We start from the raw sequence: 144,179 nt of genomic DNA, 5'->3' as shown, positions 1-144,179 counted from the left end.
CTGCGCCTGCCATCGGGATGCTGAATCATTGCGCACGCCAGTCTTGCGGTGCAACAAGGATTTCAAGGCCGTTTTCTCTTGGAGGGGGCTCCTTTCAGGATCCATCTGGTCGTGCCAAACCTCTCCGTACCGTCCGCACTGTTTCTGGGACATCGGAGCTCCAAGCACTGGCCGATTGGAGTTTAGCCGCGGTTGCAGTAATTCTTTACCCCGTATCCCGCACAGCCTCTTGCGAGGGCAACGATCGCTGGGATTTTTGTACTTTACCACTGAGAGGCCAGCTCGGACACAGCAGGAGCAGCATGAGTGCCCGGGGGCGCGCCGAGGCCCTAAACAAAAAACACCTACTGCTGTCACGGAAGGAGCACCCAAGAACAAGCCTGAGGTTAGTGGGGACAAAAAAGCGGTGGGGAAAATGCCCGGCAAAACAGGGGGGGGGGCTCTGCCCAGAGATTCCAAGAACATTGAAACCACTCATCCCCTCCCTGCCAAAATCTTTTTGGGGGTTAAAAAAGCATTGCCAAATCCCAGTAACAAAACCCACTTGCCCCCCATAAATAACCCACTAGCAGGAACGGAAAACCTAGATGCTCAGCAAGCGGAGAGTGCGGCAGAAACCAATACCTCGCCCACTAGCCTTAAAACCAACGTGGGCATACCCACAGAACCTGCAAAAACTCAAGAGGGAACCCCCCAAGGCACTGCCTCAGCACATCCACGCGCTGATCTCACTATCTCTAGAACGCCGCTCGCCCCCCAGGTACAGGTGTCAGACAATGTACTCGGGGACAATAACCCTGGAACTCTGTTAATTACCTCTGACCCTGGCGAGGCAGACACCAGCAAAGTTATTCAAAATCTGGTTGTGCCCCCCGGCTCCCAAATCCCTTGGACCCCTGAAGCAGGACTGGAACATTTCTATTCTGTCTCAGACAGCACTCCAACCTCCTCCAATGAGGACGTATCTGAGGAGGCCAGTGAAGGGGACAGCGAGGTCTCTCATAAAGACACAGGCACGGTTCGGCGCTCAAAAAAGCCCATTAGCAAAAGTAAACGCCGCAGCCAACTTAAGTGGGACTATTCTGATTCTCAAATGTCATACCCCTTTGAAGAAGACGATCTAAACTCTACTCAGTGGGGAAGTACTAAGAGCCTGCAAACAGACACCCCAGAACCTTCCCTAGCCTCCATCTTGGCCTCTATAAAGGAATTTCATGAAGAGGTTCGGGAAGACAGTCGTATTGCTAAAAATGCTGAGAAGAAGCTGCAGGGTGGGCTGAGGCGACTGAACAAAACCTGCGTTGACATCAGTGACCGGGTCACTATGATGGAGGCACGAACCAAACACCTTGAAACAGAAGCTATGGTCACTAAACAACAGGGGGAGAGTCCAACACAGCTTGCATGATAGACATGATGACTAAGTTGGAGGAACAAGAGAACTGCCAGCGCCGGAACAACCTTCGCCTTCTTGGCATTCCGGAGGGGAAGGAGGGGGACGACCCAAGACGCTTCATAGTCAAACTACTACAGGACTCCTTCCCTGATCATCCGGGCTGGGACTGGGACCACGAGGTGCTGAGGGCCCACCGGTTTCCTTTTCATCAGAAGCGTCAACACAATAGCGGCAACTCGTCTGTGGGGCAACCAAGGGTATTCCTGGTGTACTTCGGTAACTTCCTCCTCAGGCAGATGATCTATGACCAGGCTCGCTACAATGCAAAAAAAGGAGCCAACGGGATAACCTTCTTCGCTAAACCATATTTTTGTCACCAGACTGTTGAACGAAGATGGCGTATGAGGCAGCTAATCTCCCCTTTCCAAAAGCAGGGTGCGGAAGTTTACCTTATGGTTCCTTCGAGGCTCAAAGTGATTTTAAACAGAAGTACCAAGGTTTTCCTCTCCGAGATCAAAGCTGGGGAGTTCTTGGAGGAGTTGAAATCCAGAAGGAAATAACACGCATCCAAATTTATCCGCTGAAAAGGCGGGAAAAAAAACAAAAACACCCAGGCCTGGGTCACGCACCCCTTGATGCTACCTGACTATATTTGACTTGACCTGATACTTACTTTTGTTTCTCTCTTGCTGTATTTGTTTTCTATGCTTCTCTTTCGATATATATATATATACTACTTTACATCACATAAAACACAGCAATAAAAAGAAAAAAGAAAAAAGGGGGAGGGGGAAAATATATATATATATACACTACTTCAGATCACTTAGAGCACAGCAAAACAAATAAAAAAGAAAAAAGGGGGGGTCATTTGGCCAAAATCTAAACTAGAGCGAAAGTCTCCTATCATTCAGGCGTGGCTGGCAGTCGGGGCTCATGATGATTGCCATCATTCAGGCTTTTCCTGTTTGCTCTAAGAAGGGGGGGAGGGGGTAGGGACGGGAAGGGCACCGCAATAGGAAAGTTTGGCACAGAAAATCTAAGCTTTAGTTCTTTTTTTATCTTTTCTGAACACATACATGTTTATTGGAAATACACTTGTTACTTCATAGGACAAAAGAGCAGGAGTCGGTTTTGTTATCACTTCTTTACTCTTTTTGTTTTGTTGCTTTTTTTTTTTCTTTAAATGGCTAAACAGATACTTTAAGAATCGTTTCTGTTAATATATGTGGGTTAAATGATCGCTCAAAGAGGCAAAATGCGGCCCAGGGACTTCGCTCTTTGGGAGGGGACATCAAATGTATACAGGAAACCCATATTGAGGGCTCCCAGAAGCACCTTTTAGACTCCTTGGAGTTTCAAGTCCTGGGGGCTCCCACACAGGGCTCCAAAACCAGAGGGGTTGGAATTCTTGCTGAGAGAAGACTCCACATCACATCTCCCCGGGTTAAGGTTGACTCCCTAGGTAGATGGGTAATTACTGAATGCTGTATCTCTAACAACCCCCCTTTTACCCTATGTTCAATATATGGGAGCAATGCGGATGACCAAGGAATCATCAACTTGGTTTCAGGTGAATTAGCACATTAGCCCACCCCCATTGTCCTATGCGGGGATCTCAATCTACATTTGCCTTCCAACTGGGACACTGACAGCCTATGGAAATACAAGGGTAGGAAGCCCTTGGTCTATCAGGCTTTGATTGACCTAGCACAGATGCATGGCCTAAGAGATTGCTGGGCTAGACTGAACCCTTCTCAGCCTGGGCACACCTTTTTTTCCACCCCACATCGCACCTTTGTCAGAATCGACTACTTCTTCCTCTCATCCTCAATCATTAATAACTGTACCATTGAAATAACTCCCCTCTTCATGTCAGATCATAATCCTCTCATCATTAACATCAGAGGATGGGGAAAGCCCAGAGAGGCCTCTACCTGGAGCTTTGAAAAGGCTCTGCTACAGGATCCATTAAACAAGACTCATATGCAATGCTGGTTACAGGAGTTTTGAGGCTTTAACATTAGCTCTGCCTCCCTTATGACAGTCTGGGATACGCTAAAAGCAGGGATTAGGGGCGAGACTCTTCGATTCTCAGCACGCAAAAACAAAAAAGAGAAGATGGTGATAACTAATCTACAGGGGAAATTAAAGATAGCTGAGACTAAGCTAACTCACTGCATTCAAGTAGGACAAGACACTGAGGCAGTCCAGAAAGAGGCTGTGCTTGCCAGATCCGAAATTGGGGCAATTTTTGCTGAGAAAACCGCTGCAAAATGGGCTAGTTCCCGGGAGAAAAACTACGAATGCAGCGACAATATTGGTCACCATTTGGCTGTAAATCCCCACTAGAGATGAGCTCCTTTCGACCTATTACACTCACCAATTGTGATTCAAAAATCTTCTCTAAAATCTTAGCTAATAGAATCTCCTCTGTGGCGGAATCGTTGGTATCAGAGTGGCAGCACGGGTTTATCCAAAAGAAAGGAACAACCGAGCACATTAGAAGACCAATTACCTTGTTTGATGCCGCTCAAGCTGCCGGAAACCCGATGTCACTCACACTTTTGGACGCTGAGAAAGCCTTTGACCGGGTCTCCTGGCAATTTTTGTGGGCAGTTATGAGTACACCAGAGACTTGCCTGTTGTGCCGCCATCGGGCGGAGCCGTGAGGGGAACGGCGGTAGCTGACCAGACGCCGGGAAACGCCGGGAGTAGGCGAACCACAATCCCCAGCAGCCAGTGGGGCGGCAGCGCGCTCATGACGCGCAGAGAGCGCCCGGAGGCGCCTGTAAAAGGCTGACCCCCCCGGGAGCCCAGGGGGGAACACCAGAGACTTGCCTGTTGTGCCGCCATCAGGCGGAGCCATGAGGGGAACGGCGGTAGCTGACCAGATGCTGGGAAACACCGGGAGCAGGCGAACCACAATCCCCAGCAGCCAGTGGGGCGGCAGCGCGCTCGTGACGTGCAGAGAGCGCCCGGAGGCACCTGTAAAAGGCTGACACCCCCTCTCGCCCCGCGAGTCGCGCGCGGGAGCGACCGGGAGAAGCCCGGGACAAGGGCGGGGCCGCCTGTGGCCGTCAGGGGCCAGAAGAGGCCGGGCAGGGCCACCCCCCTTTGGTTCGAACTTTGAGTACATGTAGGTGATTATTCGTGGAAACAACTTTGTTCCCCTTGTTTTAAAAAACTATGCATTTGAGACCCCTGATTAACCCCAATATGTCAGTCCAAAGTGCTTTACCGGATAACTATTTACTGAAAGTGGTCTCCAGAATTAACAGTGACAGAAGGAAATCACTGGGAAAAGTACTGTTCCAGATCTCCCAATGACTCAGTCTGTGGATGTACATAATTGTAATAACACAGATAACATCGTCAAGGAGACTGACTTTGTAGCGGAGCATGATAATACTAGTGACAATGTTGACTTAACCACGGTTACACACAATTTGATAGGGGGGGAGATGATCCATGTGATAATTCTGGGGGTACTCCTCGGCAATCTGTTAGGGCTTCTAAGTTTATGCAAGCCTGTAGGAAATCGGCTCCTAAACGAGGTAATTACCTCACTAGAAAAAATAAAAAAGATACCACTCACATGGAGAATACGAGGACATAGGGTCTTCGGTAAATGATAAATTTGTTTCCATTAAGCCTGATCAAATTGATCTATTACTGAGTACTATCTACAGTAAATTTAATATGGTGGTAGAGCCCCTGTTAACCAAAATAGGAGATCTACAGGCGGAAGTAGTTAGGCTGAGGGGCGTGGTGGACCAGCATGCTGATAAACTGGAAAAGTCTATATCAGATATTAAAAAACCAGCGTGCACAGCTACGGTCCCTACAATAGATAGGGTGCAGCCACTATCCACAATTAGTGCCATCCCCACTAACACCAGGAAACAACCATCTAAAGAGCTACCTGTACCGTCACTTACTACGACCCAAGAGGCAGGTAGACCTTCAAAGCAATCAAATGCTGGGGTGACAAGCACTATGCCGGGTACTTCACAGAGCAACAGACCTACATTACCAACCCCTAGGACAGCCTCGGCACCAGCGGTCCTAGCTCCACCAGCTGTCACAGGGGAAACTAATGGGGTACCCATACGGATATGCAGGCGTCCAGTTGATCTCCCACCCGATTGTGTACCCTATGTTGTGGTTTTAACTAATGTCCCGATCTTGACCCAGCTCCCTAACGATCAGGAGACGGCGGAATCTTTGAGGAATAAAACAATCTCCTGGTTAAACCGCCATTGTGGTTACCCAGTTGGCTACTCTGATCAAATCATCTCTATCAGAAGAGTCAATTGGATCGGTAACACTAAAAAAGCATGTGGGGGGGATTGTGTGATCATTAATTTTAAGCACCCGCAACACGTTGCGACTGTCCTGCTTAGAGCAGCCTCAATCACACAGGCAGAGACAGAAGTAGTTGCTAGACCACTGGGCTATTTTTATAATCATCTAAGCAGGCAACCTCCTGTTAATTGTAAGGAGAGGGCAACAAGTAATTCTACTTATCCGCCTTTTGGAAACAGACCTGCGTTGTCTAACTTTTGCCCCGGTATACAAAATGGTTTATTCACCCCGCCAATGCATATGGTGAATCCTATGTCAGGCAGGAATAATTCTTTAACACATACCCCCAACCCATTTGTAACCTTTAGTAGCACTCCTTTGTTTGATAGTGGGATGGTCTATCAAGTTCCAACTCAGAACAGGTATCAGTCCCTGAGCTACTTAGACCAAAATGACTGACATGAGATGGACCCTTTATGGGACGCTGTAAATAGTAATAACATTGAAGAAGTAATTATATCCGTAGATGAATTGGATAATGATGTGTGCCTAGACTGTACGCCGATAGGGGGAGAAGTCTCAAATTCAATGCATAATATAGAGCTTTTTAACATAGGGATAACATGCCCATATTTAGTGATGAACAGCTTATTGTAAGTCATGAGAGAGAAAGGGTAACTTGTCATATCGCCAGCTGGACTATTGCAGGACTAGTGGCCAAGGAGGATACGTTAGGATGGAAGGATTTCGTGCATTTATTTGATATTCTTTGCCTTCAGGAAACCTGGTGCAAAAATGTTAAAGGCATCGATGGTTTTGTACCCTATGAACTCCCAGCCTTGGCTTCAACCCATGGTAGAGCTAAAGGAGGGTTGCTGGTGTTGATCTCAGTTAAATTACCCATCTCAGTGAAAAAGTATGTAAAAGTGGGGGCTCATTCACAAATTCTGTGGCTAACACAAAAAGCTGGTAGAAATATACTTTTGATCAATTTCTACAATAATATATTTGATGGCACTAGACATGTTGCAATTAATGAATTAGATAAGACACTGTATAATTTTGTGAAGAATTTTAATGGTCTATTTGAATTTATTTTTGTGGGGGATTTTAATGTTTCTGTATGCCCACTATCTTCTCAGAAGTTATGCGGTGTGTATAACCGTCTGGGAGATGCTGATGTCCATTTCCCCCACCACACCTATGGGGAAACCCTGAATAACTTTTTGATAGAGCATGATATGGAAATTATGGAAAATGCTAAAAATGATGTGGGCGAAAATATCCCGACTTTTAAAGGAAGGGGCGCTAACACTATTATTGATTTTATTTGCATGTCTTCAACCCTTGCACCGTTATGCCCAATGCCCAAGGTGATTGATATTATGTTAAGTGATCATAACTGTTTGACTACTGAATTAACTTTCTGGAACAATATCTATGTACATGAACAGGGTAATATTGTTAATATTGAACCCCATAGACAGAACGGGTATAGATTAAGGTGGAAGGGGGAAAAAGCGGATATAACATCTGAATACATCATTTCTAGTTGTCTGATGGAAATCACGGCAATTTTAGAACAGGATGAAACCTCGACCACCAGTATTGACCACTTTAATGGAATCAATTCAACCATTAACAAGAAGTTCACCAAAGAGGCTGGGCACAAGAATAGGTGTAAAACGGGATGGTTTGATCATGCTTGCTCTATTGCCCGGAGGGATCTTAAAGAGGCTTTAGCAGCTAAACCAAGGGATAAGAGTCTGGTAAGTCAACTTAGGCAGGGTTATAATTTGATCCTTAAACGTAGAAAAGCTGAGTTACAGCAGGAAGCGTGGGACAGCCTTAGTCAAGCAGTGGATATGAAAGACTGTACCCTGTTTTGGTCCACGGTGAATAGTCCATTCCTAAAAGATGAAAAGGCACCAGAACTCACATCAAATGTGAGTATGGAATCTCAAACATTTCTCCATTTTTTTTGATTCAAGTAATATAACACTTTCTCATGGAGAAGGCAGGCCCATCATAGCCTTAGATATCACTATAGATGAGGTCATGGCTAGTATAAGAACCAGTAAAGGAGGGAAGGCCCAGGGGCCGGATGGTGTCCCCATAGACGTGTATAAGACTGCACCGGAGATTTGGGGTCCATTGCTGACCAAAATCTTTAATGCAGCCATTTGTTGTAAAATACCGTTTACTTGGGAGGAATCAATAATCGTCCCTATTTACAAGAAAGGTGACCAGGGTGATGCCAAAAACTACCGACCAATATCCTTACTGGACTCATCTGTCAAAATTATGAGTAGGGTCCTTCTAGTAAGACTAGAGGAATGGGCAGAAAGCAATGAGATCTTAAGTAATTGCCAGTTTGGATTTAGAAAAGGTTGTGGCACCATTAAACAGTGCTTGGATCTAGAGCTTTTGGTGGGGAAATATACCCAGGCCAAAAAAGGGTCGCTTTATTTATGTTTCGCTGACTTAAGCAGCGCTTTTGATTTGGCAGACCACGCTATATTATGGGTCAAATTATTAGAAATGGGGGCACCTGAAGGTATAATATACTTCCTCGCCCGCCTATACGAAAAGCTTAGCACCAGTGTCCGTTATGGACCTAATGGGGAGTGTACGACTAAATTTGGGATCGGTAGGGGGATCAGACTGGGGTGTGTTTTAGCACCCCTGCTTTTCACCCTCTTCATAAACGAGGTAGATTCTGTTTTGCAGACAGTCACGGCGGATGCCCACAGAGTTAATAATCTTAGTATACCTGTATTACTTTATGCGGATGACGCAGTGTTACTGTCTAGGACTCCCCTGGGTCTTCAACGTCTGATGGACCGTTTTGTACGGTTCATCAAAAGCAGGAAACTGGTGATCAATAAATCAAAAACATATGTGATGGAGTGTGGGCCCGGAAGAGCCAAAATGAAAAGTAAAACCCAATATTTTATTGATGGTGAATTGGTCAAAAAAGTTGATAATTTTTGCTATTTGGGAATTACTTTTTCCAACAATGGGAGTTGGGCCACCGAACATAATGTTGTCAGAACAAAGATGATTAGGAGTGCTAACGGGGTCTTTCTGTTTGCCAAGAAGTTGGGGAATAGACGTATTAAAGACATGTTAAAAATCTATCATTCCAGATGTCTTTCTGCTGCCCTTTACGGGGCTGGTGTTTGGGGTGTGTCACCAGCGAGGAGCCTTCAGGTAGAGGAGAATATCTTCCTGAAAAGGCTCCTGTGTTTACCCAAGTCTACCTCCAACTCCTTGGTTCATAAGGAAACAGGGATTCAAGCCCTCAGTGATATGATTATGTTAAGACCCCTACTATTATGGCGCTCCATTTGGCTCAGTGATGGTACCTCATTGAATAGAGCAATTATTGAGGACTGTCTCTCATTAGACCAGTACTTAAAGATCCCTTGGATTAAATACATTATTGAATGTTTCCAAAAGATTTTTGGGACCAATGTGATTATTGACCCTTACAGTGTCTCGGATATCTCTAAATCAAATGTGAAAACAATTTTCTTGAATTATTGTAATGAAAGGCATCTTATGGAGGATTCTAAATTACCCACATGTGTACTGTACAATAGCATGAACGATTTTATTCGTTTTCATCCGTATTTGTCACAGGTGACTAGAGTTTCGCACCAGTTTTTACTAACAAGAATGAGGATGGGAATAGTACATTATCTTGTTGCGTGCCCTAACATTAAAATGCGCCCTATTGGCCCCTGTGAATGTGATAACAAAACGGAACAGAGCACTAAGCACTTTTTATTAACATGCGAATTGTATAGGGAATTACGGAAATTCTACCTAAAGCCAATGTTAAATAGATTTGGAGTGAGAACAACTACGGACGCTATTAGACTGCTTTTTAATTTGAATCATCCGGACATTTGCTTTTTTACTGCCACATTTTTGCTTAAAGCTATTAGCGCCAGGAAAAGTATATGTTTTTAAACATTTTAAATATTTATTCCATCCCCCCCTAGATATTATGTTTCATGTGATTTCTTTGATGAAATGTGTAATGTTTAATGAAATGTTTGTATCTGTAACTGTATGTGCTTTTATGGACATGTTTTTTTAAATGTTCCGAATAAAGCTTTATGAATTGAATTGAGTAGAATGGGCTTTGGGCTTTGGGCCAAAGATTATTCAGGCGGTGCAAGCTCTATACGTAAAACCAACAGCTTGCGTCTCCATTAATGGGCAACTGACCGGGCAATTTGAGATCTCTCGGGGCACCAGACATGGGTGCCCTTGCTCCCCTCTGCTATTCGCTCTTTACTAGGATCCCTTTATCAAGCAAATAGAGAGAAACTCCGAGATTCCTCCAGTCATCTTTCAAGGGATCTGGCGTACGCCGACGATCTGGCCATCACCTCACCTGATCCCTCCAATGCCATAGTGGCTCTTGAACTCGAGGCGCAAACATTCGGGAAGATCTCTGGCTATGCCCTGAACCAGAACAAAACTCAAATCATAATAAATAGCCAAATATCCTGGATTGACTACAGGGTTGTTGCTAAGGCCAAATATCTTGGTGTCTCTGTCTCCGCTAATCTAGACGAGATCGTCACAGACAATTTAGGGCCACTGGCCATACATACTAGGAAAGCCCTGAAACAAATTGACAATCTACATTTAACTTTGGTCAATGTCATATTTCCCTAAACTTTTATACTTCTTCCGAACAACCAAACAATACCCTTAGAATTTACTAAATCAACTATTTACACAGTTTATATGGTCCTATTCTCAACCCAGGAGAGCCCTAAGGCAATTATGCTTACCAAAAGAGCGAGGGGGTGGTCTTTCCCTAATGTAACTCTTTACTACTGGGCCTCGGTGCTACAGTACAGCTCAGATCTGCTAAAGGAAGCTCCATGCCCTCATACTTCTGGGATTTCCTTGCCCTTTCAGTTACTACTGGGTGACCAACTCTGGGGCTGTTTACTTCGGGAAATCACATATGGATACTACAAACGAGTGAGATTCAAGACTCTAATGAACTCTTTTAAAACCTTCCGTAGCATTTGCCGGATCTTTGGGCTGGGCAGATTCAATTACTATACTCCCACTAGGAATAATGACAACCTGCCTGACATTTTTGGCAGGGCCTATTTCTCAGACTGGCATAAGGCAGGCATATTGAAGCTAGGAGATCTTATCACCTGCAAAGGGGTAACTCCCTTTTCTGACTTATCTGCCAAATATAAACTCAAGAATGAAGATTCTTTTAAATATTTTTCTGTCTTTGACTTTCTGTCTAGGAAAGCTGGGGGGTCCTCAGGATTTAGGGAAATTGATCTTCTTGACATCTTACGCAAACCATCAACCCCTCGAATTGGCCTGCTATATAACATTATGAAAGAGCAGACGCCTGATGACCTACAGAATATAGCCGACAAATGGAATAACAAACTCTCTGCTCCCAGCAGCATTTTTTAACTCACTCTCTTTATCACAGAACATATTAATCTCAGCAAAGCTGCAGGCACAACACTTCAAAACCATTTTCTTTTGTGTTTTACCCCCAACAAAATTGCGAAATGGGGTTCTGGCCAAGGTACTCTTTGCCCTAGATGCTCGGAATATGGGGCTGATTCCATTTATATTTTCTCCACATGTCCAAAGCTCTCTCCCACTCTAAACCGCATACAGGAATTTTTAAGTGAACTTACAACTCAGTCCATAACACTAAACCCTACTATCATCATGCTGGGAACACAGACTGAGACTTCACGGCTAAAAAGAGATGGCTTAATTTTTATTGCAATTGTAAGTGGCTGTAAGTGACTGGGTATCTAAGTGGCTATTTGAGTGGGATTTGTATGGATTAATTAATGGGTATGTAAGTGGTTGTGTGGGTGTGTGAGTGCTTGTATGGGTGAGTGAGTAGCTTTGTTCAGAGACTGTATGAGTGAGTGAGTGAGTGGGTGTGTGAGTGGTAGAATAGGTAAATACATGGGTGTGTGAATAGCTGCATGGGTGAGTGTGTCGCTATGTGACTAGCTGAATGGGTGAATGACAGGTTGTATGAGTAACTATGGGTGAGTGTGTGTTTGTGTGAGTGACTGTATGAGTGAGGGAGTGGATGTATGAGTGTCTATATAGATGAGTGAGTGGTTGTGTGAGTACTTGTATGGGTCTGTGAATGGGTATGTGAGTGGTTGTGTGGGTGTGTGAGTAGGTGTTTGAGAGGTTGTATAGGGGTGTGAGTGGTTCTGTGGATGATGTCTTCAGTGATGTCAATTGAGATATCATCAGTGATGTCACTGACCATGCGATGAGTGATGTAATATGTGAGGTCATAAGCAGTGCATTGCGGTGGTGTAAGTTATATTTAGCTCAGGGAACTGTAACTCCTGCATTTCTATGGTTTTGTACTAGTGATTTCAGAAACTAACTATAACAACCAAGTAACCTTTGGTTTTTTCTGTCGATTTCTAAGGTTTTTGTTATTCTTTTTTATATCTCTAATGCCCCGTAGCCTTTCTTTTTTTTAATAAATATATATATCTAGAAAGCAATGGCCTCAAGTATAGACACAAAGAGTTTGCACTCCACAGTCTAAAGTTTCAAAAGAGATTTATTTCGGCAACACTTTCAACCATGAGGTCTTCCTCACAGCCTAAAATTCATCATGCACCACCACCTTATAACAGAAATCTTAAACAGTTTCTTAAACAGTAAACATAGAAAACATATATGCCTGTCCTTGCTTTAATGTCCCTGTATTACAAATGAAAACAGATTAGATCATTTGATACTATTTTACATAATGACAAGAGGGCTATTCCTTTACGAACATGGTATAGTGTTGATTTACTGCAGACAGAAATTAAAAAGCAGGTAAAATATGTACACCTGAGGAGTGGAGACACGGAGTGCAGCATGTTTATTTGCAACATTATAACACAAATAAGTATGTACATTCAGACAGCAGTGCCTGCTTAGAATCAAGATACAGAAATAGAAAAAGAAAAATAAGTAAACAATACTATACCATGTTTGTAACGAAAGAGCCCTTGTGGCATAATGTCAAATAGTATACAAATATTTAGTCTGTTTTTATTTGTATGGCAGCTTTTATATATATAGAGCGCAAGGGCAACAAGCAGCCTCCAAGGACTGGACCTTGGATTTGCCCCAGCAGTCTGAAAAGGGACATGCCGGGTCCCATGACACCAACACTGCAGCACAAATCAAACCGTCATCACTCAAGAACGTGAGTGCAAAAAGTACAGCGGACTACTAGGACCAGCAGGCTCAGTGAATTAGTCAGCCTCCCGAGACGCCCACCAGAGGGAGAAATTCACATAAAGAGCAACCCTGCTGGCGCAGCTGCACTTACCTGTTACAAGCCGAAGGTGTCCTCTTCCTTTGAAGAAGGTCAGAGGAATGACCGAAATGCATCAGGAAACGCCTGTTCTGTACAGCAAATAAATACTTTTGAATCCACGGGAGGTGAGCGACTCTCCTTTCTTCCGTGAGGAACTTGTTTAGAGATATATATATAATGGCATATTGTTAAGAGTGACCCAACAATAGGAAAATTGATCAATAGACAACCCCAGGTGACCTATAGGAAAGCACGCTCCTTAAAAGACATGCTAGTGAAGAGTTATTTTGAGGGTCCAGTCAAGAAGAAGAATTGGCTGAAAGAACAGAAAGGTTTTTACAAATGTGGCAAATGTAAGGCCTGTGCTACTAGTAAAAATGTGAAATCCTATCCCCTCCCCACTGGCAAGAGCGAAAACATTGGGAAATTCATGAACTGTAACACCGACCATTGTGTATATGTGATTGCCTGTCCATGTGCCAAGTTACTGCACGCCACTGGTTACGTTTCCACAACAGTGATGTTAACCAATTTTTCTTTTTTGGCATTGACAGAGTTCCAGTGAATCCCAGAGGGGGTAACCGTCTCAAACATCTAAGTGTCCTGGAATCCCGGTACATCATCCGTCTGGATTCAAGAAACCCTTTTGTTTTAAACGAGGATGAGGAATTATACGTGCATATTGGCTGAGAACCTTATGTTAAGCCGGAAGATCTGCCTTAACACTGCACCTGTTCCTCAATTTTCCACCAGCCCCTCTGTCCATTGTTTCCCTGACATCCCCTCCCCCAGCTTCTGTGCTTGCATTATCCTTCTCACAACCCCGTCCAGAGAGGGCTCTCTCTGATGAAGGGTAGATAGTTGGAAGCTTCACATCCAAGCTTAGACCTAACGTCAACGTTAACGTCAACCTCAGAACCACTTCGGGCCAGCACGTGGGTGAGCTCACACTTGAGAGCATCCCATCACTATCGCCAGTAAGGTAATTAACTCCTCCCGACTCCTTCACAGGCACGTCCTCACTTCACTATTTTATTTTCACAATCACACCAAATTGACTGTCTGGTGTTTGCCTGGCTAGGCGAACCACAGTCAGCACAGGGTTCACGTTTTTTATAACTCACGGTGCTGAAAGAGGCATTTTGGCACCTTTTTCACCCTTAATTTCTTTTATTTTGACTATCTCTTCGGAGGGGCTCTTCCCAACACGGGAGCAGTCCGATATTCAAACTGTGGAGGACCCCCCGTCTAGGGGACACGTAGTTTCTCTTTAGACTACTATTGAGCTATTGGTAATCAATACATGGATGAATTGGCCACATGGCCGAGACTTGAAACTCACCTCTCACCTCACCCTTGACCATTGAATTTTAGGGGTCAACCAGAACAGGATGGACATAATGTAGTGGACTCTAAGAGGATTCCGGGAATCATAGGCCACTTGGCCTTCACTATTATGGTCATCATGTGTATCATTAACATCACTGGTAGCATTCTAATTCTGTTACCTTGGATCAAATGAAAAATCAATATGACCTGCCTAAACAAAAATATGATAAATTGAAATGCACGTGAATTATGTTCATGTTTTTATTTTAATTATTGATTCATTTAAAAATACTTGATTCCAGCAATGTATAAAGTGTGAAACCATGTACTAATAAGTCTGTCTTCTACCCCATTTGTAGTTTCATGAATTGCAGAGATTGGTATTTTTGTGGTCCTTCCTCAGTTTTCACCACTATCCTTGAGCACTGCTTTATGTATAAAATGGTGATTGTGTTTGTATGTGGCTGGCTATCGAAAAAGACCGTCTGGTCGAAAAGCGTCGGCAATAAACGCAATTTCCACACGGACCCTGGTGTGCGAGTCGTTTTTGTGGTTCCTGCGAGAAGAAACTCAATTTTGGAGCCCTTTCACATATATATATATATATATATATATATATATATATATATATATATATATATATATATATATATATATATACTAGCAGCCCGTCCCGACCTTGTCCGGGAGCAACAGGCTTCCCCAACCCCCGCCTGCCCCGACATTGTCCTGCAGCCCGGGCCCCCGCCCGGCCCGTCCCCCGCCTGCCCTGACCCCCGCCTGCCCCGAAATGGGTCCCCTTACCTCAGCTGCCACTCCTCCCGCATGTCAGCTGCTCGCACCGCCGTTGGCCTGTCCGCTGCTCCTCACGTCACCGCTCCTGCCCCGTGCCATGTCCGCCACTCCCTTACCTCAGCCGCCGCTCCTCCAGCCTGTCCGCTGCTCACACCGCCGCTGGCCTGTCCGCTGCTCCTCACGTCACCGCTCCTCCACGCGACATGTCTGCCGCTCCTCGTCACGCTCCTGGACGCCGCTCCTCCCCGCACTCCTGAAGTGAGCACGCACATCGCAGCCGGCGCTACTTCGGAGGGACTACTTTTTTTAAATAACTTTTTTTTTATTTATATAGCCTATAACCATCTACACACCCTGACGATTCCAACGGTGTATCAGGTGTGTGGATTGGGACTGTGGTTCCTGAGTTTACCCGCCTCACAGGCTGAAAGTTCTTCCTTTATTATAGTAGTATAGATATATATATATATATATATATATATATATATATATATATATATATATATATATATTGCGCTCTAACTCCTCCTCATTAACGAAGAAGACAAAACAGCACTCTTAAGCGTATTTGCCAATCACGCGAGATTTATTTCGCGGAAGGGGCTCACACAGACGCGTTTCGGCATGCTGCCTTCGTCAGTGTGTGTTACACCATTTGCATCACCGACATTTTAATAAAGCTTTCAAATGGTCATGAACATTGACAAAGGACTATCATCACATTACTCAAGGTGCGTGCCATCTTGGAGTGACATTTGATATATCTTATATCTCAGCCAGTCAATGGAATTGAATGTTATACAGCCCACAGATGGGCAATCGCTCCTTCAAAACAGTGATGTATATGTTATTCAAATTGTTCTTAACATAAACAAAAGATCAAGCCGTGGATCGGCTAATGTCCTTCATCATTTCATGCCAACATTTCCATCTATATTCAAAATACATATTCATTTCATACTCGACGGAAAGGTTAATTTTGAAAGGAAAAGAAAACTTTACATTCAGGTGCGTCAAATTATCAGCAGCAAAAGGAGCATGGCATTACATTTCTTCATTCAACTCTATGAATAAATCATAATGAGTTATATTTATGTATGTTATCTAAAACTATTAGTTCGTAAAACGATTAAGGTTCCATGAACCTAGATAACTAGTTCATATATATATATATTGTTTTTAAACGCTGGTTCCACCAACCGCTGCTCCACTTAATCAAGGGTGCCTCTCGCCGCACAGTGGGATGCGCGATATCTTTTCAAACACTTCAGTCCCTCGTCTAATATGTTGTCAAACAACTCTTGTGTGGGGGGGATGACATCTGGAAAAGAAAGAAAGAAATTTGTCTCCCAAATCCTAAGAGTTGACTTGAAACTTATCATAACATTAGAATGCCCATTCAGGGCTTCATCATCAGGGCCACGCTGAGTATCATAATCTATGCCAACTCCCACTCATAATATCCGTGAACTATTTATTACAGTTCTCAACTCTAGAAGCAAAAATAGTTGTTGAATTAAATGAGTGATAAGATGAACTGTATAGGACAACGGCCTTTAGGAACAATGGGCGAAATATGTGATATAACATTATATTTGAATACAAATTGATATTACAAATGAATTGACCAGTATAATCACACAATAACTTATGAATGCGCTTAAAAGTACTGATGATTGTACATAAATTGTATATATATGAATTGTTCTAGCGCGATTCTGACCACTATAAGATGGCTGCCATCCTCAATGATGAAATTGTATGACATGTGCCGTTTTTTATTTTGACTGTTTATACACGTGACAGGAAGTCACAATGAAAGTTTTATTTAAATTACCTTAAAAAAATGCGATGGTTTACACTGACGAAGGCGGCAACGCCGAAACACGTTTGTAATCCTTGTTATGCGGCAGAGCTTTGAATTAAATGGCTAAACCACGCTAAAGCGACTTTGAGTGCTCTTCTTTGAGACGAGTCCTGGGCACGAAGGGACTGAAGTGTTTGGAAATATATATATATTGTTATTACACTCACCTGGAGGAGGAGGAGCCAAGGGACTGCTGATAATGGAGTGGTCTTTTGAGCCTTTGTAAATTTGTTTTTCTTGTGGGACTGGCACTGATGACGGCCAATGTGGCCAGAAACGCGTCTACCATAGCGTTTCACAGACTTCAGGAAGCAACTGCATGTTTGCCAAATAAATCCTTCTTGTGAGCCCGGAGCATGTGTCTTGCTGATTTCTATCGAGGTCAGCATTGGTTTTTGTATGTGTAGCCGGGTCTCCGCTGATACCGGCAAGGGGCACGCCCTCTCGTTCTGGAGCTCTGTGCGATCAGCAAAACTGTGGTGGAGTGTGAGGAGCACACCGCGGCGCCCCCCCTAGCAGAGGTACTAACCAGCTGGTGTGTGTCTGCGCGAAGGGGAGAGAGGAGGCGGCATTGCGCTGCCTGACAAGGGCTAACTTGAAGGTAATGGCTGGAACAATATGCTCAGGACCCCTGTGGTGGAGTGCGAGAAGCGCCAAGTAATTGGGGGCACGAAAGTGAGTCTGTTGTCCCATACATTGGTATATGGGACCTCGTGGACTGCATGTTCCATCAGGCAGTGCTCCTGGGAGGTGCAACGCTGTTATTACACTCACCTGGAGGAGGAGGAGGCAAGGGACTGCTGATAATGGAGTGGTCCCTGGAGCCTTTATAAATGTGTTTTTCTTGTGGGACTGGCACTGATGATGGCCAATGTGGCCAGAAACGCATCTGCCATAGCATTTCACAGACTTCAGGAAGCGACTGCATGTTTGCCAAATAAATCCTTCTTGTGAGCCCGGAGCATGTGTCTCGCTGATTTCTATCGAGGTCAGCATTGGTTTTTATATCTATCTATCTATCTATCTATCTATCTATCTATCTATCTATCTATCTATCTATCTATCTATCTATCTATCTATCTATCTATGTATGTATGTATAAATATATATATATATATATATATATATATAAACATACATATATTTATTATAGTATATGCATACACAGTGTAGTCGTCCTTCGAAACTTGCGATACAGTGGCACAGAATTTGTCAACCACCATCCTCTAAGAGGTTCAACATTCTTTATTATTCACCATTGCATAAAATTTCAAAAGTAACAATAATTTGAGGTGCAAAACCAGCTTCCGATTCTACTGGATCTGATGGCGTGATTATAGTTGGGTGAGATACATGACCGAATAATGAACAACATTTACACAGTTGTTTGAAATAATAACATGTACACTCAAAGATGGCGCGCAAACACGAATGTTTGAAGCAGTCCTATGTTTGTTTCCATCACCCACAGTGAACTAACATAATGGCGCCACCTAGCGCGTTCGTGCGTAAACACTGACGAAGAGAGTTTCTCCCGAAACACGTTTGTTTTGGTAATAAACCTTTGCTGAGAACTGGAATCCCGAGAGTGCTGTATTTCTTCTAACCCGGCTGGGTATCATTTGGAGAATTTGGAGCAAACATTGTTATCGCGGGGCACCACCGCGGAAACAGCACCCGCTGCTGGAGGGATTCGTGTTACCGGTGTTTTTGGAGCATTAATATATATATATATATATATATATACATACATATATATATTATAGTATATGCATACACAGCGTAGTCGTCCTTCGAAACTTGCGATACGGTGGCTCAGAAATCGTCAACCACCATCATCTAAGAGGTTCACCATTCTTTATTATTCACCATTGCATAAAAATTCAAAAGTAACAATAATTTGAGGTGCAAAACCAGCTTCCGCCTTCTACTGGATCTTGAACTATAATATTATAATATACATATATATGTATGCGCAATTCAGCCTTTATCAATCTCATTGGCGCCAAGAACATTGCAAGTTTAAATAGCCATTCCCACCAAGGCATAGATAAACATAGAAAATAGACCCATTTAATTTTTAAATCACATTTCTAAATCTGGTAAAATTTGCTTATCTCATACTGAGAATACAGTGCAACGTGCACTGAGAAAATATATATATATGTATATATATATATATTCACTGAAAAAACCATAGGTTATAGACCATATATAGTTAGGGATTAGCATTTAAAAAACCTTATTTTATTTGCACAAAACCATTGAAATTCCATATATAGTTAGTTTCACTAACTATATATCGCGGACCCGCAATCCACTGCTAATGATGTCACATATTACATCATTCATGACATGGTCAGTGACATCACTGATGACATCACTGATGACATCTCAAATGACATCACTGATGACATCACTGATGCCATCACTGATGACAACACCCAGTGACTGTATGTTTCTGTAAAGTTAAAATATGTCTTACATATTGAAGAATGAGTGGATGTATAAGTGTCTGGATGAAGGATTTAGTAGGTGCATGACTGACTGTATGAGAGAATGATTAAATGTGTCTCACTGAGTGCATGGGTTAGTGATTAAAGTGTCTTAATTTGGCAATCATTATTTATGTTCTTCTGTAAACATGTTTAAATCAGTAGCTATATCAGTAACTATATGGGTTATTGAATGGTTGCCCAAGTATTTGTATGGGAGACTGAGTATGTGTGTGGGTGGCTGGGAGGTGTATAACTCTGTGCATAGATGTGTGAGCAGTTGATTCCCTAGGTGTATGGGTTCAAAAGTGCATGTAGAAACAGCTGTATGGACAGTTGACTGTGTGCATGAGTATATGGGTGAGTGAATGGATATCTCAGTGCTACATGTCAAAGTAAGTACATATGTAAAACACACTCCATGTGAGAGTTGACATATATAAATAACTGAACATAAGAGCCAGTGAATGTGAGAGTGGCTGTATGAATCATTGTGAACTTGTATCAAGGATTGTATAAGAGAGTAAATATGTGTTAGTATATGTTTGAATAAGTAAGGTGTGTATAACTGTATAGTTGAGGAAATGGAGATGTGATTGATTCTTTGCATGACTGACTAGGTGTGTGAGTAACTCCATGGATGTGTGACAGTCTGTGAGTGCCTGTTTACACTGAGTGTATCTAAGGTTATATTAGAGTCTGAAGATGTATTATCACATAAATGATATCATCAGTGATGTAATCAGTAATGTCAAATGAGATGTCAGTGATGTCATCAGTGATGTCATTTGAGATGTCATCAGTGATGTCATCAGTGATGTCATTTGAGATGTCATCAGTGATGTCATCAGTGATGTCACTGACCATGTCATGAATGATGTAATATGTGACATCATTAGCAGTGGATTGCGGGTCCGCGATATATAGTTACTGAAACTAACTATATATGGAATTTCAATGGTTTTGTGCAAATAAAATAAGGTTTTTTAAATGCTAATCCCTAACTATATATGGTCTATAACCTATGGTTTTTTCAGTGAATTTTCAAGGTTTTGTAAATGCAAATTCCTAACTATATATGGTCTATAACCTATGTTTTTTTCTGTGAATTTCATTGTTTTGGAGCTAATATCTATAGCTGTAAAATATATTCTTTATTAAGTGACGTATCACATTGCCCGTGAGACGCCTCATGATGCATCGCATAACCGTGACGTATCGTCTCTGCAGCGCAAACCAAACCCAAAACGTAAGCACGCCAGAACACGCTTAAAGATATATATATACTTTTTTAACCTTAATTAGACAAAATCCACACGTGCACATATCACAAACGTTCAAAAAACACAATATGTCGGACTCCCGTTACGCTGCCGGTTAGCTGCCCGGTTAACGTACCAGGAAGCACCTTTACCGCGAAAAATCGCAATTTTTGGTTTTTTTTTCACCCCCCAGGGAACTTTAATAGCCCCCTCATCAATCCTAGGGGTTCAGGAGGGGTCTGCCTTACCCCTTTCATTCATTTACACCTTTTTTTTTTCCACCTCTTGTCTCTCGATCCCACAGAGAGACAAGATGGCGGCCTCTCCAGACTGTTTACAATGATAACAGCCAATCAGCTTCTCCTCAGACTCCCGTTACACTGCCGGTTAGCTTCCCGGTTAGCTGCCCGGTTAGCGTACCAAGACGCTTCTCTACGGCGAAAAAATCGGATTTTTTTTTTTTTTTGGCCCCGTGTGGCTTTATAATATCCCCCTCATCAATCCTAGGGGGTCAGAAGGGGTCTACCTTGCCCTCTTTCCTTCATTTCCCCCTTTGTTTTGGCCTCCTCTTGTCTCTCGATCCTACCGAGAGACAAGATGGCGGCCGCTCGGGACTGTTTACAATGTTGACAGCCAATCAGCTACTCCTCTGACTCCCGTTACACTGCCGGTTAGCTTCCCGGTTAGCTGCCCGGTTAGCTGCCTGGTTCGCGAACCAAGACGCGTCTCTACGGCGGAAAAATCGGATTTTTTTTTTTTGGCCCCGCGTGGCTTTATAATATCCCCCTCATCAATCCTAGGGGGTCAGAAGGGGTCTACCTTGCCCTCTTTCCTTCATTTCCCCCTTTGTTTTGGCCTCCTCTTGTCTCTCGATCCTACCGAGAGACAAGATGGCGGCCGCTCCGGACTGTTTACAATGTTGACAGCCAATCAGCTACTCCTCAGACTCCCGTTACACTGCCGGTTAGCTTCCCGGTTAGCTGCCCGGTTAGCTGCCCGGTTCGGGAACCAAGACGCGTCTCTACGGCGAAAAAATCGGATTTTTTTTTTTTTTTTTTGGGCCCGGCGTGGCTCTATAATATCCCCTTCATCAATCCTAGGGGGTCAGAAGGGGTCTACCTTGCCCCCTTTCCTTCATTTACCCCTTTGTTTTGGCCTCCTCTTGTCTCTCGATCCTACCGAGAGACAAGATGGCGGCCGCTCCGGACTGTTTAGAATGTTGACAGACACCGGAGAGCCAATCAGCTTCGCTTCGCAAAGTTCCGATACGCGAAAAGTTCGCGAACCGGAGCGCTGCCCGGAGCGCTGTTACAGATATATATCTTGTTTTAAACGTTAATTTCTCAAAATCCACTGAAGCACATATATTGAGACCTAGCAAAGGCACATCGGGCTAACAGTCCCTACAATTTTGCCAAGTTTCGTGGAAATCCATTCAGCCGTTCGGGCTAAAAGTGAGGCCAACCGCCCTATGGAAATTAACATGGGAAAAACGCGTTTTGGGACCCCCCTTTTTTCTCGGCCCCCCCCTGACGAACCCCCCCCAAATTTCCAGGAGCTGCTCAGAAACAAAATGTGCCATTTTCCTGAAAATTTCAGCCAATTCCGTCCACAAACGCCAAAGTTATTAGGCATAGAATTTTCAAAAGTTCCATAGAGAAAAAATCCTAACTATATATATGTAGGTAATATATATATATATATATATATATATATATATATATATATATATATATATATATATATATATATATATATATATATATATATATATATATAGATAGATATATAGATATATATATAGATATATATATATATACATACTCGCTGAAGAAGGAAAGGTTAAAGTTAGATTATAGTTAGGTGAAAATGCCAGTTACAAACATAACAATTAAAATTAGTAGTTTCACGTAACTAAAATTTTCACCCTTGCCATGTTCTACTTATGACTTCACATATTACAATACCCATGACGTTTTGAAACATCATTGATAACTGATGACAACTTAACTGATATCGTTAACAACAACAATGTGCATGGTGGGGGCGCAGGTTATAGTTGCTTGAAATAACTGTAATTCTTGAATTTCTGTTTTTTTTAAAGTTCAAAACGTTATGTTTAAACTGAAGTTTTCACCTAACTATAAAGCCACTTTAACCTTTGTTTTCTTCAGTGAGCATACACACACACACACACACACACACACACCCACGCACACATATATATATATATATATGTATATATACCTATCTGTCGAGATCAATCAATCAGATGTCACACTGTACCAGGGTTGGGACTACCAAATTCCACTGAATCACTAAATAATGGAGGGAGCCCAGAACTCTGGAGCCATCAAAGGAGAGCTACCTTTGAAGAGCGTCAGGGATATAAAATACTCCCAAACAGGACCTGGACCCATCTGCAGCAGGTTACTGCCCCCTAAGTAGTGCCCCTCAGGTCCTCGGCCCTTTCTGTGGCTCAGCAAGCTTAAAACAAGCGTTTGGGCTCTTTCCAACCAGGAACAGGCCAGTTCACACCAAGACTGCAACTCTTGCACAGAATATCAGAGCGAAGCACCACCAGCGTATCTCTTCACATTGCAACATCGAATCCTCGCGGGGGACCGTCAATGTGAAGCTTCATTCTACCTAAATGTGATACCTGGCCTGTTCTTTGAGCCATGCTGATGAACGCCTACAATGCCCTCCTTGCTCTTCGCTGCTCTTTCGGATGCAAACAGGACTGACCAGGATTGTGGTTACTGCTTGACCAGGGATCACAACCTGGGGCCTCATTTATGAGGCCTTGCGTCAGTTATGCGCCGCCGGTGCGTCACTTTTTGTGACGCACCAGCGGCGTACAAAATGAGCCTTGTTGCGCCATATTTAAAAAGTGACGCATCTATGTAGATGCGTCACTTTTTAAACCCCTGCGCCACATTATACCTGCGTCAGGTATAATGTATGCAGAGGGGGCGTTCCCCCGCAAAAAGCCTCGTAATAGTGACGCAGTGAAATCTATGAGATTTCACTGCGTCACTTTTAGGATGCTGTTGCGTCAAAATCTTGCGCCTGCCTCACAGCAGGCGTAAGACTGACGCAAGCTCTTTCACATGGGGCTTTCCCCATGTGAAAGGACGCATTGCTGGAGTTGTGTCACTTTTGTGACACACTCCAGCAATGCGTCACTTTTGCTCTTACAGAACCGTCAGAAATACTGACGTATCTGTAAGTCCTTGCGACATGATGCGTCATACATTAAATATGACGCATCAGGAATGTCGTAAGGAGTGCGCAGTGAAAAGTGACGCATCGCTGTTTTCACGCAGCGATGCGTCACTTTTCATAAATGAGGCCCCTAATTTCTCACACTGTTCTATTGCAAAAAGAGGTCCCATTGACTTCCGTGATTGAAATTATAATCTGCAGATAGCCATAACTGCTCCATAGATTTAAAGACTGTTACACACATAATACCCAACACACTTTGCCGATATAGGACAAACAATATTCAACTCGTCTTTGATGACTGGTGTTGTGCATCTTTTTGGGAATATTGGATCTGGTCTAGTGACTGGGTTAGAGCAGTATTTGGACTGATTCCAACATTTTTTCATTCTCTGTACTCCAGCCCTTTTGGAGGGTTTCCAATCATCGTACTGCTTATTGGCTGTGGTATCATTATCTTTCTCCTGTTCTGACAAGGAAATTAACAACATGGGGACTGGTATCCAGCTGAATAAAGCTGCAGAGAGACTCTAACATGTTACATGGGACATGTTTTGTTATCTGAACTCAGCATGGACCAGATGCTCACATTTTGCAAAATGAATGCTACACAATTAAAACCTGTGTTCTGATGCATAAACTGTCTAACTGAAATCATCTTGAACTTACAGCTGGAGCAGCCTCCAGTCACTTATCTGAATATGGAAACAGTCCTTCAACCTTCGTCAGAAGCACCACAGACAATGTAGAGCAATGCATCTATCCCTTCTACTAGATGCTACCTATCAAATAGCAATGTCTTGTAGCACTTTTCAATGTAGCTCTTGATGAGTGACGTGAGGTTAACTATGAGCACGCTCTGTATAGTTTTCGTAAAAATCACACTTATGCTGCTTGTGGACCTGAGAATGCTGACATGTCCTCTGATGAGGAATGAGCGCAGAAAATGTAAGTTGACCAACGACACGTGTTTCTCACTGATACCACAATAGCCTGTATGGACTTTGAACTGAAGAAAATGTTTTCTTTTTTATAGATTCTTTTTAATTGTTGCTTTATTTTTGCTTTGTATACCACATATTTTTAATCTGGCTTATTTCATATTGTTGTATCAAAAAGGACCCCTTGCTAACAAGGAAGGGGTACAGGGGACAGATATCCTGATTTTGAGGTCCAGAAGCCTGTGCACCTAGATAGAATTCGAATTTTAACAATGGGCTAATGTTTCTGAAAGGAATAGAGAAAGAGGCACAGTCTCTCAAAAGGTGGAGAGTGCCTGGGTCAGAGTCAGTGGGACTGTTTATGGTGCACTCACATATCCCCTAGGGGATGTCATGCATCATCATAGGGCGGTGCCACTCTTTGGGCCGGCGCTGCAATGCCCTATGGGTCCCCCGAAGGGTCACTTTGGCGGAGATCTTTTAGGAGGCTGCTGTATTAAGAGTGCCGGTGAGGTGGTACGTGACGTGAAGTAGTGGGGTGTGAATGGAAGGATTAAAACTGGTATGGGAGATCCTGCACTATACTTTAGTGAGGGGATTGCCCTTCCAGGGATAAAAACCTATGGCAGGTGGGTGCTAACTTGGGGTTTGAAAGCAACCCTGGTAGTGAGGGTGTTGAGACTAGATAGGGAAAGTCTCCTACTGTCTCAGGGAAGGGACCTAATTATGGTCACTCCTTCAAAACAGATGTTTAACTGCATACCTTATTTTAAGTATTTTAACTCATAATAACTAAAGAGCAAATATATCCTTACATGTTAGCTAAATCCCTATTGATTAGATACGCCCCTATGATGTCACATTGAGACAAACAAGCCAGGGATGATGTGAAGCCCCAAGGTGTGACTCCATTTTATGTAGGCCCTGACTCCATCTTAGATAACGGAGGTCACCATCATCACAATTTTAGACAATGGAAGTCGCTATATTTCCTAATTTCTTCAGAATCATGGTCATGTGTGCCATTTAATGCAGATGTCATCTGACCTTATCTTTCTAAGAACTGTGAAACTGTCAAGTCATTCAACTAATGATAGAGATATAACACCAGATGCAACATTATTCTGAGAAAAGTGTCAACTTTTCACCATGTCATGGAAAAATAAGAACAAATAAAGACATATAGCAGCAATAGTACGCTAAATGGACATCCTTTTACTGTATATGTTCATAATAAATTGCCTGGGAAGCATTCATTGACGCACATATTCTATATCAGACATTCCTAAACGTATGTCAGAAATTCCAACTTCTGATAAGATTTAGCATAAGGACTGCCACTTCACAACTTGGCAGGAGAGTCCTGCACAAGATTCTGCCAGAGAGGATCTCACATACTGCCAGTGCACTTTGCAAATGCTATATCTTGCTGAAGCCCATAATGCTGAGTCCCGGAGGGAGACTGCTACTGCATCATGTGTGTGCCATTCTCAAGGAACATTGTCTTCCTTTGGGAGGGACTACCTCTTTCTACTTTACAAATTATTTATTTTGAACATAGCAATCTTATGGAAGCACTAATACTTTATTTAAAACGGGCACACCATTGAGTATTTGAAGGTAACATCACTCAAGTTTAGAGTGCCATTCATATGTACCCACTTGTGAGTTGTGAGCACAACATATCTTATTTACAGCTTACAATATTGCTGTGTGGAGCCATTAAAAAGCCAGTTTTGGTTCCAAAGACCACTGCCCACTCAAAGAGTTTTCACGTTAGGCAAGTACAGTGAATAACACGCAATAACATGCAATTCCATGAGTCAGCATGGGATAGATGTACAGTTACTGGTAAATGCATAAGGGCGAAAGGATGTGTAAAAAAAGATTTGAACTGGCATTATATTAGTTGGATTTTTCGAAAGATCTTCAGAAGCTGGATGCTTGGGTTGTGAGATCTATGAAGCTGGTATTAGGTAGAAGACAAAGGAGACTTTCAGCATAGTGTCCAAATATAATTGTTTGGGTGACTTTACTCCTCTTTTAAACTGTTGATATAGAATCTGGTGCTTGGGCATAGTCTGGTTATTTAATGCGGTTATATCAGTTTGTTAACCTGCCCTCTTATTGTTCACCTTTCCTGTCTCTAAGAAAGACTCATTTAGCAGAGAAAGCCATCTTGGCTTTGTCATCTTGACAACCACAGAGGTAGAGATCATACATGAGCTGACATATGATGGAAAATCTTTACTTAAACATTTTTGGAATTGTAGTATTCATGGAAATATTTTTGCTGGAGTCAAGATGTCAACTGCTGACAGGTGTGTTCAAATAACTGAACACTTTTTGTGAATTAGTTATTGAATCTAATTAAGGACCTAGTTTATGGCCTTAAAAACTTTACAAACGCAGCTAAAGGGTCATGGTTCCAGAATGTATAGTTGTAAAATCCTCTGGCATCAATACTGTGCCCTCTTTATGGTTTACACACAGATCCCCTAGTAGAAGTTAATAATAGAGAAAACCCCAGTATTGGGATGCTATTTTTGTAAAGATTATGTAGGCTTTGATATTTATGGCAGGTAATAATTCTGCTAAAATGTTCTAACATAAAGCTATCTAAGCATTTTATACATACTCACTGTAACACAATTGGCAAAATTCACCATAAAAGTGTACAACTATGGGCAGAATTTTATGAACCTCACCTGAGCATACTTTTACTCTTTTTTGCTAGTTACAAAACAGGTATTACAGTGGAATGGAATGGCAGGCCAGGCACAGATTTCCAGGTGTGCCTATTACAACTATCATGTGACCTTCTTAAGGCTAGCTAGTCCCTTTGTGCAGAACTGTACTTAGTATATAAGTCCGTACAGTGGGAAGGGAAGCAGAATGTTTTAACCCAATTTCTTTTTTCTTTAGGGGGAAATCAATATTTCGCATTGAAAAAACCCTTCTCCATCAACCCACACAAATCTGTGGGTGATGTGTTGTTCTTCACAGGATAATAATGGGTTGTATTTCAGTTTTGGAATGTCCAACAATGTTCCTGTTTGTGGGTTTTTACAAACGTACTAAGTAAACAACGCCCTCCCATTGCAAGCTTTTCACCCCTTGGGTGGGATTTACTCCTGTGTATATTTCCACACTGATAGTGATGAAAACTGCTATAGTAGATCAATTTACACACGCCAAACATCATTTTGTAAATTCTGGCAGGCATAAATAATGGTATCTCTGGCCATTTCATATGTTCTTTGAAAATCGTTCCAAAGGTGGTAACTTGTGAAACAGTCTAAGCACATATGCCCAAAAACCTAGAACAAAGCATTGTGGTGTGATTTACTTTCAAACGAAAATCATGATTTGTGTTGCAAATTTGTTTAAAGTGACACAAAGTAGAACTTTTCACTACTTTACATCAAGTGAGAATAAGATAGGTAGTACATCCAGGCTCACATCCCCCCCCCCAATTAATATCCCGCTGTCTTACACATTTCATTTAAAATAACTGAGAAAACATTTCTTAACACCAGGCAATAATTGATCTGGATTTCAAGTCAAATATTCTGTTGCAGTTTGACAGGTGAAATAAAATGTATAGAAAACCCCAAACTGCAAGATACTTTCTCATACAATGCACATGATCACAAATGACAGGTAAGTGACAGAATCAAATTACAATGTAATGTTCCGTTTTAGTTTATAGCTGCAATCATAATTTCAAGTCTGAGTGGGTATAGGAATTCTGATGTTTGTGATATTTATACCTCCCCACTGATTTCCCCTTACAGATATGACCAAGTAAAACATGTATTTAGGGAACAAGTACAAAGGCAAATTATATTAACTGTGGTGCAATAAATAAATGATCTGCATGTAATGCCTCATTTCTAGAGCCAAAATTTGTTACGGAGCTACATTTCGCATCTAGGAAATACTTCACTTCTATATGAGACATAAGGCAAAAGAGGGGTTGCCTTAAGAAATGTTTGATGCTGTGGTATAACGAATCATTCAGCAGTCTGAGCCCCGAATCTCTAACTAGTATCACCCCTCCATGACAAACTTACCAGAAGCGTTAATATACACTGAGGAAGAGGAAGAGGAAGCCTATTGGAGTCAACGGTGGCAGAAGCTGAATAAAATGAATAGTAAAGAACACTTTTTAAAATGTAATATTCTCAATCAAGGAATTTTACCACAAGTAAAATGTGCTCCAATGAAAACATTGAGAAGGAATGGTCAAATAACATTATTTCTCAGAGTTTCCCAGCAGGGACCGCTCCTCCGCTAAGGCAGATGAGCGGCACTCCATTGGTTTCAGCACACCAAAAGAAATGATAACAACACGCTGTTACTATAATTTTATTTTTCTGTGCTGAAGCAGTTCGGAGAAGCGGGGTGGAGCTGGGTTGCTCACAGAGCAGAGGGAGAAGTGGCTGGGGCGCTTTTTAAGTGCTCATGATGGCTAGGCAGGCCATCTTGGGCTGGCCACTCATTCATGGGCACTTTGCATGTTCTCCACCGGGCTATAATACACAGCCTGGGAGGAGAATATGCACAGGTTCCCACTGCCAGTCTGAGCGCTGAACCACTGTGCTAAGACCAAATAACAACGCTGCTGACAGCATCATTGTGATTGGCTTAGGGGAGTCTGGGAGCCTGCGTGCTTTCGGTCCGCTCAGGAGCAGAGAAGGGAGAGGATGGAGGAGAGACAGCTGCCGGCCAGCCAGTAGGTAAGTGCTCTTTCTTTTTTTTAACCCCCTCCTCCCTGCACCACTACTACTGGCCAGGAGCAGCCGCCAATGCGTTCCAGAAGAATGTTCAGACATTGACAAATTGTATCACTTTTCACTGTTATTTAACACGCTTCATTCTCTTGATCTTTGGTGTGGAAGGCAAAGAATACTGCCACCACACACATAAAATGTAATGACAGTAGATCTATCAACAATAAAAAAAAACTTTGGAAACCGGTGGTTTATAAAAATGCGATAGATGTCCATAGGGGCTGTTATAGTAGCACAATGCAAATGAGATTACTTGCATACATATATGTGTTTCATGGAACAACTCCTGTCTTGAATATTCGATGAGCCGGCAACTCCATATTTAACTTGTCAAAGTCCTGATAAAGATACACTTGCCTTAGCTATTATATACGCATTATTATACATTTCACAACATTATTGTTTGAACTCCTTAGGGCCCGCCTGTGTATACTCACCAAAGGTGGTACTGAGGGCCACCAGCACAAAAATAGTTGCAATCTTCATGGCTAAGCGAGGCTTCTCCTTCAAGACTTCAGTGGCAGGGTGAGTTCAAGTGTGGAACACTGTCTGGCGGTCACCTTTATTTATACTAGAAGAAGCCTCTCGACCAGGGCCGGACTGGCTACCGGACATTTTGGAATGCTGCCAAGCTGGTGGCTGAGTTTCTTGCAGTGGGGGCTGATTTAGTTCATGGAGACCTGCGTGTGCTTCGAAATAATGAAACCAAAATTAATTTTGTTCAGCACACGCAGGTCCCCATCAACGAAATAAGCCCCCATCTCAGCAGCATTCCAAACTGCCCTGTAACCAGTCCGGCCCTGCTCTCGACTCCTCCTACAATGTCACAGGACACCTGAAATGTTCTTGTGCATGTTGTTCTTTCTTGTGAAACAGTAATTTGAGGGTGACAAATAGACTTCCTCCCATTCTTTATCCAAACCTTGGCACAAATTGGAGGAGTGGTTGGCAAAAACTCTTTATTTGATGTTCCCTCTGAAATACACACGTACATCAAAGAGGTTTAAACATGGCATAATGCCATGATAAACGGATCTGAATTCTTATATTTATTAAAATGTTAATGATAATTAATGCTTCTGTCCTTAAGAGGACGGGACATCCGTGTACACAGCTCATCATCTGCTCTAGGGCATTTAATATTGTTTGAGATGAATGAAGTCATTGTACATTAACTGTTGAATGAGACTCTTAAATTTTGCCTGCTGTACTCACTTGGGGCTAGATGTAGGTAAATAGAATTTACCGATTCTAAAATGCTGAATTTTACAGAACTGGTATTTTAGAATCGGTAAATGCTATGTAGGTAATAATTCAGTAAAATTACTGAATCGTTAAGATTCGGTATTTACTGAATCAGTATTTACCGATTCGGTAATTGCCATTCATTCCTATGGGCCTGGAGTCACTTACCGAATCGATAATTACCGATTCAGTAAAATAGGCAAAGAGTTAAGGGTGGCAGGGTGTCACTTTGACACCCTGTTGCACCCCTGAATAGTGCTTGGGTGCACATGTAAACAAAACAGGTGATGGACAGAATGTGGATCAATGTCACACATTCACCCCAGTCCAAAGATCTGGGCCCAAATCCATCGTTTTTTTGCACTCCACACCACCCTGGGTTAGACAATGGCGATATGCTTTTGTAGTTCAGACTGGACTGTTCCCATGGGGCACAGGGTCAGAGCTGATTTGCATATCACCATTGTCTAACCCAGGGTGGTGTGGAGTGCAAAAAAACGATGGATTTGGGCCCAGATCTTTGGACTGGGGTGAATGTGTGACATTGATCCACATTCTGTCCATCACCTGTTTTGTTTGCAATTGCCGCCATAAGTGCGCTGGGGATGCTCAGACGTGGGTCCCAGGCACTCCACACCACTGGAGTCAAGCTAGCCGGGCTGATGAGAGGTGTTACCTCGAAACCGGTCCGGTCCTCGGATGCTTGTTTCTGTTCTGGGAAAGACATGGCTTTTGTAGTTCAGACTGGACTGTTCCCATGGGGCACAGGGTCAGAGCTGATTTGCATATCGCCATTGTCTAACCCAGGGTGGTGTGGAGTGCAAAAAAACGATGGATTTGGGCCCAGATGTTTGGACTGGGGTGAATGTGTGATATTGATCCTCATTCTGTCCAACACCTGTTTTGTTTGCAGTTGGGTGCACATGTGGCACACATACATGCCCTAAGGCCATGTATGTTTGTCACATGGCACAGGGGTAAATGCACCGATTTGCATTTACAGAGGTATTCGTTATTTACCACCAACTAATAGTTGGTGGTAAATAACGAATCCTTACAGCACAGAAGCACTCTTCAAAGTGCTTCCTACATGTCATTTACCGATTCGGTATGATGATTCGGTAAATACCGAATCGGTAAATACAGATTTGTTATTTACCGAATCGTCCCCTACATACCAAATGCCCAATACTGGTCGGTAACGACCGTAATTCGGTCATTTCGGCCGTTACCAACCGGTATTGGGCCACCTACATCTGGCTCTTGATTTTTTTCAGTAACAGGTGATTTATGCACATACGTTTTCTGGATAGCATTGATTTTAAGTATGCAGCTTCACGGGGTTACAGTATTTGTACACTTACGTTCTCTGGAAAATGGAGGATTTGAGCACAAATAATTTCTGGGTAGCATTTTGCCCCACAAATTGTTTGGTTAACAGAATAATTACACATAGTTTCTTTGAATAACAGGATCATACAAATATAATCTCTGAGGGATCTCTAGCAAAAAGGTCCTCTCGTTAACAATGGAATTGTGCACAAATAATTTTGAATATTAGTTCCCTAAGTAATATTATTCATACACGTTTTCTTTGAATAGGTGAATTTATGCACAGAGCATATCCAGCTAACAAACTGTTTATTCGCATGGATTGTCCGTGTCAGATATATGCTATGCATACCTCTTCTATAAGTAACAGGATATATGCACTCATGTTCTCCAGTAACAGGTTTTCTTCATAACGTCTGTGGGTAACAACGGATTTATGCAGATTATACACAATATCTCTATGTAGAGGTCAGGGCCCCTCTTCAGGAAAAATACTCAGAAATCTCATATTTCTTTCCAGCAATTAAATGGGAATATACAGTTATTGAGATAGTGCTGCTAGATGGTAGATAATAAATAGATTAACGTGAATGACAGCATAACATAAACGGAGCAGTGGGCTAGCATGGTTCCACAGAAATAAAAAAAGAAAAACCTAGAGGAAATAATAATAATATTATAGATTAGAGGTGCTCATTGAAAATGACATTGTGTTATTAGTTGGGAGGGGCGAGAATCTCAATCAAATAAGAAACACAATCCTTGTCAGGGAGAACCACAAAAGTCAATAAATAAACCTGTGCTTACCTTCTGGTAGCTTGGCACAAAAGCTGTCAAACTTAACTTAGCAGTAATGTTTAAAGTATTTATGCATCACTCAAACAGTAATGAAGTAAAAACACAAGAATAATCCCAAACCAATTTAGAAAATAAGAGTATTTTTTAATAAACAAAATTACTCCAAAAATCTAATCAGTGGAAATAGATGTATGATTTTTTTTAAAGATTCTAGTGAAACCAGTACCAAAACGCACAAAGTGCCAAGTGTGGATATTTGGTTGCTTTAGACGTGGTCAAAATCACAAGCTTTAACTGACCGCGATGCAGCTCAAGCCAGATACAAGAACAAGTTTGGCATGATAAGAATTGTACCTTTTGTCTTTGAAGGGAAGCCGGCAAGGCTTTGTCTTGCTCCGCCTCAGTTCCGGTGAAGCTTTCAGCTACACAGTAAGGCCTTGAGGGTCTTCGCGTCACTTGCTGTCAGATCTGATGTAGCTTTCATGTAGGAGTTGCATGGCTCTGTGAGGCACGGTGTCACTTTGTGTCACAACTGGTGGAGGTTTCAGGCTTTGCGTCGCTCAACTTAGGTTCCAGGAAAGCCTTCGGTTTGGAGTTGCGCTGCTTTGCGGAGCAATGTGTTCCTCTGTGTCGGATCTGATGGTACCTTCAGTTAGGCAGGAAGAAATACGCTCTGACTTCAGGCAAGGTCCAGGACCTGGAGGGAGGCACTTATCGTTTCAGGACTAAATCCCACAGATGGGAGCAAAGGTACCATGTCAGGTCCAGTGGTGCTGGTCATATGGAAAGCAGGAGCAGCACGAAATACCTCTAGAAGCTTGTTATGTTACTGTAGCTACAACAGGATGTCAGCCAAAATATCTCTAAAGTCTCTTGTGGGGATTCCTGGGTTCAAGGCAAGCAGGCTCAAGCTTTCCTTCTTCAGACAGCAGGGCAGTCCTTCTTCAGAATCTTACACAGCTCCAGGAGTGGTCTGATTAGAGGATCTGAAGTTGTCATTGGTATCCCTAGTGTATGCCTGTGGGTGTGGGATGCCTCCTTTTTCTAATCTTCCCTCTTTCATCAGTTTATCTCCAATCTGTCTGGGTAACAAAGGGCCGGCAGGCCTAAGGATGAGCTGCATTTGTCTGTGGCTGGGTAGGCAGCCCTTAGAAGTCATTAAGGGGGTGGTCAAGCCCTGAGGCTAACCGCCATTGAAGCTCTGGATGGACTGAGTACAGTTCTCTAGACATTGTGCTAAGGAGAGCAACACCCTGCTTGTAAAAAATTGGGTTGCTGGTTGAAGGGGATATGAACCCTTCTCAAGCAGCAGCGGCAATCCCTGTCAGGAAAAACCACAAAAACTTACTAAAAGCAGTCAGGCTTAACTTAAAGGCAATGTGCAAAGTATTTATGCTGCACACAAACGATAATAAAGTGTAAACATAGCACAAAAGAAATCCCACATCAGTTTAGACAAATAGAGTACATCTTAATAAATGATTTGACACCAAAACAACAAAAATCCAGTCAGTAGAACCGGAGATATGCAGTTTTAAATATTTACGGTAAGTATTGCACCTAAAACCACTTATGGTTATCTGGTCAAGCGAGACCAGATGAAAGTCACAAGTTCAGATCGACCGTGATGGAGCATGGGCCAGATACAGGGACCAGGTTAGCCCCACTGAAAGGTTATCTTCTAGAGTCCAGAGCAAAGAGTTCTGTTCGTGGTGGAGGAGGCCGCAAAGAGCAGGGAGAGCGCCGTGGATGGACTTCGCTGTAGCCTGAAGAGCATGCTGGGCATTGTGAACGGTCATCGCTGTAGTGCAAAGATCCTGCCAAGTGTTGTAGGAAGTTACTGCTGGAGCTTCGCATTGGCTGTCCCCATCAGATGTAGGTGCTATGATCATAAAGAGCAGTCCTCCTGTTGCCATTCCTTTCTGTCAGTTGCTGTAGCATCTCCAACCTTTTCTGTAGTGAGAGCTAATTCTGCTCAAGGAAAGTCCTGCCGAGCTACTAGCATATTTTATTACTGTAAAATGCTGATGATGTGTATTATTATTACACTGTGACCACCCTAAGCATGATTATCATTAGTAACCACCTAAACATTCCAGGTGAAGTTATCAGCAGAATGCTAGGGAAATGTTTATCAATATTAAATGCTTGTAATCAAATACAATTCAAATCATCACATGCTGTGTGCCACAAAGGGTATTACCACAGCAGTAAGTCTCCCCAACTCAAATTGAATTTTCATTCAGCTAACAACTTTAAATGTTTTTTAGAATTGCAATATTTGGTCTTCATTAGTATATCAGTTTTTGAAAAGACACATTTTTCTATCAAAATCACTTTCCACTTTGAGCAATCAATCTCAATTTTCCAGAAAAAAAAGCTTTCTGAAAAAATAATTTTTTCCTTCAAAAATCAAATGAGTTTTCCTTGTTGAAAAATAAACAGTGGCTAAACATCAGCTTTTCGTTTTCATAGAGTACCACCATGTAAAAATACCTCTCATGGACAAATTTGGCTTCAAATACCCAGGTATTGGAAACATAGGCCACGCTTGCTTACCATAACACTACGAATGCCTCTTTTATGCTAATAATGCCCTTCATTAAACCAGGGCTACCACTGTGCCACAGCTGGATGCACAACATATATTAGTTATGGACATTATTATGGGGGAAGCAGTTGCCACTCTGTCCGGAAGGGCTAAAAGCAGTCCAGTCATGCTCTTCATATGTCAGTGATGGCAGCAGGTATGTAATTACTAGACTTGTATGCACAAAATAGTCAAGGATGAAAATGTTATGGCTATGGCACAATTATACCATGAACGGGCTCAATTGCATCGGAGATAATACTCTAGTGATGGGGACCAGCATACATATTTCGCAGCCCTTGACACTAGGAGTAGCTTTAAGGAATCAACGCTGTTTATTAGGGAAGGACACAATGTCACACACCCACACAAAATTGAATGTGAGGCTTCTAACTTTCTCTGCCCTGGATGCATACTCTCTGCTCATCAGCTCTTTGGTTGATCATGCTCCCAACTAACACATTTTCCCTCTAGTTCTTGCAGTCACACACTTTGGAGGGTCAGCCCTGGTTACTGATGCTACCATCCTTTGATGTCACACACGGTGCGACTGGTAGAGCCGGGGTATAACAGGGCCAATCTACTTCTTAGGTAGATTTAAAGTGGATAAAGATGGTTCATGTGATGCCGTAGCCTCCACATACTTCAACACCCTCTGCAAGACCTCCAAAATGGATCTCCGCCCGAATATAAGAAGACCATCACCCACGCATTCATCACCAGCAGGCTGGACTACGGGAACGCCCTCTACTACTGTATCAACAAATCTCTACTCCACAAACTCCAGACCGTCCTTAAGGCTCCCATGAAAAAGACCTAATCCCTCAGTACCTACGAGTCCTCCATTGGCTCCCGTCATAAAAAGAGTGACCTTCAAGCTGCTCACACACACCTACAAAGCCCTCCACAACACCGGACCCCAATACCTCAACGAAAGGATCTCCTTCTATGCCCCCAAAAGAAACCTCCACTCCAATGACCAGGCCTTGGCGGAAATCCCCGCATGCAAAGAGCCAGAACATGAGGCAGATCCTTCTCCTACATTGCGGCCAAGATCTGGAAAAAAGTCCCCCTGAAGCCCCACACTCCAAGCATTCAGGAAGAGCGTCAGGATCTGGCTTTTTGAATGACCAAAGCTGACCAAATCCCCTACCTCCACCCCCCCCCCACCACACCCCCCAGAACCTTGAGACCCTCACGGGTGAGTAATGCGCTCTATAAATCCCTGATTGATTGATTGTTAGGCCAACACAGTGTGTTTGAGTGTTATCAAGAGTCCCTGCCATTGGTTTGGATGTCTGTAACTCTTACGGGTAATGAAACGAGCAGTGCTGCCTTCTTTAATATACACAGAATCTCTGAGATCAGCTTGGTTTGGCTTCACCTCTGAGAGATACTTTGAGGGTGCTGATGAGCTACCAGTAGCTCCCGAGCTACTGGTTCGAGACCTCATTTGATTTTTAAAGGAAAAAATAGTTTTTTCAGAAAGGTTTTTCTTCTGGAAAATTGAGTTTGATTGCTCAAAGTGGAAAGTGATTTTGATAGAAAAATTTGTATTTTCTAAAACTAATATACTAATGAAGACCAAATATTGCAATTCTAAAACACATTTAGGGGCCGATTCCGATACAGGTCGGAAATCGGCCCGACCGACTCGTACCCGGAACGGAGTCCGATCGACACGTACCGGCACCCTACGACCCATGCAGTACGATGCAAAGCCTGTGTTTTACAACCGAGCCGTACGGAAACCAAGCAGTCCGACCGAGCCATACAAAATTCAGCCATCCGGCCGGAAGTTGGACACGAGCCGAACTGACCGAACCGAACCCGCAACAAACCCGACCGATACATACCTGCAACATCCGAGCCGCACAGTACGATTGCAAAGGCATAAAATCAGACCGAACCGCACGGAGCCCAAACCACACGACTGACCAGATCAAAAACGTACCTGAAACGAGAGCCCACGGCGATAGACTTGCATGCAACACAGAACACAATTGCGTGAAAGACATTGAGCAGCCCGCACAAGCCAACATGAGAGTCCAACTCGTTCAGAAGAACGTCTCCTGCATGCCCACCAAAAACAATGCCAAAAGCACAAAAAAGGGACCAGTCAAGCCATGGCAAAGTCAATAAATACACCAAAAAAAAAAAAAAATACGGAGACATACCCCCAACTCCACCTATAAAAAGGCAAAAGTACACTACCATGATCATTTGCAAATACAACAGAGCAGCCAGCACAGAACACCTTGAGACACCAACCACAGACTCACCCATCACTGAAACCACATGCCATCAGCACTACTCCAAAATCTCTCACACATACACCTAACAAAACACCCACCCACCCTCACTTGCACCCACACACCCACATCACTCCTCACCAGCACCCATCACCATGCCCCCTAAGAAGAATCTACAGTTCACAGACACTGAGCTAGAAATATTGGTAGATGAGATTCTCAGAGTGCGATCCCCTCCCCCCGGGCTTGCAACAGTGGATTGCCTTATTACTGGGGACGTTTAACCTTGAAAAGGGTATATTCGAAAAAAAGGTAAAAGGAAAAAAAGGTGGGGGAGGAAAATTTGGGAACCGATACATCGCTGGAAAGAAAGATCAACTGCAAACGTAGACTGATGTATTAATTCCATCTTTATTGGGTTTCTTTTTGTATTAATATGTGTTTTTTCTTGATAGTAACTTTGATTTATTACATGATTTATTACATGCATTAAGTTATCTGTGCCATGTGTCATGTGTGTGCCAGAAAAATTTCTTTGTTTTACAATAAAAAATATTTAAAAAAAAAAAAAAAGAGATTCTCAGAGTGGATGTAGGTAAGCAAAAAGGATACATTGTTCCCCTAGGGAAAATAATTAATAAATGAATCGATGAACCGAACTACGTGGAGTGGAAGGAGGGTCCGGGGGGAATCCCCGTTTCGGAACTAAAACCCTCACACACCCAGCAAGCTAGGTGTCATGCTTCATCATCTGGGTTCTGCTCCTTGTCAGACTGGCGCTGCAATGTCTGACGGGCACCCGTAAAGGGGCTCTTTATTAGAGATATTTTGTTCGTGCCAGTTGGTGCATGTGGGTGTGAGGGCTCTAGTGGGTGTGTAGATGTGAAAGGTGGGTGTATCTTAAAACAGGTTAGTTAATCCACTAAATCTTTTTTAATAGGGTGGTTGACTACCTGAGTAAAAACGGTGGGGTGAACCTACACGCTGGTACAATGATCCAGAAGTGTATGTTCTACCTAGTGGTCAACATGTTTCATGCTCTTCATAGCAATTCGTCAGGACCAAGAAAATTAACAGTGCTACACGTTGTGGTAGGACAGGATATTACCTTCCCCAGGATACTAGTAAGTAGGTCCTGCCCATTCCTAATGGGACCTAGAGAAAGAAAACAAACAGATGGTGCCCCTGTTAATGGCAGGACACACACTAGATCCTCTGTATAAGGTTCATTATTCAATACAAAATGCCTGGTATTAGCATGGGTGGAGAGAAATAAAAACACATAGCGAGGCTGGGTGTATCAGGACAATGTCCAGTGACAGAAATGGAGAGATTACAGGTAATTAAAGCAATATAGCGTAAGGTGACTAAAAGGACAGTTGTTACAAGGTTATACCTTTGTAGTAGTTCAATTCTCACCCAATCTGACGCTAACACTGGCATCAGCAGTCTTCTCCCTTATCAAGGCACCTTATTCATAGGTACCCTAATGTGGGAGACAGGGAGAGAGAGAAAGAGATAACACAAACATTGTAAAATAAGGGCCATAAGTACTGCCGGACCCCGGGGTGTGCCACCATATGCGTAGGTCTACATGAGCACTCTAAAACTGTGTGCCGTGCCGCTCCCTCTGCTCGTCTGGGTGTAACTAAGCCCTGATCAAGAGGGGTCAAGGTACGGGATCCTGAGTGTGCCAAGTAGGCATATTGGTCCCTGCATAAAGCATAGTCCCAGTAACTCTGAGCGCTCGAGCCACCGCCACAGGTCCCGCACTCGCCCCCTACTGAGATCATGGCAGGGCGGGAGGACGGCAGGTAGTGTCAAAAAGTCACGCTCAGTCTGACGGCAAAATTGGCTGACTCAGAAGGGTAAGCCGTAAATTTAAAGAAGAGCCAACCATAACATTGCCGTAACATAATAGAGGCGCGCCCTAGGGGTACACTCATCTGTCCGCATGTCGGACGCTGGCCAAGAACCTACCCGCAGGAGCGTCAGGAAATCGGAGAAGCTGGAAACAGTCATTCAGTCACCATTGCTGCTTTTAAACTGTATATCACGTAGACGCCCCTGTCACGTGCTGCCGGTCTAATGGTAACGGCGCATGCGTGGTAGAGGGTCCCCAGGCCGCTGCAACATCAGGCTAAATGCAATGGGAAGGCTTCACCAACATGGCGGCCATTTTACAAGGTGCATTCAAGGCAAACAAGGAAAGAGAACTCGCACGGTTGCACAGGGAAAATTACTCAAAGCGGTGTCACACTTGCTAAAATTATCTAAAAGGCAATTGTATTCGCTATTAGGTGTGGCAATCAGGCTAAATGTAATGGGGAGGCTTTCACCAAAACGACGGCCATAGTACAAGGTATTTATGTATTTATTTATTTATAAAGTACGCAAAACGGTGTCACACTTAGGAAAGTTATCTAAAGCCATTTGTATTTGCTATTAGGTGTGGCAAAGGGCTTCACGGTGGGTATCAATCGTATTGATGTAGGCGCCCAGAGTAGTGTGCTGGTAATAGAGGGGCCAGCAAACTTAGCTTATTAAGAGACCCAGCCGGTATTATAAAAACACAGTGAAGTCAAGTTAAATTAAACATAATGTCACAGTGATTTTCAATGGTGGCCCGGGTCTAGGGGGACATGATGCCAATTACCCAATCATAAGGAAGAAGCCAAACAATCATCAATTGATTATGTCAGGGGTATGATTGAAACATCAAGTTGGAGTAGGTCAGTGTCTTGAGGCTAAGGAATTCCAAGGGATTGTGTCATTTAAACCCTCAGTATCTGTCGACAGACGGTGAATCCATCTCTGCTCTATCCGGAAGAGTGCTTGTTGTGTGATGTTCTGATGGGCTTCAAGTACAGTCCATCTCAAGCAGTCCACTGAGTGTTTTTTTCTTTGTAATGGCTGTAGAGTCTCGTGTGGGTTTTTTTGCACCTAATATTGCTCCTATGCTCGGTGATACGGAGCTTGACCTGTCTCATGGTCATCCCTACATATATTTTCTCGCAGGGGCATTTGAGGAGATAGATGCACTTAGGGGTATCACAATTAGTGTGCGATCTAGGGAGCTAGATGAAGGTCTCCGTGAGTTTTATCTCTTTGAAAGGACTGGTTAGGTTGCAGATTGTGCACCTACCACAGAGGTAATGGCCTGTTACTGGAGGAAGGGCCCAAAGGGTTATTTGTGTGTTCCCTGGTTCTTTCTTTGGTCTGGTATGTTTCAGTGCTTCTTTTAGGTTTGAAGTGTGTTTGAAAGCAAACCTGGGGCGGGAGATGGACAGTTCACCCGAATTAACAATGCCCCAGTGTTTAATAATGGGTTTCTTCTGGTAAAGGATGTAACACAAGTGAGTGTGTCGGTCTGGTCCTTGATTCTAGTCTCTAGCAACACTTCTGGGGGGTTATTCATAGCCCGTTTGTCGGAGTTATGGATATGTCTGGAGGGGTAACCCCTGTCCTGTACTTTCTGTTGAAATGTCTCCGCCTCTTTTTTGTAGTCAGACTTGGTGGAACAGTTCCTCCTGATCCTAAGGAACTGTCCAGAGTTTGACGCATTGGTACAAAGGACCCCCATGTCAAGGAAAACTAAGATGTGGGACAGAATCGTGGACAAGGTGAACGCACAAGCACCAGATTATCGCACAAAGACCGACATCCAGAATTGCTGTTCTGACATGCGACGGAGGGTGAAGAAGCTCCTCCAGAAGGAACACGCCTTGAGCCAGGGCACCACAGTGGCCCTCCTGCCAAACCAGTCTACCAACAATTAGGGCAAGGCGGTTGCACTAAATGGGGACCCTACGGTTGAAGCCCCAAAATTCCAGAAAGCCCTAAAGGAGGTAGCCTGTTGGATGACGAAGAACTGTCTCCAACTTAATGCATCTAAAACAGAGGTCCTAGTTCTGGGCAAACAGGCTCATCTTTGGGGGGACCACTGGTGGCCACCTGAGCTAGGCCAAGCTCCCACTCCTGTGACAGAGGCTAAGAACCTCGGGGTCTGGATTGATTCCAACCTCACTTTCATCCCCCATACCAAAAGAGTTGCTGGCACCTGTTTTGGGGTTTTGCAGAGCCTCAGACCCATTTTAAAATTTTTTGATGCCCCAACTAGACAACTCATTGTCCAAGCTACAGTACTCTCTAGGTTGGATTACGCCAGTTTGCTTCTTCTGGGCGTTAACCAAGCTGAATTAACACGCCTTCAGCGTGTACAAAATGCAGCCGCCAGAATGCTAGTAGGCCTGCCCAAATTCTGTTCCGTCAGCCGCACCATCCACAATCTTCACTGGTTGCCTGTCGGACAGAGGATTAAGTTCAAAGCTCTGTGCCTGACCTTTAAGATTCTAAAGGCCTCTTCACCTCCTATTCTTGCACAGGCAATTACCTACTACACCCCTGCTAGAGTACTACGCTCAACGGGTCAATTTCTGGCCCGTGTTCCTCGCTTCAGAAGGGCCAGAGTGGGCGGCCGCTCCTTTGGCGTTCTGGCAGCGAGTCTCTGGAACACACTACCTGCTGACATCCGTGCCATATCTGACATACTGTCCTTCCGAAGAGCTATTAAAACTTTTCTGTTTCCACTTGGTCCCGATTAATTCCCTCATCTGGTTGTGTTATTTTGTCCATTATAGCGCCGGGATGCCACTTTGCTGTGGCAGCTGAGCGCTCTATAAATTTTATAACATAACATAACATAACATAACTTCAGGTCCTGGGAGGAGAAGATGCGGGACATCCTACCACCAGAGGGCGTCCATGGCCTACCTGACATACCAGAGCCTGGTGAGTAAACAACCAATATGCCCAATATTGTGTCGCAATACACACACAGCACTGTTAAGGGGACTGTGAAACCATGCACTCAGAGCTAAGGCATAGGAAACAAAAGTCAATCAGCTTAAGGAGTCCATGTCAGTCAGACAAACACAACAATGGCCACATCATAGTGAATTGTAACTGTGTCATGACATGTACAAACCTACCAACAAATAGGGCAAGGCAGTGGCACAAATCTGAATTAACACTGTCAGACATCCCTGCCACCATAACCAATCACAGTGAAGCTGACTGACAGGAAGGAATAGTGGGTATGCTTGCGAAGTGAGTGTATACCAAAGCATGATGGTGTTCTTGTCACAGATAATGCACCCCCTAACAATAGCACCTCTCTGAACAATGCTCACCTCACAGGGGCATGGAAATGGGCTGGCAAGTACTCTGGGAGAGGGCTCTGTTGTAGGGAGCAAAAGGCCCTGCTGGGAATTGGCCACCCCCAAACAACAATACTCCCCTGTGAGCCATCTTGTCAGCACAGGCACACCCCATCACAGGGAAGCAGAGTCAGATGGATGGAAGTGAGGGCATGCTGGGAAGGGGGTGTAGCCCAGAGCATGCTGGGAGTTGAAGTCACTCACAAACCCTCAGCCACCTACATGGCCCAGCAAGATCACACTGCACTATGCTCACCTCACCTGGGTGGAAATGGGCTGGAAGGTACCCTGGGACTGGGCCCTGTTGTGTGGAGCAAAAGGCCCTGCTGCGAATTGTCCACCACCAAACACCAGGACTCCACTGTCAGCCATCTTGCCATTGCTGCCACACGCCCTCACAGGGAAGCAGGGTCAGAAGGAGGGAAGAGAGAGCATGCTGGGAAGGGGGGTGTAGCCCAGAGCATGCTGGGAGTTGCAGTCACTCACAAACCCTCGGCAACCTACATGGCCCAGCAAGATCACACTGCACCATGCTCACCTCACAGGGGGTGGAAATGGGCTGGCAAGTACTCTGGGACTGGGCTCTGTTGTGGGGAGCACAAAGCCCTGCTGGGTATTGGCTACCAACAAACAACTTAACTCTACTGTCAGCCATCTTGTCAGTACAGGCACACCCCCTCACAGGGAAGCTGAGTCTAATGTCAACAGGGATCACACCCCTGTATCAGCCACATGACGGCCCTTGAGTAACAATGACCATGTACATGGAAATCCATACATGAATTGGGTATGTGCACACATCAACATGCACATAGAATGGCTTCATGTTGGCAGGACAATGTGCTACCACAACATCAACCTCTGTCTGTGACAAATGAATACAATGCAGTGTTCAGGCATGCATCCTAACGTCATGTTGCAAATGTCATGTATATAAAACATTGTTACAAAGCTCAAGGAGGGGTGAATGTTCTACTCCTCCTGTGCAACCTGATTCTTAACTGATTGTGTTTCCTCCATTGAAAGGCACGCATATGTACACATGCATAGTGCGTGACATCATGTTTTTTATGCATCACTGTACTGTAGCCGCAGCATCATTGGCTCCCCCTTGTTGCAAATATGCTGTGCCTCCAGTGGTGGTAACTTGGCTGGTTCCCCACTAGTGCCCAGAGGAGAAAACCGAGAGTGTGTGTATGTGCTCAAGTGCTATGAGTCAAAAACACATACAACACCCAAAGGCAAAAGAAAAATGTTGAACATTGTGATGTATGAAGTTATAAATGAAGGTGTTGTGTGTGGATCCATCTACTCATCCACCACACCAGGGTTGGTCACTGTTGGTCAACATGTAGCAGCCCTATGATCCTAGACCTAATATCTCCTCTGGACACTACTGGGACAGCAGCCAGTCTACCTCCAGGTGGAGGCACATCAGATTTGCAGTAAAGGTGACCCAAAGTGAATGCGGCTACAGTACACTGAAGCGGCAATCCAAGTAGCACGGCCCAATTCCTGTATACATATAGGAGGTAATTTACTAAGGAATAAAATCATGTACATATCATGGATGCACAGGATTTGTGATCCACTTCCCCCTCCTTCATTGTTAGTACTACCGATTGCAAGATTAATATTTCAGCACCTCTTCCCCCTCGCTGTTGCAATATACATAGGTCAACCATTGATATCTGTAGTAACATAACTTACAATGTCTGTCTCTTCCAAACACAGGTGCCACTGGGGATTCAGCACAAAGTGAAGATGAGTTCCTGGCCCAGACTCTGGTGGAGGATGAGCTCTCTGGTGTTGATCTGGCCCTATCCAGGATGACTACACTCACCCTGGCCCCTCCGGTGTGAGACATCAGGCAGCCCCACCATCAAAAACACCCCCTGCAGCCATGTCAACACCATCTGTCGACAAACCTAACACCCCCGCCAACAGGGACCGACCTAGGAGACCAAGTTCAAGCAGCACAGGGGCCCCGGCCACACAGGATGCTACCAACAATGACACCAGTGGCAACAGCCAAGGGGGCCCTGGTTAACTGTGCCTGCCACCACAGGTACAGGCCGTGTGTCTAGGGCTGGTGGGAGTGGTGTTAGGCCGAGGACATATCCTGCAGAGGGGCATGGACTGCCTGATGACCCCCAACTGGTAGGCATCATAGATGCGTACCAGGATAGCACTGGAGGATTCAACCAGGTAGTGGGGGTCCTCAAGGACATGCAACAGGAGCAGTCTGCCCATCATGCCCACAAGAAGGCCAAGTGGGACAAACTCACGGCGGTGCATATGGACATATTGACCTGTCTCTGCCAGATCAGCACAAATATGTCCACACCTCCCTGTGTGCCCACAACATTTCAAGCAACAACATCTGCTAATGCCACAGGGAGGAATGATGAATCTGGTGAGGACTCTTATGCACCATCGGTGCCTGCTACTGAGGATCCCACACAGAAGAAGAGGAGGCGTCGTCCGAAGAAGGACAAGTGAGCTGCAGTTGTCCCCGCACATCCCCCAGGAACCCAGAACCTGTTTTGGATGTTGGTCTTACGGTGCAAAGCGTTCACCTTGATGCATATAACACAGGTCCCCATCATGACAGGGAGGGTCCATGTTGTACCAATGTAGAAGATGAATGTGGACTTCACTCTGGACATTTCATCTACCAATACCTCTAACTCATGTGTGAACTGTGGGTTCTAAACCTCATGCACATCTCCACACATGTATGTAAATAAAATCACCATTACACTATACTTGCCTATGTTGTGATTCAAACTTGCTATGTGTCATGGACATGATGAAATGCTGAAGCACACAGTGCATGCCGACTACTACAGCAATGTCATTACCGATATATGACTCAAGTTGATGTGACACCTATGAGGGAGACACACCAATAGGGCTCTACAACACATACTTACCATGAACATGTGACACATTGCCTACAAAGATGGTTGCCAGATATACGGTGAATGCACAGACACCACACCTTTCCACAGTCACTGCCAACAAGCCCACAGATGAGGTTACCAAATGTCAGTCAGATGTCTGAAGACATACATCACACATTACTGAGTGAAGCACAGGTACATTACAAATCAGAAACAAGTTTATTACACAACAGCTTCAAGGTGAATCCACATGACAGTGGGCACATGGTCAACAACTCTTGTCAAATGGCGCTGGAAGGTTGAATTCAGGTTGTTGGTGTCGGACTTGCCCCAGCAACTAGCAAAGAACCCTGGGAAGGACAGAAATGAGATACAGTCAGAAGCACACCGGAACAGGTAGGAAATGCAATAAACATGTCACAAGAAACCTACACAGTAACGACTTAGCATGTCCACACAATTGTGGACTACAGACCATCGGACAGGACACATCACAGCACGCTTCCAGTCAAGTACCACACAGACAAACACAAACAACAACTGAGTTGCACTAACACATCATAGGCTCACTCAGGACATTGACATGACAACGCTGTCATCTCACCTTCAGCTGAAGAATTTGTTGATGAGCTACGTGTGGACGTCAGCCTCTTCATCATCACTGGCCTCATGGCCAGGCCAGGATCCTCCACAGGTGGTGGTTGTTGGTCGTCATTGTCCAGGATGAAAGGCATCTCCTTCCGTACTGCCTTGTTGTGGAGCATGCAGCAAACGATGATTATTTTGCACACCTTTGCAGGCTCATATGGGAGGGCCCTTCCTGTCTTATCCAGGCAGCGGAAGTGGCTCTTCAGGAGTCCAAAGGTATGCTCAATGACTCGCCTGGTTCGGCCATGTTCCCAATTGTATTGCATCTCGGATGGTAACAGAGGGTTCCTCAGGGGTGTCAGCAACCAAGGCATGTTGGGGTATCCAGAGTCATCTACATACAAAGAATTACACATTAGTTGAGCATTGTAAGGGGGTTGGAGACAACATTGCAAAACACATACAATGGTAAACAGTACACACCAACAAGCCAGGCGTGCTGGTTTGGCATCTGTGACATCATCACCGGGATGCAACTCCTCCTCAAGATGTAGGCATCATGGGCCGAACAAGGAAACCGTACACACACATGAGAAATACCCATGTCCGCCAGACATACCACCAGAGCATATATTGAGTGGTATTGTTTGCGGTTGTGGTAGGTCTGTTCCTGTGCCCGTGGTGGTACCAGGGCCACATGTGTAAGATCAATAGAGCCAATCACATTAGGCATCCTCCCCAGTCCATAGAAGGCATCCTTGATCCCAGCGAGTTCACCTGGTGTTGGAAACTTGATGTATGAGTCAAGGTGGTGCAACATTCCCTCCAACACATCCCGCAGCCACGCAGCTGAACATTGTCTGTGACATTCCCCCAACACTAGCCACAGTGTGTTGGAAGGTACCGTGGCAAAGAAGTGCAGGGCTGACATCACGTTCACCTTTGGCATTAGTCCTGTCGGGTATGTGTGACCAGGATGCAGATGTGGTGCAAACTGCTCTGCCAACTCATCAATGAGGCTCCTTGTGAAGCGGTACCGACGGATGCTGTTGCATTTCATCATGGTCTCAAGGTCCGGGAACGGTCTATGGACTGCTGGCGCACTGCAGTACAAGGATGGGTAAAGTTACATTGTACATTCAGCTACATATGTAGCACTCATCTTGCAGAAAATCACAATATACATCATAGCAATTCACTATTAACTAAGGTGTGTGCTTTCTTGTTATGAACACATATGTCTCCTTCATGCCCATCATCTCACATATCATTGACACATGTGTGCATGAGTTCCCTGTGGTGCTATGGCAAATCATTGAGCTGTGGCACAGTACTCATGGACTGCTGTCACATTACAAACACACAACACAGTGACAAGTTTTGACAGATGTTTCACAGGCCTCACAACTCCATGTCAGGGAGACAGCCATGGTCCCTGCATTGCCACATGTGCACTGGAATGCCATGTTGTATCATGGACATCCAACACATAATAATGACTTCCCCAGTTAGTGGTCCCTGTGGTCCCTGCAGGCCATTCATGGATGCCCCTTACACACACAGCATGGAATAGCATGCACAAGGCACATGGTGGACCCTGTCTCACATTGGGGCCATGGAAACACAAACATCAGAGACACAACATGCACACAGACTTTGTGGATAGATCATGAATGTAGCCATGGCTTTGTCTGTGACGAACATGACATGCAACCCTCTACTCATGTTGAATGTGACAGATCATACACATCTGCAAACTGGTACTGTGTACATTACTCATGCCCATAAGCCAACACTTTTACATCACATTAGTGCGGTGCAGCACACCAAAAGTAATCTGTCCCTATGAACTCATGCCCAGCCTGGTAGTGGGTTGACCTAAGTGCCATTAAAGGATAGAAATGTTGCCCCACCCCATGCACACACAGGTGATACAGCCTTACATGCCATGGAACGGAAGGCAGTGTGGGACATGCTGTGGTGTTGAAGGTGTGGCCATGGCACCTAAATCAGTGTCAAAACCATCTGAAAGTCACACCAATGTGATCCAACGCAGCTAACTTGAATGCAGACCCGCCATACATGCATTGACCAAGTTGTGCACACACCTTGTCCATTAACTGTACGATGTATATGCATTACAGTAACCCGCATCGGAGCACATTAATGCCAATTGGCAATGCGTGCACACAGCTCGGCTCATGCATGTTGGACGCGTATGCAATCTGACCCGACGCGGGTGAATCGCAAGCAGACGTGTTGTACAGTCATGGACCGAGCTGTGCGCACGCATAGCCCATAGATTCGTATCCAGACGGATGAGTATTTTATAAAATAAACGCTTTGGATAGTCAGTTTTCCGAGCCGTGCACACTCATTGGCAAGAAGCTGTCATGGAGACGGACGCTCGAGTCGTGTGCTAAAAATACAGTTGGTTGCGTACAGCAATGTTGTGATCCTTATGGTCCTGGAATTGAGTGTTTTGAACGATGCGGAAGATGTGTAGGAGTCTTTCATTTCCATGGACTGGACAGATTCACAGAATGAAACCATGTCTGGCCTATCAGTGAGGGGCAATGACACAGAATATGCCTCTGCAGCACTGATTTAAGGCTGGCAGGCCCCCAGGGACCTCTCTTGCCTGCACTACATGCTAGAGGACCACTTTCACTATCCTCTGCTGCTGCTGTCTGTGCTTCCTCTGGATCCTGCAATGGCACGTACTTTGTAGAGGGTCACAGCATTCACTGAGGAGGAGAACCAGGCCCTCCTGCATGGGGTCCTCCCACTCTACAGCAAGCTGTATGGGACACAAGGGGAGCAGGTGAGTGTGCAGTCCACTGCCTATCATTTTATGCAAGTTGACTAAAATTAATGTAAGTGTGCGCAGCAGGGTGAGGCATATGCACTGAGTACTTTCCGCTACCTATTCATGTGGGTACATGTGTTGAACAGGTGTCCTGTTGCAGTAGTGCAGTAGTGCTGGCCTTACAGTCCTAGCCAATGTTACCATGTCAGACCAGCAGCAAAAATGCACATTTCTATGGGTTCACTACCTGTGTACCTCTTTTGGCTTTGTGTTGGCTGCATATATGTTCAACTGTATGCAGCACAATTATGTGGCATGTGTGGTAATGTCCTCTTCACCTCACATGCTGATGCCCACCAGAAGCAGGAAATCTGGCTGACCATCGCCCGGGAAGTCAGATCAGTGGGGGTCTACAAGCACAGGATCCGTAACTGCCAGAGAGGTGGCAGGACCTACGTGGCTGGACCCGGAGGATTGCAAGGGTCCAGCTGAAGCTGTCGCCTCCTCGCCATAGTGGAGGACACCGGACCCTGACCCCCCACATGCTCCGGATTCTGCCGGTGGTCTTCCCGGAGCTGGATAGGCAACTGAAGGCTAGACAGCAGCAAGGAGGGGGTAAGTCCAGGCCTGGTCTGGGGACATGTCTGACATGCTATGTGCAGTGTTGTGGCCTGGTCATACTCCCACATTATGTTGGTCTTGGAGTCCAGGACTTGCGTCCCTCAATTGAGTCAGACTCCTCACCTGACCCACAGTTGTGGCCCCTACAGTCTGTGACTATTATGAACTTGGGCTCTGTGTCGCTTAAATGAGCTATGCTGATAGTCCTGCACAGCATATGTTTATGTTTATGTTTTATAGATTTGTATGACGCGCAAATACCCGAAGGTGTCTCGGCACCTAGGATTAATAAAGGACATGGTCCACTGAAGGAGATCATTGGTCAAAAAGCCAGGTCTTCAATTGTTTTCTAAAAAAGATAAGCGTAGGGCTGGTCTTGATGGAAAAAGGGAGGGTGTTCCAGAGTCTCGCCGTGGCCCCTAGAAAACGTCTGTCTCCCCAGGAAGCTGTCCTGGTGCGAGGAACTGGAAGGAGACAGGGCAGGGATGAGCGGAGGGGTCTGTTGGGGGTGTAGGTTGCAAAAGCTTTCCTTAAGTAATGTGGTCTAGAGTTGTGCATTGCTTTATAGGCGGTGCAAAGCGCCTTAAATTTGATACAACATCTGACGCGCAACCAGTGCAATTGCCGGATTCCTGCAGCAATTGAGTGATGCTTAGGGGTGGAAAGTAAAACCCTGGCTGCAGATTTTGGATGGACTGTAATTTATGTAGGACCTGTTCCTGGGCGTTAAGCAGGAGAGAGTTACAGTAATCCAATTTGGAAAAGACCAGGGTGGAAATAAGGGTTTTGCCTGCATCTGCTGGTAGGTATGGAAGAAGATTTTTGATTTTCCTTAGAACCAGGAAGGAAGAGGAGACCACAGAAATTGACATGATGGTGGAATGTCAATTTATCGTCAAATATGACTCCAAGGTTTCTAACCTTGGTGACTGGTTCTGGAGGGGGGCCCATGTCGTTTGGCCACCAGTTGTCTTATCTTATCTTATCTTACCTTATCTTAATGGGGATTTGTATAGCTCTCTGTCACCATAAGTTTCCTGGCGCTGACTGGGTGCTGAAAGATGTAAAGAGAAGGGGAGCTAGCCGGACTGTGTGAAAAGACTGGTTTTCAGGAGTTCTCTGAATTCCAGAAGGGACTTAGAAGTTTTGAGCGGAAGTGACAACGATTTCCAGAATTTAGGGGCCAAGTGGGCAAATCTACGGCCACCAAATGTTTTAAGCTTAATTGGGGGGACTGATAGAAGATGGAGATGAGAGGACCGTAGGTTGTGTGTCGGACAGTAGGGGATGACTAAGGACTGGAGGAAGGAAGGGGAAGTTCCAGGCACAGCCTTGAATGTAAGGCAGGCGATCTTGAACACAGCCCTTTGTTCGACTGGCAACCAGTGGAGTTTGCGAAGTAATGGTTTCGCCGACTGCCATTTCGGGATTTTATAAGCCAGTCTGGCCGCCTGGCTCTGTACAATTTGAAGCCTATGAAGAAGGTAATTGGGTAGGCCGTGGTGCAGAGAGTTGGAGAAATCCAGGCGGGAGAGCACTAGGGCAATCAGGACTTGAATCAGGGCCTCAGGTGTGAGGAGATGGGAAACTTTCCTGATTTTTCTGAGCTGGAACATGCAAGATGATACAACAGCACCCACCTGAGGCTTAAGAGAGAGCTCAGTGTCTATGACGACCCCGAGACTCTTAGCTGACTTCGCCGGGACAGGTGGGGAACCAAGCTCCATCGGCCAGAACTGTGGGCCCCAGTAAGTGGAGCTGTTACCCGGGAGGGATAGCTCGGTTTTCCCCGGGTTCAACTTGAGCTGGTTGAAGTTCATCCATTGATGGATATGTAACATGGCCGCTTGACAATCCAAGGCTGCGTTAGGAGAGTTGAGGGGAAAGATGATTTGCAGATCGTCTGCATAATTGAAGACGGTGATGTCCCACCTCTTCAAGGAATGAATAAGCGGATGGAGGTAGAGATTAGAAAGCAGGGGGGACAGAGAGGATCCCTGGGGCACTCCACAGATGGATGGCTCCTTAGCGGCCATGAAAGGGCCTAGACGCACCACCTGGGTTCTGCCTGTCAAGAAGGATTTAATCCAGGCCAGAGCCAAACCCCGGATGCAGGCTTGTTCGACACGGTGAAGAAGGATATTATGATCAACCGTGTCGAACGCTGCCGACAGATCCAGTAGGACGAGTGCCTGAGGAGACCCTTTATCTGCATTGCCCCTTAAAGAATCCATAACTGCCAGGATCACAGCCTCGGTGGAGTGGGCAGGTCTAAAACCAGCTTGATTGGGTTCGAGGAAGTTGGTGCGCTCAATGAAATGGGAGAGGCAGGTGGTGACATGTGCTTCCAGTGGTTTGGATAGGTAGGGCAGGAGAGAGATAGGCCGATAGTTGGCAAGGTCCTCCGGGTCAGCTCCGGGTTTTTTCAATAGGGGTACCAGGACAGCCTCTTTGAAAGAATTAGGTACTGTGCCTGTTTCAAGAGAAGTATTTAACAGAGGCAGAATACAATCTGGCAGAGCCCTGCAGATGTCGCCAAGAACAGAGGGAGGGCAGCAATTGTTGGGCGAGCCGGATTTGACTCAACCAGCGAGTTTTGCCAGGGTGGGGGAGTCAAGGGTAGGGAAGCATGATAGTGAGTAAGGATTTTCAGGGGAGGAAGCTGGCTCAACAGCGGGAGAAATGGAGGGGATGGAATTCTGGATCTTAACTATTTTTTCTATGAAAAAACTATTTAAAGCGTTGCAGGACTCTTGGGTAGGAGCCTGGGAAGGGAGGGTTCTAGTGTCAGACGTGAGCTCACTCATCACTCTGAAGATCTCTTTGGATTTATTAGGGGCAAAGAGAATCCTTTCAGAAATGTGTGAGGATTTTGCTGCGATGATTGCGCTTTTATATTTTTTCCGTGCGGCGACATATGCTTCTCTGTCAGTGGGCGAGTAATTACGTCTCCACCTGCGTTCTATCTGGCGTAGTTCAAGCTGCTGGGTTTCCAAGGAGGGGTTAAACCACCTATGTGATTTGCTGTGACAAGAGCGGGGAAATCTGGAGATGGGGGCGAAGAGGTCGCTGGCTTTTGTTATCCAACTGGAAAAGTCATCCTCCAAAGTATGGACTGTTGCGACATTACACGGTGGGGGGGTAATTCTCAGCCAAAGAGGAGAGAAAACCTTGGGAATCAAGGGCGCTCCTTTTGCGAGCGGCCCCACCTGCAAGAGGGGGAACCTTGACACGACCCCTGATTGTGATCACTGTGTCGATCATATGATGGTCCGACCAGATACAAGGGGTGACCACAGGGCAGGAGAGCGTGAGGTTGTAGGTCCAGATATGATCTAATATATGTCACCTAGTATGGGTGGGGGAGGCGACAAGTTGGGTCATATTAAAGTTTGCAAGAACTTCAAATAGTTCCGCTGCATGAGGGCCAGCGTTGCTGTCATTGTACCAGTAGTTAAAGTCGCCAAAGATAGCGACTCGGGCAGATGAAGTGATCAGATTGGCTAGTTGTTCGCTGAAGGCGACGGGAAACAAAGGCATAGAATAGGGGGGATAATAACCAGTTAATAACACATTAAGAGAGAGGCTTGTGCAGGTCTGCGCGGCCGCTGGAGGGATCTTTGTTTACTTTCTTTGACTTCCAAGTGAGAGGATTTATGTGACAATCCTTCTGGGTATCCGTGGGAGAGGAGAGGCTGTAGGATGTTCATACAACAACATTTAAATGAACTGTGCAAATATATAAGAACTATAGGATTGCCTCATCTGCCAAACGACGCCCAAACCTCCAAGGAACAGCGGATCTGAGAACTCCTTTGATTGCCGTGAGAGCCTGCTGCAGCCGCCACGCCTCGCCGGACCCGCTTCGTGGGTCCCGCTTCGCGGTCTGCAGCGGCCAGTGTGTAACTGAAAGGGGCTTGTATCCAACAGACCGGCAGGGCTGCGAGCTAGAGCGGTGGACTCCAAGGACCAGGAGTCCCCGCGCGCCCGTGTCCAGCTGGGCTGCTCTCTCTGCCGGCCCCGCCCCCTCAGCAACCAATCCCATAGCTATTTACGGGTAGAGCCATTCCCGCAGCGCGGGAGCGCGCGGGAGGGCGCCGGGAGAAGCCCGGGTCAAGGGCGGGACCGTCTGTGGCCGTCCGGGGCCGCAGGAGGCCGGGCTGGGCCAGGTCTTTTTCATTTTTGCTGTTGCATGCTGTGCCTTTGCACCTTCTCTCTGTGTACAGCCAGTAGTGTTTTAAGTTTGTTTCATCTAGTTTTGATAGCTTATCCAATCCTCCCTTGATATGGGTCACTCTGCCCCCCCCGGTGTGAGTGTCTCTGTTCTTGGCCCTTTAGATACATTTTTCAAGAAATCTACCAAGTAGGTAGATATGGACTTACTCCTTGCAGAGAGAAGAGCAGAGCGTCGACGCTCAATTGAGCAGTTAAAGAAAAATCCACTGCCAGCACAGTCAGTCTCAAACAATACCCATGAAATAGCCGTCCAAGGTTTGAGCTCTATTGAGGTCGATGCTACTGATCTTAACCAAACCCCTAGTATATTTAGGTTCCCTGTTATCTCCCCGCCCTGTGCCAGTGCCACCAGTGGAGGTCACCTAGTTTGTCCCCCTATTGATCACTCAAGCTTTGTCGAAACAAACATCTCCGATACCCAAATCAGGGAATCGGAACCATGTCCCATATTGCCCAACCTGTCACTGGTTTGTATTGACCCAGGCGAGAGTATACCTGAAACGAGTATATGTAAAACTATAATCACGCCTGAAAAGGCCAAGAGGGTTGTGCATTCTCCACCGAGGAAAAAAAGGAGAAAGGGCGGAGTTAAAAGGAAAGGACGAAGCTGCCAGACACCACCACTATCCCTACCCAAATCAAATACTGAGTTAGGGATCCCACTTATTGTAGAGCCATTACAATCAGATATACATGATTTGGTAACCCCTGAGTTAGCTACCGTAGGGGTTAATGAGGTGTCCTATGGTATTATAGAGAAGCTCATCAAATCATATATGCTACCCTTGCTGGAGCATGTTAGGACAATGGGTGAAAAATTGGATCGCCTATTGGCGACCATTGAGCCTATACATTCCTCTAGCCTGGATAAGAATAAGGGCCCATCCAATAAACTTCCCGGATCATCCCTTGTTGCTGGCAATATAACTAGTACCACCAGTCAACAAACTAATAATGCCACCAAAGCAGTCACTACATCAAATAAACTTTTGACTGTGGCTGCTAAACCTCCTAGAACAACCACTACTGTCAAAGCAAACCCTAGTGTGGTAGTCAACAAACCACTTGTTAAGGGAGTAGCGCCACAGTCAAAGAAAGGGAAGGGTAAACCTGCTGTTTCCATTGGTAAAACCAATAAACCCCTACCACTGAAGAAAAATGTAGACCTGCCCCCTGACTCCCTGAATTATGTTATTGTTATGACAGGCGTGCCACCAGTTGCGGAAGGGGATAGGGAAAACAACGAAAGCTTAAAAAAAAAGTCATCTTTTGGCTGAAAACAAATAGACCCCTTCCTCCTAATCTTAATGGGGATATTGTTACGGTCAGAAGATGTCAGTGGGTTGGGGTTCGCCCTAAGGATATAGAGGGGGATATAGTGATCATTAACTTTAGGGACCATAGAGTTGTATCCCATCTCACAGATTGGTATGTGGGAAATAATGAGGGAGGGATCTCCACAAGCAACCTAAGTTATTTTTATCCTGAGACCCTGATCAATCCAACAGATCAACCCCCTGCTAGAAATAATAAAAACATCAAAAGCCTCCTTAAATGGTCCAATTTTACACCAAGTTTTCATGGACCCCAGTTTAACCCTGAGGCGCAGTATCGCTCCTACATTCAATCTAGTTACAACTGCCCTGTACAAACGCCGGGCTGGGCTAAGTTTTATACCCAGCTCATAGGTCCCCCAGCCTTATTGGATCTGCCATTCTCGAACAAGCCCCCGTATCCTATGGTTCCTACAACACCAGCCCTCATACAGATACAACAGCCCCCAAGCTTCTACCCAGCAAATCCCTATCCCAATAGGCTTACCCAACCCAAAGAGCTTTGGAACATACCACTTAGAAACCTATACGACCCATTATCAGGGTTGTCAACTAATGATTGACCAGCACTTGGGAAAAGGGATGACGACCCTAACACTCCGAGTGTGGGAGATGACCTGAGTATCCTTCCAAGTAATGTTGAAAGTCCTAAAGACCGACCCCAGCGTTGTGAGGAGGGATGTATAGTTTATTCAGGAGAGTCTGATATACCAGCTCTGCTATCCACCTCACTGCACCCCACGGATGTTTCTAGCATGGGCGCACACCCTGAGTCAACTACACAGGCTGGGTCAATATGCATGCCAATGGAAGGGTTGATTACTGATGCACCTCTGCCTGTAGAATCCTCTTCCCAGCCCAGCGAACCCCTCCCAATAGACGCAACAGAACTGTGTGACCAAGTATGTGAAAAGGGTACCACTATGGGATGTTGGAATGTGGCTGGAATTGAATCCTGTATATGCATTCCTGATTGGGCTGATTTCATCCGACAAGGTGATATTTGGTCTTTCCAGGAGACTTGGGCAACCCTTCCAGTGTATTTTCCAGGCTTCTTGAGCTTTAACAAACCTGCAGTTAGAGGCCAAAGAGGCAGGGCCATGGGGGGCCTCACTACTTGGGTTCGTCAAGTTGCAGGTGTTTCTGTAAAGGAAATTCATATCGATTGCCCTGATATATTGATAATCAGCATGAAAACTAATAGTGGGCTGGACATACTGCTGTTCAATGTATATGCTAGAGGAATTCCGGGTGGTTGAGTTTCAACCACCCTAACATGTTTGGATGATTTCCTAGGCTCTACTCAAATAACAGGTCACGTGGTTGTAATGGGTGATCTCAACACTTGTTTTGAACCTTTAAGCAGAGAAGATGGGTTATTAACTGAGGCAGAGGTCATGATGTGGGGGATCCCACAACTTGAGTTACCCCGATCACTAAGTGGTCGCAAGCCGCTACATTCATCAAAGGTCTCTGCCTGAACTGGGGGTTGCGTGCCCTAAACGGACGCGTAAGCTCGGATAGGATGGGCAACCCCACATTTTTCAATGGCAGACATAGCAGTCGTATTGATTACATCCTAGTTGACATCAATCTGTGGCCCATAGTTTTGGACATGATAGTTAAGCCATGACCAGAAAGTGACCATGAACCACTCATAGCGGAATTGAAGGACTTTAGCTTTGCAGGGCCGATTGTGCGACAGGCCTATCCCGTACCGGAGGCCATGGTACTAACTAATGATATGAGGCGGGTTCGATGGCCAAAGGTTTCTGTAGATGTGAATGCACGCACAAAGATCAGAACTCTGGTTTCAAATTCCCTAAGGGAAATTGAAAAGTGTGATAACATGGAACTGACAATCCCAAAAATTTCTGACATTCATGCCAGCCTGTTTCTGTCCCTAAAATCATTGTTTGTTAAATTTGTAGCTAACAAGGGTATAGGGAAGGCGAGGAAACCTGCTAATTGGTATAACGAAGCCTGCCGAGAGTCCCATTCGCTTTTGTTTAAGGCATTAAAATCAAAGAATCCAGCCCTAATTAAAACCCGTAGGAAGGCATATAATGAAGTTAATCGGCGGGCTAAAGCCGCATGGGATGATGAGCGTTGGACACTATTAGCTGAGGCCTGTGGCTCCAGAAACCTCCAGCAGTTCTGGCATCTCCTCAGGTGGGGTCAGTCACAGGACGATCGCCCAAGTCCCGCATCTGTTGATCAACAGAAATGGGTGTCCCATTTTGAGGAACAGTTTAGATGTCATAGTGCCAGGCAAGATCCTATTAGTTGGCCATTAACCTTTGACACTCTTATGTTTTCGGCCAAAGAAGTTGAAACAGTCCTGAATGCCATCCCTAGGGGTAAAGCGCCTGGTCCGGATTGCATCCCAGCAGACATTTTCCAGCAGGATCAAGATCTATGGGTACCGTATCTTTTGCAACTGGTAAATGCGCTGGCCAGGGGTGCCAGGGTACCTGATTCTTGGGCTGGTGCTGAGATCTTGCCCATCTTTAAGAAGGGTGACCGGTCGGTTCCATCGAACTACCGGCCGATCAGTCTTATTGACGCAGTCCAAAAGATCATAACCCGTCTTGTTCTGTCAAGGGTTCAGGCCTGGATAGAGGAACACAACATTCTTACTCCCCTTCAAGCTGGGTTTAGACCACATGTGAGCACCCTGGACCAGGCATTTCGCTTCATGCTACTGCACTGGATGACGGTTACCTTGGGTAAAGGAAACTTATTCGCGGCCTTCGTAGATCTTAGGTCTGCGTTTGACATTGTCCCGAGAGCCGTGCTTTGGAACTGCCTATTAGATATGGGCATGCCTCCCATTTTGGTCCGCCTTATAGTGAACCTCCATGCACAGACATACGCATTTGTAAGATGGGGCAAACCAGGTGAGGTGACAGAGAACTTTCCAGTGGCTAAAGGTGTCAGACAAGGTTGTGTTCTGGCACCTACCTTGTTTTCTCTATATATCAATGGAGTTACCAAGTACTATGACAACTTTTCCACGGATGCTCCAAGTTTGGCTGGCATGAAAATCCCCCTGCTCATGTTCGCTGACGATACTCTCTTGATTTCACGAACCAGACAGGGCTTGCAGAATGCACTGTCAAGGTTTGAGAGTTTCTGCAGCGAACATGAGCTGGAGGTGAACGTGTCCAAAACCAAATTTATGGTTTTAAGGGGGCACAAACAAATTAAGGCCAGGGTTTCCATGGGGGATACCCCCCTGGAGCAGACAAAGTACTTCACCTATCTGGGAGCTACCTTTAGTGACACCTTGAGTTGGACCCATCAGATCGAGCTTATGACCATGAAACACCAACAGTTGGGCGGGGCTCTGATCAAGGAACATAAAGGGTCATTTACGAGGCCTATGTCCCCGCTCATTAAGATCTATGGAGGAAAGGTCTTATCAGCAGTCCTATATGGTGCGGAACTCTGGGGTGGAAGTAATTTGGATTCTCTAAAACATGCCCAAAATAAATTCTTAAGAATGGCTACAGGTCTGCCTCAGTCGACACCATTAATCCCCCTTCTCTACGACCTGGGGTTCCACACGGTGGAGGATCAAGCAAGACTTCGCCCACCAACATTCTGGCGCCGCCTGTGGACGACGCCAGAACTCCATCATTATGCAGAAGCTTGCTGGAGGTAAAAAATAGCTCTGGCGCCACAAAAATTGGTTGGTTTAGAGACCTTAAGGCCACCTTACTTACTTTGGGTTTTGGCGATTTGGGGTCCTCGCCTGAGTCAGCCAATTTCCCATCTAAAAAGGAACTTAAAAAATGTTATTGGGAATGGGTGACTCATAACATATACTCAAAAATGAGTTCGAGCAGTCTCACTGGACTGTTTATTGTACATAAGGACACTCCCAAGTTAGAAGGGTACTGGGACACTATTACAAAGCCCTTAGACCGCAAACTATATTTTCAATTTAGATGCGGTTCACTTCCCATAGGGGACTTCACTAAAAAGTGGGGAACAGATAGATCGGGGTTATGTCCTAAGTGTCATGGTACAGGGGAAAGCCTGAATCACTTTTTGTATGTGTGCCCACTATACTCTGCCCCCAGAGCCAAACGGCTAAGACCGGTATGTAGACACCTAGGTACCAGATCGGCTGTGGAGGCAATGAGATTGTTAAAAACTAACCTGGATCCGCTTATTGTTGTGGGGGTTGCTAAGTTTCTCGGGTGGGCCTGGGTGCTTAGAAGCAGGCTTATTAAAAATAACCAAATGGTGATCGCCTAAATATTGTGTATTCTATGGTTGTATGGTCGTACTCCGGCCTCTTTTAAACTTTTGTATAGTTCCACAAGAAGCTGATTAGATGTCATTGATTTAATACTTGTTTTAAAAGTTTTATGTGTTTATACTGTATTTTATGTCTTTTATGATGAACTAATCGAATAAAGACTTCTTGAACTGAATAGGGGGGACGATAGACAACAATGAGGGTAAGAGCTCCCTCCCTCGTCTCCAAACTAATGATAAGATTGTCAACGTCAGCAAGAGTAAGAGAAGATGTAGTGATGAATTTAAACTCTTTTCGTATGACAGCTGCCACACCTCCACCAGCACGACCAGAAGGTCGATTGATGTTAAGCATGTAGTAGTCTGGGGGCAATGCTGCCGAGATATCAGGGAGCGAGTCGTCAGTCAACCAGGTTTCGGTGAGTAGGAGGATATCTGGGCTTTCGTCAGTGAGTAGAAGAAAGAGATCGGCATGATGTTTTACGAAAGAGCGTGGGTTTAAATATAATACACGTAAGCGCGTGTCACTGGTACTAGGAGTGGCGGGGGGCTTGACACTGGAACGTAGGGGGGGTATTCTGCGCGCGATGCCGAGAGATGAGATACGTTCTAGGCAGACGGGTGATAAGGCGCGGCATGAGTATTGTAAGTTCAGAAGGGTAGACGCAGAGTATATGAGGGGAGTGGCACCATCCCTGGCCCCTGGGCCCGACTGGCCGCGGATGGGCGCAGACGGGCAGGACTCTGGCACGACTCTGGCGCAGGTTCGGCGCATCCGCTGTGCAGAGGCTTGGACGTCCCCTTTTATGCGCGACTAGAGCGCGGGGATTAGAGGCACACACAATATGGCCGCCGCTCGCCTGACCCTGGGACCGACTCCACAGCGTCGGTACTCGGCTGGGAGTGGCCCAGGGCAACGGGGAAGAGGGGAAAGGCGTCAGCGAGGAAAGCTTCTTAAGTCAAGCAATTGAGGCAGTGTGGCAGATAAATTTAAAAAAAATACGTTTTTGCAATGGTATTAAGATTCAAAGTACAGTTTTAAAACAAGCAGCACAACCTCCCGGCTTCCGCCTCAGGAGGAACACACAACACTCAGTCAAATGAGCGTAAGGTCTCAGGAAACCCCTTTTATGCGCGACTAGAGCGCGTGGGATTAGAGCCACACACAATATGCCCGCCGCTCGCCTGAACCTGGGACCAACTCCACAGCGTCAGTACTCGGCTGGGAGTGGCCCAGGGCAACGGGGAAGAGGGGAAAGGCGTCAGCGAGGAAAGCTTCTTAAGTCAAGCAATTGAGGCAGTGTTGCAGATAAATTTTAAAAATGCAGTTTTTTCAATGGTATTAAGATTCAAAGTACAGTTTTAAAACAAGCAGCACAACCTCCCGGCTTCCGCCTCAGGAGGAACACACACAACACTCAGTCAGACCATCCAGGGGAGAGGTTGCCAAAGATCATGACCTCGGTCTTATCCGAGTTTAGCATTAAGCAGTTCCTCGACATCCAGTGGCTGATGGCTCGCATGCCTTCCTGGAATCTCGAGGCGACCGCTACCCCATCCTTGTGCACAGCCAACACCAGTTGGGTGTCATCCGCATAGGTGGTTCAACTCAGGCCATGAGATTTTATGACCCTCGCCAAGTCCGACACATAGATGTTAAATAGTGTCGGACTTAGCGATGATCCCTGAGGTACTCCGCATGGCAAGGTGAAGGTAGGTGAATAAAATGTGCCCAGTTTAACCGATTGTGTGCGTTGGCAAGGAAGGAGGCCAGAAGATCCTTGGCTAGGTGGTTGACCCCCAAGGCGGAGACACGGTCGATCAAGATGGAATGATCGACTGTGTCAAATGCAGCAGATAGGGCCAACAGTATTAGGACCGCCGCCCCACCTTGGTCTAATATTGTCCTCATTTCATCTGCTGCTTTTATTAGTGCCGTTTCGGTACTGTGGCCCTGCCTAAACCCAAACTGGGTGTCGTCCAATAAATGATGTTAGTTGACATATTCCGAAAGCTGGTGGTTCATAAGGGATTCAAAGATCTTGGCAGGAAAAGGGAGGCAAGCTATGGGTCTATAGTTTGCTAGCTGAGAGGGGTCCGAGGATGGTTTTTTTAATAGGGGTTTAATCACTGCTCTTTTCCATATCTCCGGGCAGACCCCTATGTGAAACATGGAGTTACAGATATCTTTAAGAGGTGAGGTAATGACGTCAGAGAGGCAAGTTAATACCAAAGGTGGACAGGGTTCTAAGGGGGAGCCCGATCTGATAGCAGACACAAATCTGCTGACGATTTCCGCCGTGACGGGAAGAAAGAGGGGAAAGGATGGGGTGGAAAGGGTAGACGAGGACCGAGGGGAAGGACCTTCTGTTTCGGATAAAGAAGAAAAGGAGGAGATTATATTAGTGACCTTGGTGGCAAAGTAGTCGGCTATGGAATCACATAGCTCTTGAGATGGCTCCATTGAGGGGGGTACTGGAGGTGTTGCAAGAGTAGTAACCACTTGAAACAATTTTTTGGCAGAATTCTGGGCAGACTCGATTTGAGATCGAAAAAAAAGCACTTTTATGAGAGATTATAGAACGCTTGTAGATGGCTAAGGTGTCTTTATAGCATTGTCTGTCCTGGATACTATAATGTTTGCGTCAACGTCGCTCTAGGTTTCTGCAGTGTTGTCTCTGCAGTCTAAGATCCTCCGAGAACCATGGGGCCGAAGGAGTGGAGCTATTGGGAAAGATAGCTTTAGTGGGAACTACTGCACTGAGAGCATCCATGAGCCATTTTTGATAGCTGTTAGAGGCTAGGGTGGGATTAGAGGATGCCTCGCAAGGGGATAAGGTAAGGGTATGGGTAAGGAAAGGGGTGTCTAGAAGTTTCCATGTTACTGTGACTCTGATGTGTGCACAGCCTATGTTACTGTGACTCTGATGTGTGCATCGTGGGTGGGTCTCTTCTTTGCACTATGCTTGGTCTCTGACATGTGTTCTGTGTGTGCCTTTCATATGATTCAAATTGCAGGTCTGGGTCACAACATGTGTGTGGGGTAGTTCAAACATACCCATGCAACAAGTGAGTCCATGTTGTGTCCTCAGGGCTATGTAGAGGAAGTGTGACACACTGGCCCAGTCACCTGCCCACTGTCCATGCCAATACACTGTATTTGATTTACCTGCTCTGTCATGCCCACTCCAAAGAATAGTCAGTCTCTGTACTCACACTCACGTGTATGGACCCTGCGGTTGTGCTTCCTGAAATGGCCATCAGGTGTCTGACACAATCTCATTTTAGTTTTGCTTCCTATTTTGTGACAACCAGTGTGTTGAGGATTTTAGTGTGAGCAGGACCTCTGAGTTGCGACAATGAGGATGATACCTGTGCAACATATAGGAGTGTGGTCAGTTGAACGAGCACTATGCTGTATGCAAGAGTGACTTTCATGCAGCTGTGTGTACTTGTCAGCAGCCTGTGCGGTGCTCATGTTCAGGTAGTTGTGTTTGCAGTCACTCAGATTTAAGTGATGTAGGATCATCATAATCCTAGGACAGTGTGTGGCAGGGGACAGACTGGTGCACTTGTCAGCTGCAGAGTTTGGTATGGGCATGACCTATGAATGTGACGCAGTGAGGACTGATGTTTTTGGGATGTAATGCCCCATGACATGTGACAGTTAAGACTGACTTACCATGCATGTGTGTGCCAGGGCATTGACTTGCTAGGAGAGATCCTACATTGGAGTCTGAGGTGCTCCATGCACCCCATTGTGTAATTTAGTATCAGCACGTTAGGACATCATTGTGTGTTGTGCTGCTAGGCATCACAAGATTGTGAACTGTGAGTGTGGGCATACATTCATTCAGACACCTGTATTGAGTGATTGGCATTTGATGTGATGTATGTTAATGGTAATGTGCTTCTACATGGTCCTTTGCATGAACAACAACTGTGTATGTGGTGTGTATGTGCACTTTGGGGTATTGACAGCCAGCATGCAACAGACATTGGGGTACCTGTCCAGGAGGGATATGGGTGCCATGGTTGATGTTCAGAATGTGTATTGACCTATCCCTGTGTGTGCATTTTTAGTAAATGACAGCTGAGGATGCTAGTGCATGACTGGTAATGTTGGGTATTGACAGTGTTGTGTGCATTCAGTGCAGGATACTAATGTGGTTCTTCTTTTCCAACTTATATGCAGATACATCTTCGGGCACAGGAGACAGCGCCACGGACCAGGATGAGCCACAGAGCCAGCCAGGGCAATCAGCTGGGAAGTCGGAGGGACGAAGTGGCACGGAGGGTGAGGGGAGCCACACTGAGGAGTGCTCAGCACCTTCCACCGCAGATGACGACCACAGCAGCTCGGAGGATGACTGCCTTGTGGGTGCGGGTGTCAGCAGCCAGGAAACAACAGAGGGTGAGGCTGTTCCCCACCACCACCATCACAACCACCATCACCACCACCACCCTCCCCTCGGCTCCCATCCCAGAGGTCCGTGGCAGCTCCCGTGTTCGGGAGCATGTCTTCTTTGTGCCAGGCAATGCACCGGTCTTTTGACACAAGTGGTGTTGTTCATGGAGGGCATTTCATCTGGCATGTCGGCCCTACAGAGACCAATCAGTCCATGGCCTCCTCATTACAGAAGCAGTATCCCTCTTCCAGCAGTCCCTGACCCCTTCATCCTCAGCCCAAACAACTTCTCAAAGGACCCTACCTGTCCCCAGCACCCACACACCTGTACGGTCACCCAAACACACAGACACAGACAGCACACATTCACCCACACATAAGTCTAAACATGCACACAAGCAAAGTCAGGGGACTGATACCACACACACAGGGATGGGTCTCAAACACACACACAGGCATGCACAAGCAATCCGCAGTCCTCCAATCCCTCTCCCTCCAAGAGCCCTTCCCTTGCCTCACCTGCAACCCCATCTCCTAAAAAGCTCTTCCTGTTTGACCTAGGCCTCTTCCCCTCTGATCCAGCAGATCCTGACTACAGGGGGAAGGAGAAGTCATCACACACTGAGAAGAGTGCCCCTTTCTCCCGGACACCCTCCCCCAAGCGCAGGGAGACTGAGGCCCCCACCCGCAAGTCACCCCATAGCCGGAAGAGCAAGACCCAAACCCCACGCCCCCAGCTCCACTGCACAGTCTCCTTCCTCCATCCCCCAGGTCAGCACACCACAGGTTCCCCCGCCTCACCCTGTCCCAGGTTCCCCCACCCACAGATACATCAGCCCCAAAATTATCAGGCCCTCCCCCCTGCCACTTGCTCTTCCACTGACACCACCACCAGTCTGTCTGTAGCTGCACCTACTGTGGGGAGTGTGTCACCTCCAGCTGTCCTTCCAACCCCATCTGCACCCCTTTACACTCCCATGGGGTTAGGCACTGCAGTGGAGCCCACGTCCACCCAGTCTGACATGGGCACTGCAGTGGCAACTCTGTCCACTACACCTGACCTGCCCACTGCAGTGGTTCCAGTACCCACACCATCAGACTTGTGCCCCACAGCTGTGACGGCACCACCCATGTCAGACCCCACCACTGCAGTTGCCACTGACTCTCCTGCACCCAACAGCCCTTCCCAAGCTCGTTCTGAGCCCCGATCCTGTCCCTGGGATGCCTGGCCTACCCAATGTATGCCCCTCAGAGTGGATGTCCCCTAGTCCTTATCAGTGCTGGCAAGCAATGTGTGACAGGTGTCACTGACACCATCATTGGACTTTTGATTTTCTACTGGACATTGGGCTACATGTATTTATTTATTTTGCCTTCCAGATGGCAGATTGCTTAATAAAGCATTTGTTGTTCTCCTTGTGCATTTGATTTAGCTGTAGATTTTGTTGCTGCTGTTTACCCTGATCTTGATGTGAAGATGTAGGATTTACAAATGTCTGTTACTGAGGTGTTCATGTTTTGTACTCCATGTGGGCCATGAGATGAGTTTTATGGTCAGGTTGGTATCCATGTCATCCTTTGCAACTGAGTGGGGGTGTCATGATTGACTAATTTGGCACAGGGATGGTAACATTTCTTTGGCATGGCCACATCTGTGGCTTGTATCCATGCACATATGATGTGCTTCACAATGTGCAATGTGACACTTTCCCTGACTGTTGTGCCATCTACACTGTACATGCAGGTACTGGACATCCTTGGTGTAAAGTCAACTGTGTTCTCTGTGCAACTTGGTAGACATATGTATTGCATAAGTGCAGGTGAATTAAGGGGCAATACCGTACCCATGTGTATGCCACCAGTGCCTACATTGGGTGGTAGATGAAGGTTGACTGTACAGGTGTTGTCCTCACATGCACAGGAATCATACATACTGTTTGTCAAGTGCTGCTATTTCTATGATGACACCATCCTTGTGCTCACTTGGATGATGGGTGATTTTGACCCTTTGCCACAATGCTCTACTTCAGCTGCACTTTGTGTCCACACATTTTACATTGGATTTACACACTGATTGGGTGTTTTCACACATTGACCCAGTGCTATTTCAAAGCTTGACTTGTGTATCCCACACTCTGGTTTACTTCACACATGTGAAGCTAGTTACTTTGTGTGTCATGAATCAAAATCACTGTTGGGGCTATTTGTCAGGCACTACACACTGTTGGCAGGATGTTGTTGTGGAATGTATTTGACTGACATGCCTGTAGCTGATGTTTGATGGATGTGTGTCACATCATCCTCCCTATGGGTGGGATGGCATCAGTGATAGATCACATGACACATATGGGTGGGGTGGCATCATTGATATGCAACATAACACATATGGGTGGGGTGGCATCAGTGATAGGGAACATAACACATATGGGTGGGGTAACATCAGTGATAGGCAACATAAAAAATATGGGTGGGTTGGCATCAGTGATAGGCAACATGCCCCTATGGATGGGGTGGCATCAGTGATAGAGCACATGAGACATATTGGTGGGGTGGCATCAGTGATAGGTAACATGACTCATATGGGTGGGGTGGCATCAGTGATAGGTAACATAACACATATGGGTGGGGTGGCATCAGTTATAGGCAACATGACACATATGGGTGGGGTGGCATCAGTGGTAGTCAACATGCCCCTATGGGTGGGGTGGCATCAGTGATAGGCAACATAACACATATGGGTGGGGTGGCATCAGTGATAGGCAACATGACACATATGGGTGGGGTGGCATCAATGGTAGGCAACATGCCCCTATGGGTGGGGTTTGAAGAATGGGGGAGTCAGGTCCTGGGACGTGGGGCTAGCTGGACCATTAATATAACTAAGTACACAGATTGCCAGCCACACACTTACTTAAATCCACTATTTTTGAGGGAACAAACCATAAGAGACTTCCTGGTTCGTACGGGTATATCACTCAAACCCTTTTAATATTTATTTGTTTTTTGTCTTTTTTTAAAGTGTTAATGTATGAAAGGGACACCTTATCGTTTTGTACACCTTATATACAATTATTTACAATTTGCGATTATTTACAACACAAACACATACACATAACTAGTTGTATTATACAAAGTGAATTGCTCTGATATATATACACTCAAAAATTCATACTACGAAGAAAAAATCATCCGTAATTCCATAAAGACCAGAGTCAAAAGTATAAACTTGGTGACAATCATAAATCAATGAACTACAGTTGAATGTAGGCAGTTCAAAAAAGGAAAAATAGACTTCAAATTAATTCATTCAGTCCATTCAACCAATAAATGGCTAATCTTTTTACGCCAACGCGTTTCGAATCCGGTATGTCAACTCTACGGATTCTCATCAGGGCTCTGTCTTAATACGGGATATCTGCAAGTATATAAAATAAAACTTGTTTTAGCTACATTTCTGACAGTTGTTTAGCTTCCAACTACATTTAACTCGGATTCCAAATATTACCTGTTGAACCAGCAGCCGCCAGTCAAGGGTAGGGTATTAGTTCTGACTGAGTTTCTTTTCTTTTCGGGATCTAAAAACAAACGCAGGTATCATGACCTGTTCTTGCTCACTTTCTAAGACCAGAATGGGGCACATATGTTATCAACATACCTTACTGGATCATGCTTGTGATCCTACGTTTCCACCAAATGGGAGTTAATTTTCAGTCTTGTGTTACAGCCTGAAAATAATGAGAATAACGTTTTACGCGCTCTTTATGCACAGACGGAGAGAGTATGGCACTCGTTGCTCTACTCGGCATACCTGCTCTGAGGGATTCCTCGCTTGGGCTGTTCGTGTTCTAATCGGTTGCAGCGGTAAACACTTTCTAACCATGTGGGCACCGCTTTCCTCAGTCCTTATTATTTGCGCTCGCTTTCACTAGAGGAAATAACAGCGTTTTATTAGGTTTCTGGGGCTACTGCAATATTGGTGGCAAATCAAACCCATGTTAGCTCTAGACTTACTTGAACAAGCTGTGACTCGGCATCTAGCTCTCATTCACTTAGTTTGGCAGCCATGTTGTAACATGGTTTTGGACCTACTTATAGCTACTTGCTTGGCGGCCATCTTAGAGTGGGGTCACAAGAGGAAGCTCTCATTCACTTAGTTTGGCAGCCATGTTGTAACATGGTTTTGGACCTACTTATAGCTACTTGCTTGGCGGCCATCTTAGAGTGGGGTCGCTAGAGAAGGCTATCATTTAGATGTGAAAAAGGTGAATTTAAGCCACATATGAAAACATATGCGCAGTTACCATCGACCCTTTCTTTTGGAGGCATTGTCCTAGATAAAGCTCACACTCTAGATATTTCAGAAAGCGAGTTGAGCGTGCTGAGTGCGCTATTAAACTTAAGTATAAGGTAGGCCTCTTTTTTTAGTAGAAGTTTATCATGGTCAATGGGTCTAGACTGTTGCAGAACATATAGAATTGACCACTTTAAGTCATTCTCAGTGTGTTTATTTTCAATGAAATGCTCCACCATAGGTGCTGTAAGCACTTTATTCTTGATTCTAGACTTATGTTGCGTTATGCGCATATTCACTTGTTGTGTTGTCTTGCCTATGTAAATCTTATTACATGGGCAGATGACTACGTACACAACATTTCGTGTTTTACAATTTGAGAAACTCAAGTATTTCCACTTAATATTCCCATGTTGGAATTCCTTCCCTTCCACAGTAGTCCCACAGGCCACGAATGTCCCACATTTATGATGTCCCTCAATGGGTTTCATTCCCCATTGAGACAATAGGTCACTCTTGGGTTTGGGTAATGCTATCTCGGCTCGGACAAGATGTTGTCCGATGCTCCTGTTCTTACGATACGCGAAAAGAGGACGGGGAAATGGACAGTCCAGGTTTTCTAGTAAGTGCCAATTTTTTAACACGGTTTGTCTGAATTTGTTTGTGTCCGGCCCAAATGTGGTGACACAGACCATCCGGTCTAGTTCAGCCTTTATTTTTGTTTGTAGCAAACATTTGCGTGGTGTACATCGTGCCCACTTGAATGAGTTTTTTAACAGTTTTTTCGGATAACCACGGCTTTCCATTTCGTGACAGAATGTGTCAGCGTGTCTTTCATACTCTGACAACTCCGTGCAGTTTCTCCTGATACGGAGCAGTTGGCCATAGGGCAAGTTAGCCTTCAAGTTCCTGGGGTGGTCACTTTGGTGGTGCAGTATTGTGTTTTTATCAGTCTGCTTCTTGTACAAAGAGGAGACCAACTTCCCGTTTGAACATGTGATTTCCACATCCAGGAACGTCATTCTTGTGTCACTGATCTCAATAGAAAATGTAATATCTGGATGTTTGGAATTAAGCCATCCATGAAATTTCATCACCTCCGTGTGGCTCCCCTGCCACAGGAGCCACACGTCGTCGATATATCGTAGCCATTGCTTAATGTGACTGAAATATGGGTTATCCTTTTCAATACATTTCTTCTCATATTCTGCCATATACAATATGGCCATCTCAGGAGCATAGGGGCATCCCATAGCAGTCCCTTTGGTCGCATAAAGAACTGCTCATTGAATCGGAAGTAATTTTTGCGCAACGCTATTTCTGCCAATTTGAGAATAAAGCTGGTAGGGACTCGATGTGGTCTTGCACGAGCTTCTAAATAAAGCTCAATTACTTCCAATGCCTCTCCCTGGGGTATTTGAGTATAAAGGGACGTGACGTCCATTGTTACAAGCAATTGTGATGCAGGATTAAAATCAGTCCCTTCTACTTTGACGAGGAAATCCATTGTGTCTCTGAGATATGATTTAACAGAGCTAACAAAGGGCTTCAAGAAAAAATCAACATATTTCGCAAGTGGTTCCAGGCAGGAATCACACCCAGAAACAATGGGTCGTCCTGGCAGCTCATTTAGACTTTTATGGATATTGGGGAGGAAGTACAGGATTGGAGTCCTGGGATATTTTTTGATTAAAAATTCACCTTCTCTCACACCAACATAGCCTTCATCTAACTCTATTTATGATTGTCACCAAGTTTATACTTTTGACTCTGGTCTTTATGGAATTACGGATGATTTTTTCTTCGTAGTATGAATTTTTGAGTGTATATATATCAGAGCAATTCACTTTGTATAATACAACTAGTTATGTGTATGGGTTTGTGTTGTAAATAATCGCAAATTGTAAATAATTGTATATAAGGTGTACAAAACGATAAGGTGTCCCTTTCATACATTAACACTTTAAAAAAAGACAAAAAACAAATAAATAATAAAAGGGTTTGAGTGATATACCCGTACGAACCAGGACGTCTATTATGGTTTGTTCCCTCAAAAATAGAGGATTTAAGTAAGTGTGTGGCTGGCAATCTGTGTACTTACCTATGGGTGGGGTGGCATCAGTGATAGAGCACATGACACATATGGGTGGGGTGGCATCAGTGATAGGCAACATGCCCCTATGGGTGGGGTGGCATCAGTGATAGGCAAAATGCCCCTATGGGAGGGGTGGCATCAGTGATTGTCAACATAACACATATGGGTGGGCTGGCATCAGTGATAGGCAACATGCCCCTATGGGTGGGGTGGCATCAGTGGTAGGCAACATGCCCTTATGGGTGGGGTGCCATCAGTGATAGGCAGAAAAGGGGGTGGTGATGAACAGAGTGTCTGAATTAAGCAGACCACTCTTACCCAGTCCAAAGATCAGGGCTTGATCCATCACCGTTTTTTAGCTCACTGCACCATCCCAGCTCAGAACCTGGCTACATGCAAATTAGTCTGTTCCTGTCCCAGTGCATGATGGGAACAGGGCAAACCAAGCTACCAAGCCAATTCTTATACTGGGAAGGAAACAAGCTACCGGGGACCAGTTTCTGGCATTTCAGCTGTCGTCGGCCCGGCTTGCTTGAATCCTGATGGTGCAATGAGCAAGGGACTCACATCTGAGTATACCCTTCCATGCTTATGGTAGACAAAATGATTCAGAAAAGGGGGTGGTGATGAACAGAGTGTCTGAATTAAGCAGACCACTCTTACCCAGTCCAAAGATCAGGGCTTGATCCATCACCGTTTTTTAGCTCACTGCACCATCCCAGCTCAGAACCTGGCTACATGCAAATTAGTCTGTTCCTGTCCCAGTGCATGATGGGAACAGGGCAAACCAAACTACCAAGCCAATTCTTATACTGGGAAGGAAACAAGCAAGGACCGGTTTCTGGCATTTCAGCCGTCGTCGGCCCGGCTTGCTTGAATCCTGATGGTGCAATGAGCAAGGGACTCACATCTGAGTATACCCATAAACGCGTATGGTCGCTGAATCATTTTTTGCCACTATAGGTGTGGCAGGGTATACTCAGACTTGAGTACCTTGCTCACTGCACCATCAGGATTCAAGCAAGCCGGGCCGACGACGGCTGAAATGCTAGAAACCGGTTCCCGGAAGCTTGTCTCCTTTCTGGCGAAGAATTGGCTTGGTAGTTTAGTCTGCCCTGTTCCCATGATGCACTGGGACAGGGACAGACTGATTTGCATATAGCCAGGTTCTGAGCAGGGATGGTGCAGTGAGCTAAATAACGGTGATGGATCAAGCCCTGATATTTGGACTGGGTAAGAGTGGTCTGCTCAATTCAGACACTCTGTTCATCACCACCCCCTTTTCTGAATCGTTTTTGGCCACTATAGGTGTGGCAGGGTATACTCAGACATGAGTCCCTTGCTCACTACACCAACAGGATTCAAGAAAGCCGGGCCGACAATGGCTGAAAGGCCAGAAACCGGTCCCCGGAAGCTTGTCTCCTTTCTGGTGAAGAATTGGCTTGGTAGTTTAGTCTGCCCTGTTCCCATGATGCACTGGGCCAGGGACAGACTGATTTGCATATAGCCAGGTTCTGAGCTGGGATGGTGCAGTGAGCTAAATAACGGTGATGGATCAAGCCCTGATCTTTGGACTGGGTAAGAGTGGTCTGCTTAATTCAGACACTCTGTTCATCACCACCCCCTTTTCTGAATTGTTTTTGGCCTCTATAGGTGTGTCAGAGTATACTCAGACATGAGTCCCTTGCTCACTGCACCATCAGGATTCAAGCAAGCCGGGCCGACGACGGCTGAAATGCCAGAAACAGGTCCCCGGAAGCTTGTCTCCTTTCTGGTGAAGAATTGACTTGGTAGTTTAGTCTGCCCTGTTCCCATGATGCACTGGGCCAGGGACAGACTGATTTGCATATAGCCAGGTTCTGAGCTGGGATGGTGCAATGAGCTAAATAACAGTGATGGATCAAGCCCTGATCTTTGGACTGGGTAAGAGTGGTCTGCTTAATTCAGACACTCTGTTTATTACCACCCCCTTTTCTGAATCGTTATTGGCCACCATAAGTGTGGCAGGATATACTCAGACATGAGTCCCTTGCTCACTGCACCATCAGGATTCAAGCAAGCCGGGCCGACTACGGCTGAAATGCCAGAAACCGGTCCCCGGAAGCTTGTCTCCTTTCTGGTGAAGAATTGGCTTGGTAGTTTAGTCTGCCCTGTTCCCATGATGCACTGGGCCAGGGACAGACTGATTTGCATGTAGCCAGGTTCTGAGCTGGGATGGTGCAGTGAGCTAAATAACGGTGATGGCTCAAGCCCTGATCTTTGGACTGTGTAAGAGTGGTCTGCTTAATTCAGACACTCTGTTCATCACCACCCCCTTTTCTGAATCGTTTTTGGCCACTATAGGTGTGGCAGGGTATACTCAGACATGAGTCCCTTGCTCACTGCACCATCAGGATTCAAGCAAGCCGGGCCGACGACGGCTGAAATGCCAGAAACCGGTCCCCGGAAGCTTGTCTCCTTTCTGGTGAAGAATTGGCTTGGTAGTTTTGTCTGCCCTGTTCCCATGATGCACTGGGCCAGGGACAGACTGATTTGCATATAGCCATGTTCTGAGCTGGGATGGTGCAGTGAGCTAAATAACAGTGATGGATCAAGCCCTGATCTTTGGACTGGGTAAGAGTGGTCTGCTTAATTCAGACACTCTGTTCATCACCACCCCCTTTTCTGAATCGTTTTTGGCCACTATAGGTGTGGCAGGGTATACTCAGACATGAGTCCCTTTCTCACTGCACCATCAGGATTCAAGCAAGCCGGGCCGAATACGGCTGAAATGCCAGAAACCGGTCCCCGGTAGCTTGTCTCCTTTCTGGTGAAGAATTGGCTTGGTAGTTTAGTCTGCCCTGTTCCCATGATGCACTGGGCCAGGGACAGACTGATTTGCATATAGCCAGGTTCTGAGCTGGGATGGTGCAGTGAGATAAATAACGGTGATGGATCAAGCCCTGATCTTTGGACTGGGTAAGAGTGGTCTGCTTAATTCAGACACTCTGTTCATCACCACCCCCTTCTCTGAATCGTTTTTGGCCACTATAGGTGTGGCAGGGTATACTCAGACATGATTCCCTTTCTCACTGCACCATCAGGATTCAAGCAAGCCGGGCCGAAGACGGCTGAAATGCCAGAAACCGGTCCCCGGTAGCTTGTCTCCTTTCTGGTGAAGAATTGGCTTGGTAGTTTAGTCTGCCCTGTTCCCATGATGCACTGGGCCAGGGACAGACTGATTTGCATATAGCCAGGTTCTGAGCTGGGATGGTGCAGTGAGATAAATAACGGTGATGGATCAAGCCCTGATCTTTGGACTGGGTAAGAGTGGTCTGCTTAATTCAGACACTCTGTTCATCACCACCCCCTTTTCTGAATCGTTTTTGGCCACTATAGGTGTGGCAGGGTATACTCAGACATGAGTCCCTTTCTCACTGCACCATCAGGATTCAAGCAAGCTGGGCCGAAGACGGCTGAAATGCCAGAAACCGGTCCCCGGTAGCTTGTCTCCTTTCTGGTGAAGAATTGGCTTGGTAGTTTAGTCTGCCCTGTTCCCATGATGCACTGGGCCAGGGACAGACTGATTTGCATATAGCCAGGTTCTGAGCTGGGATGGTGCAGTGAGATAAATAACGGTGATGGATCAAGCCCTGATCTTTGGACTGGGTAAGAGTGGTCTGCTTAATTCAGACACTCTGTTCATCACCACCCCCTTTTCTGAATCGTTTTTGGCCACTATAGGTGTGGCAGGGTATACTCAGACATGAGTCCCTTTCTCACTGCACCATCAGGATTCAAGCAAGCCGGGCCGAAGACGGCTGAAATGCCAGAAACCGGTCCCCGGTAGCTTTTCTCCTTTCTGGTAAAGAATTGGCTTGGTAGTTTAGTCTGCCCTGTTCCCATGATGCACTGGGCCAGGGACAGACTGATTTGCATATAGCCAGGTTCTGAGCTGGGATGGTGCAGTAAGATAAATAATGGTGATGGATCAAGCCCTGATCTTTGGACTGGGTAAGAGTGGTCTGCTTAATTCAGACATTCTGTTCATCACCACCCCCTTTTCTGAATCGTTTTTGGCCACTAGAGGTGTGGCAGGGTATACTCAGACATGAGTCCCTTTCTCACTGCACCATCAGGATTCAAGCAAGCTGGGCCGAAGACGGCTGAAATGCCAGAAACCGGTCCCCGGAAGCTTGTTTCCTTCCCAGTATAAGAATTGGCTTGGTAGTTTGGTCTGCCCTGTTCCCATGATGCACTGGGCCAGGGACAGACTGATTTGCATATAGCCAGGTTCTGAGCTGGGATGGTGCAGTGAGATAAATAACGGTGATGGATCAAGCCCTGATCTTTGGACTGGGTAAGAGTGGTCTGCTTAATTCAGACACTCTGTTCATCACCACCCCCTTTTCTGAATCGAGATGAATTTAGTGGCTGTAATCCCCGATGCGTTAGAAATATAGGTGCCTAAGCCCCCTTTGTTTCTACCATGATTACTAACAATGGCAGGTGTATTAAAAGTTTGGCATCCCATTAAGAGGATCTCGTGGGCCGTCCAGGTTTCTTGGAGGCACACAATATTGTGTTTATTTATTATCTCGTGCCACTCTGGACCGTCCACTTTGTCTTTTAAGCCTGCTAGATTCCACGACAGAATCCATTGGCCTTTATGAGTAGTCTTAACATTGGTATCACACAAGAGAATTTGTCAATTTGACCTTCTGCCCTATTTATTGTGTCATCAGCAGTGTTTACGGATGCTTCCTTTTCCCTCACGTTCTCTTCAGACCCGCTAGGAAGTCAGTCTACGCCATCCTATCCGGATAGAGGGGCAAAGTGGTTGGAGGTGGTAACATTATACAAGGGGCCCGCCGTGGGCCGTATTTTCGAATATCCTGGTCTCAGTGGGTTTCCTACTAGGGCCCTTGGGTAAAAATAGCTTAGGTCTCGAGTGGATATGCCACCCTCATAGCCCTCCGAGTACCAATGTCTGATATGGCTTGTTGCCCTATAATCCTTAAAATTAATAATAATAATATCCCCATGTAAATCCTTTGATCTTCGACCCACCCAGCCCAATCTTCTGACATGTAGAATTTCGCCATCTATATTGGGAGGTAGTGGTCTATTCACTCCTAACCAGTACACTACCTTGTTCTTAAGATTCTGATGGCCTTCAAATTTCCCCTCTAATAACTCAGGTACCCCTGTAAGTACGATAACATAGGGTGCTGCCGCCGGTGGAAGATCTATATGCTGTGCAGGCCCTTTTATCCAATTGAGGTCTCCTTACGATGTTTCCCTCTTCATGACCCTTATTTTTTACTTGCCCTCTGTTTCTTACTCCCCTGGACTGTATGGGCTCAGGATCAATAGTCGTAACCTGTTTGGCCGGGATGTTATCGCGTGCAGAAGGTAACATCTCTGCACTATTTACAGGATTGGTTAAGTTTAAAATCGCCTTTGGGACAGTAGGAAACAAGTCAGGCCGATTAACTGACAGGTCCTTAAGTAAATTTGTATTGGCAATACCCATGTCTTGAATAGACACCAGTTGCTCTGTCATTCTCTTTACCCTCTCCACGAGCGGTAACAGTAGAGATTTAACCAAATGTTCTATATCACTTATTAGATTTTGGTGGTGTGTTATGGTTACATTTTTTCCTTGGCCAGATTTCGGTTCTACAGGGCCTATAGTATTTATGGGGCTTGTAACTACTTTGGGAGTTTTTGCTCGACTTCCCTTTTGCTTGTTCCCACCACGTTTTCTTTTTGTTGAGGGAGCTGGGCCTGGTGTTTTTATAATGGTCTTCTTAGTCGTGGGTATGCTGGATGTCGCTACTCTTTGCTCCTCAAAGGAAGTTTCTATTCGTGATCCTGTGCTAATATCTTTGGGATTGGGCACTCTACTCCCAACCAATGACTCTGGTAGATCTTCTAACAATAGGGGAATACCAATGTCGCTTGTTAGTTCTGTACCAGTGGCATGATGAGATGGAGTAGTAGCCAACTGGATAGGACCTAGGGAAGAGCGTTTATTCTGCAGCTCAGAAGACAGGCACCGCTCAGAGAACGCAATTTTGCGTTCTAAAACTGAAGTAGCCCTTGTTATGAACTGTTCTAAAGTCCCTTGGACAGACCCTCCCACCAAAGAAGTTCTGCCTGTTTTTAGCAGGGTATTCATATTTTACCTGTGTTACTGCAACTAAATTAAACTGGTAAAAAGAACCAAGTACCTTACAATCTAATACACAAGATTTTCTCAGACCTTAAATAAGTGTCCCGGATAACCAAAGCAAGGTCGAAAAGGGGGTGGCCCAGCCCAGCCTTGGCCAGCCCCGGACGGCCACAGATGGTCCCGCCCTTGTCCCGGACTTAGCCCGGCGACGCCAAGTGCGCGTCCCGCGACGCGGAGGAAGCACCGGTGTTTTGTGCGCCTCCAGGTGCGGAAGTGCACGTAGGAAATTATGGGGGCTGTAATCCCCCGCTCAGCGCCGCAATTGGTGTAGTGAGCGGCGGCGGGGGGGACCAACAACCGGGATGACAGTGCGCTCAACAGCGCAAAACCCCCAATGCAGCAGTTCTCTTCAAGCAGGGCGGCAAGAAACAAAATGTCCAGGCAAGTGGTGAGTGGCGTTGTAAGTCTCCCGCTCCTTCAAGGGAGCACCAGTGTTTTGTGCGCCTCCAGGCTCGGAAGTGCACGTAGGTGGGCGGGGCTGTCCCGCCGGGAATTATGGAGGCTGTAGTCCCCCCGCTCATCGGCCGCAATCGGTGTAGCGAGCGGCGGCGGGGGGGACCAGCAACCGGGATGACAGTGTGCTCAACAGCGCAAAACCCCCAATGCAGCAGTTCTCTTCAAGCGGGTGGCAAGAAACAAAATGTCCAGGCAAGTGGTGAGTGGCGTTGTAAGAACTTAAAAAACGAAATAATGAACCTGAAACGGGAACTTTTCTCAGACTACAAGGAAAAAATAAGGAAGAGGTGGCAAGCCAGTACCCTGTCAAATTATGAATTTGGGAAGAACAGTGGTAATTTGTTATCCTGGAAGCTTAAAACTGAGCTAAACAGAGCAAGATAACTGTAATTCATAAGGAAAATGGTGGACAAATAATAGGCAGGCATTGAAGAAGCATTTGAACACTTTTTTTCAGGTCTTATTCAAGGAAGATCTATCACCCTCTCATATATCAATAGATACATATCTAGATAAGTGATGTGTCATGAAATTAGATGCAGATTCTTTTCAAAAACTTAAATGCAGCTATAACTTTACAGGAGGTCCTGGAGGTAATCATTAATCTTAAAAGCAGGAAAGCAGCAAGGCCTGATTCCATACCTAATGAACTCTATGTAGGTCGAAAAGATTGCCTCACACCAAGACTAACTGATCTTTTCAACCTTATCTTTATTGAGGGCCTTCCAATACCTAAATCCTGGAATGAGGAAAAGATCAGTTTGATATTAAAACCTTGCATAGACCCTCTTCTTTGTGAATCATATAGACCAATCTCACTTCTCAACACAGATTATACAATTTTCACTTAGGTTTTAGCAAAAAGATTAGGCTCCTTATCTGACAAGCTTATTCATAAGAATCAGCAGGGATTTATCAAAGTGAAGCAGCTGCATGATCTTACACATCAACTGATCGAGCCACTGACATAGCAACACATGAGAAGGTCCCCCTAGCAATATTTACTTTTGACACGACTGAGGTATTTGACCGTGTTAATTGGGCATATTTACAAAAAGTCATTTTACACAATAACCTAGGCCAGAATTTTGTCAGGGTAATAGCTATCATCTACTCAGCACCCTCAGGGAAAATTCTTATTAATGGAAGCACCTCAAATCGTTTCCAAATTAAAAGAGGTACTAGGCAGGGGTGCCCACTTTCTCTTCACCTCTTTAATTTATATATTGAGCCGCTAGCCAATACATTAAGGACATCGGATGAGATTATTTCCTTTAGTTTTAATAGCTGGGCTTTAAAGGTGGCACTATATGCAGACGAATTAATGATCTGTTTTAGTAATTTAAAAAAGTCATTTGATAGCATAACCAGCATACTGAAATTTCCGGGTATCAAAAAAAACCAGCATAAGACTGAGGTAATGCATTGGAACTTACTAACACCAAAAGAAAAATCAAATATCTTGGGATTCAAGTCTTGAAAGGTATTGACGACATAGCCCAGACCAACTTGAAGATAAAATCTAAAGAGATGAGAAAACTACTGAAGTCCTGGAGTTGCTTATCTATTACCTTCATGGGGAGGGCAAATGTAATAAAAATGGCCATCCTTCTGAAATTCACTTTTGTTTTTAATATGATCCCCCTGGAGTTTGATTCACGATGTCTGAAAAAAATACAGGGTGAAATAAACTTCTTCAGTTGGGCATCCAAAAGTGCCAGGATAGCATGGAAGAAGATGACCAAGAGGAAGAACCAGGGGGAAATAGCTAGCCCAGACCTTAAGTCCTATTGCAAAGCCTTCCAGCTTAAGGATATACGAGATCATTTTCGAGAATATGAACTACTGGAAAGCAGTGACAAAACATGGCCATTGTTTATATAAGTTTGGCCATCAAAAGTTAAAAAATAAAACTAGGTTAAAGATGCCAAGAACAGCCATTAAATTATGGTCAGACATAAGGAAACTATGGCACTATCCATACTATAGCCCCCAAGCACCGATATGGAACTCTCCAGGAACACACCGTTAAACGATACGTTGATTTCAGGCATTTTAAGCCCTTAAAAATAAAGAAGGCATGTTTGCTGTATTTCATCATTTAATCCAATGTTTAATCAGTAAATAGTAAAATACTCAGTAATACTCGAACTGTACTCAGTAATAAACAGGGTGACTGTGTTATAATACATTTATTTGCATTCTTGTAATATTGATTTTCAAATGTTTGTGAGAAAGAGAAGTGTGAATAACTTTGGCAGAAGTTGAACTGTCTACACTTTGACAATAACATCCTAAAAATTTTGCAAAATGTCCATAGTTACACAATGGTTCGAAATTAGATTGGAAAATAACCCTGAGGTATTGTCTCATAATATTACCAAATGAAGTTGATTCAAAACAATGTTTTAATCTTATATTTGTTAGACCATTTTGATAATATCAGTTCCGTAACAACACGCCGAACTCAGCGCCCTCCTGAAGAAACCCACAGCAGACCCCTCTGAACTTAAGAACTACCGCCCCATTTCCCTCCTCCCATTCCCTGCCAAAGTCATTGAGAAAGCCGTCAATAGCCAGCTCGCCGCCTTCCTTGAATCCAACAACTCCCTCGACTCCTCACAGTCCGGCTTTTGAGCCAAACACAGCACCGAAACCGCCCTCATTGCAGCGACAGACGACATCCGAACGCTACTGGACAACGGAGAAACAGTTGCCCTCATCCTACTCGACCTCTCCGCCGCCTTCGACACAGTCTGTCACAGCACCCTCATACAACGCCTCAGCAACGTCGGAATACAAGGAAAAGCCTTGGACTGGGTCATCTCGTTCCTCGCCGGGAGAACCCAGAGAGTCCGACTCCCCCCATTCAAATCAGAGGCCACCGAAGTCATCTGCGGAGTACCACAAGGATCATCACTCAGTCCCACCCTCTTCAACGTTTACATGAGTCCCCTCGCATCCATCGCGTGACAACACAACCTCAACATCATCTCCTACGCTGACGACTCCCAGCTGATCCTTTCCCTCACCAAAAACCCTAACACCGCCAAAACCAATCTTCATGAAGGCATGAAAGAAGTAGCCAAATGGATGAAAAACAGCCGCCTAAAACTTAACTCAGACAAAACGGAAGTCCTCATCCTAGGTCATCCCCCTCTACCTGGGACGACTCATGGTGGCCATTGGCCCTGGGCACAGCACCCATACCCACAGACCACGCACGTAACCTAGGCTTCATCCTAGACTCCTCCCTCTCGATGACCAGACAAGTCAATGCCGTCTCATCCTCTTCCTTCAACGTACTTCGTATGCTCAAAAAAATCTTCCGTTGGATCCCCACCGAAACAAGAAAGACTGTCACCCACGCACTGGTCACTAGCCGACTGGACTACGGAAACACCCTCTACGCCGGAACCACAGCCAAATTATAGAAAAAACTCCAACGCATCCAAAATGCATCAGCCAGACTCATATTGGACATCCCTCGCCAAGCTCACATTACCGGCCACCTGAAAGACCTCCACTGGCTTCCTGTCAACAAGAGAATAATGTTCCGTCTCCTCACCCACGCACACAAGGCCCTCTACAAACTAGGACCTGAATGCCTCAACACACGAATGGCCTTCTACACACCCACCCGGCAACTTAGATCCTCCAATCAAGCCCTCGCCGCAGTTCCACGCATCCACAGATCCACCATGGGAGGAAGATCCTTCTCCTACCTGGCGGCCAAGACCTGGGATTCTCTCCCCACTCACCTCCGCCTCACACAGAACCACATTTCATTAAGAAAGGAACTTAAAACTTGGCTATTCGATAAATAATGCACACCCTCCCACAAGCGCCTTGAGACCCTCTGGGTGAGTAGTGCGCTATACAAATTCTTGAACTTGAACTTGAATTTGAACCCAGGAAAAAATATCTCCACTCACTGCTGATAGTAGGACCCATGAAAATACCATTATTTGGCTGATCTTCGATTTGGACATTAAAGCTTGATTGTGCATAAGAGGAGGGCAGCATAAAAGAATTAATGCCTTACATGGATCAGTTTCTTATTTTCATGTATTTAACTTGTTTGAGTAAAACATGGGCTTCATCTCCAAATACTGCACAATTAGTTAAGATGGACTCTTTAATTCTGCAATTGATATAATTGAATATCTGAATTAAAAAACAATCGTTCATTAGTCCCCTGTAAGGAGTCAGCCCTCTTGTACCTGTTTTAAACTATGGCAAATCTCTGTCATATATCGAATTTCTGCCATTTTCACAATAGCTTTACAACAATACAGCATTGATTAGAATTGTATGGTTTTAACAACCAGAAGTGTTTTTTTGCTAAGTCCCACCCAGGGAACATTATATCTGCTACAGTATTTAGTGAAAGTAATTGATCACAGATCGAGAATAAAGTTTATGTACTTTCAGGATAAACACTATACATTAAGGGCCCGATGTAGGTGCCCTAATACCGGTCGGAAACGGCCGAATTCGGCCGTTTCCGACCGGTATTACGGTTTTCAAATGTAGGGCATGCATTTACAGAATCGGTATTTTACCGATTCTGTATTTGCCGATTCAGTAAAATTACCGAATCGGTAAATACAGACTCGGTAAAATACCGATTCTGTAAATGCAGATGTAGCTAGCACATGCCAGAGTGCCACAGGGCTTTAAGAATCGGTATTTTACCACCCAATCCTATTGGGTGGTAAAATACCGAATACAGGTGTGAATGCACATCTGTGCATGCACACCTGTGCAATGTGACACACAGACATGCCCTTAGGGCATGTCTGTGTGTCACATGGCACATAAGTCCGAATTGAGGTGCTAGAGGTTGTCAAAGTGACACCCCCTGCACCCTTGCAACAATCGGAATTTACCGAATCGGTAAATACCGATTCGGTATTCCACATTGATTCCTATGGGCTTCAAGGCCCATAGGACTCAATGGGGGATACCGAATCGGTATTTACAGAATCGGTAAATACCGAATCTTACCGATTGGGTATTTACCGATTCTGAATTACCTACATTTCCCCCCCTCTAATTTTCCACTTCTTAAATACCGAATCGGTATGATTCAGTATTTTAGAAGTGGTAAATTAGAATTACCTACATCGGGCCCAAGGTGCCTGGACACACTATTTGTGAAAGATCTGTGTAGATTAAATGCCTTTGTCCATTGGATCTCACAACACATATTCTGCATGTGCACTTCTTTATGAGGTTGTGAGGGCTGCATCCCAGACAAAGCATCTTTAGAATAAACTGTTAATATGGCCTTTTTAATGTTTCTCAATGTCTCAATGTTTAAATGTCTCCCATTATGCTAAGATGGGTACATTTTAAACAATATAACAAGAAATTATCTAAGGCAGTATTTCATAGAGTAACTGGTTGATTTTGTGGTGGTCGAGCCTAGACAGCGCATGCGCTGTCAGGATGATCTGTTGTATGCACTTTGTGGGCTTGGACTCTGTCCATCGCTTGTCATTTGTCTAACTGCTTGTCTTTTAAAATTCCTTGCTAACAAGTAAGTAATTTATCTTCCTGGTCCGTTCTTTGTTAAACTCTTTCAATCCATTGGTGCATTACCCCATGACTTGATGGTTTTACTTTTTTTTCTATTTTACTACTTGCTTAGGAACTTTCTTTAAAATTCTGAACATTTCTTTACATATATGAACGCTCGCTCCTTCTCCTCTGGCTGCAGCTACCTTTTCCTCCTTCCTGCTTTTTTACTTTACGGCTATTTGTCATTGTTAAGTCATTAGTTTCCATTGCACCTCTTAACCATACTGCTTAAAATCACGTGGCTGTAACCTTTGTTTTGTTGGAGAACAAGTAGGGGGTCCTCATTCCTCAACTCACACGGCTTACACCAGGACGTAAATCCCCAATTAACAAAGCCGGCGAGAGGTATAGTGTCTGAGGAGTGTAAGGAGTATGAGGATTGGCTGCATGCATTGCACCTGTACAAGTGGGCAGTGTGAATGGCTGTCAGTCCAGGATGTGAGTGCATTTCTGAGGTGGATACTGGCCATGGACAAACTGCACAGGCTCAAGCAGTTGCATGCATATCCAAAGACCTTAAAAGATTTTAGAATTAAGAACTGCAGGAAAGCTGTAGGTAAGGAGAAGACAATTCCCTAGATGCTGAGAGTGGTTTGGTTCATACAGCAAGAGCCTATGAATTGGGAGAGTTACAGATAATTTTTAGTGAAATCCTGAGAGTGGCAGGCAGTTCACGGTTTAAAAGGGGAGAGACAGCGCATTCGTTGTGCGCATGGAATGGTCCACTTTTTTTTACGTTCATTTCAATGCAGATAAACCTTTATATTTCAGGTGCAGATTTCCTTTCCAGCTAGTAACTGGAATACTAGGAAGGGAACACAGAATACTGTATACATAGAAGGGCATCTTGGCAAGTGGTCTGAGTTCATTTTAATTTGATATTACAGGTCCAAAACTTTGAATAAAAAAGACATACTCAAAGATAGACAACATTTACATAGTTTTAGATGCAGTTAAAAAAGCAGGTAAGACAAATCAGAGTAAAATATCGAGGCATTGTGCAAAGATTAGCACTGCTTTTCAGTTCACTGACAAAATATCGAAACCACAATTATCGTGGGACATAAATATTCTGTCAAAAATATCGAGCACAAAAATATAGTTATCCTATACAAAAATAATGGAAAAAATATTGTTATACACTAATATCAAACACAAAAATATTGTTTTTTTTAATACAAACATAGTTAAACAAAGTAAACATCAAATATCTCAACATTAAAGAGTAATGTAATGTAAATAAATAGATTTAAATAATTTAAAATTATATATAAATGTTATACTGATATTTTATTTATTATAAATGTATATGTATATTATTTAAACATATATAATTTGAAACTAATACAAAAAAATTCTAATTTATGTTACAATTACAAATGTTTTGTAAGCTAAAAATATATATATATATATATATATATATATATATATATATATATATATATATATATATATATATATATATATATATATATATATATATATATATATTTTTTTTTTTTTTAGGAGAATGATAGTCTCCAAACTCGACTCTATAGAAAGCCCACGGCGGGTAATGCCGTGTTACATGCGGCAAGCCACCATCCGAGGAGTCTTATCAAGAATGTACCGTATGGTGAATTTCTTCGCCTTAAAAGAAACTGTTCAGCAGATAAAGATTTTCAAAAAGCAAAAAATTAAGCAAGCAATAGGTTCCAAACTAGGGGCTACTCTAACAACATGCTCAAACAGGCTGCTGTAAAAGTGTCAACAATTAATAGGAGGGATCTCCTGGTGGTCAAAAAGGCGCAGACAGAGAATGATCAAGTAAGAATGATCACGACTTCCAATAACAAATCAGGTGATCTGGTCCACACTTTCAGAAAAAACTGGCATATCTTACATACGGACAACATCTTGAAAAAACATCTTTCGGATAGGCCAATAGTAACCTATCGACGATCCCAGTCCCTATCAGACCATCTAATCCATAGTCACTTCTCCCCGATCACTCAGCCACCTGTTTCAGATAGTATAAAGGGGTTCTTTCCATGTCTTCGCTGTAAAGCATGCAAGTATAGTAAAAAAGTTAAAGAATATCCAGGAAGAACAGGAGAAGGGAAACAGAATAGAAAAATAACTAAACTTCTCAACTGCAATTCCGATTACACGATCTATTGTCTAGAGTGCCCGTGTAAGAAATGCTACGTAGGTAGCACCATCAACCCCACAAAACTGAGGATCCTGGAACATATGAGAGCTATCGCTAATAAGGATAAATCCTATCCGGTAGCTCGCCATTTTGCAGAATGCCATCAAAGCAATAGGGATCTCCTCAGCTTCTAGTGTATAGATCAAGTTAAGCGCTTAGAATGAGGTGGGGACAGGTGAGGAAAATTAAATTTTGGCCATGTTGTGTTCCCTAGCGCGTACTCCACCGACTCCATGTACGAGTTAAAAGTGCATGTAACTTCCCTCCTGTACCAGCTATGAAGACGCAAATACATTTGCGTCCACCGTCAACTTGTCCTCTTTCAGATGCACCATGAATGGATTATATAGCCCGTTCCTAGGTATGCTATGCCACCGTCTTTTTGTAATACACTTTTCACTTTTTCCTGCTCTAGCCAGAGTAGGCCCTGAATTCCTGCCATCTGAACCTCTTTTGTGGCTCCTGGCTCTGCCCAGGCTACCTCTGTACTCGTGAACTCTGTCCTACATTCAGCGCGGCCCCTCGCGCTCAGCTCAAGCCTGCTTTCTGCCAAGACTGACTATAACCTTCGAGTTATCTGTTCCGCCCCCCGAGAATACATTCCTGCCTGCTCGATCCTGTAAACATCCTCTCCAGCTGCAGAGCCAAAAGGCCGATCTGTCTTAATGCAAGTAATTCATAGCTTCCGTTGCCATGCTTCCATGGAAGGCCCCGTGCCCCCACGCTTCACATGTAGACACTTAGGCGCTCATACACGCATCTACAGTTAGCATAGAACAGCTTCTACCCTAGAGACCTTTCCGCCCAGATAGTATAGTTCCTAAACATCAGATATCAGATACGATAAAAGTACAAGTTGATCTGACATGCCAGACTTCTGTCTCTTCCCGTCAGTGTGAATGTCAAGTCCCCTGCACCCCGTCAATCACACGTCATGCAGCTGCGCGCGCACCCAAGCTTCCGATTTCTGCTGACATTGCAACATTCTGTTAGCACCACCCCTTGGTGCCACCCACTTGCGTCACCTATCAGTGACGTTTCTAGCACACACCTCTAGTTCACGCCTAGTTTACGCCTCTTGATGATGTACTAGTACCACGTGTATACTGTTATCTTATCTTCTCTCAGCTGTTACGCCTCTTACATTGAACATTATGATGTAAATCAAGTATATAAGCTATGTATTGTCAATAAACGAGAGCGCGCTCATCTATCCCTTCTGACACCCCTGTGGTGGTCAGAACACGATATCCTGATTCCTTTATGAGGAATAAAACCCTTAGAAACTCTAACACCACGGACTCTGTTTTCTTTCTTTCTGATTGAGTTATTATTGATTAAGTACTTACCTGCATAGAAATTAAGAGAGTAAATTAATTATTTACGTCATTTTGGCGCCCGAATAGGGACCCCTCCCCCACCTCACGCGCCGGAAGGTGCGTTGCAATCCGTGCCCCCTGCCATCAGTTAGACGGACTACACGTGTACTGGCAGGATTTCCTGCATCCCCCTCTGACCCACGGAGGTGACGAGGACTGCGATCAGTGCCCAGACGAGGCGGTGAGGAGTGCGGAGGATCCCGACCAGAGCCCAGCCGAAAGAAGCAAGGTCCGAGGTGTGAAGAGGCCCACCAGTTTTCCGAAGTTTTCCGAAGTTTTCCGAAGTTTTCCGAAGTTTTCCGAAGTCCCGAGTCGAGTCCAGTCGAGTTTTCCGAGGCCTTCTGTTTCCGTGCTTCCCGGTGAGTACCATTGCTGGGTCGTATCTAGACGGGTTTGGGTACGCAAGTCCGGTCTGCACTGTTTTTAGGCAGTGTATCTGTACTGTTTAGCAGTATATCGAGTCTTCCGAATTTTTGCACCGTTACAGCAGTGTATCCGTACTGTTGAGCAGTACATTCAGTTAGCTATGTCCTCAATGTTTTCATGTGATTAATGTCGTGGTATGAATGTGACTGTTTAAACGTGTATTATTGTGTTGTTCATGTAATAACAGCTGTCAAAAAGTATCAAGGAATAAAGACCTAGCGTTCAGTAATAAGGATGCCGTTCCTCAGCAAGCTAAAACAGATCGGAACTAGGAAAGGGTTACTAGAGGAAGAAATTCCTATCCCCCCTAGGGACACTCCAGGCAATTTCATGTATCAAAAACACGGCATAGATGCCATATTATATCTAGATTTATGGGCCGATTACACCAAGCACCTAGATGAGAGACACAGATGGCCTGTTACCGGAACGTGGGATGCCGAGTGCATCATGAGGGTAGAAGAAGCATTATGGAAAAAGAAAGCTAGACAATCTCAGAAGGACGCCATAGAGTTTTGGCGTAAGGAATCACGTAAGCGTGCCGACAAAGCACTCCGTAGAGAAGACAGACTTAAAGAATCAGATAAAGAACGAGAAAACGAATTAGTTACTGAAGGGATCAGAGTAAAAACAGAACAAATAGACCGTGCCCGAAATAATCTTGTAAACGGTATGTATCTTGCAGCAGATGGCCCATCCGATACTGAATCAGAGATACCGAAAAACTTACCGACACCATTAGTTCCAACTAAAGTAATGCATAAAACTACTAAAGACATATTCCTGAATTCGTATCTAGAGGATGTAGCACCAGCTTACACCAATCTGCCTGTTCGCGCCCTGCCTACTGACAGGGATGGGGGTGGCACTCCGCCCCCAGATAATGTTCCGCCGGTACCCCGACAGACCTCCCCCGCTCCGCCACCTCCGCCACTTCCCCCACTCAAGACGGATCTACCGAAACCAGTACTACCTGATCTTACTAAAAGACAGATTCCAGTCCAGATACAGACTCCGCGGAGAGATAATGCCCAAGCATCCGCCTCAGGAGGTGCGACAGCGGGTCTACAGACCCCGCCACCGACACACAGATTGCATTTAAAGGACACACAGAATCCTTTCCAGTCTCCCCACTACTCATCCCGGCTTGAGGCATTGAAAGATAGGATGTCATTCTGCAGATATGATCCAGTACCCGGAACAGACGATCTAATGGTATTAGCATCACTGCGCTTAAGATCTGCCACCGATAGCTTGTTATGCTGTGTGGGAATGCAGGAAGCCCTCGACAGACTATACAAATTCATACAGACAGGGAAAGACCCCGACAGTGTCCAAGCTGCCATGTATAAACAGAAAGTTGACATTCAAAAACAGATATTACGATTCTTCATTAATTGTGTAATAAGAGAACGAGATAGGCCCGGGACAGATCAAAGTGAGTTAGACGCATTGAACAAGTGGGGCCAAAATATAGCAGAAGCAAAACATGACAAGGGGACTTGCATAGCCGCTATGTCCCAGAAAATTAGAAAGGCAGTATTAGCTGCACACCAGGAAGAAACTGATAAAACTTCCTCCGAGGAGGAAAATGAAGATGAGACATCAGGAAAGTCTACAGACATTATAGCATATGTAGGTAGGGGAAACTACCTTAGGAAAGGTGTCCGTCCGGAGAGCAAGAGAGTTCTTTTCTCCGCTTTAACAAATCCGAATTCTTCGGAGCATCAGTTCCAGGAAACTGATAAAAGACTTCGAGATCGAGTAGGGTACCATGTACTCAACTCTATGGATGAACAGGAACTAGCCCGGTCAGCCGTGTTGTGGGCCGAAAACCCAGACATATATAATGACGACACGTTAGTACAGACATTCTTGAACCTTTCCCCGGAAGAGCAGAAAATAGCAGGTATATACATGATTCAGCACCTCCTCATCAAGTTCAGAAACAATCATTCTGATCCAGGTCCCTTACACGAAACATTAGAAGCACTACTCATGGATAGATGGAGAGGTTTTAGTACCAAATTAATACAAATAATTCTAGAACAACGACGTAAGTATAACACTTTTCTGAGCCCTGAATATGTTCCCGCCCCGCCTCCAGAAAGAAAAATGTACCACATGCAATGCGGTGGTGGCATTGAAAGCCAGAATCCCTTACGAGAAGTACATCCAGTTATGGGTGAGGATCATACCCTGAAACGTGTGTATGTTCACACACCACTGACTAAGTTAGAACTGTTAGAGATGAAGAAATTAGTTCCGTGCCATGATAAAGACCCTGCAGGTTTCCACAGAGAGCTTAAAGACATGTTACTGATGGGAGATTACACGTACGATGATATTATGAAGATGTTAAAAGTACTGTTGCCCACGGGCATTTACGAGAAATTAAAGGAGAAGGATTGGGAAGTGGGAGAGTCAAAGATAGCATGGGCGGAGATAGAAGACGAAGAAAAGAAACGGGTCCCAGGGTTAGGCCTTGGGGATCTGACAAAAGCATTACCAGGTTTAATAGTACAGGTTCTGCCAAGATTATTGACAACTAGAAAGGAAGATTGGGACGCAATCTCGTCCTGTAAACAGAAACAAGATGAAGATACTAGCGATTTTTATTCAAGATTCGAGAAATGTTTCATTATCAATAGTGGTCTAAAAACTAGTAGCGAGTCATATCCACACCTTTTCGTAACAAAATTAGTAGAGAACGCCCTACCACTAGTCAAAAATAGAGTGTACAAGGTTGAAAGCACTTGGCAGGCAAATACGCCATCACAGATGTTACAAATGTTACAATATCACCAGAATAGAATTAGGGAAGAACAAGATCAGGAACAGAAACGTATGAAAGACACGAAAATGAAAATGTTAGTAGCTCAGACAATTCCAGCCGAGGGTCATAGGAAAGGTGGGGCTCAGACCAATCATTCTGCCGCTCCCGTTAAAGGGACATGTAATTATTGCAAGCAGCCAGGTCACTACGTACATGAATGCCCAGTCCTGAGACATAACATCGAGACAGGTAAAACTAAAGAAAGACCGCGTCCGCCTAGACATGAACAGGGTCATCAACAGACCTCACAGAACGAACAGCCAATGCAGAATACACAGCCTATGCATGATCAGTCCCATACAGTACAGACAGTAGCAGTACCACAGCCACAGCATGCTCAGACACAGCCCACTGCCGCAACTAGAGAAGTCTCACAACAAATGTACCAGTATGCCCAGTCGGCATATCCGGATTATCAGCGTTATACATGAAACAGCCTAGGGAGGGAAAGTGATTTGCCTCTTATTGAAATTCCTGTAGATCAAGAAGGTCCTTATGTACATAGTCACGTATTAGGAAAAGACAGAAAGTTTTTAATTGACACAGGGGCAAGTCGCACTACTATAAGTCATAATGAAGTTCCAGGGGCACCCCTCTCAGGCTCACAGAATGTTTCCCTTGGTTTTTCAGGACAGCCTATTGTAAATGAAGTATCAGAACCAGTACCACTAGCTGTGGGTCCATTATCTCGAGTTACAGATTTGTTACTTACGAAATCATGTCCCGAAAACCTGTTAGGAATCAAAACACTGAAGGCTCTAGGAGCCATAATTTGCTGTTCCCCGGAGGGAGTCAGACTCTTTCTAAGGGATTTCAAGGGTCATTATGTTGTACGCGACTTTGATGTAAGACTGAAAAATGTACCAGATCATTTATGGGCAAAGGGCCCAGCTGATGTAGGTTGTATGCATATCACACCATACCGTGTTACACTCAAGTCAGGAGTTGTTCTACCCAGAATCAGACAATACAAATTACCACCCGATGCTGTAGTGGCTTTACTGAAAATCATTGAAGAACTTATCGCCCAGGGAGTGGTCGTAGAGACCGACTCCAATATCTGTAATTCACCCATCATTCCAATTCTTAAGCGTACAGACCCCAATGCACCACCAGTATACCGGTTGGTGATTGATCTTCGAGAACTGAACAAATGCATTGTACCACAGTATCCTGTGGTCCCCGATATCTCCACCCTGTTAACTGCTATTGATTCAGAAGCGACGTTCTTTACTGTAATAGATCTCAAGAACGCCTTCTTCAGTGTACCCATTGACCCGGAGAGCCAATATCTCTTCGGATTCAGTTTAAATGGACGAAGTTTCAAATTTTCCCGCACACCTCAAGGATTTACAGAAAGCCCCAGCATCTATAGTCAAGCACTGAAAAGACAACTAGATAGTATCCAAATGCCAGTTAATACAGCCCTACTACAGTACGTCGATGATCTGCTGATCACCGCACGAAGTGAACCCGAATGTGAACAAGCATCTCTGATAGTTTTGCATTTTCTGGCCGACAAGGGACACAAGGTGTCTCCTTCGAAGCTACAATTCTGTGTTCAGCAAGTTGTGTACTTGGGTCACTTGCTGTCCAAAGTGGGGAGACAGCTCACTCCCGATCGCATTCAGTTAATTGTAAACATGCCCCGACCCCAGTCACAAAAGGAAGTACGGGCCTTCATAGGCCTCACTTCGTACTGCAGACAATGGATTCCTCAATATGCATTTCTAGCTAAACCACTCATCCAGTTAACGACACAGGAGGCAGCGACTTCGACTGTCCTCTCTTGGACTCAGGAACACACACAAGCCTTTGAGGAATTAAAGAAAGCTTTATGCCAAGCACCCGTTTTAGCGACACCATGTTACAGCAAACCGTTTACACTTTTTGTTACAGAACGTGACGGTACAGCATTGTCTGTCCTCACTCAAGATCAAGCAGGTTCACATAAGCCTTGCGCTTATTTTTCAAGCACATTGGATTCAGTAGCACAGGCACTCCCTGCATGCTTAAAGTCAGTAGCAGCAACAGCATTAGCAATCAGACAAAGCGATTCAATTGTTTTAGGTCATCAGTTAACAGTACAAGTTCCACATTCTGTAGAGGTTCTGTTAAACAGAACCCAGACTCAACACTTGACTATAGCACGACTGACAGGTTACGAATTGACATTATTCCAGCCACACATAGAAATCAGACGCTGCAGTATCTTGAATCCAGCAACATTGTTACCTACAGCTATGACAGATCCAGCTCCACATGATTGTATAGAGATTATTAATGCAGTAACAAAGCCCAGACGAGATTTAACAGATGTTCCATTGACAAATCCAGACCTGACACTTTATGTGGATGGTTCATGCATGAGAACAGGTACAGGAGAGTTAGTAGCCGCGTACGCCGTGACCACTGAAACTGAAGTTAAAGAAACACATCGTATTGATACACTGTCTGCCCAAGCAGCAGAGCTCATCGCTCTGACCCAAGCCTGTATTCTAGCGAAAAACAGAAATGTTAACATATACACAGATTCCCGTTATGCGTTCGGAGTCGTACACGACTACGGCATGCTCTGGCAAGAACGAGGTTTTCTGACCTCTCATGGTACAAAGATACAGCATGGTCCTCTCATTCAAGCACTGCTAGAAGCAATACATCTGCCTTCAGCCATTTCAGTCATGAAGTGTAAAGCACATACTAAAGTCACAGATTCTGTTTCCCAGGGTAACGACCTGGCAGATCAGACAGCAAAACATACCGCACTGACTCACACTCAGACAACTGACACGACAAAGACAACAGATCCGACAAACTGTATGACAGTCAGGGATCCCACACTAGATGTTATTGACATTCAGACACATGCTACTACAGACGAAATAAAGAAATGGATCGAACTAGGAGGGGTCCAGACAGATCAAGGTTGGATGACGAAGGGAAAATCTACATGGTTTCTCCCTGACTCTATGGTTCAAGTCATGATAAATACAGTACATAGTCCTGCCCACCTGGGAGAGAAAGCAATGCTAGACAGTTTGCAAAATCTCTGGTACAATAAACACTTACGAGCAGCCGCAAAACAGAAAGTGCGTACTTGCATGATCTGTTGTCAGTTCAATCCAGGTAAAAGCGTCCCTGTAGAGCAAGGTGGATTTCATCCTCCCGATCACCCTTTTGAAGTCCTCCAGATGGATTATATCCGGATGGACCGTTGTCGAGGATTTAAATATGTTCTCGTAGTTGTTTGTGCTCTGTCCCGCTGGACCGAAGCATACCCAGTCCCAGATTACACTGCTCCGACCACTGCCAAACAGTTGGTTCGTGAATTTTTCCCACGGTACGGCTTGCCCCGTGTCGTGTACTCAGATAACGGTCAGCCATTCTCGTCTGCCCTAATGAAAGAAGTTTCCTTGTTACTGGGATATCAGTGGAAGTTCCATTGTGTCCGACATCCAGAAGCAGCAGGCCTTGTAGAAAGGCATAATCAGACATTAAAGATTCGCCTTGCCAAAATATGTCAGGACAAAGGGGTCGACTGGATAGTCGCCCTGCCGGTGGCACTATTCTATATGAGGATGGTCGCCCATTCGAGATCAGGGCTATCTCCGTACGAAGTGGTCTTTGGCAGACCACCGAATATGTGGGGGACGCCCATTCCTAAAAAGATAACCGATGTTGATTCTAATATGTTGACAGATTACCTTGCCTCCTTGATGTCTGCACTCCAATCATGTCGTTCACAGGTTGCCGCAGCCTTCCCTGACAACACCGATGTGAAGGAGCATGATGTCCGCCCCGGAGACGTTGTTTTAGTCCGAAACTTCGACAGGAAAAGTCCGTTGGAGCCCCGCTGGAAATCTCCAAAGATCGTTCTCCTAACAACGAAGACCGCAGTTGGAGGGCAGAAAGGGGTGGGTCCACCTAAGCCATATCAAAACATTCCCAGGACTGAAACCAGAACAAGACACACCCACCCCCACCAGAGACTGTGATCCCAAAGACTTTACCGAAGTTAAAAGAGAAAAGACTCCTCAAGAACAATACCGTATGAAATTACGATCTAGCAAGTCAGACAGTTTAATTGTTTAAGTCCTCCCCTAGGTGAATCGGTTAAATAGTTTCTGACATGTATCCCCTAGATCGAGTTAGAGAGAGAGAGGAAAAGAAAAGAACATATTGCAAATCACTTCGTAGTCACTGCATAGTGACACTAATAATCATGTTTATTCTCAGTATACTAATCATTATTGCTAGCATCTTGTTACCTATATATTATCCTATTTTCAAGCGTGAACAATCTGCTTACAATGTCTCTACTGAACACACTTTTAGTGAGTTACCTCCTCATGAGCTTTCTTACAGACTTGCGCTGCGCAACAATACATTCATTAGTATGTTACATCATTCTCATCAAACTAACAATGCTACAAATTGCTGGATATGTGGCCGACTCCCTCCCTACCAGAATTACAAGGGTGCCCTGCCTCTCTTTCCGTATCCGTTCACTCACAATGGCTCCTGTGGAGCATGGTTTAAGATAATTAATTCTCTAGATCCCAACATTGCTGTTTTCGATGGGGGTTGGGTTTGGGGAAACCTGAACTTGGTCCTACTAGACGTCTGTTACCCGGATAAGGAGGGACTCCCCATTAGAATAGGAACTGATCTAGAAAATGAAGTATATGGATTAGGTAATTATACAATTAGCCTTATGATTCTTACTGTCGAATCCGAAGCCACACCAGTTCTACCTATTATGTCAGTACTGCCAGTCACTGGTGAATTATGTATCAAGAAGAAAGGTTCAGTACACTTAGGTCATAGTAAATGCACTACTGTGGTTGAATTCAGTGATGATGGAAAATCATCTTTCAAAGCTATCAGTCATTCTTACTTTGTTTGTGGTCATACCGCATACATTCGCCTACCTCCAGATTGGGATGGTACCTGTTACATTGCATTCCTCCTGCCACCTGTCTTTCTAGCTCCTTCTGATTACCATAGAAATAGCAATCTAGTAAAGAATAGACCCAGAAGAGATGCCCCCCTTGTCGACTACACAGAAACGGCATGGGAACAGTACACTGACTTTAATAAAGGATTCTTTTTCTTTTTAGGCCCTGTCCAGAATAGTAAATTAATTCGCAGATTGACTAGAACACTTGAAGCCGTAGTAAATGAAACTACCTCCGCCTTAGGTAACTTAACAGAAGAGCAGTCCGCTATGCGGGTTGTTGTTCTTCAGAATCGTCTTGTAATTGACGTCATCTTGGCAGATAGAGGTGGAGCCTGTAAGGTCATCGGGTCAAGCTGCTGTGTTTTCATTCCACAGAATGCACCATCTGTATATCAAGCTATCACCCGTCTCCATAAAATTGCAAATCAGATACATCAGAATCCAGGCACCTGGACTTGGTCCGGTTGGTTCTGGACAACGTTAACAGCTTGGGGATGGAAGATCCTATCCTTCCTAGGCATTGGCCTAGTCCTAGTATTCAGTTGCTGCCTATGCCTGCAGTGTGGGCCAGCGATCTGTGGACTGTGTGCCACATCCTGCATTGAGCATTCCAGTTGTCTCTCAAACAGTCAAAGAAAGAGAGATGAACATATAATGTTACAAGAACAAACTGATCGATTTATGAGGATCGATATTTCATGAAGGGTCCGTAGGGAACAAGGAGGGAATGAGGAAAATTAAATTTTGGCCATGTTGTGTTCCCTAGCGCGTACTCCACCGACTCCATGTACGAGTTAAAAGTGCATGTAACTTCCCTCCTGTACCAGCTATGAAGACGCAAATACATTTGCGTCCACCGTCAACTTGTCCTCTTTCAGATGCACCATGAATGGATTATATAGCCCGTTCCTAGGTATGCTATGCCACCGTCTTTTTGTAATACACTTTTCACTTTTTCCTGCTCTAGCCAGAGTAGGCCCTGAATTCCTGCCATCTGAACCTCTTTTGTGGCTCCTGGCTCTGCCCAGGCTACCTCTGTACTCGTGAACTCTGTCCTACATTCAGCGCGGCCCCTCGCGCTCAGCTCAAGCCTGCTTTCTGCCAAGACTGACTATAACCTTCGAGTTATCTGTTCCGCCCCCCGAGAATACATTCCTGCCTGCTCGATCCTGTAAACATCCTCTCCAGCTGCAGAGCCAAAAGGCCGATCTGTCTTAATGCAAGTAATTCATAGCTTCCGTTGCCATGCTTCCATGGAAGGCCCCGTGCCCCCACGCTTCACATGTAGACACTTAGGCGCTCATACACGCATCTACAGTTAGCATAGAACAGCTTCTACCCTAGAGACCTTTCCGCCCAGATAGTATAGTTCCTAAACATCAGATATCAGATACGATAAAAGTACAAGTTGATCTGACATGCCAGACTTCTGTCTCTTCCCGTCAGTGTGAATGTCAAGTCCCCTGCACCCCGTCAATCACACGTCATGCAGCTGCGCGCGCACCCAAGCTTCCGATTTCTGCTGACATTGCAACATTCTGTTAGCACCACCCCTTGGTGCCACCCACTTGCGTCACCTATCAGTGACGTTTCTAGCACACACCTCTAGTTCACGCCTAGTTTACGCCTCTTGATGATGTACTAGTACCACGTGTATACTGTTATCTTATCTTCTCTCAGCTGTTACGCCTCTTACATTGAACATTATGATGTAAATCAAGTATATAAGCTATGTATTGTCAATAAACGAGAGCGCGCTCATCTATCCCTTCTGACACCCCTGTGGTGGTCAGAACACGATATCCTGATTCCTTTATGAGGAATAAAACCCTTAGAAACTCTAACACCACGGACTCTGTTTTCTTTCCTTCTGATTGAGTTATTATTGATTAAGTACTTACCTGCATAGAAATTAAGAGAGTAAATTAATTATTTACGTCACAGGGAGGAGGCACTCCACATCTCAGAATCGAGATACATCATAGACCTTAAAACAATGACACCGTGGGGTCTTAATAACAATGAGGAGATGTGGGTGCACCTTTAGGATCAATACAAGACTAGAAAAGAAAGGAACTTGTTCTAGACTGGAAAAAAGTAAGAGACCGACTTAACTATACTTATAAAAAATCCAAAATGAGACAACGCAGGTTTTGGAAATTTTAAGCTTGATTCTAGCCCATACAGGGCGAGACAAAACCTAAAAAGAATCGATAAACTACCAAGTTCCCATAATTAGAAATAGGAAAGTAGACATAGGGGATACATCCCCCCAAAAAAACACATATGAAATCCTATTGTACAATGTTTTTTATTGGGTTCTTGTAACTGAAACTATCGGAATAAAATAAAAAGTATGTACTATAATGATGAAATGTTTGTTGCTGCTAACGTGTTTAACATTTGCACTAGAGCACTTTATGTTCGCCATTTGAACCAATGCAGTATATGTTAAATAACACACTTCAAAATGGCCACCGCTTTTACTAAGATTGACCATATTCTATGTTGTTGAAAAATGAACTGTTCGGTGGGGTTTAAAATGGCGATCATTCCTATGCACAAACTGACACTGACGAAGCTTTAATTGCGAAACGCGTCTGTCGAGGGTGAGGGGGGTTTGTAATAAAGGATTCTCAAATCGGACACCTGCGTGCTTGCCGTTTTATTGACTGGATTTGTTGATAAGTGCTGCTATATATATATATATATTCACTGAAAAAAAACATAGGTTTTACACAGGTTATAGTTAGGAAGTAGTATTTAAAAAACCTATGAAATTCACTGAAAAAACCATAGGTTTGACACATGTTATAGTTAACTGGACATTTTACTCATATAAAACCAATGAAATTCCCCGTTATAGTTACTTCAGCTAACTATAACTCGCGCGCCCGCAATGCACTGCTGATGATGTTACATATTACATCACTCATCACATCACTCATGACATCATCTATTGAATGAGTTTGTTTAAAAATTACATATATTTTATATATGTAGATCTGAAAGTTGGTTGAACAAAAATGTAGTATATAAGTGGATAAGCGGTTAGTTTTTTGGTGAAAAATAGATTCTATAACTGAGTGATTAAATATATCTTAATGAGTACATGGGTTACTGAGTAATATTTAAATATATAAATATTGGAGTTCTGGACTTTTTGGTTCCGTCCAGAGGTGTCAGGGATAACACCCGAAGACCCCGGAGTTCTACCTGTCTCGGTGCGCCAATAAACAGAAACACGGGCTTCTCGATGGTGGCGTCAAAGACCAAAGGTTTATTACTGCAGGGACACAGAAGTCACAGAAACTACACACGGGCAGTATCTAGGAGCCTGTTCGATTTGTACAAGAAAGGTTGCTCCTTATATACTAAATATTGGCCTTCAGGCGAATTCTTCACATGTTGGTACATTCCCACACCTTTGTGTCCTAAACAATAAATATTTGGCGTTGCACAAGAATCGTCGATAATATCTGATGTCAAACATTACGAAGAGGGGTTCTCACTATTCCATCACAATCCCTTGTCAACATTACATTCAAGAGCCGGACCTCCTCATCGTAAATTTCGTTACCTCCCCCTAATAAAGATTCAGAAAGAAAGAGCGGAGCCAGGTGCGGGAGATAAAAAAGCAGGATAAGAGATGTTTGTGGGTCGTAAATGGGCAAGGCTACCAGCTTCGGCCGCCTAATCATGATCAGGCCAACGAACACGAGAACCAGTATAGCAGGACTGGCCTCAGGCAGAGGGGGCAGCCTTTGTCGAGCCATGCAGCCACAGCGTGTTCTGTACTAAGGTGCACGTGTCACTAGAGAGGTGAATCTCCGACTAAGTCTACGTGTCCTTAATCGAAATGGAGAAATCAGAGGTCATTGCGTGTCCATTGTCTATGTGAGGGCAAGAAACACAAAATGGCTGCCATGATCTAAGATGGATGCCATGGGTAGATCAGAAATGTGTTTGTAACAGGAGTACTCTTGCTCGTAGCATAGCGAAAAAACCAGGATATGCTAAATGGATCATTTGCGGTTCACTGATACCAAAATTATGTATTTCTGACAATATTGAAAACACGGGTTCAAATCGTCACGGAACCTCAGACCCTCCTTTTGCCCTTACATAGGCAATTACTCAGTCTATGTCAGAGTCTAGTTCTATCCTCATCAGGTCAGTGACATGCTGTTGTATCATCATCCTTTCTCGCGCCTTTTCTCCAAACGCAGGTGGTTTTCTGAAACAGGTTGCAGCACAGAGACTACACAGAGCTGGACCACACTGGATAATCAGGCAACACGAGAACAGGAATACTAAGATGACACCAATGACCATCAGAACCTTCCATCCCCACACTGATATCAGAGTCCAAAACCACTCCATGAAGGACCAGTTTCCCTTGTCTACGTGTATAGAGTCGGAAATCTTGTGTAGCTTAGAGATCGCCTCATAGACAGTTGGAGCATTATTGGGAATAAAAACACAGCAGCTCGATTGGATCATTCTGCATACCCCACCTCAATCTGCAAGTATCACGTCTAGAACCATACGGTTCTGCAACGTCATGAGTCTATCCGCCTGAAGCTCAGCTGTCAAGTTGCTAAGGGCACCAGCAGTTTCGGTAATAGTAGATTCAACTACCCGTGTTAGCTGACGTATGTTTCTACTATTGGCCATAGGCCCCCAGAACAGAAGGAAACCTTTGAAGAAGTCTCCAGCTTCCTGACCAGCGGTATCTTCCTTGCTGAAGACACCTCTTGCTACTCTGGTCTTGTGATAATCAGAAGAAGCAGTGTATGTCGGAGGCAACAATCGAGCAATATAACATGAACCTGAAAAGTCAGCAGGCAACCATGTATACGCTCTGTCTTGACAGATGAAGTAGGTACCCCTAGCAGTAAGAAAAGCAGGGGAAGAGTTAGACGGAAACACGTAAGTCTCAACGCACTCACTCCTCCCTAGCTGAGCTCTCGGATTTCTCCCATTTCCTTGCAAAAAGACCTGACCTCGGTGAGGCACGACCCAGATTGGAGTTGAGCTTTTACGCTTGCTTTCTCCCAAACTAAGGCGATACTCTGAAGAGTTCCAACTCAAATATACTCGTAATTCATCTCTAGGGTAAGATGGAGTATTATTGACATCCTTGATCATGTCAATAATTCCCTGGACTAAAGCTTTGTTGGCAGAGTTATATTTAGTGGAGCGTGGTGGACGCGGAGGATAGGTTTCAAGGGCGTAGGCAAAAATGGTCTGAAGGGCCTGAAATGATCCATTATAGCTAAAAGGCAACACCAGATAGGGAATGCCTTTATCCATAGTGTGGGGTATCAAGCCACACAACCAGCAGTCTGTAGTGTTAACTACCAGTTGATGTTGGTGCAAGAGCTGTATGAAAGTGTTATTGATGAATTCTGAGCGTCGAGCTTGCTCATGTTCAGAAAACGAGTGAAAAGAGTGCATAGAAGAAACAGTAGAAGTAGCAGGATCAAGGGGAGGTACTGTAGTTACTGGCATAAAAATCAAATTCACACCAAAGACGATTCCACCCACCAATGTTATCAAAACAATTAAAAATGTAATAGCACATTGCATCAGAAAACATTTGCTGTGGAGAATTCTGTAAAGTCTGTTTCTGCGAACATAGATCACATTTTCTCGTTGCAGCGCAGGAAGCTCCATCTTCTACAATCCGCTCGCGACCACTGATGATGTGTACGTAGATGAAAATGCCTCTATCAGCCCTGGGAGTTCCCAGAACTAACAGAAAGATCGACCTTGTGTCTGACCCCCGCAGATTCAAGTAGGCACACAGCCACGACCCTACGGCTACCCAGACGGCAAGGCAATTTAAAAAACAATAAAACAATAGCAAACTTCCTGGCTGAGGGCAAAAGTGTCAAAATTCAAATATCACAATAGGCAGTTTCCTGTTTTATTTGTCCATATTACGAGACCGTAAATTGTATCTTAGTTTTGCAGGAACTGTTTGATCTGGAAACAGTGTATTATCAGCAGAGGTTGCAATGTTCAAGTTCGCAGATGGCAAAGTTTCTTCTGATGCAGAGGACAAATGTTCAGGAGTCAGAGAAGTAGTTTCAGGAGGAGAGTCAGAGTTCGATGTGTCAGTTATCAATTCGGCATCGCTGAAAGGGATAAACCTGGGTGTCCGTTCAAACTCAGAGGCACCAATACCCTTCTTAACCCAGTTGTCATAAGGAAGCGGCAGGGGCACACGTTTGACGTGCGTCGTGTGTATCCAGTGTTTGCGTCCGGCCACACGAACAGCAGTTCTCGTCGCTAGCAGCACTTGATAGGGGCCGACAAATCTGGGCTGAAGGTTCTTCGTCCTTGCAAAGTTGCGCACCATAACGTGGTCACCTGGTTTCAGCTGATGACCTGGACTCTCCGGTGGCTTTGGCAATGCATCGAAAACCTGTTGGTGAATAAGACTCAATTTAGCAGTCAAGTCGTAAAGGTAGTCAATCAACATTGGATATTCCATAGAACAAAATTCTTTTGGCCTAGGCACTCCCCAAACGTTAGCGGGACGACCGAAAACTATCTCGTAGGGACTAAGCCCTACTCTAGAATGTACAGTCGCTCTCGTTGATAACAAAGCCAAGGGTAGTGCATCTGGCCAGGATAAACCCGTGGATGCCTGTATTTTAGCGAGTTTTAGTTTGAGGGTGCCATTGTAACCCTCAACTAAACCAGCTGACTGGGGATGATTTGCACTGTGAAATTTTTGCTTAATTCCTAAACCGGCACACACACTCTGCATAACTTTCCCTACAAACTCACTTCCGTTATCTGACCATACAATCCGTGGCATTCCATACCTAGGGAAATATTCTTTGAGAAGAATTTTAGCAGTTGATAATGCAATATTGTCCTTCAGTGGATATGCTTCGATCCATCTGGAAAAAGCACAGACTACCACCAGGACGTATTTTAGGTTATTGCAACGATCCATGTGAATGAAATCTAACTGAATCACTTCAAAGGGGCAGGAAGGAGGAGCGAAGTGACCAGCAGGTGTTGGGACTCCCTTGCCAGGATTATGCATCAGGCATACCATACAATTTTTCACCACTCTCTCTGCACACTTACTAATCCCATCATTCTTCCAGACTGGAGCTAACATCTTACAAATCCCTTTAGAACTAATGTGTGCTGTTCCATGTGCCATCGTCACCACTGCAAGCACGTACGTATCAGGCAACATCCAACGCTGTTGTTCCGACAAATCAATCCAACATCCACTCGAGTCCAATTTACCTGTACTCTCTTTCCATGCAAGCTTTTCCTCCTCAGTCGCTTCTTTCTGAATTTCTTTCACACTTTCCACTGTGTCCTCACACATTCCAGACTCTGAAATCCATCTTGCAGACGTTGCAACATACATTCTACTCATCATATTTCTAGCTGTCTGTTTAGCGGTCTCATCAGCAAAAGCATTCCCCCGACCAACATCATCCGTGATTGCTTTATGAGCACTGCATTTCACAATTGCAACTTCAGTCGGCAAGGTTAGAGATTCCAACAAGTCGTTAACCAGCTGACCATGTTGAATCTTAGTCCCATGGGACGTAATGAAACCTCTTTCTTTCCACAAACGGCCAAAACTATGGGCCACGCCGAACGCGTACTGACTATCTGTGAACACATTCACTCTCTTTCCCTTAGCTAAAACACACGCTCTAGTTAGAGCGATTAATTCTGCAGCTTGGGCAGAATTCTGACTCACTCTTGCAGTCTCCACAATCGTCCTCAAAGTCGTTACTGCGTAAGCAGCAGTCACATCACCATTCTCCAATTTAAAACATGACCCATCAACATACAACGTGCCATCTGGATCTGATAACGGAGTGTCTTTCAAATCAATTCGTCCTTTTGTCTCTTCCTCGGTTCTGAAACAACAATCATGGGGTTCAGAATCACTCGACTCTTGATTAGTCGGCAACAATGTTGCTGGATTCAATACATTGCATCTTTTGATTTGAATATGACTAGCTAGCAATGTCAGCTCATAGCCTGATAATCTAGCGCTGGTAAGGTGTTGCGTCTTAGTTCGGTTCATGAGTGTATCCACAGCATGAGGAACCATGACCACTAGCATGTTGTTCATCACCAAACCAGCAGATTGTCGAATAGAAGCCGCAGCTGCCGCTGTAGCTCTCAAACAACTAGGTAATGCTCTAGCTACCGGATCTAACGTTGATGAAAAATACGCACAAGGGCGTTGTTTATCACCAAATCTCTGTGTCAGAACACTCAACGTGCAACCTTCTCTCTTGTGAACATAGAGCGTGAATGGCTTACTGTAATCGGGTGTACCCAATACAGGAGCTGAACATAATGCATTTCGTAACTCAGAAAAACTCTCCTGACATTCAGCAGACCATGGCACCGGACTCGGAACACCTTTCCCAGTCAAAGCTACCAATGGTTTTGCTAAAAGAGAAAAATTTGGGATCCACTGCCTACAGTACGAGGTAATACCTAAAAAGGCACGTACTTCTCTCTGTGTGCGGGGAACACTCATCTGCGTAATTGCTTTTATTCTCTCTGGGGTCAACTTCCTTCCCTCCTTTGACAAGAGATGACCTTGGTAGGTCACTTCTTGGCAGCAGTATTGCATTTTTGAAGGTGACACCTTATGATTCAAATTAGACAAATGATGCAATAACGAAATTGTAGCTGCTTTGCAAGTTTCCTTGTCATCGGCAGCCACCAGAAGATCATCTACATACTGCACTAGTGCAGAACCAGGAGGAAGTACAAAGGAATCTAGCTGACTTTTTAATGCCTGACTGTAAATGGAAGGACTCTCACAATAGCCTTGTGGAGCACGTTTGAACCTGAAACTTCGACCTCCTAAAGAGAAGCCGAAAATATCTCTGCTTTCTTCGGCTATCGGAATGCTGAAAAAGGCATTTTTCAAGTCGATAACTGAAAACCATGTGGCTGTAGCAGGAATTAACGTTAACAATGCAGTAATGTCTGGAACCACAGGAAACTGCAGAACCACAATCTTATTAACCTCTCGGAGATCGATAACAAACCTATAAACTGGAGGCTTTGAAGGATCAGTACGTTTCAAAATCGGTAATACAGGACTGTTACAGACATTTCCTCTAGTTTCTTCAACCACACCTTTCTTAATCAAATCTTGTACAATCAGTAAAAGTACACGTTCACCTTCACTAGAAATCTTGTATTGAGGAATTCGTGGAAATTTGACATTTGCTTTCAAAGTGACTACATATGGTGGTATTTCCAAAAGGCCTACATCGTTAGGACCAGTCGCCCAAAGAGTATCAGGGAGTGAACGCAGCTCTGGCGGGAGTGCATCCATTGACAAGTACATCGGAGAGGTGATTCTTTTACCCAATGTAAGCTGTACTCCTGACGGAGAACAGTACAATGTCGCATATAGGCGTTTTAACAAGTCTAAACCAAGGAGATTTTCATTACAACCTGTCGTCAAAATCAGGGTGCTTTCAATTGACACGGTCCAACAGAAATAGACAAAGGACCAGATACGGGGTTGTAAACAGGGGCGCCTTGCAAAACCAACAGAAACATTTGTTAAGCCGGACAAAGGTGCGCCAGGGAGTTTCGCATGAATGATAGAACTTTTTGCGGCACCAGTATCCAACAGAAACGGTTCGACTACACCTGATGTTGCTACTGCGACATAAGGCCCACTCTGATCCACTGGAACTGATACTACTCCCTCTCTCTGTCCATGGCTGTCCTAGTACCCATTCTGTTGAAATCCCTCATCCACTTCACAATAATCCTCAACATGATACTGTTGAGATCTATTTTGTTGGGCAGACTGTCCATTTCGTTGATCAAAATGATTAGAAGGGCGATCATTCGTCTGTGGGGGCATAGCACCACGTCCTCGACCTCTAGAATTTTGCATAGAACCACCACGACCTCTTTGAACTGCTGCAGCATTATTTTGCGCTAAGATCGGACAGTCATTTTTGTAGTGACCCTCTTTCTTACAGTACGCACACTGGTTCCACTGATATTGAGGCCTCGGTGAACTATAATCTGTTCTTTGATATGACCCTTGCTGTGTATTAGTCTGATTCATGCGAGGCGGATATGCCTGTTGCAAAAGAACTTTAGTCTTTAAATCTTTCGTTTTCTTATCTGATTTCTCTTTCTCCTCTTTATCCCTATTTTCATAATACTGTGCAGTTGCAAGTATTTGCGCAGTTGTAGATACAGCCCACGCACTCTCGGAATCTTTCAATTTATTGCAGAGCTCTGGTAGCAAATTGTGTACAAACTTATCGACAAACAATCTCTGTCCTCCTTCTGTGCTCATATCCTGACCACTGTGATCTACAAAAGTCTCTTCGAACCTCGTGAAGAAGTCGGAGACACTTTCGTCTTTCTTCTGCCTGCATGCGGACAACTTGTCCCAGTTAACTCGCAATGCTGGCATCAGAGTCTTCATTAATTCAATTATCCTACCTGGAAGATTAGCAATTAGAGGTTCGGGTTTAGAACCACCTATTTGCTGACCATCCGCCGCTATGATAGCTGCCCAATCACCACCTAGGGCAACTGGATGATTCTCTTTACGTATCTTAGCCCAAATTGGTTGCGGAACTACATTTCCAAATAACATGTCAATGTCCGCTAGATTCATAACACAAGCCTCAACTGTCTGTGCTAATTCCTTCTAGTATCCAGCAGGATTCTTACGCAGATCTGGCAAGGCCTGTTTCACTGCTAACACTTCGGCTCGCTTCTATGGAATGTGTATCCACACTCTCTGGAATTGCGCCGGAGCGGCAGCAATACCAAGATTCGCATCAGCTTGCACAGCTTCGCGCCAAATTGGAGGAACCTCCCTCATTGGATATTGGCGATTCTGCTTCGTACTCTGTCTTTCTAAATCTCTCGGTGAGCGAAGAGATGGATCATTCCTATAACTTAAAATCAGTTCCATCGCTTCTTTTATATTTTGACCTACTATCATACCTGCAGCAAACTCTTTCTGAACCTTAATTAAGTCTTCTAAATTCGATTCAGAGTCATCTTCTTCTAGTTCCTCACGTAAAAGAGAGCACATCTCGTCAAACGCATATCGTTGCGTTGGTTCATTCCACTGCATAAATGTATCTAATACATCTCTCGTACTATATCTCCTACTCTTCGAAATCCATCTGAGAGCCGTGGAATCTAAGATTCCCCGTTCCTCAGTACTTGGAAGCTGACTACGTCTCTGTACAGACTCAGAGGCAGGAGTTTTAATCAAAGTTTTATAGAAGGGAGACAGAATATTAGAGACAGAATCAGTGATTCTTCGACGAACAGAAAGCGGAGTCATAATACTAGCAGATGTAGAAAACACAGTAGCAGTAGGAACAGATAGACCAGGAACAGTAGGAGTATCAGATAAGGTAGCTTGTGAAGCAGTAGGTGTAAGCGATACAGGCATAGGCAAAGAAGCCGGCAACCCAGGGAGAGGGGGTGCCGAAGGAACATTCACATTAACCACAGGAGGTACAGGAGCTTGATTCTGAGGGGCAGGAGCAGGAATACCAGGTTGTCCAGCAACCGGCAATTGAACATTCGGTACAGGCGGAGCCGTAGCACCCTATGCATACGGTGGGGGTGATCGTAACAAGTAAGACAACAGAGGATCGTTTTCGGGGTCCTCTACTATCTTAGTTGTACTCGATGGCAAGGCAGGATAGCACTTGTCGATCGCTAAATTACGCTCTCTAATGGCCACCTCTATGGCCTTCTCAGACTCGTTGACTTGCAGCTGTTTAGCAGCCTGTTCTAAAGTCAACTCTTGCTCTTTCTGTTCTTTCTTTAACCTTTTAATTTCTCTCTGTTTAGATTCTTTTCGCCAGTAACGGAAAGAATCAAACATTGCCGGCCGGGCTTTCTTCTTAAACAATTTCGCTTCTAAATTGTCAAGGATTTCGGGTTCAAAACTACCATGCAGTGGCCAACTAAGGACACCGTCTTTTCCCGTATAGCGGACCCACACCTCATTATAAGATATAGGACCCACACCAAACTTACAATAAAGATCATATAGAGGAGTCCCAATCGGAGGAACCAGACATGAGTCTTCCAACCGGGAATCACTGTTGCAACCAAAACACAACAACATACAATTTTTCCGACTTACCATTTTGCAATCCGGAACACAGAACGAACAAAACACAAACAGAAATGTGCACTCGAACCAAGAACTTAGGCCTACCAAAGCGAACCAATGTATCGATACCCAAACTAAACCAATAGATTATCGTAACCAGAACAACCAGCGATAATCTTACGGAACCAAACCAAACCAAGAACTAAAAAGGATTTTAACAACCCTTACGAAGTAACCAACTAGCAACCACTAAATACTTAACTGAGGCACTGAAGACGTCACCAAGGAGAAACCCGTCTCGTCTCGCCGTACTAAGGACTGCACCTCGGGTCCAAGACAGGGCGACGGTCAAGGCAACGGACCACTGCAGCCGTCTTGAACGGGAACCCTCGTGGAAGAGAACTTCGGGCCACTTTTGCGATATGCCGGGATTGATGAAGTGGGGCGCCTCCCTCAGGAATCTTCACACGAAGCTTCTCGAACTCTTCAGGCTTCTGGACCGGTACCGAATGACGTCGCCCCACGTTGGGCGCCAATTGGAGTTCTGGACTTTTTGGTTCCGTCCAGAGGTGTCAGGGATAACACCCGAAGACCCCGGAGTTCTACCTGTCTCGGTGCGCCAATAAACAGAAACACGGGCTTCTCGATGGTGGCGTCAAAGACCAAAGGTTTATTACTGCAGGGACACAGAAGTCACAGAAACTACACATGGGCAGTATCTAGGAGCCTGTTCGATTTGTACAAGAAAGGTTGCTCCTTATATACTAAATATTGGCCTTCAGGCGAATTCTTCACATGTTGGTACATTCCCACACCTTTGTGTCCTAAACAATAAATATTTGGCGTTGCACAAGAATCGTCGATAATATCTGATGTCAAACATTACGAAGAGGGGTTCTCACTGTTCCATCACAATCCCTTGTCAACATTACATTCAAGAGCCGGACCTCCTCATCGTAAATTTCGTTACCTCCCCCTAATAAAGATTCAGAAAGAAAGGAGCGGAGCCAGGTGCGGGAGATAAAAAAGCAGGATAAGAGATGTTTGTGGGTCGTAAATGGGCAAGGCTACCAGCTTCGGCCGCCTAATCATGATCAGGCCAACGAACACGAGAACCAGTATAGCAGAACTGGCCTCAGGCAGAGGGGGCAGCCTTTGTCGAGTCATGCAGCCACAGCATGTTCTGTTCTAAGGTGCACGTGTCACTAGAGAGGTGAATCTCCGACTAAGTCTACGTGTCCTTAATCGAAATGGAGAAATCAGAGGTCATTGCGTGTCCATTGTCTATGTGAGGGCAAGAAACACAAAATGGCTGCCATGATCTAAGATGGATGCCATGGGTAGATCAGAAATGTGTTTGTAACAGGAGTACTCTTGCTCGTAGCATAGCGAAAACACCAGGATATGCTAAATGGATCATTTGCGGTTCACTGATACCAAAATTATGTATTTCCGACAATATTGAAAACACGGGTTCAAATCGTCACGGAACCTCAATATCTGTGTCAGTCTATCAGTTTCTATTTTAGTGGCTGAATGTATTGATGAGTAGCTATATCACTGATACATTATATCTATATAGTGTATTGTTTCTTTATTCTTACCAAGAGTGTCTCAGTATCTAAGTGTTAATATGGTACATTAGGAGATTTTACATATTGCATACATGCAAGAATCAGTGACATACTATTCCTATATGTTGTAGGCAGCATATGTGAGATATTAGATGTTATCAGTGATGTCAAGAGTGATGTCACTAACCATGTGATGAGTGATGTAATATGTAACATCATCAGCGGTGCATTGCGGGCGCGCGAGTTATAGTTAGCTGAAGTAACTATAACGGGGAATTTCATTGGTTGTTTATGAGTAAAATGTCCAGTTAACTATAACATGTGTTTTTTCAGTGAATTTCATAGGTTTTTTAAATACTACTTCCTAACTATAACCTGTGTAAAACCTATGGTTTTTTCACTGAATTTCATAGGTTTTTAAAATGCTAATTCAGAACTATATCGTGAATGCAACCTATACTTTTGTCAATAAAGTTCTGGCAATATTTTTTTCAGAAACAAAACCGTTTTCTTGACTGTTCAGGATCTATAGAGACTCCTTGTAAAGCGGTACTGAATTTGAAAGTCTCTACCTTGCCTTATTTTCAACGTATTGAAATTTGTCTGTAAATAGAAATAGCCTTTTTAAACTTTTGTGCACGACCCGGTGCGCGCACTCTCGGCACCAGTTGTCAACAAATGGACATCGCCTATCGTGCGCGATCGAGTGCGCCCGCTTACATCGGTGTATGCTACTAACTCATAAATCATTGCTGTGGTGCAGGTTTGCAAGTGTTCCTGCAAATTTCCCTCATCAGGTCTGTTAGGTGTTGATTCCTGTAGCTTACAAACGTGGCAAGAAGTCTGACATCTATCAGCTCGTCCGGTCCCACCGGAGGGCCCCCCTAATAAAGAGGACATATATATAAAATACGGATTAGCCGCTGCACCTTTCTGGCAAACTATGGCATAAAAATCGCTATAGAAAAACGAAAGAAATTGAACAAAATCAATAGGCCACTGATGAGATCCTTTTTACCCCGCTAAAATAGAATTACTAAGAATAGCCCCTTACGAGAAATATGAAACTAGTGTGAGGAGCCAAGTTCGAAGCCGCGATGGACGCAAAGCAGCTCGACTCCTCTGCCCCCGCAGCCCAAACATGTCTGCCCCACCGCCCACCACGCCCAATAACGGCAACATGGTACAGATAAAAGTCAACAGATATCTACCCCCATTCCGGAAACTCCCGAAGTGCAGCAGGTCCGCGGCTATGCCCATCCGGAAGACGAGGCCCCCGGCACGTGTAGGGCGGAGCCTTGCTGGCAGCCATCGGCCGAAGAGGTCGTTGGGTGAATGGCCCGGTGGCATCCAGCGAACCATGGGTGGGGGGGTGAATGCCTTGCTGATGACCCCCCCACCCCTCTTATTGCCTGATCCGGCCATCACATATACCTGCGCCGGGAGACGGCGCGGGGTGCACTGGGAGAGAGAGGCGGCGCAAACGAGCCTCCCCCACCTCCCCAGGTGGAGGTTCCCTCGGCTGCACCCTAGCGCTTCACTCGGCCAGCTGAGTTGCGCCCGCTCTTGCAGCACAGTGCCTCGCTCGGCCAAGCTGAGTTGCGCCCGCTCTTGCAGCACAGTGCCTCGCTCGGCCAGCTGAGTTTCGCCCGCTCATGCGACACAGTGCCTCGCTCGGCCAGCTGAGTTTCGCCTGCTCTTACGGCTACAGCGTCTCACCCACCATCCGGCTGAATTGCGCCCAGTCTTGCGGTGCTGCGATAGGCGGCTGCCACGGAACTCACGAAATGGCGGTCGGCTCCACAGAATTGGGCCTGGCCTGCATGGATGGCATTGGGCAACCCTGGAACTCGGACGCTTGCCTGCTAGGGCATGGGCCCCATTCCCGAAAGCGTCCCCTCAGCCGTGAAGATTCTACAAAAGTCACCGGGGCCCCCTACTCCCGCAGGCTTCCGGTGGGGAGCAGCTGCCATGATTGCTTGCGGAATGGCCACGACGTAGCCACAATATGGTGGTGCTCTCATGCTGACGCCAGCTTCAGTCTGAAACATCCAGAAACACTGTAGACTACCAATTCGATCAGTTCCGGTGGAGCCCCAACGTGACCCGGTAGGGAAGAACTTGCCATCCCCTCTTTTGACTGATGGTTCTTGTTGCCTGTCCCCTCTGTTGTCATCTAACGGAACATTTTTGGACTGCCGATAGGGGTTCTGGTCCGACCGCTGGTTGGTGGAGACATTTTGACTATATTCTGGACCTGCCCAGCCTCGCCCAAAGTGGCGCCGGTATAAATGAGACTCGCAACTCCTTGTTGTGTACTGGTTGCTCAGCGATGATATCACGAGATATGTATGCAGTTTTGAAGCACATGGCGGGCGGGGACGGGTACTGATTGAACATTTGGACATCCCTATTGATATTTAGTTCTGATGTATTATTGATTACTGTACTATTGAAAGTTCGAATTGACGTTACTCATGGTACTTGCCCGCAAATGTATATCTAGATAATTTTATTGTAACTGGTCCTGTCGTACTTTGATTATAAAATTTACGTCCACCGATTCCGCAACTGTTAGACACCTTAGTTCCTGCAATCCTAACGGCCCGCCTGTTACGTTTTTCTACAGTGTAAATGTCCCCTCATCATATACGATTCCAGTTTGCTCCGTGGCCGGCCCACGTGGTGATAGGCCCGTATTTGTATACCGACAATTTCACAATAAAGGTTTTAAAACAAAACATGGTAGTAGCACCTAGATTGGTAAAGTTTTGAATAATAGCCACTGTTTTCGAATAAGTAAAAGGTAAGTGAGATAAAGCAGTCCGATTACATGACGGTTAAAAGGTATAGTACGCAGAAATACTGTAAAGATAAATGGTCAAGGACTGTTGTGTTTTCCACCCCTGCAGCATAAAGAGATCGATAAGAATCGGATATTCAGACCTATCAGCAACTAAGACAGTAAACTGAGCCTCTTTTGCTCAGCGGCTCCCTCGTGGGATGAAGAAACGCCCTTTTTCTCGAAATAGGAACATTTACTTGCAGGACAGTTGTAAATTTCCCGAGAAAATATATTAGCCTGGAACATTGTTAGTGATAAACTCTAAATGCATCTGGGTCCTCAACCCAAAGACTTTGTAGTCCTTGCTTTACATGCCATGTGTATCAGGGAAGTTGTTTCAGATGCCCCTAAACCACTCCAAAGGAATACCATCTAACCACTCTAGTTTCCATGCCCGGCGAATAGGAACGACCCTGTACTACTGCAGATCATTCCTCTTCTCTGAATGAGAACTTGGATCCGTCACCCCCTCACTTTACACTGACCACCTCTGGTTTTGACCCTTCCCTGCCCATGGTCTGTGATGACAACTGTATAACATCAGCCGTGCACCTGAATATGCTGTCTAGTTTCGCCAACAGCCTGGGCATTCGACAGTAACTGGCTGCTTTTCCTCAATTCTTCTCTGGCTGTTTCCATGGTAACACCTCATTCTGCACCTGGCTGAAGGCACAGGTCAAAAGTTCATATCTCAAAGTTCTACAGCAAACTAAGAACACTGTTTTCCCTCCAGAAACACCTGCCTATCCACAGCTCTGTTACATGTCATTTTTTCACACCCAATAGTACTTTTAGTTTTACATAACATTAACATGCAACTTAGACTTCAATCTTCACGTATTAGAATCAACCAATCATTTTTTGTTTTTCAACCACAACAAGCCTCATCCATTTTTTTATCCTGACTTTCAGCTTCTAACTGCCATTCCACTTCCAGAACCCATCGGAGTACGAGTGCATCTGCCTTGAAAATGAAGGTTTGGCTTTTAGGACACAGCTATATTCACTGGAGTGGAAAATATGCAGCAAACAGACGAATTTCCAACCTTGATTTACCAAAGGTGCAGATAACGTGGATTTGCCAAAGAGGTTTGAGATGTCACCAATTAATACCATTGGTGAATACTTTTATGCATCTCCCAGAACCAGACCTTATCATTGTGCACTGTGGTGGGAACGATCTAGGCACATTGACTGGGGTAGGTCTGGAAATGCTTCTAAAAGACACCTTTCGACAATTGATGACACTTTTTCCTCGAACTGCCTTGGTATATTCCAATATATGCCAAAGACCGAAATGGAATTGGTCCAATCAACATTGTGCACAAATTGAGAAAGCAAGGAGACATGTAAATAAATCTGTTTCTGCTTTCCTCAGAGATTATAGCATGGGTTCTATTTACCACAACAACTTGCGTTACCACATGCAAGACATCTATAGGAGAGATGGTGTTCATTTCACGGATGAAGGAAACAGAATCTTCCTCTGCAACATCAGGCTCTGCATCGGTACTTACTTATAAATGCAGAAAAAAACTCAATTAACACAAGGGCTCTTTTCAGAGCCACCTTATATCTAAGCACTCAAACTTCTGATTTATCTCCATTTTCACACTCTTGTAAACAGGTGTGCGCGACCGGGTGCGCGCACCCCGCAACTTTTTTTTAAATAAAAAATATATATTTTCGCGTTTAAGGGCCTTACTGCACACCCTGAGAAAACCTACGCGGCAAGACAATCTCTACCTTCTCCCCTTTCCGTGTTCCAACGCTTTGAAATAAACAATATATTTACTCGCAGTGACAAAATGTTGGTCAACACTTCCTGATTTCAAACGAATCGAACGTTAACAGACGTCACGCAGCAAAAAAAAAATCCGCTCACGCGCAGCCGCTTGAGTGCGCGCACCCGTGCGCGCGTACAGATATATAATTGACTTTAACTTTAATTTTCTCAACAACTACTGAACGGATTTACACCATTCCAAAAAAAGCGTAATCTGCGATCCAGACTCTACCGTTTTGCCACATTTCTTATAAATCCATTCACCCGTTCGAGCTGTAGCCGTGTCTAAACGTCCTATGGAAAATAACATGGAGAAAACACGTTTTGGTTCCCCCTTTTTATCTCAGCCCCCACTTGACGAATCCCCCCCAAACTTTCAGGGAAGGACCGCAGCGGACCGAGCCATCTTCTTTGAGAAATTCGCAAAGATTCATCCACCGGGGCCAAAGTTAATCCAAATAGAATGTTGAGGATTTCCTATGGAAACTAGGTCCTAACTATAACTACCTACTGGCGACCGCCAGTAGGTAAAATATATATATATATATATATATATATATATATATATATATATATATATATATATATATATATATATATATATATATATATATATATATATATATATATATATATATATATATATATATATATATATATATATATGTGTGTGTAAAGCAAAACAAAAGTTACTCCGCACTCCGGAGTGCGGCGTAATTTTTGTTTTGCTTTACACAATTTTGCGGGGTTGTCTTCACCCCGTCGCCAGCACCAGCTTATTGTTGCTCCCCCCTCAGAGGACATTTGAATATACATACATATATGACTCAGCACAATCCCCGTACCCCCTGCACTACACCGGAGAAGCCGCCGCACTCCTGCGTTGGCTTAATCCGGGAGACACAAAGGGAACAACGAAGGAAAGCTTACCGTACGGGGTTTAGGCGTCACTTCCCATCCTGGTTTTTCTTGTGCGTGGAATCCACTGTAACACGCCCGGCTCTGGATCCCTCGTAACAAGTCAGTCTGCTCCGAAAGAAGGGTTCTTCCGGGATCCTACTCCCATCGTCAGGTGGCGCGTTCCTCGGTGAACCCAAAATGCCGAACAAGTAATTTTAAATCCACAAGTTGCTCATAAGCATTACGCGCACTCGGTAGTATATATGCTCAGGTCGTTTTATTCCTCAGAAAAACATTACGCGTTTCGACACAAGATGTGTCTTGATCACACGTTAACCAACATAACATATTGCTTGTTTTAAATAGACATAAACAATGGACAATGTAATCAACAGTGAAGAAGTCCACGTATCAAGGCTTGTTGCTATTCCTGGTAAATGTAAACGCCATTTTGGAATGGAGTGGAAATCCCAAAAGTAAAGCATAAAAAGCAAGTGCAGTTCATGAAAGCAGGTTATGCATGACTAAATCGGAAAAGAACCCATCTAAGTCCAGATAAGAACACGGACAGGCTGGTTTAGGCTTCGAGTGACAGCATAACAAAGTAATGTATGAAACAAATCAAACAAAAAATCACAGGTCAAGTGCCTGTTATGCAACTGTCTCTAAATTCATTGTAATGCAAACTGTTCCACAGATCTTGTGCCTATGTGCTATACGTCTGCCTACTGAGAGTAATACATAATAATAGAAACTTATATTTGTAGAAGTTTATATACTCACTAAAAAAACCATAGGTTTCAGCCAAGCAACGTTATAGTTAGGAGTTAGCATTTAAAAAACCTTGCAAATTCACTGAAATAACCATAGGTTTCACACATGTTATAGTTAGCTGGAGATTTCACTCATACAAAACCATTGAAATTCCCCCGTTATAGTTAGTTCAACTAACTATAACTCACACGCCCACAATGCACTGCTGATGACGTCACATGCTACATCACTCATGACATGGTCAGTGACATCACTCATGACATCACTGATGACATCTCAAACGACATCACTGTTGACATCATCCAGTGAAGGTGTGTTTGTCTGAAATCTAAATATGTTTTATATATGTATATGTCAAGGTCGATGGAAGAATAAATGGGTAAATAAGTGTCTAAATGTTTTTTGTTGTAAAATTGATTGTACAACTGACTTAAGTATATCTTACTGAATACATGTATTAGCGAGTAATGTTTAAATATGTAAATATCTGTATCAGTGTCTCACTTTGTGCATAAGTGGCTGCATGGGTTAATAAGTACCTACATCAGTGTTTATATGGGTTATTAGTTGTTTTTTTGAGTATCATAATGAGTGTCTGTATGTTTTGGTGGGGGTATTACTTAGCGCACAGATGCATGAATAAAAGACTCACTGTTTGTATGTGTTTTGAAGACAGCATGTGCGCAGGACTGTATGGGTGGATAATTGTGTGTGTGGGTGTGTTAGTGAGTGAACGACAGCCTCAATAGTATCTTTATGAGTAAGTACATATGTCTTTAACTAGTGTATGTGAGTATTCATGTATGTAACTAAGGATATATGACAGTGACAGGTTGGAAGAGTTCCTGTATTAATAAGTATGTGCTTCCATGACTGATTGTTTAAGTGAGTAAATATGTGTACGTTTCTGTAGAAATAAGTGTAGTGCTGTATGTCGAGCTGTATATGCAAGTAAATGGATTTTTTTATATTTTATATTCTTAATGTAAAATAATAACAGAACTAAATCTCAATTTTTTTTAATAAAAAATGTGTAAAAATGTGTTTACAATTAAAATCTGTATAATTCCTTCTACATATTTTTTGGGGTAATCGCACCATACGCGTACATTGCTCACATCACACTTAGGAGTTGATTATGAAGGCGGACGGACTTGCGTCCGTCTGCCACCACTGAGTATGAGGGACCGTCCGCATGGGCAGCGGCGGTCCCTCCATGACAATTAGGATGTGACCGCCACCCTGGCGGTCACATCTGTATTTTTTACATTGCGGCGGGTGCTGCGGTGGGTGCTTTTGCCCCGTAAACGTACGGCGCAAAAGTTTCTAAATGTTCAAAAACATATATTTATGTGTTTAATGTACATATTAAGGGAAGACATTTTCTAAGACAATCATGAAAATAGTTCTTTTAAACTTTTAATAAGCAAATATTACTTTTAAAAGCAATTACACAAATCGCAGAGGTACGTCGTACATACTCGCATCTTAAGAGCACCGTAAGAGCACTGTAAGCGTACGCAAAGTCACGTGACCATAAAAGGAGAGTTTTGATAATACTTCCTATTCCAACTATTGGAAGACCCCTCTCATTTTGATCATCCTACTTGGACTTTCCCAGGAAAAACATCTATTCTGTGGAGCTGTAGTCTTTTACAACCAAACTCTACAATGGCTGCTCTTTTTGAGACTTTATCAGTACATTCCTCTAAGGAAGATTTTGTTACTGAGCCACCTCAGAAAAAGAGAAAAGAAGCTTTCATTTTGAAGTTTTTTTCATTTCAGAGGGACAGAAAAAGGAGAATGTACCGAAAGTAACGTGCAAGATCTGTGAGGTTACACTTTCCAGGGCTGACCCCACAAAAAAGTACTCTTTCGAGACAGCCTCAATGAGTCGCCATGTAAAAAATTAGCATCCAAATAATTATGGCAGGATGGTAACACAAAGGTTCCAAGAGAACCCTCAACCTGCAGTTCCTTCTACCTCAACTGCACCACCACCTCCTCCGAGCAGTCCCCATCTTATTATTGTGCCTCAGTTTGCGGATCTTACAATTAATTGTAAATTTTGCAGAGAACTCCTTTGTTACGGTGAACAGTCTATTCACCTCATTGTGAAGAGCAAAGAAGAGCACTGTTGCCCAAAACAATAATATATTTTTTTCTTTTTTCTTCCTGTTCCACACTTTTTTTGTTTCCAGTTTCATTTTTTTGGTTAAAAAAAAACAACTAAAAACTTGCTGAAAAAATACAAAAAAATAGAAAACTAAAATGAAAAAAAAACACTTCTTTTCAGAACTACCTCCACTGGCTTAAAAAACAACTATATTTCTATATTAGTGTCTATATTAGTGTGTAAAAGTTTGTCAGAATGAATGTGTAGTGCCTAAATGAACAAATGAATTAGTAGTGTATGGTGAACTTGAAAGTGCAAAACTATAAGGGAATGCTACGGCAAAATGTATAAGGTGTTTACCTATAGTATACTGTAGTACCTCCGAAGCACATCAATGTAACATATCCAAATAAATATGTTAGAAGTCTGTACTTCAATTTGCACTGCTAGTGAAACTGCCTGGGTGAAATTGTATGTGTTAGGAGCGGATTTAAAACCCCCTTGTACCTCTTTTACACATCTTTTCCGTCACTTTTGTGATGCAGGGGTGTTGCAAAAGATGTGCCGTAGTGCCTGATATTTACAATGTGATGCATATGGAAGGTGCATCACATTCTAAAGCCCTGCGCCAGAAAGTGGCTTTCCTGCGCAGAGAGGGGAGTTAAAGAAATCCCTCTGTTGTCTGCAGCAGAGGGATTTTGTGCCCCTGTCTTCATGACGGAATACAGGAGCACCAATGCTCATGACGGAACCATTCCGTCATGATCATCGAAGGGGTTAAATGTAAGTAGAGGATTGAAGCACTCATTGGGCTACCCATTACAATGTCAGTGCAAACATGACTGCAGGACTACCATTTATAGCCTGGCTGTTGCAGTTTTAAACTGCAAATTGACCTGTCAGAATAACCCCTTTCAACAGTTCAAAACCATCCTTCCAAATATTCATAAATCACTCCTGTGTTGGCGTTATTCCCAAAAGGCAAGGCATATGGTATTTAAAAGTAGAGCATGTAAAGGTTTGATGTTAAAAACGTCTTTACAGTGTAAAAGCCCCAAAAGCTATTTTTATTGTAACCAGGATGGCTGTTCCATAAGGAAAACACTAGATTTTAGTCTTATATTAAGTAATGCTAATTTTGGTTAGGAAAAAGATAGAATTATAATACAAAGGCTTTTGTTAATAGTTATCCAAAATCAATTTAATTGGAAAATTTCATTTTTTTACACCCATCATAGAAATGGTACTTTTAAGAAGTTCCCTTTATCCTACCTAAAGGTTCTGGATACCCATTTCCATGAGCTCCAACTGTCACCGGGCGCTGAATAGCTCCCTTGATGAGGCGTGAAATCTAATCCCAGAGCAGGACATTGACTTTCGATATGGGGAGCTTTTTCCGTTCCTCTGGCAGGATGACTGTTGTAAATGTACCACATATTTTTGCATTCTGTAGCAGAACCTATTTTTTTTGCCATTAGAACTCTGTGCACTTTACTAACTGCCAATGACCAAGCGGATTACGTTTAAGGCCCTCACCTGGGCCCATAAAGCTCTTCAAAAGGCTGGCCTTGACGATTTTCAAAAATGTTTTAATGGCATATACCTACTCACAATCTTTGTTCCAGCTCAGTGAAAATGGTAGTAGTTCCCAGAATTAAAGAGACACGATGGGGAGGTAGTCGTTTCCTCCTCTCCACTTGTAAATGGTGGAATTCACTGCCTGGCCCTCTCAGAGCCCAGCCAGATCTGGTAAACGTTAGAAAGCAGTTAAAAAAAAAAGTTTTTTTTCTACATTAGCTAATTAGGTCTCTGTTTCTCTTGAAAAAGCTTTGTGTTTTTTTTGGACTATAACACCAATACGTTGATTGGCATTCATACGCTATGTAAACCTTATACTTAGTTACTTACTAACCAGTGTTAAAGTGCTTGTACTATCCCTTCCAAGGATGGTATAATTGACCAACGCCTGACTGGTACATTTAACTTACTTATAAATCCCGATTATATGGCACCACATGTACCCAGGGCCTGTAAATTAAATGCTAAAAGTGGGCAGCAGCACTCATTGTGCCACCCACTGAAGTAGCACTGAAAACAGGCCTGCCACTGCAGTATGTATTACAGTTTTAAAATGCCATTTTAACCTGTAAAAACTGAAAACATTTTGCCAAGCCTAACCCTTCATTTTTAATATTTATAAGGCACCACTAAGGTAGGCCATACATCCCCATAGGGCAAATACATAACCCATAACGATTAGGACAAGTTTTATATTTCCTAGGAGTGAAAAATCTCCAACATTTTTCCCTGTGGCATAGCTGGCTCTCCCATAGAAAAGCACTGAGTTACACGATACACCCTATAATTCATACTTTCAGTTTCAGATTAGCTAGTAAAATTATTCAAGGTCTCAATATAAAAATAATTCAAAATCTAACTAAATGGTCGAGTCAGATTGTAAATTACTATCTTGGAAATGTCACTTTTAGAAAATTGGCATGTTCCTGCCTGCACCAAATGTGCCTTTCTGTCAGTGTCTATGGTCATCTTACTGTTAATGGCTCTCCTATGGTTTGATGTGTATTGCTCCCAGACGGTGGGCAAAGGGCTTGGGTTTGGGGAGATATGGGTCTTCCAGACAGGATGGCTAGGAAGGAGCTGTGTCCCTTCCCTGATTGCACTTCTATAGGGTAGCATGGGGCTGTACCCAGCAAATTCTGACTACAGACGAAGACTTCCTCGTCACTGTCAGATGCAGGTCACACTTAGAATTAAATAAATTGGTCTCTCCTACAGAAACCCTTGCACTGGACATAAAGGGGATTACCCAAAACCTGAGATGAGTACATGCTGAACCTGTGAATACTTAGAGTGAGATATGCCCTGTTGGCTAAAGACAGAAGGCAGACTGGACCTTGCCTTGAAGTCAGGACCCCAGAAGTGACTACAACGGTCATTTGGCTGATCTCCTGTGTAAACTACAGGAATAGAACACGTTCCAGTTTCTTGCTCTCCAGCTGACAACAACCACCGGGACCTGACCTTGTCCCCTCTGTTGGCCTCTGTGGGAGTGAGACCTAACCCCCCCCAAGCCCAAGTACTGTCCCCCAGGTCCTAGAACGTTGGCTGTGGTCAGAGAAGTCCAAAGTGTATTTGCTCTGGGTTAACAATGACAATGTTTGAAATGTGCAGATCAATAACCCTCCAGAGATGAGTCTTGGTATTTGACGTTAATTGAGGAGAAATATAAAAAGGTCTGGAAGATGTGAGAATATTAACTAGATTGAATTGAGAGACTGTTCGTTATCTGTTATGTGCTTTGAATGGTTAGCTCAAGCATTTGGGAGGTGTGAGGATAATGCTATCCTGCACTTAGGTTATCCTTCTCGAATACAGACATCTAATCAATGGCATTTGAAACAATAGTGCTAAGTGGGAGAACCTAAAAGAGACTTAATGAATGAGTCTTTGGAAGGAGGTGTTGATACTATTTCCTAACCCTGAAGAAGTGATTGCCTACTGCTAAACACAAATGAGCTGGGCTTTACTGGTTATGGGGATTTCATGAGTTAGAAAATACAGGAGAATCTCTGTCACATAAATTTGGATGATATAGTAAATGATAATAGCGTGGTATATCATTGACATATGTTTGTGTATGTATTACTCTTAAGTAGAGGTCATTTATGAGCAATTCTAGTGAGGAACTTTACCTACTTATGTCCGTCAGTTCAGGGAAGCTTTATTCGATTATGTAAAAGCAATCATTAAAGCATTACAAACATTAAAAAAACGGGGACATTCGGATAAAAAAACAGCAGATCAAACAGTCAAAGATGTATTTTTTGAGAGGGCTGACTTTAAAAAAACGTACAACATAAAAACAAACTGGGATGTTTCATAACACACGTAAAAAACAAAAGGCAGGCTTCCTTAGGTGAAACCCATACAACATACGCTCCGGTTAAAATTTCATAATATTTACAAAAAAATGCAAGTGCTCAAGGGATTGCACATAGCACTAATCAAATGGGACAAACTAGAACCGAACATTATCATATTGGCCCGGGGGAAGCAAAGTAAGGTTCCAATATATAAAATCCTGACCCGTGAAATGCTCCAGGAGTCGGCGGTAAACAGTGCTGAATCGTCAAACAACATGATGAGAATTCTCGTGAAATATGCCTTCAAGGACAGGGAGAAGATCCTGAATGAAATTGCAATGATGGAAAAGGAAATAGACAGACTAGCAACATCGGAAGACCTGACAAAATTTGAAAATGAACTTGAAGTGAAATTGAGAAGACATGAACAAACTATCAGGGAGAGGAAGGCTACGAAATTCATCAGACACAGACTGGTCTATGAGAGAGGCCAGATATATAATTGTGCTTGTCGGTTTGATAACCTACGCCGCCAAAGACTATCAGACAGCCTAGGACAGGACAAAAAAGCAAAGGAACATCACCAAAACACTGAATATAGCTCAGAAGCCAGCTCCAATGTAAGCTCAGAAGTTGACACAGAACCTGAGAATGGCACTGGAAATACAAGTAATACCATGGAACCTCAAGACCTCCCCCCATTCATCGACAAATTATTTTCAATATACAGCAGGAGCCCCAATGACAAGGAAACATAAGAAACAAAAGGGAGGGCACGGAGCTGCGCTCAGGAGCCACAACCAAAGAAAGGACCCAGCAACAGTAATGAATATGTCCAATTTACATCTTACAAAGGTGAGAAAAACACACTCTCACTGGGACTGTCCTTCTGTACAAGAACAAACTTTAACTATGCCCAGAATTGTATAGACTTTTAAAAATTTGCAAGAAATTTAAAAATGAGTAAATTCTTTCACACTAAACTGGAGAATCCAATGACAAAAGTACCGTTATTGGAAGAAAGTACGTCCCTTGAAGCGGAGGATTTGAACCTCCTACATGAACTGCACCAGCCAGAAAAGGAATGTGGTATGGAATGACCTGAATCTGCGAGAGCAACTGCTGAGATTATGGGTTTAGGCATCTACAATAGCATCAAAATTCCATTTGAGCCGAAGTCTACCTTTGCCCTCAGTACATTTAAAGATTTAATAGATGTGTTCATGAACGTAGTAGTAAAGGATTTGAAAGCACTATCAGTAGAATCGAGTGAAGACATTTTGCGAGGGAACAGCCAAAATGACCAAAACTATGCAATGGTTGTACAAAAAAAAATGGCAAAGATATAGTACTGCGACAATCTGATAAGGGGGGCAATGTAGTGTTTTGGCCACTAAAAATGTACACTGAGGAAGCCATACTTCAGGTAAGGGATAGTAGATGCTCTCAGAAGGCACCCAACTGAAATCTGGTGGAGACAAAGAATAAATTGCACAAGGATTGAGCTAGGTGGAGAGGGTTGGGTATGATATCCCAAGAAGAATATCAGTTTCTTAAAGTTGATAATCCAGTTACGCCTATTCTATACCTCATCCTAAAATCTCTACCAAAGGTAGTTTGTTTGAGCCAACATATAGATTCCTGGATTTAGTTTTACAAGAATTTGTGAGGGAGTTGCCATCCTATATCCAAGATACAAGGGACTTCCTTAGAAGGATAGAGAACATTGAATGGAAGGACACATTCCTTTTAATCACACTGGTTGTGTCATCCTTCTATACACGCATACATCATGAAGATGGATTAAGAGCAATGAGGCACTATTTGAACAGGAGATCTATCACACTATACCAACACTATGCTATGTTTGTAGAAATTAGAAGATTAAGTCTTGAGAACAACTTCTTTATGTATGGTACTGATACATATAGATAAGTAAGAGGATCTGCAATGGGCACCTGCTTCCCCCCCATCTATGTAACTTTGCATATGGGCTGGTGGGAGGAACAGGGGCTACATGTACAGTAGGCTGATGAATGGAAGATCAATACAATCCTATGTACTAGGTTCATAGATGATCTTTTTCTAGTGTGGGATGGAAGTAGGAAAACTGCAGAGCAATTTATAGGGCGTTTAACAACAACTCTCTGAACCTTGCTTTCACTGATACTATCAGTGAAACACAGGTATGCTTTTTATACTTAGAGGTCTATGTTCAGGACAATACACTTCACACACATGCGCACAGAAAGCCTATGGCCGGGAACTCCATATTACATGCTAGGAGTTCCCACCCACAGAAACCTCAAAATAGCATTCCGTATGCAGAACATCTCAGAATAAAAAGGAATTGCAGTGAAGCATCAACCTTGGAAATTGCACAAAAACTACTTAAAACTAGATTCACACAGAGAGGATATAACTCAAAGGTACTCAATCAAGCATTGACCAAAGTAAATACCATCAATAGAACAACACTACTACATCCCAGTAAAAAAGACAGGGAAGCGAAAAGAAATAGGAATGAGACACGTATGATTACTACTTACAATATCTACCACAGCATGGTGAGAGACTGTCTGAGTAAGCATTGGCATTTGGTAAATAGGGACCTCATGTTGAGAGACCTGGTTACTCGTAAACCGCTAATCAACTTCTGAAGGGCAAGATCGTTGAGAAATGATCTGGCAAACAGTAGACCTAATGTGAGGGGTGCACAAGGGTGGTTGAGGTTGAGCATGGGCTTTTATAAATGTGTGAAACATGAAACATATTAAATCTCCTCTATTAAAAAGCCCATGGTACATAAGATCTTACCTGAACTGCAGAAGTGAGTATGTTGTCTACATGTTACAATGCACATGCTCCAAGATATGTGTGTAAAACACACAAGATGATGGACGGAATAGCAAAACATTCACCCCCAGTCACGGATCTGGGTTTAATCCATCGTTATTTTGATCACCAAGCCACCCTATTTCAGACATGTACATATGCAAATCAGTCTTGACCCTGTGCCTCATGGGAACATTGCAGACTGAACTGTCAAGCCATGTCTTCGCTGGACCGGAATCAAGCATCCTAGGACCGGTTTCTGGCTATCAGCCGTCTTCAAAAGGGGGTGGTGATGGACGGAGCATCTGAATCAATCAAACACTCACACTCAGTCAAAAGATCTGGGTTTAATCCATCACCGTTCTTTACGCCACCTCAGTTCAGACATGGCTATATGCAAATTAGTCCGACCCTGTGCCTCATGGGAACAGTCCAGCCCGAACTGCCAAGCCATGTCTTCCCTGGACCGGAAACAAGCTTCTGAGGACCGATTTCTGGCATTCCAGCTGTCCTCAGCCCGGCTTGCTTGAATCCAGTGGCAAAGTGAGCAAGGGACTCACGTCTGAGCATACCCTGCCACACTTATGGTGGCCAAAAGCGGTACAAAAGGGGGTGGTGATGGACGGAGCATCTGAATGAATCAAACACTCAAACCCAGTCAAAAGATCTGGGTTTAATCCATCACCGTTCTTTAGCCCACTCTGCCACCCCAGTGCAGACATGGCTATATGCAAATCAGTCTGACCCTGTGCCTCATGGGAACAGTCCAGCCTGAACTGCCAAGACATGTCTTCCCTGGACCGGAAGAAAGCTTCTATCAGCCGTCTTCAGCCAGGATAGCTTGACTCCAGTGGCTTAGTGAGCACGGGACCCACGTCTGGGCATACCCTTCCCACATAGGGTGAACAGCAAAACACATAAGATGATGGACAGAATGTTGCACTATGGCAAAACATTCACCCCCAGTCACAGATCTGGGTTTAATCCATTATTATTTTTCTCACCAAGCCAGCCCAGTTCAGACATGTTCAAATACATATCAGTCTTGACCCTGTGCCTCATGGGAACAGACGGAACTGCCAAGCCATGTCTTTCCTGGACAAGAATCAAGCATCCTAGGACCAATTTCTGGCTATCAACCGTCTTCAGCCAGGATAGCTTGACTCCAGTGGCGTAGTGAGCAACGGACCCACGTCTGGGCATACCCTTCCCACATAGGATGAACAGCAAAACATACAAGATGATGATGGACGGAATGTTGCACAATGGCAAAACATTCACCCCCAGTCACGGATCAGGGTTTAACCATTGTTATTTTGCTCACCAAGCCACCCCAGTTCGGACATGGCCATATGCAAATCAGTCTTGACTCTGTGCCTCATGGGAACAGTCCAGACCGAACTGCCAAGCCATGTCTTCCCTGGACCGGAATCAAGCATCCTAGGACCAGCTTCTGGCTATCAGCTGTCTTCAGCCAAGATATATGCGGAAGGCACAATTCATATGGCACATGTGCGAATCCTGCAACATATTAGAGCAGTTAAAAATAATGACAAAAGCGACCCAGTAGCAAGACATGTGAATGAAGTACATGGGGGTAATGCGCAAGATCTTGTGTATTTTGTAATTGACCATGTGACGATAAGTAGAAGAGGTGGGTACCAGGAACGAAAATTACAGCAGCTAGAAGAAAAGTACATATTACTGTTTAACACCAAGATTCTGTTTGGTCTTAATTCAGATGAGGACCTTGCTGTGCACTTCGGGATATAGATATCCCTGAAATATACTCCATGTGTTTTCATTAGTTTTAACTCAGGGGAACTTCAGGATACCAGTAAGAAATGATGATGAGGTAAAAAAGTATACAATTGAAGTGTAATTTTGATAATTTTTATTCACATGAAGCCAATGTATTTGCAAAAGGATACGAAAATGGTATTGAAATGCCCCCTGACAAACATATATAAGAAAGGAATTATGACCAATATGGGAAGCCCGTTAGAATCTAGTGATGTATTTAACTGTGATAGTTACCTTTGCACCTGCAGAATAAGCAATTAAGCTGATATCGACTTCATGATAATTAATTACAGTGAAAATGAATGCACTTGCAAGTTGACTGTCACTTGGATCAAGACGTAATTTGCATAAATGCATTGACAAGAATTGCTTTAATTGAGCAAATGTATTAAGACAGGGGGTTTAAACAAAATAAATGTGCTTTTTATCATGCACTGGCACTTTCACTATGAAATGATCAAAGTCCTCTACAAGACTAATAGGAGATGAATCCTACAGACTTTGTTAATTAATCGTCTTTACAAATATAATTTGGAATTCACTTTGTGACATCAACAAAATGAATGTAATCCTTTAAATAATTTTAACATTGAAATGTTTGATGAAATATGAAATTACTTGATGAAAGTCTGTTTTCAGTGGCAATTGAAATCTCATACTACGTGACCGGAGGCTCTGGGCGTTTTTAAATAATGATCAACTAACCCATCTGTGCGAGACCGAGGCCAAAACGCATTACAGCGAAATGAAATAAAGCGCAGAAAGAAAATTATGTGTTGTATCCTGGTGTTGGTATCCGAGTGCAATTGTATGAATTGGAAACTGGAGTTGAAAACAGTTTATTATTTCTGTCAGCCATCAACCAACAATGAATTCACAATATGTCTTAAATATATGGTCTGACACCAGTTTTTTATATGTTAGGTTTGTAAGTCACCATTGTAGAGTAATATTTTACTGTAAAGATTTTGATTACTTGAAGGAGTTTTTTGGCACATAGCACTTTTAGTGAGGTAAGGGTTTACGTATTAGAAAGAGTGGGGATATTTCTATTTGTATTACCATCAGTATTTTCCAATGGTATTTCATTGTATTGGTTGTGTCAGAACTTATTCTCAGTGCACTCACACTTTATAATGAGCATGCAACTATATCTGTGTGGCTTCTTGATGTTAGTTAAAGATGTTCGCATGACCTTATTTTTGCACTTTTAATTCACTGCACATAAGCACTTTTATGAACACCACTTTGGGCATTGTGCAATAGTTTTGCATCAGCACTTCATACTATTACAATATGATGTTCCATTCACTAGTATAATCTATTTGGGAGATCTCTCTGCAATAAGGCTGTATTATATGTTTATTACCATTAGAGTCGGTTTTTACCTGAAAAGTATTCATTACATTCGGACTCCTTTTTGATGGATTTTTGGTCCCTACAACAGTATTGTCATTTTTATCTATATGAATCATTGTATTTATTGCAAGTTTTTATTCAGCTTTGAATAGTAGTAGTCGGTTGCTTATGTTTATCACCATTGCCTAATTACTCACGGGTGTGTTACTTGTCACTATTTAAACAAAAAAATGTCAGTATATATATATATATATATATATATATATATATATATATATATATATATATATATATATATATATATATATATATATATATATATACATATATATATAGTGAAACACCGCAAGAGAATGAAAACAGAAAAAGAAAAATAATATTGGGCATTAATTAACAAAATGATCACCAAATTATCGTATGCACCGCAGATAAAGAAGGCAATATAGTCATCTGGCCCCAGGTTCAATATGTGGAGGAAGCCCACAGACAGCTTTCAGATACGGTATGCTACGCCAAAACAAATATACAAGAATACAATTTGTCTAGAGATCATTTAAAAAAACTTCTCTATAAATATAAAAGGGTAGGACTTATTTCAAATGAAGAGTTTAAATTCCTTCATGTTGAATATCCAGTTTTGCCAAAATTCTATTTGATTCCCAAAATACACAAAGGCAGGTGTCCAGTGCCGGGCAGACCTATCATCTCTGCCATTGACAGTGTAACAGAACATCTGGCACAATATACGGATTACTTTTTACAGTCCCTGGTGTGCAGTCTGCCGACATATATAAGAGATACGGGACACTTTTTACAAAAGTTGAAAAACATTGCCTGGTCAGAAGACTGTATACTGGTAACATTGGACATCGAAGCCCTCTAAACCAGCATAGATCATGGGAGAGGGCTGGAAGCACTGGACTATTTCTTAAGCACCTGACCAGTGCAGTGTTACAGCCACAACAAGATGTTAAGTGAATTTGTAAGCTGGTGTTTGCATCACAATTATTTCTTGTTTGGTAAAGACATTTATATACAGAAAAGGGGTGTGGCCATGGGGGCCTGCTTCTCTCCCAGCTACGCGTGTCTACACGTTGGCTGGTGGGAGAAGCGGGTCCTCATGGAAACACACCGGGCGGTGTTTGCTACTAATGTAGTCATGTGGGTTCGTTTTATAGACGATGTGTTTTTAATTTGGAGGGGCAACGAAGAAAGTGTGAAAGAGTTAATTTTGGCCCTAAACAATAATGAAGACAACCTGAGGTTCACACATAACATTAGTAAAACATCGGTGGACTTTTTAGACGTCAGGGTCTTTCACGCAGCAGGACACCTAGCCACCACATTGCACAGAAAAGACACATCGGGCAACACAACCCTACATGCAACAAGTGCCCACCCTCGCCTCGTCATTGACAACATTCCATATGGTGAGCTTCTTCGGGTGAAGAGAATCTGTAGCACTGATGATGAGCTTAACACATGTACAGCCCAAGCATTAGATAGATTTTGGGAACGAGGTTATAAGGAGAACATACTCACAAAAGCAGTTAACAAAATGAAATCCAGAGCAAGAGAAACCCTATTTTCACCAGTGGAGGCAAATAGGGTCCTAGTAGGAGGTTCGGCTGAATCTCCTATTAGATTCATTACTGCATATGGTGGCCAGGACAGAAAAATCCGGTCTATTCTTAGTAAAAGTTGGCCTATCCTCCAAACAGATGCAGTACTATTGCATCATTTACCAGCCCGGCCAGAGATTACGTTTCGGAGGGGACCCTCCCTACGTATGCATATCTCCAAACCTTGCCCTGAACTACCTATAACAAAAAAACCTCGGTTTCCACCTCGAATGGGGTTCTATAAATGCAGTAGCTGCAGAGCCTGCAAATTTGGAGTAAACACACAGCAGTATTACACCCCATTCAGTCCAGTACCACAATCTATCAAAGGACATTACGGTTGCGAAACAGAGTATGCTGTTTACGTCCTGGCATGCACGTGTGATCTCAGGTATGTGGGAAGCACCAAACTACCGGTGCATGCCAGGATATTGCAGCATATCAGAGCAATCGTTAACAACGATAGCTCCTATCCGGTAGCTAGACACTTTAAGAGTGTACACAACAACAACCTCCAGTGTCTTAGCTATTATGTCATCACCTCAGTACCCAAACCTAGAAGGGGCGGGGACCGCGATAGGATGCTTAGACAATTAGAGTCCAAAATGATCTTAGAATTAGATTCTAACGTACCGAATGGACTCAACACTACGGAAGATCTATATAATTTCTTATGAGGATAACATTCTACAGATTCCGTAGACATAATATGTGTAACTATACTGCATAGGTTGTGAGAGGTGTTTCCAGCCAGCCACCCAAAATGAATCTACATATTTTAAATATTTCTCACTCCGACGCCCAGATCAGATTTTTCTCTTTTTTTCCTTTTTTACTTTAAACTGTAAATAACAGGGGTGAACTTGGGTTCTCCCTGTGAAAATACAGTCACTTTAAGGAATTTTTTGGGGGAAATAGGTCACATAGGTGTTGCCATCGACACTTGATGTCCCCGAATGTGTAACTAATGGGGGTTGCCATCGACACTTGATGTCCCCGAATGTGTGACTAGTTGGATTTGGAAAAGGAGGATTCAAAACTGCATTTAAATACTTTGCTTGATATTGCACAATTTTTTGCGTAATGTTGCACAGGAGAGTGTCCAGTTTACTTCAGGCCATTGCACTTTGATAAAATGTAAATTATAAATAAAATTACATATATATTTTTCTACCTAAACATAACAGTTTTTAGTATGCATAATTGTACTTTTAAACTGGTTCTGGTAGACAAAGGCATTGGATTTCCTGCATGTTTTAAGAAAATTGATTTTATATCTATTTATATTGTAAATAGGATAAATCATATATTTTTGGGATATTGCATAAAAATATTTATTGGCATTTCTTTGCACATGCGAAAAGGATATATGCACATTGCACTTTATTGCGGTTTTGATAAATTGAATGAAAATAAGCATTTATGCTGATATCAAATGAAAAGTTAACAACTGAATGAAATAATGGCAAAGTTATCCAACTATTTACATACGTAATCAAGGGTACTTTACATTGTAATGAAATGTGACCTATAAGTATTTCTTTATATCTATTATTTGTGCATCACATGGTGTGTATGAAGGGGTTTAAAAAGAGGCATTATGGGAAATATTTTTTATGTGAGCAAGGGCACCCGCCAGAAACGCGTCATCTGTCAGCGCTGCTGTGACCTTCACTTGATTAAAGTACCTCTTGCCAGCAATTTGGGATTCATTGGTTTTTTCCTGGGACAGAACAACAACTGGCATTCCCAACTGCATTGTTTGATATATATATATATATATATGTATATGTATGTATATATTACCTACTGTCGGTCGCCAGTAGGTAGTTTTAGTTACAACCTAGTTTCCATAGGAAATCCACAGCATTCTATTTGGAATAACTTTGGCGCTGGTGGATGAATCTGTGTCAATTTCTCCAAGAAAATGGCCTTTTCGGCTCCGCTCCTTTCCTGAAAGTTTGAGGGTGATTCGTCTAGTGGAGCAGAGAAAAAAGGGGGGTCCCAAAACGTCCAAAACGTGTTTTAACCATGCAAATTTCTATAGGGACCTTTAGCCAGGGCTACAGCCCGAACGGCTGAACGGAATTACAGCAAATTTGGCAGAGAGGTAGAGTTTGGTTCGCAGATTGTGCTTTTTGTTAAATGGTGTAAATCCATTCAGTAGTTCCTGAGAAAATCACAAGTAAAATCATAGCTATATCTAGAGACGGAGTACTGCACGTGTACGGAGATCCGTTCAATTACGAGCACGATCTGCATGCTGATTGGATGTCAACTGTCTGTCAACACTCGAAACCAGGAAGTGTTGGCGGCCATCTTGTGCCTCTGTAGAACCGAGTCAGAAGAAAACAGTAAAACAAAGTTGACAAATAAGGAAAGGGGGCAGGGTAGAAACATCCTGACTCTGTAGGCCTGTTCAGGGGTCCCATATGGATCTTTAGGTCTAAATCTTTTAAATAAGAAATCGCGGGGTACGTGTATCTTACGCCTATGCGGTAGAAAAGGAAGAAACTAAAGTAGAAGTCTGTTTTGGGTGGGCCAAATCCGGGGGGCATTTTTATACCATAATGGGGGGCTTGTAAGGTCTCTGGAGTCCCGGGGAACGGCACTCCCTGGGCTTTCATTTTGAAGTTTGCGGGGGGCTTCCAGCTGTCCTCCCCATAGCTACGGCGACCGCTACCTTCTTGGGGCTTTTTTTTTTAAAGTATGTTTTTAGCTGCCCCCACCACTGTCCCCCTCCCCCTATGCGTACAGTAAGAGTACGGAAAACCATACAATTACGAGCACAAGCTGCATGTTAATTGGATGTTTACTGTTTGTCAACACTGCAAACCAGGAAGTGTTTGCAGCCATCTTGTGCCTTGGCAGAATCGAGTGACAAGAAAACAGTAAAAGAAAGTTGAAAAATAAGGAAATGGGGCAGGGTAGTCGCAATTTTTATTTTATTTTTTTAAATAAGATATTGCGGGGTATGTGTATCGTACGCGGCAGATAAGGAATAAAAAAATTAGAAGTCTGTTTTATTTAATAATTAGCCCGGGGGGGGCCATGTCCGGGGGGCTATTCTTTTCCATGATGGGGGGCTCGTAAGGCCCTCGGAGCCCTGGTTATGAGGGGGGTCTCACGGCCCCACCTTGTACCCCCTGGGACCGTCACTCCCCCAAGCTTCTACAGGGGCCTCAGACTGCCATCGTCCTGTGTAGGCACCTACCAGCTGCCTGCACGGTTTCATGGACCTGACAATGAGTTCTACAGCGTAGTGTCCGTTGCAGTGTCCTTAGCCTTTTTGTTGTTTTGTTGACTTACCAGTACATCTGTAGACATGTAGTTTACTCCTTTCCTTTCTCTCCCTCCACCCTAATTGACAACGTAATGGGGGAGTGAAAGTAAGGTACTGCTGTTGTCACTGTTTTAAGTTTACAACACAGTAGGTAGGACACGGATTAAGAAACCCAACCTCCACCACTCTTGTCACTTTGTTTGCTATGTCTTAAGTATTTAATCTGTGCACTTGACCGTGGTCCTTCTACAGTGTATTCTCATCATAGTCCAAGCACATACAATCCATTATTTTATCTGTGCTTTGCCATTCTGTGTGGTGTTATCGTCAACACTTATTGTACAGTATAGAATTCCTTGTACCCACTTTTAAAACGACTCCACTGGGTATGGTACATGGAGATTGTGGACCACCCTTTTCATCCATTCTTTCATCTTGAGATGTAACTTCTTACCTGCGTTCTTTACCTCTTAATTTACCCTTTTAAATATTCAAATGTTCTCGGAAAGATATTACTAATCCTTATCATCGAAAAAGTAACACGTTTATAAAATCATTTCATATGTGAGTTGTGTATGTTATCCTAATACCCAACATTCCAATGAGATGCTTTGTATCATTAGTTGCAGTGTTGTATCTTGTTTTGTTCTGTATGTGATTACAATGAAAGGTATCATATTCTTGTATATGCTAAGTAAACACTTGACACAATGCATAGTGACACTGTATTTATTGTATTTATTTTTCGAATGTTTTCAAAATAATATACACTCAAGTACAAACTATGCTGATATTACAGTCAGGATAGAATGAAGTGTTCATGTTTTTGTGGAAGGACCTAAGAAAAATAGTATGGAAAATCAACAAAACAAGTTGGAAGACGGTTTCAAAATTAATAACAGTGTGATAGAAGAGCTGAACATACTTTTTGTAAGTAGCTACAATGAAGAGGAAGAAATTAATGCTGCAGATATCAGTTGTAATTTTGTAGACAAAATCTTGGATGCTGATTTTGTGGAAGCATTAGATGACATCGAGTATAATTATATGACTTTTGAAAATGATGAGCAGGAAAATGAAATACATGATGAAATTATTTTAAAAGTTCTAATAAATTATGAGATGTTACAAGAATACATTTATTATTATAAAATAATAATGGTTTGAGACACACTTCTTGTAGAATTGGAATCATTCAGATAGTACTAAAGTACTCATGATGCAAAGTGGGCCTTAAGGCATGGACTGCTTCAAACTCCTATAGACTATGTATGCACTCTTCCATGACCAGTCAAACTTGTGTTTTATACCTTGAATACCCCGGTCTGTATCCTTACAGTTCCAGCAAACACTATCACATTTCTGTTTTAATATTGTAGTGAGCCACACAATACAATGTATCACATTTATTTTCTGTTACGAACTCAAACACTGATATTACAGTAAAGAATTTTTTTAAATAGTTGCAATATATCCAAAAAAGTTTTATGAAAGCAGTTGAAGCACTGATATTATATCAAAATAGGTCCAAGGTGTCATAAAATGTTTTATGTGAGTACTACAAACATCGATATTACAGTGATGAAGTTATGAAAATAGTTGCAGTGTAGATAAGATATAGAACGTGAGGAGGGAAAAAACACTGTAACAACATACAACAGTAAAGAAGTTGTGAAAATAGCTTCAATATATCACAAAAAGTCATTTCACTTTACTGAGAACATGTTTCTTTTCTATTGGCAGATTTCATATCTTAACAATGGAAAATGTCACTTACACAGTAAGCATTTTTTTTGGCATGAAGTGCTGTAGATTTAGATGCTTTTCATAGTCCTGCCATGTCGTGTTGTGTTTGGCCGAGGTAGTAGCTATAACAAAAATGCTCGATAAAGGGCCTTGACTTTGAATCAGAATGTGAAATTTAAGAATAATTGATTACCCCAGTTAAAAAAAAGCAGGAAGTAGGTGTGTGTATGTGTAGATGATGTGTTGATTGAGTGGAAGATGAATAATGTACTAAATAAGAAAGGCTACAAGTGTGCTAATTACCCACTGCCTTCGGCCGGGGTAGTAGCTACAACAAAAAGGCTCGATAAAGGGTCTTGACTTTGAATCAGAATATGAAATTCAAGAATAATTTATAACCCCAGCCAAGAAAGACGGCAAGTGTGTAAATTTCTTGCTGCCTTTGGCCGGGGTAGTTGTTACAACAAAAAGGCTCGATAAACGGCCTGCACTTTGAATAGGAATATGAAATCGAACAATAGTTGACAACCCCTGCGAAGAAAGGCAGCAAGTGCGCACATTTTCCACTGCCTTCTGCAGGGGTAGTATCTACATGAAAAAGAATCGATAAAGGGCTTTGACTTTGAATCAGAATATTAAATTGAAGAATAATTGATAACCCCAGCCAAGAAAGGCAGCAAGTGTGCACATTTTCTACTGCCTTGGTCCGAGGTAGTAGCTACAATAAAAAGGATCGATAAAGGGCCTCCACTTTGAATACAGATATGAAATAGAAAAATAGTTGATTACCATGGCCAGGAAAGGCAGCAAGCAGGTGTGTGTACGTGTAGATGATGCGTTGATTGAGTGTAAGATGAATATTGTAAAAAATAGGATAATCTGCAAGTTTACAAATTACCCACTGCTATTCACGGGTAGTAGTTACCAAGAATGCTCAATAAAAGGCCTGTACTTTGAATTAGAATAACAAACAGAAGATTTGATAACCATAGACCTTACTGGCTCTATTTTTAATATTGGTAAGACTTTTATTAAGCTTTCTATTATACATGAACGGCAGGAAGTGCGCAAATTACCCACTGTCATTCACGAGTAATAGTTACCAAGAAGGCTCAATAAAGGGCCTGCACTTCGAATTTGTATTACAAGAAGAATTGGTAACCCCAGCCAAGAACGGCAGCAAGTGTGCCATTTTTTACTGCCTTCGGCTGGGGTAGTTGTTACAATAAAAAGGCTTGATAAAGAGTCTGCGCTTTGATTATGAAATATAATTGTTGATAACCACAGCCAAGAAAGGCAACAAGTAGGTGTGTGTATGTGTAGATGATGTGTTCATTGAAGGAAGATAAATAAGGTTAAAAGTAAGAAATGCTGCAGATGCGCAAAGTAACCACTGCCTTATCAGGGAAGTAGATGTTTGGATACCCAGCTCATTACACAGACTGTGCGTCGCAAGAAAGGATGCAAGTGTGGAAATTACCCACTGCCATTCACCAAGAAGGCTGAATAAAGGGCCTGCATTTTAAATTTGAATTACTTAAAGAATAATTGATAACCCCAACCAAGAAAGGCAGCAAGTGCTCAAATTTCCCACTGCCTTCGGACGGGGTAGTTCTTACAACAAAAAAGCTTGATGAATGTCTAATGACTAATTTTGAGGTCAGTGATGCTCCAGTTTCTTGGTTTTGATGAGGTTGATAGACTGTTACACGTAACACAAAATTTCATCGCAATAAATGCATAGAAATTTAAGTTTACCTAAATCAAGATTAATATGTGAGTATGGACTGCTTGCTGAAGATGCTGTTGCAGAAGTTTATGTGCTTGGTGCAGCAGGAAGTGGGTTGCCCTTCAACCTTTGTGTTGCAGCTCGAGCAAAGTTGTTGGGGTGCAAGTTCTTCACGTGTTGCACAATATTTGCTGTGCTAAAGAACAATTTTTTGGATGGATCACCCTTTGAAAGAGTTGTTTGGCAAATTTTAAAGATTACTTTTGGAGTATTAACCTTTGGCCGGGGTAGTAGCTTTGACAAAAAAGCTTGATAAATGGCCTTGACTTTGAATCAAAATATGAAATTGAAGAATAATTGATAACCCTAGGCAAGAAAGGCAGCAAGCTTGCAAATGTCCCACTGTCTTTGGCTGAGGTGGTAGCTACAACAAAAAGGCTCGATAAAGGGCCTTGACTTTGAATCAGAATATGAAATTGAAGAATAATTGATAACCTCAGCCAAAAAAGGCAGAAAGTAAGTGCGTTTATGTGTGGATGATGTGTTCATTAAATGAAAGATAAATAGGGTAAACGGTTAGAAAGGCTGCAGACGTGCAAAGTAACCACTGCCTTATCGGGGAAGTAGATCTTTGGATACCCAGCCCATTACACAGACTGTGCATCGCAAGAAAGGATGCAAGTGTGGAAATTACCCACTGCCATTTCCTGGAAGTAGTTACCAAGAAGGCTGCATAAAGGGCCTTCATTTTGAATTAGAATTACTTGAAGAATAATTGATAACCTCAGCCAAGAAAGAAAGCAAGTGTGCTAATTTCCTACTGCCTTCGGCCGGGGTAGTGGCTACAACAAAATGGCTCAATAAAAGGCCTGCACTTTGAGTACGGATATGAAATAGAGGAATACTTGATAACCCTAGCCAAGAAAGGCAGCAAGTGTGCAAATTTCCAACTGCATTTGGCCGGGATAGTAGCTAGAAGAAAAAGACTAGATAAAGGGCTATTAGTTTGAATCAGAATATGAAATTCAAGAATTGATAAACCCAACCAAGAAAGCAGCAAGTGTGCACATTTTTCACTGCCTTCGGCCGGGGTAGTAGCTACAAGAAAAAGGCTCACTAAAGGGCCTGCACTTTGAATAAGAATATGAAATTGAACAATAGTTCATAAATCCTACGAAGAAATGCAGCAAGTTCGCAAATTTCTCACTGCCTTCAGACGGGGTAGTTCTTACAACAAATAGGCTTGATAAATGTCTAATGACTAATGTTCAGGACAGCGATGCTCCTGTTTCTTGATTTTGATGAGGTTGATAGACTGTTACACGTAACACAAAAGTTCATCGCAATAAATGCATAGAAATTTAAGTTTACCAAAATCAAGATTAATATGTGAGTATGGACTAAGTATGGGCAAATTTTGCGAATTCGCGACCTGTGAATTTGCGGATTTGCAAATTCGCAATTTTTTATTTTTGCCGTTCGCGGGTGTTCTCGGGGAGCTTTGCGTGTTCACGGGGCGCTTTGCGTGTTCGCGTTTTTTTTTGCCTGGTTCATCACTGCTACCCTCTCATTTTTTATGCCCTTCTGCCCTCTGTACCACTTGTTTTTGTGCCTTTCTGCCCTCTGCCCCACTCTTGTTTGTGCCCTTTTGCCCTCTGCCCCTCTGGTTTCTGTGCCCTTCTGCCCTCTGCCTAACTCATGCCCTCTGTCCCACTTTGTGCCCTTCTGCCCTCAGCCATAAGTCAGCTTCAACAGGAAGCACTAATAGATAAAGTGAAGCAGGTGCTCGAGTTGAAGGTCAAATTAAGTTACACAGTCATTAATCACCCCAAGTTTGAGGTGATTAATGATTGTGTAACTGAATTTGTGCTTCAACTCTAGCACCTGCTTTACTTAATCTATTAGTGCTTCCTGTTGAAGTTGACTTTTGTAACTATTTTAGAGGCTCTGGCAGCTTGCGGGTGCCATTCTAAAATAGTAACAAAAAGTCAGCTTGAACTTTTGACCCAATCCGTTCCGCTCGCGGATTTTGCGGGAAATTCGCGAATCTCGCGGATTGCGAATTTACCGAAAATCCGCAAAATCTGTCAGCGGAACGGATTTTCCGCCCATGCTTAGTATGGACTGCTTGCTGAAGATGCTGTTGCAGCAGTTGATGTGCTTGGTGAAGCAGGAAGTGGGTTGCCCTTCAATCTTTGTTTTGCAGCTCAAGCAAAGTTGTTGGGTTGCAAGTTCTTCACGTGTCGCACAATATTTACTGTGCTAAAGAACTATTTTTTGGATGGATCACCCTTTGAAAGAGTTTTTTAGCAAATTTTAAAGATTACTTTTGGAGTAATAACCTTCAGCTGGGGTAGAAGCTATGACAAAAAGGCTTGATAAAGGGCCATTACTTTGAATCAGAATATGAAATTGAAGAAAAATTGATAACCCCAGCCAAGAATGGCAGCAAGCTTGCAAATGTCCCACTGCCTTTGGCCGAGGTGGCAGCTACAACAAAAAGGCTCAATAAAGGGCCTTGACTTTGAATCAGAATATGAAATTGGAGAATAATTAATAACCCCAGCCAAAAAACGAAGAAAGTAAGTTTGCGTACGTGTGGATGATGTGTTCATTGAATGCAGGATGACTAAGGTAAAAAGTTAGAAAGGCTGCAGACGTGCAAAGTAACCACTGCCTTATCAGGGAAGTAGATCTTTGGTTACCCAGCTAATTACACAGACTGTGCATCGCAAGAAAGGATTTAAGTGTGGAAATTACCCACTGCCATTTCCTGGAAGTAGTTACCAGGAAGGCTGAATAAAGGGCCTGCATTTTGAATTAGAATTACTTGAAGAATAATTGATAACTCTAGCCAAGAAAGGCAGCAAGTATGCAAATGTTCTACTGCCTTCGGCCGAGGTAGTAGTTACAAAAAAAAGGCTTGATAAAGGGTCCGCACTTTGAATACAGATAGGAATTTGAAGAATAGTTGTTAACTATAGCCAAGAAAGGCTGCAAGTAGGTGTGTGTATGTGTAGATGGTGTGTTGATTGAGTGGAACATAAATAATGTAAAAAATAAGTAAGTCTGCAAGTGTGCAAATTACCCACTGCCATTCACAGGTAGTAGTTACCAAGAAGGCTCAATAAAAGGCCTGGAATTTGAATTAGAATAACAAACAGAAGATTTGATAACCATAGACGATACTGGCTCTTTTTTAGTATTGGTAGACTTTTGTTAAGCTTTTTATTATACATAAACGGCAGGAAGTGCACAAATAACCCACTGCCATTCCCGACTAAAAGTTACCAAGGAGGTTCAATAAAGGGACTGCAGTTTGAATTTGTATTACAAGAAGAATAATTGATAACCCCAGCCAGGGAAAGGCAGCAAGTGTGCAAATTTCCCACTGCCTTTGGCCGGGGTAGTAGGTACAAGAAAATGGTTCGATAAAGGGTTTTGACTTTGAATCAGAATATGAAATTCAGGAATAGTTGATAATCCCAGCCAAGAAAGGCAGCAAGTGTGCAATTTTTTACTGCCTTCGGCTGGGGTAGTTGTTACAACAAAAAGGCTCGATAAAGGGCCTGCAGTTTGAATACGAATATGAAATAGAATAGTTGATAACCACAGCCAAGAAAGGCAGCATGTATGTGTGTGTATGTGTAGATGATGTGTTCATTGAATGGAAGATGAATGACTGGAGACCTGCAAAGTAACCACTGTCTTATCAGGGAAGTAGATCTTTGGATACCCAGCTCATTACACAGACTGGACATCACAAGAAAGGATGCAAGTGTGCAAATTTCCCACTGCTTTCAGCCGGGTAGTTGTTACAACAATAGTAATTCATGAGTACTAGTTACTAAGAAGGCTCAATAAAGGGCCTGCACTTTGAATTTGTATTACAAGAAGAAGAATTGATAACCCCAGCCAAGAAAGGGAGCAAGTGTACCAATTTCCCACTGCCTTCGGTCGGGGTAGTTTATACAAAAAAAGGCTCGATAAATGTCTAAAGACTAATGTGGAGGAAAGCAATGCTCTTGTTTCCGGTTTTTAATTACATTAGGGCTTGCATAATACAGAAACACTTTGTACTTAGTGGCATCCAATTGTATTTTATGAAGAACGGTTGAATTCTACATCAGCCTCCAGGACTAGTGGGAGGGTAACATTTCAAAGTGTTTGACAGGTTACACTACATGTTTCCATGCAGCTAAACAAAACTTAGCTTGGTTATGCATGGGCATCCTCTCACACAAAACCCAGCACTCAGCATTCAGGATTGTAAAGGCTTACCATAGAAGTGACTGATGAGTTTATATCTGTCAGTGACAAAAGAAAAGAAAAACAAGTACGCTTGTTTTACATTAGAGATATAGAGACCTGAAAGAGTATGCATGTAAATCAATTAAATCTTTTTTGAATGTATGGACGAAAGCAGTGAAAGGGTGTTTAGAAGCAATACTGTCCAGCATAAAAATTGCATAATTGTTCATTTTGTTGACTCTAAACACACCTTTTGGATTATGACCATGGAATAGTGATGTAACTATATCATAGAGTCTATTGTCAGATATCTACCTTAGTGATAGTGCAATGACCACTACTTTTTATACTGCCATTGAACAATAATGTGTAGAGGTCCTGGAGCGGTATTGCTTGTTCACTTTCAAAGAGGAGGAAGATTTAAATTTATATTTCAACAGCTAAACAAAATAATTGCTCAATTTCAAAAAGAAAATTAAGTAGAAATGTTAGAGTAAGTCTGGTCCTACTCCAAAAGGATTGTGCAAATCGTGACAGCTTAAAGAAGTGTGTCTCAACATTACTTTTTATGATATCTGGACACAACACTAGATTGCAGAAGTGTGCAAATATCTAATTAGACATCTTGCATGCGATCACATGTTGCTTTAAAATATACATTTTATACATACGTAACCAATAAAAGGTAAGTAGGATTTACATTTGTTTTCATAAATTCATGGTGGACTCATCTGCTGCATTCAAAACATTGGGCCTATTGGGAAGATAGTGAAAAGTAACTTGTTATTAAAGTTGCATTGTTTAAAGGTCAATAGCTTTTTGTAATGGAAACTTTATATGTATTTACATGGTAAACATAGTGATCTCTCAACACCAATGTTCCCTCTAATTTTTTTCCTCTGTGTGCGGCAGTGTAAGGTCTCTGTGCGCTGCAACCAAGACTATGTGCGCCAGGAACCAGACCTCGCGTGGAGGTGCAGCGCCAAATATCACTCCAAACTTTTGCTTAAAAAAGTGAAAAGACAGTGCATTTCCACACATGCAGCACCACATGAATGGTCTTAAAGCAGGTTTTCAATGTAGATACACATGCCAAGGCATGAATTGGTTACACAGGCAAGTACACTTCAGGTTCAGAAAAGCACAGGACTCCAATGGTGGTACCGTAATACGATTTTACTAAAGATCCTCAACTCAAGCACTGTTCATAGGGTGGGGAAATGTTAGGAGCCTATACAAGATCACACATATACATAATTAAATAACATATTTATATTTGTTGTGCAAGCTACGGAGTAATGTGTGGATATCCCGTCAGATAGTTTGTGAAATATGTGACATCCAGGAAAACATGTAGTGTGGAAGAGTGCCATTCACACAAGTCAAGTGCCATCACTGTTAATAGGAGCATGGCTGTGGGGCAGGTTGTGGGCCCTTTTGAAAGTATTTATGCTATTTGCTGCAGCAGTTATGCATGTACAAGGTGCTGCACATGAATACTTTGGAAAGGCACACAATCAGCCCAGCAGCCGCGTTCTAAAAAGAAATGCAGAGTCTCAAACACGACGTGTGCTTTCAATAGAGAAAGAGACAGATAAAGACATATAGAGATAGAGACAGAGATAGAGACAGATAGAGGCAGAGACAGATAGAGGCAGAGACAGATAGAGGCAGCGACAGATAGAGGCAGCGACAGATAGAAGCAGAGACAGATAGAGGCAGAGACAGATAGAGGCAGAGACAGATAGAGGCAGAGACAGGTAGAGGCAGAGACAGATAGAGGCAGAGACAGATAGAGGCAGAGACAGATAGAGGCAGAGACAGGGGCAGACAGAGCTAGATAGGGTCAGAGAGAGAGACAGAGATAGAGGCAGGGACAGATAGAGGCAGAGACAGATAGAGGCAGAGACAGATAGAGGCAGAGACAGGGGCAGACAGAGCTAGACAGGGTCAGAGAGAGAGACAGAGATAGAGGCAGGGACAGATTGAGACAGAGGCAGGGACAGATTGAGACAGAGACAGACAGAGGCAGAGACAGAGACAGACAGAGGCAGAGACAGACAGAGATAGAGACAAAGAGAGATAGAGGTAGAGACAGACAGAGACACGGACATACCGAGCCAGATAGAGGCAGAGATGGGCAGAGACAGAGAGATGGAGAGGGAGATAGAGGGAGGGAGACAGAGACAGGGACAGACCGAGACAGGGACAGGAACAGACAGATAGAGGCAGAGTGACAGGGAGAGGTAGACAGGGTGAGGGAGACAGAGGCAGGGAGACAGTAGTAGTAAAACCTAAGCAAATAGTTAAATCTAGGCAGTGACATAAAATCCTGCCCAGGTAAGCCTGCAGATACATTAAAAACAGGGCAGTAAGACAAGAAGGGCGTATAGCACGTGACCATTGCCGAATTGGCCCACAGGGGAACCAAAAGCAGCCCTGGGAAAAAGCTCAAACCAGCCCTACTCTTTTTGTCTCCTCTTGCAACCTTTCTCTTTCCATCCTTTAACTCTCCTTCTCTCAGGGCCGTAGCAGAGCTAGCCCACATTTTTATCTGGCACCACTAAAACTGATGGTCACTCAGTAGAATGTTTCGTTCTGCCAAAGTATTGTCATCTTCATGGAGGGTGTAGTATGAAGGCGTATCCAAGCCCTTTGTTTGCGGCTACTCAAGGTAGAGCTTTCAAGTTCCTCAGGCCCATACAAGATTAGGTCATCCATTCCAGGTTTATTCATTGCATTCTGGGACTTGCAGTTCTGTTTTCATAATGGGATAAACAGGACTACAGACCCCAGATTAAACAGCAAAAATCTGAACTGGGTGAGCTATTCATGCAATGCCCTAGGAAACTTGAAACCTCTGCGAAAGAGAATTGCTGGCACTGAAGACCTTCGATAACACTGCTGGTGCCACTGTTGTGTAGCATCTGCCCCTGCAGTATAGAGTGGAATTGTTGAGTATAGCCTCTTTATCACCTTCGTGTGGCAAACCTATGTGAGCACTGATGTGATCTAGTGGCTTGTTTTACATGTATGGGACCCGGAGACCAGTATGTTAATTTTGGCTATCCCAGGTGCATAAACTGTGTGATCCTGGATTAATCATTTTACTCTTATGCACTTCAAATAATGTCTCTCCCTAATTGGGGAGCATTTAAAATTAGGATTAGCAGACCAATGTAGTGTTATATTGAAAGTGGACCTTGAAGTTTGCATATACTCATGCACACACACAGATATTTTCCCCTACAAACCCTTTGTGCAAAGACCAGACATGCGAGCATGCCCTTGAACACTCACAAACATTTTTTAAATAGCTTTTGATCTAACGGGTATTTCTAAACCATTTATTTGTAAAGCGCACGTTCACCCCTGGCCGTGGATATCTTGGCGCTGTACAACAGATATTTATTGTTACCCATGCTTAATGGTACTCACTCTATCGACCTCAGAAGGATGAACGTGAGTGGACCCGCCGGGGTTTGAACTTGTGACCTTCAGGTCAAACACGGCCCTACAGCCACACATTAGTCAACTTTGCCACCAGACCCGGCTCTGTTGGAGCCAACATTTCTGTTTAAATCTGCTAATGATGTAGCAGATGGTAGACTATGCATCTAAATCGCGATAATAATATAGTATGTGGAATTTTTCATGTTAGCAGAATCACATAATTTCCGTGCCAATCATCATAGGCCGTGGTTGACAGTGCAGGGGTGAAGGGTACGGTCGCGCAGCAGATTAGCAAAGTTTGAGTATATATACGTAACACACCACAATGAGACTTGTTAAGTAATGATGAAAGAGAGGGGAGAGGCAGGGCTGTTTTGGGCAGGGAAGTAATGTTAATGCAATATCTCCAGTTTAATATTCCAAAACTCGCAAGAACAGTACAAAATGGCAAAATGTAAGTACAGTTAATAGGATAGCAAGTACACATTTGGAACAGTAGTGGATGCAAAGGAGGAGAAAGTAATATATTATCCAAAGCAGAAAAGAACATTTTACATGTAAGTGTATGTAGCTTCTCCTAAGAGTGACAAAGACCGATTCGTCACCCTTTACTTCCTTAGTCACGGGATGGCATCAGGAAGCATCGACGGCTATCATCTTTTTTTCACTCCACTCCGGCTTGTCTTTTCTTTAGTTAAAGCTGCGGGGCTGATTGTGACCCTTTGAGGTAGTATTCAAGTTTATTCCAGTGCACAGGGGCGCCGAAATTAGCATGAATACTAACACAAAGGGTCACAATCGGCCCCCGTAGCTGTGCACAATTAATATAAGAAAAAACAGAGTCTCCAACACAGCGTGTGCTAAAGCACACGTCGTGTTGGAGACACTGTTTTTCTTTTCATTAGTGCAAGCTGCGGGGCTGATTATGACCCTTTGAGGTAGTTTTCATGTTAATTGTAGCGCACACGGGCGCCGCAATTAACATGAATATGGTCTTGCAGGATTAGATGTCGTTGTGTGCGCGCTAAATTCAGCACACTGCGCGCTTCAGGTAATTTATGTGCGCGCGCGCCCACCCGCGCGGCTTATTGGGAACTGTGCTCAACACTTAGTGGAAACATGGTAATGACTACATAACTTGGAAGGGTGCATAGCCAGCTTTCCAACATGGTGGACATAACTCTAAAAAGAGCTTTGCAAATGCCTCAGTTATCTGAGTCATTATAATATACAACCTGTATCAGACA

Source organism: Lissotriton vulgaris, chromosome 1_1, assembly GCF_964263255.1.
Source record: "Lissotriton vulgaris chromosome 1_1, aLisVul1.2, whole genome shotgun sequence".
Taxonomy (NCBI): domain Eukaryota; kingdom Metazoa; phylum Chordata; class Amphibia; order Caudata; family Salamandridae; genus Lissotriton; species Lissotriton vulgaris.
This window is presented reverse-complemented; position numbering follows the sequence as displayed.